The sequence below is a fragment of the Vulpes lagopus genome, chromosome 12 (genome assembly GCF_018345385.1).
Source record: "Vulpes lagopus strain Blue_001 chromosome 12, ASM1834538v1, whole genome shotgun sequence".
Classification (NCBI taxonomy): domain Eukaryota; kingdom Metazoa; phylum Chordata; class Mammalia; order Carnivora; family Canidae; genus Vulpes; species Vulpes lagopus.
This window is the reverse complement of record NC_054835.1, coordinates 82961157-83105335: the sequence shown is the minus strand read 5'-3', so window position 1 is coordinate 83105335 and position 144179 is coordinate 82961157. Positions and strand designations below refer to the sequence as shown.

Here is a 144179-nt window from a genome sequence, read left to right as displayed (position 1 = left end):
TGAGTTAAAAGTGGGATTGCTGAGAAATAACCACTGTTGCCTTTCTCAAGCAAAATTTCAGGGTGCTTTTATTTCTATTTGTGTCAACTGATATTTTGTTTTGAAAGCCTGCACATTCAATGCTTGAAATTGCCCTGCTTTCCACTTGCAACATTTTTCTCTTATATGTTAGAACATCTCCATAACTCCAATATACTTAGGAAAGGTTATTTTCTCCTTAGCTGTTTCAAAACAAATTTCTTTAGAGGTTGACTTCCCTCCTGCACAGCACTATGAAAGGGAAACCATTCGTTTCTTCAAATTGCCTTGTTTATTTCAACATAAGCAAGCAAATAAGTGGAAAATGTAAAATGCAAAGAATGAATAAATTCCTCTGACTTTTATGTGTTGCCTATAGACTTTCAGAAGAATAAGAAATATAAGCATGCTTTTCATAATCAAAGCAAATGTTCCAACTTTTCCCTAACTTAATATGTAAGTGATGAATCACTACACTGTACACCTGAAATTAATATTACACTAATATTAACTAACTATAATTTAAAGAAAAACTTGAAACTAACAAAATGAATACTAACACCTTTCCGAAATAAAGTATAACTTAATAAAAAAAACGACATGGGAACACTGTTTTTCTGACTTTGCTAAACAAAAAATACTTTTTGAATTTAATTATACTTACTTCTAAGTTTTTTAATCTTTATGTCACTGTATTTATCTATTGAAACAAAAATGTTGTGAAACAACAACCGTATAACTTTAGAGGTCTATAATAATTTTAAGCCTTCTAAAGGCTATTGGAAATTCTGCTAATCTGAACTTGGTTTAGTGGGGCTCACCCACGCATCTTTGGTCTGCTATAGGTTGGCTTTGCTACTCTTGACTGGGCTTTTTTATATGTCTATGCTTTGACTGAAAAAACTGGGGTAAGTCAGCTTGCTTCCATGTGTATCTACAAGTCTGATCGTCTAGCAGGCTAGCTGAGGCATAGGCATGTTCTGGTGATAAAAGCAGAGGAGCAAGAGAGAGTCTAAGTTACAAGGCCTCAAGTCCTGGAATGCCATCATTTCCTATTGACAAGTAACATGTCACAAGAAAAAGGCTTAGGTGAAGTCTCTATCTATTTATGAGAGAATCTCCAAGTTCACATATGAAGGGCACAGATACAGGGAGAAATAAAGAATTACAATCATTTTTTGCAATCTATTAAAATATGTCCACTTTAAAAAGGGATTTTAAGACATTAAGAAATTACAAACTCAGTGAGTGAAATGTTTAATTATATTTCAATCAATGTTTCTGAAGAAACGTTCTAGAGAAATTAAAATGGTAAGATCATTAGTTTCTGTTTTATTATTTTATGGCAAGAAGCAAGCTTTAGAGGTATTTTAATTATTTAAAGATCCCTAAGGTAGACATTTTTAAAAAACACATTCATAAATACTACCCAGAAGAAAAATAGTGCTAAAAAATTAACAATTTTTCCTTGGGCTTCATGAAAAAGTAAAAAAATTACCTCAAATCTTCATATGGCAATGCCTTCCTTCCCAAAAGCAGTGCTAATTAAACCTACAGGTGCTACAATATGTAGCCTTAAACATAAAATATACTTGGAGAAGTTTAATTATTATGACTCATGTGGAATGCCTTTAGGAAGGAATCCCTAAAAACAAAAATAAAACTCAGTTCCAAACAGATTATCTGATTCCTAGTCATTTTGTTTGGATTTTGGCAAGACTATATTCTACATTTATAGATATTAATAATTCCTTAATGAATTAAGCCTTACTGTATGCCAAGCATCATTATACATATTTGATGTGTTAACTCAAAATTTCTTTGAAGTAGGTTGGTTATCTGCATTTTAGCTGGCACACTGGAGGCGCAGAGATGGTAGGTGGTTTACCAAAGGTCACACAACTAGGAGATGGTAGAACCAGAATTTGAACTCAGGTAGTATGGCTATACTCTTAATCACTATATTGGTTTGCCTGGCAATCAGTTAGCACAATTCTCACCGTTGTCTATATTCTTCCTGAATCACAAGGGCTAGAAACCAAGGAGCTTCTTTTGCTCTAGGTTAGATCCAGCAGTGAAAGTCAGGGAGATGAGATTTGGAAGGTGGAGGAGAGACAGAACCCTATTTTGCTCCTCCAGCAATGACAGGCTGCTGTATGGGCTCCAGCAGATATAAAGTCTTCCACTAACCTGTGGGTACTCTCTAAATTGTGAATTTCAACTTTCAAACAGGATCATTGGCTCCACACCTTTCTGATTTTTAGGAATCTGATAGAGAAACTGAGAGCCAATAGCAGCTTTCCCTGGTAATTGATTCTTCAGTACATCTGATGCTTTTGTAAACATATAATTCCCTGAATTAAATATCTTTCTACTATTGGGATACTAGTCTTCTGACAGAACTGTGACTCATTGCATAGAGTATCTAAATGGTTTGAGGAAATAGAATCTCAAAATGCCAATCAAAGATTAATTATTTAACATAGTTTGATTAAATGATGACCTCACTATCGATGAAAAATAGAATACCTGTAAATTATAGCATGCAGTAGTAAACAAGTTAAATTATCACAGGTGTTTAAATGTAATGAAGTGCTCACTAAAAACAAGATTTGGAATGTCCAAGCAGCTGCTGTGTTAGGGCTTTATGGTGGAAGTATGATTAAAAGGACTTAGGTGAACTGATTTCTGATCTTTCCCCAAATAATGACAAGCTCAGGGCTTTAAAGTCTCAGCTCCAGGATCTTGGAGACACAGAGACCAAAAGGGCAGCACTTAACAAAACGTGAGTGTGTGTATCCTAATATTAGAAGCATGTTCAATTTGGTAATAAGAATTGTTGACCCACAGAGATCAATGTAAAATGCTATTGACTTGAAATACAGTAGATCAACTTTTTAAAGTCATACTTCAGGCATGAAGATTGGATATCTGCTTCAAGTAAGTCACTATAATGGAAAACCATAATTTTTCACCCATTTTCCAGACCAGAACCAGCTCACAGACCCAAAGTCTCTCAAATAAATGGAAAGTTGGATTCAGTTGAGGAAGCCTTATGCATCCCTGCCTCAAACATATTCATAAATATTTTAATAAAGGAAACTGCAGTTAATTGTAAAGATGATGGTTCTCTGATATCAAGGTGATGATTCTCTGGTCCAAAAACGTACTAGATCTTCTGGGATTTCTTATATCATTAATATGTGGGTTCCCAAAATAGTAATGTAAATCACAGGTCATAGTGGAGACTTGGAGAGGTCAGCTGATAATGAAATTTCAGCCTAGGTCTCTGTTACAGTGAATCTACAAACACACAATAGTTCTTTTCTCCTCTTAATTACTATATATAAATTTGGAATAGTTGTACTCAGTACTTGGAATCATCTCCACTTTGGTTCCCTGATCCATAGAGTTAGTGCCATTAGGGTAGGGAGAGCCAAGTTTAAGATTCTGTAATTTCCTCTTCTCAGCAAGGACAGCAAACCAGAAACAATTACCAAATCCCTGGAGGCAATGTAGAGAACGGTGGCACTATCCAAGACCTCAAAGACATACATTTGTTAATTCTAATATTTAGGTTTACCTATTTGTGATGTAAAGAAGACAGGTGGCTATTATATTTTTCAAATGATAATAGGTGTTAGTGACATTGTGAAGAAACTGCAACCCTTGTACACTGTTGATGGGAATGGAAATTGGTGCAGCAGCTATGGAAAACATGGATCCTTAGAAATTTTTGGTTTGTTCTAGGTCTGTAAAAAACTGGTGGTATTTTAATGGGATTGCACTAAATGTGTAGATTGCTTTGGGTGGTACACACATTTTTTTAAATTAATTTTTATTGGTGTTCAATTTACCAACATACAGAAAAACACCCAGTGCTCATCCCGTCAAGCGTCCACCTCAGTGCCCGTCACCCATTCCCCTCCAACACACGCCCTCCTCCCCTTCCACCACCCCTAGTTCGTTTCCCCGAGTTAGGAGTCTTTATGTTCTGTCTCCCTTCCTGATATTTCCCAACATTTCTTTTCCCTTCCTTTATATTCCCTTTCACTATTATTTATATTCCCCAAATGAATGAGAACATACACTGTTTGTCCTTCTCCGATTGACTTACTTCACTCAGCATAATACCCTCCAGGTCCATCCACGTTGAAGCAAATGGTGGGTATTTGTCGTTTCTAATGGCTGAGGAATATTCCATTGTATACATAGACCACATCTTCTTTATCCATCATCTTTCGATGGACACCGAGGCTCCTTCCACAGTTTGGCTATTGTGGACATTGCTGCTATAAACATCGGGGTGCAGGTGTCCCAGCGTTTCATTGCATCTGAATCTTTGGGGTAAATCCCCAGCAGTGCAATTGCTGGGTCGTAGGGCAGGTCTATTTTTAACTCTTTGAGGAACCTCCACACAGTTTTCCAGAGTGGCTGCACCAGTTCACATTCCCACCAACAGTGTAAGAGGGTTCCCTTTTCTCCACATCCTCTCCAACATTTGTGATTTCCTGCCTTGTTAATTTTCCCCATTCTCACTGGTGTGAGGTGGTATCTCATTGTGGTTTTGATTTGTATTTCCCTGATGGCAAGTGATGCAGAGCATTTTCTCACGGGTACACACATTTTAACAATATTTATTCTTCCAATCCATGAATGTGGAATAGTTTTTCCATTTCTTTATCTCATCTTCAATTTATTTTGTAGGTGTTTTTATAGTTTTCATTTACTTCTTTGATTAAGTTTATTCCTAGGATCATATGATTTTGGGTGCAACTGTAAATGAAACTGATTCCTTAATTTCTCTTTCTGCTGCTTCATTACTGGTGTATAGAAATACAACAGCTTTCTGTACATTGATTTTGTATCCTGCGAGTTTACTGAATTCACGTATCAGTTCTAGCACATTTTTTGGTGGAGTCTTTCATTCAGGTTTTCTATAAACTATACATCATCTGCAAACAGTAAAAATCTGACTTCTTCCTTGCTGATTTGAATGCATTTCTTTTTGTCATTTGATTGCTGAGGCTAGGACTTCCAGTACTATGTTAAATAACAGTGATGAGATGGACATCCCTTTCTTGTTCCTGACTGTAGAGGAGAAGTTCTCAATTTTTCCCTATTGAAAATGATATTAGCTGTGGGCTTTTTGTATATTACATTTATGATATTGAAGTATGTTGTCTCTATTCTTATTTTATTGAGGGTATTTATCAAGACCCCGAGTAGCCGAAGCAATCTTTAAAAAGAAAAGCAAAGCCAGAGGCACCACAATTCTGGACTTCAAGGTATATTAAAAAGCTTTAGAGATAAAAATAGTATGGTACTGGCATGAAAATAGACACATAGATCAATGGAACAGGAAACCCAGAAATGGATCCACAACTATATGGTCAACTAATCTTCGACAAAATAGGAATGACTATCCAATGGGAAAAAATGACAATCTCTTCAACAAATGATGTTGGGAAAATGGGATGGCAACATGCAAAAGAATGAAACTGGACCACTTTCTTACATCATACACAAAAATGAATTCAAAAGGGATGAAAGATCTAAATGTGAGACAAGACACTATAAAAATCCTAGAGAAGAACACAGGCAGTAAGTAACCTCTTTGACCTCTTTTACTATATATGTCTCCTGAGGCAAGGAAAACAAAAGAAAAAAATAAACTATGGGAATTTCATCAAGATAAAAAGCTTCTGCAGAGCAAAAGAAACAATCAACAAATTTAAAAGTCATCCTTCAGAATGGGAGAAGATATTTGCAAATGTACTATCAGATAAAGCGTTAGTATCCAAAATATATAAAAACTTATAAAACTGGATACCCAAAAAACAAATAATCCAGCTAAAAAAATGGGCAGGATGCATGCATAACATTTGCTTGAAGAGGACATCCAGATGGGTAACAGACACATGAAAAGATGCTCCACATCACTCATTATTAGAGAAAAAGAAATCAAAACTACAATGAGATATCACCTCACACCTGTCAGAATGGCTAAAATTAACAAGACAGGAAGCAAAAGTGCTGGCAAAAATGTAGAGAAAGGGGAAACCCTTTGCACTGTTGGTGGGAATGCAAACTGGTGCAGCCCCTCTGGAAAACAGTATGGAAGTTCCTCAAAAAGTTAAAAATAGAACTAACCTATGATCCATCAATTGCACTATTAGGTATTTACCCAAAGGATACAAAACAGTAAAAGTTTGACTTCTTTTACTTGAAGAGATACATGTACCCCAAAGTTTATAGTATTATTATCAAAAATAGCCATATTATGGAAAGAATCCAAATGTCCATTGACTGATGAATGGATAAAGAGGTGGTAAACACACACACACACACACACACATCCACACAGAGGAATATTATTCAACCACCAGAAAGAATGAAATCTTGCCATTCTCAATGACATAGATGGAGCAAGAGAGCACTATGTTAAGCAAAATCAGTCAGAGAAAGACAAATACTATATGATTTCACTCACATATGGAATTTAAGAAACAAAACAGATAAACATAGAGGAAAAAAAAGAGAGAAAGAGGCGCAAACCATATAGCCAACTATATAGAACAGAGAATTGCTGGAAGGGAAGTAGGCTGGGAGAGAGATTAAATGGGTGGCGAGTATTAAGGAGGCCATTTGTGATGAGCACTGCATGTTGCATTTAAGTGATGAATCACTAAATCCTACACATGAAACAAATAATATACTATATGTTAACTAACTGGAATTTAAATAAAAACTTGGAAGACAAAATGGAGATTCCTCAAAAAATTAAAAATAGGACTTCCATACGATGCAGCAGTCTGGGTGAATTGAAATTCAGATCTTAAAGAGATATCTGCGTTCCCATGTTCACTGCAGTATCATTCATAATAGTTAAAATACAGAAACAACCCAACTGTCTACAACAGATGAAAGGATAGAGAAAATATGGTATATATATATATATATATATATATATATATATATATATATATGATGTAATATTATTCAGCCTGAAAATAGGAGGCAATCTTGCCATTTGTGACAACATCCATGGAGCCACAGGACATTATGTTAAATGAAATAAACCAGTCACAGAAGGATAAATTGTGCATGAGGTATCTAAAATAGTCAGACTCATAGAAGCAAAGATACAGCAGTGGTTGCCAGGAGCTAGGGAGTGAGGGAAATGGGAAATTGGTATTCCATGGGTATAAAGTTTGTTAGACTAGATGAATGGATTCAGAGATCTGCTATACAGCATAGTGCATATAATTAACACTTTGGTATTGTGCATTTCAAAATTTGTTAAGGAGATAGATCTCATGGTAAGTGTTCTTACCACAAAATAAAGCAAAAACAAAGAGATACAAGGAAACTGGGATGTGTTGGATAGGTCTACTACCCTGACTGTGTTGATGGTATTATGGGTGCCTTATATATGTCCAAACTGAGCAAACTGTGCACATTAAATATGTGCAGTACTCTATATAAATTATCCACAAAACTATAAAGCTGTTAAATAGGTTTTTTTCTTATGTGGAGAGAAAAAAAAGACAGATCTTGAAGAAAGCCTTATTGTAATTTAAATCTATTATTGACTCTCATTGATTTTATTTTATTTTTTAATTTTATTTATTTATGATAGGTACACAGTGAGAGAGAGAGAAGCAGAGACATAGGCAGAGGGAGAAGCAGGCTCCATGCACCGGGAGCCCGACGTGGGATTCGATCCCGGGTCTCCAGGATTGCGCCCCCGGCCAAAGGCAGGCGCCAAACCGCTGCGCCACCCAGGGATCCCAGATTTTATTGTTTCAGAAGTACACATATCACAGGAATGAATCAGCAGAGCCCCTGGGACCTGGTATGCAGTTCTTTGTCTGAAAAATCTCTTTCCTTATGCTATGGCCAAAGACTACAAGAGCTAATTTGCTCTCACTGTGCAGAGACAATAGTATATCTTCCTTCCTTTACCACAAGATTATGTTGAACTATGTAAAATCTTCAGCTCTGTTTCATAACTTTGCTCATCTTCCAGTTACTAGTCTACTAAAATGATGAAACCATATTAATCAGACCTGATGAACAGAAATTAGCTAATAGAGTAGATGCCTTGAAAAAGGCACATAGGTGCCAGAGAATAGGAGCTAATCTCCACAAAAATTCAGGAACCTACCACCATAATTAAGTTCCCAGGGGAATAATAATCCAAGGCATAAATAGTTACCCTCACCAAAAGAAAAGCCAGTTGCTTCATCTTGTATCCTTCAACAACTAAGAAGCATAGCACTTGATAAGCTCATCTGACTTCTCTAAACAATATTTACTAATGATTTGCTCATATATTTGCTAAATAACACTGATAGCTGGTAAATTTTGGCAGAGCCCTGAGCAACAGAAGGTTCTGCAGCAGATTAAGGCAGTAGCATGAGCTGCTTTGTCACTTGGGCCTTAAGATCATAGGGATCTAATTGTATTTGAAAGATCTGTGATAGGCAGGGATAATGAATGGAAATTCTGGCAACACTAGGTGTGAGAAAAACAGACCCAACCCCAAGGGTTTTGCAGTATATACATATATTCTCCTTTGAAAATGGCAAATGACCTTTTCAAAACCAGTTTCTAGCCACTGTGCCTAAGTTGAGACAGAATTGCTTACCATGGAGAAATAAATGACTGTATGGCCTGATTTGTCTATTGCGCTCTGGGTATTTTCTGATCTACCAAACTTTCTAGTGAAATTGGTATATACATGATCAGACTTGAGTAGGTCTGAAATTACAAATGAGTTATACAGGTAAACTCATATACCTATCACACCTACTTTGCCAAATTACCACCTTCTCCCTCTGTTACACGTAAGGCTTCTTGCAGAATTCCTCATGAAAAGCTAAATGGTTCCATAGGATGTGAGGACACAACCAGAAAATGATGGCTTAGAGTGGCTCTTAGGGGCATCAGGAGAAGAAAGACTTCCTGGTGGATAGCAATTGATTAGTCATCCTGTGTAGTTTGTCTGCCACGAGAGATAACCAAAGATATGAATATATAGTGATTAATTATCAATGACTAATGGACCAATATGGGAGGAATGGTGTTATGGGTTCTGGGAATGAAGTATACAGATCAGGCAATTTAAGTGAATACCAGTTATGAGGCCATGTTTCATGTGAATGCCCACCAAATGGAGGCTCTCTATACTGAGATATATAATATGACCTATTCCAGGTACCCAGTCTCTTTCCCAAGCTACCCTGTGTTTTATTGGTTTATCAATGAAATATCCATGGATATTATATATGGGTTCAATAACAGAAGTTTCCCTTTTTGACACAATGGCTAACATTATTGCAGTAAGGTTTGTTCTGTTCCTTACTAAAATAGACTCTTACTATGGATATGGATTTATCTTTCCTCCTGCAGTGCTTTTGTCAGTACCACTATCTAACACTTACTAAATACATGAGTCATTTTCATGGCACATTGCCCATTGTGCTTCTGCTCCAGAAATATTTTACAGAAAAAGAAGGAAAGGAATATCATATCCAATGGATCCATTGGTCTTTCCCTGGAATCTAACACTTAGGATTGGTCAACCTGGTAAAGAACAAAGCCAGTAAACATCCTTACTGAGATCAAATTGACAATGAGTGGGCAGCCCTGGTGGCTCAGCGGTTTAGCGCCGCCTACAGTCCAGGGCCTGATCCTGGAGACCTGGGATCAAATCCCATGTCAGACTCCCTGCATGGAGCCTGCTTCTCCCTCTCCCTGTGTCTCTGCCTCTCTCCTCCCTCTCCTCTCTGTGTATTCTCATGAATAAATAAATTAAATCTTTAAAAAAATTGACAATGAGTAAGTAGTGAATGAAGTCATAAACAATTCTAATGTAATACTAAGTACATAAATTAAGGCTATATTAACTCTGAATATTTTCCTCTTTCTTAGGTAATATATTTGTGTGTGCTATTTTGTTTTGTTTAAACTTTCTCTTCCACTAGCATAAACATATATTGTGTGCTGGTAGTGGTTAGATTTATAATTGGTCTTAAGATTACTGAATATCTAAGGAGGATTGTGAGTTAATAATTAAAGAGAAATGAGCATCACACAGAAATGGATACAGTGACTGATGGGTTTCCTATATCTGGAAAGAAGGTAAGCACATCTTCACTTCCACCAGAGAGATTTTCACCAACTTAGAATAGTGATGTTGTTAATCTTGTAATATGGAAGTTAAACATGCATCAAAATCTGTGTAAGAATGATAAGTAGCCAGAGGAATAGACTATCCCATATGGCTATTCCTAACTCATCAGCATTCCCATATCCTTCATGGCACTTCTTAGTATCTAACCTCTCACTAGAGCTCCATGTTAGACACTCAAAACAAGAGCTATTCAAATGATATTTGAAGGGCAGAAGAGAGAAAGAAGTGATACTATTGCTCCTCTGACAGCAGAGGGATGTGGCATGGGCTTTGGCAGATTCAGCATTCTTCCAAGACACACACCCTCTCTAACAGGGAGCTGTGATCACTGGTGGGAAGTTTCTTGTATGTCCATGCAACTTCCTGATTCTCTAAAATTTTGGAATAAACCTGAGACTTGGCAGTAGCTTTCCTTGACTTTCATTCTTCCAGTTCTCTTAACAATTTTGCAAGCCTTAATTATCTATATTAATCTCTTCTTGCTTAACATATAGTATATTATTAGTTTCAAATTTAGAGTTCAGGGATCCCTGGGTGGCACAGCGGTTTGGCGCCTGCCTTTGGCCCAGGGCGCGATCCTGGAGACCCGGGATCGAATCCCACATCAGGCTCCCAGTGCATGGAGCCTGCTTCTCCCTCTGCCTGTGTCTCTGCCTCTCTCTCTCTCTCTCTCTCTGTGACTATCATAAAAAAAAAAAAAAAATTTAGAGTTCAGTGATTCATCAGTCTTATGTAATATCCAGTATTACATAATACCCATTACATCACATGCCCTCCTTAATGTCTATACCCAGGTAACACATCCCTCCACCATCCTCCCCTCCAGCAACCCTCAGTTTGTTTCCTATGATTAAGAGTCTCTTATGGTTTGTCTCCCTCTCTGATTTTGTCTTGCCTCTCTTCCCCTCTGATCCTCTGTTTTGTTTTTTAAATTTCATATATGAATGAGATCATATGATAATTGTCTTCCTCTGACTTATTTCACTTAGCATAATACCCTTTAGTTCCTTCCACATCATTGAAAATGACAAGATTTCATTTTTTTGATGGGTGAGTAGTATATTTCATTATATATACAAACACCAGATCTTATTTATCCATTCACTATCAGTGGACATCTGGACTCTTTCCATAGTTTGTCTATTGTGGATAATGCTGTTATAAACATTGGGGTACAGGTGCCCCTTTGGATCACTACATTTGTATCTTTGGGGGTAAATCTCTAGTAGTGCAATTCCTGGGTCTTAGGGTAGCTCTATTTTCCTTTTTTTTAAAAAAGATTTTATTTATTTATTCATGAGAGGCAGAGAGACATAGGGAGAGGGAAAGGAAGGCTCCCACAAGGAGCCCAGTGCCGGATTCAATCCCAGGACCCTGGGATTACGACCTGAGCTAAAGGCAGACACTCATCCACTGAGCCCCCCAGGTGTCCTGAGTAGCTCTATTTTCAACTTTTTTTTTTTTTATTTTTTTTATTTTCAACTTTTTGAGGAACCTCAATACTGTTTTCCTGAGTGGCTGCACCAGCTTGAATTCTCAACCACAGTGTAAGAGGGTTCCTCTTTCTCCACATCCTCACCAACATGTCATTTCCTAACTTGTCAATTTTAGCCAGTCTGACTGGTGTGAGGTGGTATCTCATTGTGGCTTTGGTTTGTATTTCCCTGATGTCAAGTGATGTTGAGCATTTTTTCACGTGTTTATTGGCCATTTCTTTGGAGAAATGTTTGTTCATGTCTTTTGCCCATTTCTTGATTGTATTATTTGTTCTTTGGGTATTGAGTCTGATGAGTTCTTATAGATCTTGATACTAGCCCTTTATCTGATAAGACATTTGCAAATATTTTCTCCCATTCTGTTGGTTGCCCTTTGGTTTTGTTGACCATTTCCGTTGCTGTGCAAAAGCCTTTCATCTTGATGAAGTCCCAATAGTTCATTTTTGCTTTTGCTTCCCTTGCCTTTGGAGACATGTCTAGCAAGAAGTTGCTGTAGCCAAGGTCACAGAGGTTGCTGCCTGTATTCTCTAGGATTTTGATGGATTCCTTTCTCACATTAGGTCTTTCATCTATTTTGAGTCTATTTTTGTGTATGGTGTAAGGAAATGGTCCAGTTTCATTCTTCTGCATGTGGCTGTCCAATTTTACCACCACAATTTTACCAATTTGCTGAAGATACTGTCTTTTTTCCATTGGTTATATTCTTTCCAGCTTTGTCAAAGATGAGTTGACCATAGAGTTGTGGGTCTATTGCTGGGTTTTCTATTCTGTTCCATTTGATCAATGTGTTTGTTTTTGTTCCAATACCATACTTTCATGATGATTACAGTTTTGTAACAGAGTTTGAAGTCCTGCATTATGATGCCACCAGCCTTCGTTTTCTTTTTCAACATTCCTCTTGCTATTCAAGGTCTGTTCTAGTTCCATACAAATTTTAGGGTTATTTGTTCCAGCTCTGTGAAAAACGTTGATGGTATTTTGATAGCGATTGCGCTGAATGTATAGATTGCTTTAGGTAGCATAGACATTTTAACAATATCTGTTCTTCCAACATATGAGCATCAACATGTTTTTCCATTTCCTCATGTCTTCCTCAGTTTCTTTCATGAGTGTTCTATAGTTTTCAGAGTACAGATCCTTTGCCTCTTTGGTTAGGTTTATTCTTAGGTATCTTACAGTTTTAGATGCAATTGTAAATGGGATCAACTCTTTAATTTCTCTTTCTTCTCTCTCATTGTCAGTGTATAGAAAGACAATTGATTTCTGTGCATTGATTTTATGTTCTGCCACTTTGCTGAATTCCTGTGAGTTCCAGCAATTTGGGGATGGAGTCTTTTGGGTTTTCCACATAGAGAGTATCATGATATATACTTCTTCTTTGCCAAGTCAGATGTTTTTTTTTATTTCTTTTTGTTGTCTGATTGCTGAAGTTAGGACTTCTAGTACTATGTTGAACAGCAGTGGTGATAGTGAATATCCCTGCCATATTCCTGGCCTTAGGGGAAAAGCTCTCAGTTTTTCTCCACTGAGAATGATATTTACTGTGGGCTTTTCATAGATGGCTTTTATGATATTGAAATATGTTCCTTCTATCCCTGCACTTTGAAAGTTTTAATCAAGAAGGGATGCTGTACTTCTAAAATGCTTTTTCGACATCTATTGAGAGGATCAGATCGTTCTTGTCTTTTCCTTTATTAATATAGTGTTGATTTACGAATGTTGCACCACCTTGCAGCCCAGGAATAAATCCCACTTGGTTTTGGTCAATAATCCTTTTAATGTCCTTGTGGAATCTATTGGCTAGTATCTTGGTGAGAATTTTTGCACCCATGTTTATCAGAGATATTAGTCTGCAATTCCCCTTTTTGGTGGGGCCTTTGTCTGGTTTTGGGATCAAGGTAATGCTGGCCTCATAGAAGGAGTTTGTAAATTTTCCTTCCATTTCTATTTTTGAAACAGCATTAGAAGAATAGATATTAATTCTTTAAATGTTTGGTAGAATTCCTCTGGGAAGCCATCCAGCCCTGGACTCTTGTTTTTGAGAGACTTTTGATTACTGCTTCAATTTCCTTGCTGGTTATGGGTCTGTTCAGGTTTTCTATTCCTTCCTGTTTTGGTTTTGGTAGTTTATACATCTCTAGGAATGCATCCATTTCTTCCAGATTGCCTAATTTGTTGGCATATAGTTGCTTATAATATGTTCTTATAATTGCATTTCTTCGGTGTTGGTTGTGATCTCTCCTCTTTCTTTTGTGACTTTGTTTATCTGGGTCCCTTTTCTTTTTTGTGTGTGGTAAGTCTGGCTAGTGGTTTATCGATGCTATTGATTCTTTCAAAGAACCAGCTCCTAGTTGTGTTGGTCTGTTCTACTGTTCTTTTGGTTTCTATTTCATTGATTTCTGCTCTAATCTATATTAATTCTCTTCTTCTGGGCTTAGGCTTTATTTGCTGGTCTTTCTCCAGCTCCTTTACATATAAGGTTAGCTTGTGTGTTTGAGAATTTTCTTGTTCTTGAGAAAGGCTTGTATGGCTATATACCTCCCTCTTAGGACTGCCTTTGCTGCATCCTAAAGGTTTTGAACAGTTGTGCTTTCATTTCATTTGTTTCCATGAATTTTTAAAATTCCTCAACTTCCTGGTTGACCCATTCATTCTTTAGTAGGATTCTCTTTAACCTCCATGTATTTGATTTTTTTTTTCCAAATTTCCTCTTGTGATTGAGTTCCAATTTCAAAGCATATGGTCTAAAAATATGCAGGGAATGACCCCAATTTTTTGGTACTAGTTGAGACCTGATTTGTGACTCTGTGCACTTGAGAAGAATGTGTATTCTGTTGCTTTAGGATGGAATGCTCTGAATATAACTGTGAAGTCCATTTGGCCCGGTATGTCATTCAAAGCCCTTGTTTCCTTGTTGATCTTCTGCTTAGATGGTGTGTCCATTGCAGTGAGTTGGGTGTAAAGTCCCCTAATATTATTATACTATTATCAATGTATTTCTTTAATTTTGTTATTAATTGGTTTATATAATTGGCTGCTCCCATGTTAGGGGCATAAATATTTATGATTGTTAGATCTTCTGGTTGGATGGACCCTTTAATTACGATATAGTGTCTTTCCTCATCTCTTATTACCATCTTTGGTTAACATCTAATTTGTCTAATATACGGATTGCTACCTCAGCTTTCTTTTGTGATCCATTAGCATGATAAATGGTTTTCCACCCCCTCACTTTTAATCAGGAGGTGTCTTTGGGTCTAAAATGGGTCTCCAGCAGACAGCATATCTATGGGTCTTGCTTTTTTTATCAAATCTGCTACCCTGTGTCTTTTGATTGGAGCATTTAGCCCATTTAGATTCAGAATAACTATTGAGATATATAAATTCAGTGCCATTGTATTACCTGTAAAGTCACCATTTCTTTATATTGTCTCTGTTCCTTTCTGGTCTATGTTACTTTTGGACTCTCTCTTCACTTAAAGGATCCCCTTTAGTATTTATTGCAGGGCTGGTTTAATGATCACAAATTCTTTTAGTTTCTGTTTGTCCTGGAAGTAAGCTTTTTATCTCTCCTTCTATTTTGAATGACAGCCTGTTGGATAAAGTTTTGTTGGCTGCATGTTTTTCTCATTTAGCACCTTCTTCTCTGCTTTTTTCCTTTTTTAAGATTTTATTTATTCATGAGAGATACAGTGATGAGAGAGAGAGGCAGAGACACAGGCAGAGGGAGAAGCAGGCTCCTTGCAAGGAGCTGGATGCAGGACTCTGTCCTAGGTCTCCAGGACCACACCCTGGGCTGAAGGCGGAGCTAAACCGCTGAGCCACCAGGTCTGCCCTCTTCTCTACTTTTTTAGCTGAAACCTCACTGATAGGCTTCCTCATAGTTTTTACTGAAACCTATAGGCTAAACACTTCTACAATATAAGCTTTTCTATTGTATTACCTCCCACAAAACTAATTATAGTCTTCCATGTCAATCATTTAGTTGATAAAAAAAGATAAACTTGATGTACTTTAATTCATATGTTTGGATATTTGCAGAGCTAATTTATATAGTTCTACCTTTCTAAATTGTGTTTGCATGAAAATATAGAATTTCTAAAGCTTAACTAAAAAATATGTGAAAACACCTTTAAATATTTTAGTTAATATCTTACACTTTAAAACTGCAACAAGAAAAACGGGTAATTAAAATATTTTAGTACATTTCAAAACTAGTGCTGTGGAATCCTGAAAATGTTGGCCCATGAATCATTTGTCTTAAATTTTTGTGTCATGTTTTAAAGTTTCTGTTGCTCTTTGATATTAAATTAGCTTAAAATTTTCACATCCTGAAGTGACCTACAAAAGTTGAGCTAACACCATGCTTAAATAATAAATATCTGTATATAAGTGCATTTATGTGTTTTTAAGTTAAAAATTAAGACTGCCTTTCATGATATTAGTGACCATGAAAATGAAAAATTCAGTTTTATGTTGCCTTGTAGTGTTATCTGTATTGCCTTTCTCTAGTAATTATGTAAATTCCATGTAAGATAATAGTTGATCTTATAGGTTTTCTATGCTTTGCTATTTCCCAGCATTCTTTTTGAGGAAAACCAAGCATTTTTTTTTCTCTTTTGTAACAGGACATTGTGTATTTATACTAAAAGGAACCCATATAAAGTATGCCTAATTCCTGGTATTTAGACACCACTGCAGTGACTTCATTCCACACATTGAGACTAAAATAAAAATACTAATACAATGTGAAAATAAATGATATGTGTTTCTTTTCAAGTTCAGTTATCATCCTTTCATACTGTTTCTTCCCTCCAACTGAATGTATTTTATGAATAAAGAATGAAAAAGCTCTTTTGAATATGTCCAGTTTTTAAGATCCAACCCTAGGAAAAAAGAACTAGGGAAGAGAAGTTGCTTTTTTTATATGCTGATTACCTGTGGAAGCCTCTTATACCGTTAAGTATTCTTCATCAGCTTACTTTTATGTTTTCTAACTTATATGAGCAAAGAACAGAGGATAATTCAGGCTGAAAAATACTTCTAATTTTACCAGAACAAACAGCTATCATTTCACATCATATCAAGCTCTTAATGTAGAGAAACATTTTTTATTAAAAAAAATCAATTATTACAAAGAAACTGATCTTCTAGTTCCTTTATTAAGCTTGGAAGGCATTTTGTTCTATTTCCAAGTAGGTATAATTGTTTTGTAGTTGTACATTCATTGTATAGAAGAATGGAAGACTGTCTTTGCAGAAGAACTTATTCAATTATAGTTAAAAATTTTTTAATGTTAATATTCCTACATTAGGACATTAGGTTGACCTTTCTGCATTGTCCATGATGGGGGGAGTCTTCAGCAGTTAAGAAGAAAATAAATGGGTAAATTTTATTGTACAACAACTTTGTCATCGCCTGTAGAGGTGATGTACCAACAATGAGAAGAGGAAATAGAATTTTTAAAATTTTTGAACAAATGGATTACCTTTGTTACAAACATATTTTAATTGATTTGGGACCTTACTGACTGCTCCAAAATATTGAGAGCTATAACAGATAAGAAAAGCTGATGTTGAGCTTCTAAAGTAACCTGCCTCTGCCCCAGGACCTTAGTGCCTTGGAGTACAGGTAACCAGTAATATATTACATATTGCCAAGACCTTATTAGTTCTTAGTTTTATCATACACAAGTTCAGCTGCCCTTCCCCAAGAGTTCTATACAATATTTTTACTAAATTAATCTGTCAACTTCATCCTAACCAAAGCATTCCTAAGAAAAATCTTAGATTATACCAGGATGCCAGATGTTTATGACAACTCTCACTGCCATAAAATAAGAAGGTAAGAAACATGGAAACATATACTCCACTGTAATGAAGTTTTTTCACCGGTTTTTTCAGCCTAACCATCATCTCTTTTTCTAACCATTAAATGTGCATACCACCAGCATAGAACCAGAGCACAAGCTGTCTTTAATATGAATTACATTATACGAGGGAACTCATACATCTAGAGAGAGACAAATCTATTATTGGGAGAATAATGTCAGCATCATCCTGTGATTCCCTTGCTGCAGGAAAAAAGATTGACATATTTTTCTACTGAACTGGTCCTTCTGTCCTTGTACTCTAAAATAATTGGATTTAATTCCATAGCAGTGTTTATCTTTATTGAAACAGATGTGACTCTAAATAGGACACTCAAATAATTCAAATTAAATCATAAACAGTCCAAATACTGTTCACAGGTTGACAAGGAAGCACAGTTATATAATTCTCTAAGTAACCACTGCTACTTTAGAAAACCAGTCAGGTTGCTAGATCAGTTGCCAGAGGTCAGCTTATATGGATCAGGACATATATCACATCAGTTCTTCTACCAGACCATGGCTTATGGATCACAGCTTTGTAAGGTGAATATCTTAGTTACCAAACCCTATCATGTTCCAAGGCCTAAACTGGAGCCGATTTTTTAAATTATCCTAAACATTTCCCAGCTATTTAAAATAAACACCAAATAACATATTCTACAAACCAGTATCAGTCTGTTTCCTATAGCTTGAGCTAAAAGATAATTTCTTAGGCCCCTTTACACATTTTACCAAAATAACCACCCACAAAAAATTCTATTGCACTATACTCTGGGAAGCTAAATTAAAATTTTGTTCATACTGAATTCACTGGAACACATATGTAATCATTATGAAGACTCTAAGTTGAAAATTACTCTCTAGGTCTAACTACAGGTAACCAATAACCCAGCCTTAGACTGAGTTTTTAAATTTTTGTTCATTTTTTAAAATATTTTGTTTATTTGAGAGAGAGCGAACATAAGCAGGGGGTGGGGGAGGAGAGGGACAGCAGACTCCCAAACTGTGGAAAGACCTGAGATAAATTAGCCAAGATAAATTACCTTTGCAGCTTGTTTTAAGAATTATTTTTATCTTATTAAAAATAGCAAGTGATCATTAGACAATACAAAGAAAAAATTAAAAACTCAAATTGCCATCACCTAACAGTAACATTTATTATTCTTGATGTTTCCACATAGAGCAAGCTTGTTTCAGATCAGCCTCCTGGGTCTTCACTCACTCTTTTGATAAGAATCAAAAAGTCTGGGAGATGAAACTGAACTTAAGCATCTCTGGCCTCTTCAATGCCCCTTTTTGGAACATACTGCCTGTAAGGAGCATATGCTCTGTGTTCATAAAAAAATAATAATAATGAGCTGGTTTGTCTCCTTATCTTAGAGGAATGAAGTGGTAAAGTCTAATTTAGGAATAACTTTTATAGCAAATCCCTTGCCCACAGCTCTCAGGTACATTCTCAAATATCAGAAAGCTGATATGATGTCTGTATGCCTGACTCCAGCATTCATCTCTAAATAGCTCAAAGTCAGATGGGTAGAAAGGTGGCTTTTATTAATTATAAAACTTTCAGCATATTTTTTTATTTTTATTCATGCATGCATTTATTATTTTTCACCATTAACTAAACACATTACTCAGACTTACCAGCCTACATAAAACTAACAGCCCTGCATTAAAGACAAACACTAATCAAATAACTATATGGATAATGGGTTGTGTGACTGGGGAACCTGATCACTCTTTCAAAGTATCAGGAAAACCTAACTTGGACTTGACGGGCCTCCTATTGGTAAAAAATTAAGTCAAGACCTGAAGTATGGGCAGGTGAGTTCAGTGACAATTGTAGAAATCAATATTCACCAAGACCTGGGGGAAACAAGAGAGCATGGCAGGAGGAGCTAGTTAACTATGGCCAAAGCCTACAGATGAAGAGGTAGTGTGGTGCAAGGAAAGCTATTATGTACACATACATTATATACATATACATATAGTTATACATGTATATATAGATGAAATGAAAAAGCACCTTTTAGGCCATAATAAGAACTTGGATGGTACCCTAAGGCTATTGGATATTAAACATCTACTGACATGACCAAACATCACTGTTAATGAAGTGATTTATTCAGCATTTTTCATTTATTAGCTATGAAATACATGTATTAATTTATATTAAATTATACACAAATTATTTTGAGATTATCTAAAAATTTACAATGCCACACTAGCAACATACACAGTGCCTGTTTCATTAACAGTATCATTTAAAAAATTACTTATATGAAAGGCCAACACAATCGTATATTTTTGCTCCAAATAACATTTTTTGATTATTTGTAAAATGGCAAGTCTTTATTTGTATTTTAAGCTATTTATATTTTGTCTTATATTCTTATACATAAAATATATCCATTAATACATAAGGTCTTACTACAAGAGACTAATTTCAGACCTAAAGACACATGCAGATTGAAAGTGGGGGGATGGTGAAATATTTATGATGCAAATGGATTTTAAAAGAAAGCTATGGTAGCAATATTCAGATAAAATAGACTTTAAAAGACTGTAACAAGAGACAAAGGACACTATTTAATAATAGAGGGGACAAAAAAATAATAGAGGGGACAATCCAACAAGAAGATATAAGAATTGTAAATATTTATGCACCAACAGAGAACCACCCAAATATATAAAACGGTAACAAACACAGAGCAATGAATCAATAGTAATATAGTAACAGTAAGAGACTTTAACATCCCACTTACAGGGGCACCTGTGTGGCTCGATGGTTGAGTCTTCCTTTGGCTCAGGTCATGATCCCAGGCTCCTGGGATTGAGTCCCACATCCAGCTCCCCTTGGCGAGCCTGCCTCTCTCTCCACCTATGTCTCTGCCTCTCTCTCTCTCCCTCTTTCTGTGTGTGTTTTGCAGGAATAAATAAAATCTTTAAAAAAAAAACACCCCACTTACATCAATGGACAGATCATCCAAATGGAGAATCAACAAGAAAACAGTGGTTTTGATTGAGACAAGATGGACTTAACAGATATATTCAGAACATTCCATCCTAGAACAACAGCACACACATTCTTTTCAAGTACACATTGAACATTCTCCAGAATAGAGCATGTGTTAGGCCACAAAATAAGAATCAACAAATTCAAAAACAGTGAAGTCATACCATGCATCTTTTCTGACCACAATGGTATGAAACTAGATATCAACCACAAGAAAAAATCTGAATAGAGCACAAACACATGGAGCTTAAATAACATGTCACTATAAAATAAATGGGTCAACCAAGAAATCAGAGAGGAAATAAAAATTACATGGAAATAAATGAAAATGAAAACACAGGAGTTCAAAATCTTTGGGATTCAGAAAAGGCTGTTGTAAGAGAGAAGCTTATAGCAATACAGGCCTATCTTAAGAAGCAAGAACAATCTCAAATAAACAACCTAACCTTGAACCCAATGGAGCTAGAAAAAGAACAAATGAAGCCTAAAGCCAGCAGAAGGAAGGAAATAATAAAGATCAGAGCAGAATTAAATGATATAGAAACAAACAATAGAACAGATCAATGAAATCAGGAGCTGGCTCTTTGGAAAAATTAATAAAATTGGTAAATCTCTAGCCAGACTTAAAAAAAGAAAAGAGAAAGGACCCAAGTAAATAAAATTGCAAATGAGAGAGGAGTAATAACAACCAACACCACAGAAATACAAAGGATTGTAAGAGATTATTATGAAAAATTGTATGCTAATGAATTGGACAACCTAGAAGAAATGGATAAATTCCTAGAAACATATAACTTACCAAAACTGAGGCAGGAAGAAATAGAAAATTTGGATAGACCACTGGTCAGCAATGGAATTGAATCAGTAATAATAAAAACTCCCCCAAAACAACAAACAAGTCCAGGGTGAGATGGTTTCACAGGCATATTCTACTAAACATTTAAAGAAAAATTAATATCAATTCTTCTTTGGATATAATTATTCCAAAAAAACAGCAAAGGAAGTAAAGCTTCCAAATTCATTCTATGAGGCCAGCAATACCCTGATACAAAATCCAGATAAAGACTACAAAAAGGTAAACCATAAGCCAATATTTCTGATAAAAATAAAGCAGGGGCACCTGGCTGGCTCTGTTAGCAAAGTGTGGGAATCAATCTCAGAGTTTTAAGTTTGAGCCACATTAGATATAGAGTTTACTTAAAAATAAAATCTTAAAAAAAGACAAATGATGCAAAATCCACAACAAAATATTAGCAAACCAAGTTCAGTAGATTAATCATTTATCCTTTATCATGATCAAGTGGGATTTATTCCTAGGATGTGAGGATGGTTCAATATTTACAAATCAATTAATATCATACACCAAATCAAGAGAAAGTTTAAAAACCATAGGACCATTTCAATAGATGCAGAAAAAGCAATTGATGAGATTCAACAGCCATTCATGATAAAAATCCTCAACAAAGTAGATTTAGGGAGAGCATTCTTCAACAAAATAAAGGACTTAAATGAAACCCATAGCTAACATCATACTCAATGGGGGTAAAACAGAGAGCTTTTCCCCTAAGTTCAGGAGCAAGACAAGGATACCATTTTCATCATTTTTATTCAATATAGTACTATAAGTCTTAGCCATGCAATTGGAAAAGGAAAAAAAAAAAAAGAAAAGGCATTCAAATTGGTAAGGAAGAAGTAAAACTTGCACTCTTTGCAGATGACATGATACTCTATATACAAAACTCTAAATACTTCACCAGAAAACTATTAGAACTGATAAATCAATTCAGTAAGGTCACAGGATACAAAATCAATATATAGAAATCTGTTGCATTTCTATGCACTAATAATGAAACAAGAGAGAAATGTCCACTATGGCCAAACTATGAAAAGAGCCCAGATGACCATTGACAGATGAATGGATAAAGAATATGTGGTGTACACACACACACACACACACACACACACACACACACACACAGGAATATTACTTAGCCATCAAAAAGGATAAAATCTTACCATTTAGATTGATGTGGATGGAACCGGAGAGTATTACGCTGAGTGAAATAAGTCAATCAGAGAAAGACAATTATCATGGTTTCATTCATATGTGGAATATAAGGAATAGCATAGAGGATCATAGGGGAAGGGAGGGAAACCTAAATGGGAAGAAATCAGAAAGATGCCTATGAGAGACTCTTAACTATAGGAAACTTACTGAGAGTTGTTGGAGGTGAAGTGGGTACAGGAATGGGTAACTGTGTGACAGGCATTAAGGAGGGCACATGATGTGATGAGCATTGGGTGTTAAATGCAACTGATAAATTATTGAACTCTACATCCGAAGATAATGATGTACTATATGTTGGATAATTGAATTTAAATTTTTAAAAAGAGAAATTAAGAAAACAATCCCATTTACAATTATACCAAAAATAATAAAATACCTACGAATAAACTTAAAGGGGTAAAAGAACTATACTCTGAAAACTATAAAACCTTGATGAAAGAAATTGAAGAAGGTAAAAAGAAATAGAAAGATATTCCATGTTCATTTCACTACGGCAATGTCTGTGGCCATGAGATTTTAAAGCCTGAAGTTTATTTGTGGATCCTTAGTCTAACAACAAGTCCAGTAAAGGTCATGAAGAAACAGGCCTAGAGCAGCAGAGGTAGGATGGGAAGTAAGAATCCCATTCATTGTGTACTCTCCTTTATTTCATGTTGTTCACTCACCTTTGGAAGAATTGATTTAGGTGATTTGTTTTGTTTTGTTTTTTTGTTATGGCTGGCTAACTTGTTTTTAATTTATGTCTATTATATCTATTTCCAAAACAAGAATTAATGTAATTTATAATAAAAAAAGATATTCCATGTTCATAGATTGGAAGAACAAATATTGTTAAAATGTCCATACTACCCAAAGCGATCTATAAACTTAATGCAATCCTCATCAAAATACCAACAGCATTTTTCACAGAACTAGAAGAAACAATCCTAAAATTTGTATGGAAACACAAAAGACCTTGAGTATCCAAAGCAATCTTGAAAAAGAAAAACAAAACTGGAGCCATCACAATTCCAGTTCAAGTTCTATTACAAAGCTGTCCTATTGTACTACCACAAAAATAGACACATAAGTCAACAGAACAGCATAGAAAGCCCAGAAATAAACCCACAATTATACGGTCAGTTAATCTTTGACAAAGGATGCAAGAATAAACAACAGGGAAAACACAATCTCTTCAGCAAATAGTGTTGGGAACACTGGAGAGCTAAATGCAAAAGAATGAAACTGGACCACTTTCTTATACCATACATAAAACAAAACTCAAAATGGGTCAAGGCCCTAAAGGTGAAACCTGAAACCATAAAAATCCTAGTTGAGAGCATAGGCAGTAATTTCTCTGACATTGGTCATAACAACATCTTTCTAGTGTGTCCCCAAGCAAAGAAAATAAAAGAAAAAATAAACTATTGGGACTACATCAAAACAAAAAGCTACTGTGCAGCAAAGGAAACAACCAACCAAGTTAACAACCTACTGAATGGGAGAAGATATTTGCAAATGACATATCCAATAAAAGGCTAGTATCCAAAATACATAAAGAACATATACATATCAACACCAAAAAAACCCAAATAATCTAATTGTAGAATGGTTAGGAGACATGAACAGACATTTCTCCAAAGAAAGCATACAAAAGGCCAACAGACATATGAAACTATGTGTCTGAGTATCACTCATCATCAGGAAAATGCAAATCAAAACTACAATGAGATATAAGCTCATACCGGTCAGAATGGCTAAAATGAAACACTCAAGAAATAGCAAATATTGGTGAGGATGTGGAGAAAAAGGAACTCCCTTGCTCCGGTGGTGGGAATGTAAACTGGTGCAGCCACTGTGGACAGTAGCATCACGGTTCTTCAAAAGATTAAAAATAGAACTACCCTGTAATGCAGTAATGTCTTTACTAAGTATTTACCTCAAGAATACAAAGATGTAAATTTCGGGATATATGCACCTCTACATCTTTTGCAGTATAATTTACAATAGCCAAACAATTGAAGTTGTTCATGTGTTCATAAATAGATGAGTAGATAAAGAAGTGGTACACACACACACACACACACACACACACACACACACACACCCATCCACAGAATGGAATATTATTCAGACATAAAAGGAATGAAATCTTGCCATTTGCAACAACATGGGTGGATCTAAAGCATATAACACCAAGTGAAGTAAGCCAGCCAAAGGCAAACAACATATTATTTCACTCCTATGTAGAATTTAAGAAACAAAACAAATGAATAAAGGGAAAAAAGAGAGACAAACCAAAAGCCTTACTCTTAACTATAGAGAACAGATGAGTACCAGAGGGAGGAGGGAATTTTATTGTATTTTACTGTTTTTGAAAATTTTTAAATATAATTTTATATTATGAGCAAGACTTATGTACTGAGAAGTATGAACCTTTGTCTTATTTGTTGCAAGGCTTTTTATGAATGAAACAAATATAATTTTAAAAAGTTTCCCAATATTTTGTCCTTTTGTTTCAGGCAATCATTATATGCACTTATATATGATTATATTCCATTTTTTACATATTCCCTAAAAATGTTTGCAAACATTAAAATGTACTGATTTGTGGGGATTTGATTTACTATTGATTTCAGTTACCAAAGTGCATATTTAACTCTGCAACTTTTTTTCCTTCCAACTCAATATAGTGATTTCAAGATTCCTCCATGTATGTATAGACAGATCCAGTTCAATATTTTTACTCTCTTAATAATATTTAATGAGTTCTCTCTGTGTAATAGCCATTGTTCTAAAAACTTTACATGGATTAACTTGTTCTATTCTTAACTATTGAGGTAGGTATTATTAACATTTTAGAGAGCTGTGACAAAGAAAGAATAACTAACATTATAACAGAGCAGGTCTCAATTCCACCCAGTTTTTCTGTGTAACCAACCCATGACAGCTGCCCTTTGGCCTGCCTCTAACATTCATCATCTGAATATTTACCCATTTTCTAATGACTTCCATTATTTTATTACAAACAATACCCCTAATTAACATTATACAACAGTGAGACTTATATATGTCTCCTTTACATCATGATTTCTTCTGCTTCATCCTTTCTGTTGTTGACATTTTTTTAAAAAAGATTTTATTTATTTATTCATAAGAGATACATAGATGCAGAGACATAGGCAAAGGGAGAAGCAGGCTCTCCACAGGGAGCCTGATGTGGGACTTGATCCCAGGATCCTGGGATCACACCCTAAGCCAAAGGCAGAAGATAACCACCACTGAGTGCCCAGGCGCCCCTGTTGTTGACTCTCTCCATTGTATTTTTCATTTCATGTATTGTATTCCTCAGCTCCAGAATTTGTTTGGTCCTCTTTCATGATTTCTATTTTTTTTTATTAAACATCTAGTTTTATTCATGTATTGTTTTTCTGATTTCATTGAATTAATTTTTCCTTGTAGCTCATTGAACTTCCTTAAAACAGCTATTTTGATGTCTTTATTGGGTAAATTACAAATCTCCATGTCTTTTGGGTCAGTAAAGAAACAAAGGAAAATTACTGTTTTCCTTTGGTGGTATCACGTTTCTTTACTCTTTCATCTTCCTTAAAGTCTAGTGTTGCTGTCTTCACATTTACAAGAACAGTCATCTCCTCCAGTATTTGTTGACAGATATCAGGGCAGAAAACTTCCATCAGCCCTGCTAGGTATTCTTAGGTTTTTGCATACCTTATGGACACACTTGTTCCATGCTTCTTTTTCCCTTTTATAGGAGGAATCTTAAACTTATATGTCTTTTCTTGATCCTGCTCAGCTTAGTCAGCTGAGTGCTGACAGCATATTTTATTTTTCTGAGAGTAGTGCTAAATGCTCAAGTTTGTGGTTTCTCCCAGGCCCACATATTAGGGCTAGTTTATTGATTGTGCCTATTTGCCATCTGCAAAAGCTTTTTATCTACTCCTTGGAGCTCCCAATAGGAGCTGGCCACAAGGTGCATGGGTAGATATGTGAGTGAAGCATGCAAAGTTCCATGGGGTGCCAATGGGCCAATTGGGGAAATCAGCAGGTGAGGAGCCCCCAGTGGCTCATAGGTGGGCCTTTCAATGCGGCCTGTGACATAGTTACAAGGATCTGCATCTGTTTCAAGCCCTGGCTTCTATGCTCCCAGCTGTGCAGCTCATGACTCAGTATTCTGAATGAGACAGGAGATAAATGGGCCTTTCTGGTAGCATCCCACACAGCTGGGAAAGCTGGGTGCTCACTCTCATGCTCTCATTTTCCCCTGGAGGAGCAATCACGGACCAAGAAGGGTTCCCTTGGGACTGAGCCGTATCCCCTTGGTGGATGGGTAATGTAGGTAAAGTGAACTTGTTCCTCTCATTCTTTCCAGTGTGCCTAACCTCTGATTTTTTTTCTCAATGATGTGCTGGAATTTCTCCACCTAGATTCCTGGACTTCCACTAAGGCCATCTTTTTGTGGGTGATTGTTTGAATCGGTGTTCTCCTGGGGCTCCTAGACTATGGCTGAGAGGGGCTAGAGCTTTCTCATAGGCCCCTTCTTGGTCCAGAAATGCGACTGAAATTTGCCTATCACTAGTTGCATAAGTAAGACTTCCAGGTGCCTCCTAGTGGTCATTGACAGAACAAAAGTCAAACAGTTATGGCCAAATACTCAAGGTACAGAACTGTTTCTGGGTCTGTAGCTAAAACCACATTTGACAGTCACCTGAATGGGTAGGTATCTGTTTTTTGAAAACAGCAATCCTTCTTAGGCTGCATGAGGCTTCACAATCTCCTCTTCTGGATCCTACAGTTGCCACAAGGGTACTTTTGCCTATGGATGGGTGCCAAATGGTGGTTTTTTGAGAAAAGTATGTGAGCAAGGGTTATCTATCTATCTTGTTTTGAGTGCTCTGATTACTAGAGAGTTTGAGCATCTCTTTTTTTAAACATGTTTACATGTTATTCTCTTACCCATTTTACTTGTTCATTTTTAATGGTCTCTGTATTAATTTTAGGGGCTATATATGTATACATGGCATAATCTGTGGCTGTATTCAAATAAAGTTAGAAATAATTAAAAAGTGAACATTTGGAAACTAACAAAGTTATTTCTAAGTAAACCACAGGTCAAATACAACATGATATGGTGGTAAGACTACAGAGAACAATGAAAAGCAGTTTTTAAAACAATATTATAGGAGTTCCGGTTCAAGATGGTGACTTAGGAAGACTGTGTTCCTCCATGGAACACACCAAATAGGTATGACTGAATAGTTACTGAACAAGCAAAGATAGAAAGTATGACAAGAGTACAGAAGAGAGACAGAGATGTGCCATGGTTTAAGAGTAGCTAGCATATACTGCCAAAGTGCCAGCCAGCCAAGAAAAGCCACATACAGTCTACATAGGGGACACCATACACAAGACCACTTCTTCAACATTAGGAGAAGTAGTTGCTACACCTAAACCATAGAAATACAACAAATCAACCAAATGGGGAGACAGAAGAATATGGTCCAAAAGAAAGAACAAGAAAAAAATTTCAGAAAAGGAACTAAATGAAACAGAAATAGCAATATGCCTGAAAAGAATTTAAAGTAATGACCACAAAGATATGCACTGGGCTGGAGAAGAGTGGAAGAATCCAGTGAGGCCTTCAATAAAGAGAGAGAAAATATTAAAAAGAACTGGAGTTGAATACAATAACTGATATAAAAACCATTCTAATGGGAATCAATAGTAGATTAAAGGATGCAGAACAGCATATCATCAACCTGGAAGACAGGGTAATAGAAAGCACACAAGCTGAACAGTAAAAAGAAAAAAATATTTTTTTAATGAAAATATGTATGAGATCACATCAAGTGACAAACATTTGCATTATAGGGGGTCTAGGAGAATGAGAGAGAGAAGTGTAGGAAACTTACTTAACGAAATAATAACTGAAAACTTCCTTATCCTAAGGAAGAAAATAGATATCCAAGTCCAAAAGGCCCAGAGAATTTCAAACAAGATGAACCCAAGGAGGTCCATACCACAGCACATAATATTTAAAATGTAGAAGTTTAAAGATAAAGAATCTTAAAAGTACCAAGAGACACAAAATATTACCTCCAAAGGAAAATCTATAAAGCTATCAGCTGATTTTTCAGCAGAAAATTTGCAAGCCAAAAGAGAGTGGCCTGATATATTCAAAGTGCTGAAAGAAAAAAAAAAAACTATAATCAAGAATACTCTACCCAGCAAGATTATCATTCATATTTGAGAGAGAGAAATAGAGCTTCCTAGAGAAATAAAAGATAAAATACTTTATCACCATTAAGCCAGTTATATAAGAAATGTTAAAGAGACTTCTTTAAGTGGAAAAGAAATGGCCATAATTGTACCTAAGAAAAATATAAATGAAAAGATGTAAGCCATAACATATACATAAAGGTGGAGAAAGGAGTGAAAAGGGAAGATAAGGGGAAAAGGAAACAAAAGATTTTATTTTTTGTTTTTCTTTGTTTTAGAATGTGTTTGAACTTAAATGACCATCAAATTAATACGGACTGTTATTTATTTAGGATGTTATAAATAAACCTTGTGGTAACCACAAACCCAAAACCAATGATAAAGAGAAAGAAAGCCAAACAAAATACTATACACATTCATCAATCACAAAGAAAGAGAGCAAGAGAAGAAAGAAACAAACAAGAACTACAAAAACAACCAGAAAGCAAATTTTTTAAATGGCGACAAGTATATACCTATCAATAATTACTTTAAATGCAAAATATCTAAATGCTCTGCCCAAAAGACACAAAGTGGCAGAATGTTTAAAAAAGCAAGATTTCAGGACACCTGAGTGGCTCAGTGGTTGAGCATCTGCCTTTGGCTCAGGGCGTGATCCCAGATTCCAGGGTTCAAGTCCCACATCAGGCTCTCTGCATGGAGCCTGCTTCTCCCTCTGCCTGCCTCCCTCTTTGCCTCTCTCTGTGTGTCTCTCATGAATAAATAAATAAAATATTTTTTTTAAAAAGATCAAGGTTTCTTTTCTACATACTGCCTACAAGAGAACTTACTTAAGACCTAAAGACACAGACCAAAAGTAAAGGGATGGAAAAACATTCACCATGCAAATAGCAGTTAAAAAAAAAAAGCCAGGGTAGCAATACTTGTATCAGAAAAATTGACTTTAAAACAAAGACTGTAACAAGAGACAGAGAAGGGTATCACATAATAATACAAGGATTAATCCAACAAGAGGCTATAACAATTGTAAATATCCATGCACCCAACACTGGAGCAGCTGAACACATAAAATAAGTAGTAATGGACATAAATAGTGAAATTGATGTGATATACTACTAATAGGGGACTCTGTACCCCATTTAAAACAATGGACATATAATAGAGACAGAAAATCAATAAAGAAACAATGTCTTTGAATGGCACCCTGGACCAGATAGACACAACAGATATATATAGACCATTCTATCCAAAAGCAAAAACAGAATACACATTCTTTCAGGTATACATGGAACATTCTCCAAAACAGACAACATATTAGGACATAAAACTAGCCTCTATAAACTTATAAAGATTGAAAGCATACCAGGCATCTCTTCTGACCATGACAGTTTGAAACTAGAAATAAATCACAGAAAAATAAATTGGGAAAACACAAATAAGTAAGTGCTAAACAACATAATACTCAATAACAAAGAGGTCAATAAGAACTTTTAAAAAATATAGAGAGACAAGTGAAAATGAGAACAAAACAGTCCAAAATCTCTGTGACATAGCAAAAGCAGTTCTATGAGTGAAGTAGATAGCAATATAGGTTTACCTCAAGAAACAAACAAACAAAAAACCCTCAAATAGTCTAATATTACACCTAAAGGAACTGGATAAAGAAGAAAAAGTCTAAGGTGTGTAGAGAAAGGAAATAATAAATATCAGAGTAGAAACAAATGATGTAGAGATTAAAAAACGAAACGAAAAAATCAATGAAACCAAGAATTGGTTCTCTGAAAAGATAAACCATATTGACAAACCCTTGTCCAGACTTATCAAGGAAAAAAGAAAAAGGACCCAAATATATAAAATCAGAAATGAGAGAGGAAAAGTAACAACTAATACCACAGAAATACAAAGAATTATGAGAGTACTATGAAAAATTATATGACAACAAACTGAACTACCTAAAAGAAATAGATTGACCCCTAGAAACATATAATCTTCCAAAACTGAATCAGGAAGAAAGAAAATCTGAACAGACCAATTACAAGTAATGAATTTGAATTACTAATCAAAAACCTACCCAAAAGTATGAGTCCAGGGCCAGATGACTTCACAGATGAATTCTCCCATTTAAAGAAGAGTTAATATCTTTTCTTCTCAAATTATTCCAAAAAAAAAAAAAAAAAACAGAAGAGAAAAGAAAATTTCCACACACATTCTATGGGACCATCATTGCCCTGATACCAAAACCAGAAAAAGATACTACAAAAAAAAAAAAAGAGAGAGAGAGACTTGTAGGCCAGTATCCCTGATGAACATAGATGCAAAAATCCTCAACAAAATATTAACAAATGGCATACAACAAGACATTGAAAAGGTCATTCACCATAATTAAGTGGGATTTATTCCAGGAGTACAAAGATGGTTCAACATTCACAAATCAGTGTCATACATCACATCAACAAAATAAGGGATAAAAATTATATGATAATTTCAATACACACAAACAAAATTGACAAAATTCAATAGCCATTCATGATTTAAAAAATCACAACAACGTGGGTTTAGAGGGAATATACCTCAACATAATAAAGGGCATATATGAAAACTCACAGATAACATCATACTAAATGGTGAAAAACAGAGTTTTTCCTCTAAAATAGGAACAAAACAGGATGTCCACTCTCATAACTCTTATTTAACATAGTACTGGAAGTTCTAGCCTCAGCCATCAGACAATAAAAAGAAATATGAAACATCTGGAGCACATTGGTGGCTCAGTTGGTTAATTGTCCAACTCTTGATTTTGACTCAGGTTATGTGACTGAGCCCTATGTTGGGCTCCATACTCAGTGTGGAACCTGCCTAAGACTTTCCTTCTCCTTCTGCACCCGTTCTTGTGTTCTCTCTTGCTCTCAAAAAAAAAAAAAAAAAAAAGGAAGGAAATGAGAGGCATCCATGTTGGTAAAGTTAAAAGTTTCATTATTTGCACACAACATGATAGCTACTGCATAGAAAATCCTAAAGACTCCACTAAAAAAACTACTAGAAGTAATAAACAAATTCAGTCAAGTGATATAGTCAAAAATCAGTCAAGGATACAAAATTAATCCCTAGAAATCGGTAGTGTTTCTATATACTAACAACAAAGTTGCAGGAAAAGAAATAATAATAAAAAAAAAACCAATACTATTTCCAATTGTGCCAAAAAGGATAAAGTACTTAAGAATAGAGAGACAAGTGGTAATAGACATGTATCCTGAAAACCATAAAATACTGATGAAAGTAATTGAAGATGACACAAACAAATGGAAAGATATCCCATACTCATGGAACTGTAAGAATTAACACTATCAAAATGTTCAAAATACCCAAAGCAATCCATAGATTCAATGCAATCTCTATCAAAATATCACCAGCATTTTCCACAGAATTAGAACAAATAATACTAAAGTTTGTATGGAACCACAGAAGACCCCAAATAACTAAAGCAATCCTGAGAAAGAACAAAGCTAGAAGTTTCACAATTCCAGATTTCAAGATATACTACAAAGCTGTAATGATCAAACACTAAAATCTTAGAATTTACATTATGAAAATTTAATGTTGATTATAAAAAAACAATTTGTGCATAATAAAAGTTATTATGAACAAAAGCAATAGACAAATTAGAAAATATTTACTATATAGAGTCAATATTGACAACACTTAATAGTCCAGCAGAAAAAAATAAACCAAGATATTGATTAAACAGTTATATAAAAGCTAATCCACATATCTGAAATACATGAAAAGATAGTAACTTCATAAGTTAAGAGATTTAATAAACATAATAATCATAAATTGAAGAGTTATAACATCTATGGCTATAGGAACAGGAGTAGTTTCATAATTTTCTGGTAAAAATGTGAATATTTGTAACACTTTAGAAGCCTTAGGGCACACATTAAAACTTAGAAAATAAAATAATTTATGAACAGTTTTTAGTATAATCTTGTTTTGCGATAAGATCAAACAAAATAAAAACCTCTGGAAACAAAGTGAATGTTTATAAAGTGGTAATTGGTTGGCTTGTTTCCTATTATCCATATCATGAGATAGTACATGTGATACACAGACATGTAAATTTTTAATTTCATCTATAGTAGTTGACACAGAGGTTTTCCACAAGGTATCCATGAGTAAGAAAAAAAAGCATGCACATTATTGAATAATGATGACAAAAATATGGATGTGCATATGTGTACACACAAACATGTTTGCTTATGTATGTATGTGAATGGTTATAAAAGTGTAAGAAAATCTAGAATAATAGAACTCAGTTGCTAACATGGGTTATCCATGATATGGAAGCAGAAGAGAGCAAGGATTGGACAGAGACAATTAAAGGAAAGTGAAGAATAACAAATTCAAAAGAAATAGTAGGGTGCTTCTTCAGACCGCTTCTTGCGAGCTACTCAGCAACCAACATGTCTAACAGAAACAATAACAAGCTGCTCAGCAACCTGCCACAGTTACAGAATCTGATCAAGCAGGATCCGCCAGCTTACGTCGAGGAGTTTCTACAGCAGTATAATCACTACGAATCCAATGTGGAGATTTTTAAATTACAACCAAATAAACCTAGCAAAGAACTGGCAGAGCTAGTAATGTTTATGGCACAGATTGGTCACTGCTACCCAGAACATTTAAGTAACTTTCCCCAAGAGCTGAAAGATCTTCTCTCCTACAATCACACTGTCTTGGATCCAGATCTTCGAATGACATTTTGCAAAGCTTTGATCTTGCTGAGAAATAAGAATCTCATCAATCCATCAAGTTTGCTAGAACTTTTCTTTGAACTTCTGCGTTGCCATGATAAGCTTCTGCGAAAGACTTTATACACACATATTGTCACTGATATCAAGAATATAAATGCAAAACACAAGAACAATAAAGTGAATATTGTGTTGCAGAATTTCGTGTACACCATGTTAAGAGATAGCAATGCAACTGCAGCCAAGATATCTTTGGATGTGATGATTGAACTCTACAGAAGAAACATCTGGAATGATGCCAAAACTGTCAATGTGATCACAACTGCATGTTTCTCTAAGGTCACCAAGATATTAGTTGCTGCTTTGACATTTTTTTCTTGGGAAAGATGAAGAGGAGAAACAGGACAGCGACTCAGAATCCGAGGATGAAGGACCAACAGCAAGAGACCTCCTAGTGCAATATGCCACGGGGAAGAAAAGCTCCAAAAACAAGAAAAGGTTGGAAAAGGCTATGAAAGTGCTCAAGAAACAAAAAAAGAAGAAGAAACCAGAGGTGTTTAACTTTTCAGCTATTCATCTGATTCATGATCCCCAAGATTTTGCAGAAAAATTATTAAAACAACTAGAGAGCTCTACGGAGAGGTTTGAGGTGAAAATGATGCTCATGAACCTCATCTCCAGATTGGTGGGAATTCATGAGCTTTTTCTCTTCAACTTCTATCCCTTCGTACAAAGATTTCTGCAGCCCCACCAAAGAGAAGTAACAAAGATCCTTCTGTTTGCTGCCCAAGCATCTCATCACTTAGTACCCCCAGAGATCATTCAGTCAGGGCTCATGACTGTGGCCAACAATTTTGTCACCGACAAGAATTCTGGGGAGGTCATGACAGTAGGAATCAATGCTATAAAAGAGATAACAGCTCGATGTCCTCTAGCCATGACTGAAGAACTTCTCCAAGACCTAGCTCAGTATAAAACACACAGAGATAAGAATGTGATGATGTCTGCTAGAACTTTGATTCAGCTCTTCCGAACACTGAATCCTAAGATGTTGCAGAAGAAATTCCGGGGCAAGCCTACAGAGGCCTCCATAGAAGCAAGAGTGCAAGAATATGGAGAATTAGATGCTAAAGATTACATTCCAGGAGCAGAAGTTCTAGAAGTTGGAAAAGAAGAGAATGCTGAAAATGTTGAAGATGGGTGGGAAAGTACCAGTCTCAGTGAGGGGGCAGATGCTGATGGTGAGTGGGTTGATGTGCATCATTCTTCTGATGAAGAGCAGCAAGAAATATTCAAGAAGCTCAACAGGATGCCCATGGAGGAGCGGAAAGCCAAAGCTGCAGCCATTAGCACGAGCCAAGTTCTAACTCAGGAAGACTTCCAGAAAATCTGCATAGCCCAAATGAGGAAAGAACTCGACGCTACCCCAGGGAAAGCCCAAAAGAGGAAATATATTGAAATAGATAGTGATGAGGAGCCCAGGGGTGAGTTACTTTCTCTTCGGGACATTGAACGCCTTCATAAAAAGCCAAAATCTGACAAGGAGACAAGACTAGCAACAGCAGTGGCTGGAAAGACAGACCGAAAAGAATTTGTGAGGAAGAAAACCAAAATGAACCCATTTTCCAGTTCCACAAATAAAGAGAAGAAAAAACAGAAGAACTTTATGATGATGCGATATAGCCATAACGTCCGGTCAAAAAACAAGCGTTCCTTCCGAGAAAAGCAGCTGGCACTACGAGATGCACTTTTGAAAAAGAGAAAAAGAATGAAGTAACCTCTGAGCAAGTCTTCCATTCCAAGAAGAATGCTGAATTTGTATCATTATTTTGAAAATTAGTTAATCAAGCATGTTTACATTAAAAAGTCCTGAAGGTACCATATTGTGAAAAACACACACACACACAAAAATAGTATTGGGATATAATTTGGGAATTTATATAAAATTACATATGTATATATTTTTAAAATGAAATATTTATCATGCTGATGAAAATAACAGAATGGGTGGATTTCACTTCAATCTAAAGTAAACATGGCATGTATATTTTCCTAGCGCAGGTCCGTATTTTCTTAAAAATCAACACAACAATACTGTAGAAGGTGAATGTATATTAAAATAGTGGAATTGATGGTAAATAAATAGCTTTTTCAAATTTTTTTCTCCCACATGAAAGGGAAAAATATAGATAAGGTAGGATCAGTGGAAAGGGGAAAATAAATAGCAGAAAGGGAGAATGGGACCAGCCTAAGGTTGAAATTTTAGCAACTTGATTGGACCTTTAAAAAGATGCAGGAGAATGTGATAGGGAAATGGAAATGATATGGTTAATATTTTATTCATTTATGAGAGAAAGAGAGAGAGCGAGCATAAGTGGGGGAGAAGCAGAGGGAGAAGGAGAAACAGACTCTCCACTGAGTAGGGAAGCTGATGCAGGGCTCCATCCCAAGATCCTGGGATCATGACCTGAGTCCAAGGCATACACTTAAGTACTGAGCCACCCAGGTGCCCCTGAAAATGAAATTTTCAATGAGCAAACATTTGCTGAGTATCTGCTAGGTACCAGACTCTGTTCTAGGCACTGAGACCAGGGGTAAAAATGAAAGCACATAGAGCTTAGATTCACTTTACGGAGTGTATGATCATAAACAAGTAAACAGGCCAATGGAAATCCAAGAGCAAGTGGGCTCTGGGACAAATCAGATGGTACTGTGATAATGAGCGGCGTGGGGAGTTATAGCCGACCTGAGATTAACAGGGCAAAAAAGAATCCCTCCCTGGGCAGCTCTGACAGGCAGGGAGAACAGTGAGTGTACAAGCTGAAAGTAGGACTAAGCCTGGTATGTTCCAGGCTGGAGGGGACCGAATGGGGCCAAGAGGGCTCAGAACTGAGGACGAAATCAGCGAGAACTGGGAAGGCTTTGTATGCTGTAGAACTTTTGAGGCCCCACCTCTGTTGGAAAACATGAATTAGAAGAAGTTGCTAAAATCTGGATAATCAAAATATCAAGAAAAGCAAGCTCAGGATCAGGTATGTGGCCCAGCTCAGGTTGGTCTTATGTGAGCCCCTAGGACCACTAGCTTTAAGGAGCATAAAGTGTGCTACAGGTAGGAAATCATCTGAGGTAGCTATTCGAGCTGAATTAAGTGTGGACAAAGGGAGCCTCCTCAAAGAGGCAGGATTCTAGCCAAAGACTTTCAAGCCTGAAGTAGCACTATTACATATATGATATAATGGTTTCCCAAAGACCAAAAAGAAAAAAAAAAGAAAAAAAAAAAAAGCTTGCAAACCTGTCAAGATGGGGAATTCCAGGACAATGCCCCGGAGGTTATGAGGAAGAGGCCAAGGGAGAACAAGGTTGCAAACTGCTGAGAGGGTGCCTGTGACAAATTTGACACACCTAGTTTGTAAGAAGGATCAGAGTTCGAGTTCTCTAAGTTCCTAGAAAAAGCCCACTTTCAGTTCAGTACCAGTGTACCAAGAATTCAGGGACAGGAAAAAAATGGAAAGGAAAATTTAGAAACATAAATAGGTACTTCTAATTAAATTAAAAATGTTAAATAAAGACTTTAAGTGAGATCCTCTATCTTATGGGAAAGAAGGGAAGTTCAGTAAAATCCTAGGTACTGCAGAAGAAACCTCTCTAAATGTCTAAATTTTGCAAGAAGACAAGGGTGTTGGAGATGACAGTCACTGAAAGAGGAAGCAGTTGTGTATGTGACAGATCCTTACCCTTTCCCCCTTAGGTTATGGGAATCATAAAGTCATGAACAAGCTCTTGATTTGAAATTTTCCCTTCTTGAGTTTTATGTTTGTAAATTATAAACTCTAATAAGACAGCTTTTGACTTAGCTGGAGTTCAGGCAAGACTGAAGAAATGTTTATCCTCTTCTCACATTTTCTGTCCTAGATAATAATTAAGTTTCTTCCATCTATGGCTGCGAACAGCAATGTGGATTAGGACCAATTTTTTTCACTCTAAAAATCATGAGGATATTTTCACTCAGAATCACAAAAACACATCTACACTCAGACTCAACCCAAGTCACCAGTCTACCATGGTGGGACCCAGGCACGGGGATTTCAAAGAGTTTCACAAGTAACTGAGGTTTCTTCCATGTACAAGAATGTTTGTCAAAACTGTAATATTTATTTCTTCCTAGGTATGCAGCTTTTGTTCGGAAAAGCTTGACATATGCAGAATTCAATACTTTAGCTGTAAATTGCTATCATTGTATGCTTTGGGGGCCTGCAGTAATAGAATTTAACCACGTGGGCCTAAAGGCTGCGTGATTTCATTATCTGATTTGTCAGCCTAGTTAACATGCCTACTTTGGGCAAGCAATTTCTGAGCCTCAATTTCCTCATCAACAAAACGGGACTCGTAATTGTACTCAATTTCTAAATTCATAAAAGTTAAATGTGATAATGCATATTATCTCATATTAAAGTTACAGCTCACTCAAGATTAGCTATTACTATCTCATTTGGCTGTGGAAAATTGCTATCTTCTAAATTTTGTGGGAATGCCAATAGAGCTGTAATATTCTAAAGCACTTGGCAAACCTCTGGAAGCTTGAAAGCATAGGCCAACCGAGATTTCTGTGAGGGACTGGAATAAGTGTGTCAGTTCTTATAGAGGATGTGTTAGTCTGCTTTTGCTACAATAGAACCCAGACTCCACGCGGGCACTTAAATGAGACCCTTTCAAGAGCCCACTAAGAAAATAAGAAAGGTACTTTCGTAATATTTGGAAATGTTAAATTTTCAGTGGTGACAAAGTTAAGAAAGAACCAATTTCTTGGCACTTCGGGGGTTATTTTGTTTGTGTGTTTTTTTATTGGTGGTGGTGGTGTTACTGGCATGGTGTGATTTGGGTTGCGCTGCTATTCTGATGCCCTGATGTAACATCAGGTGTGCTTACTTACAACAGAGAATTGAACCTAGTTTGACGAGAGAACTAGAACAGGGTATGTCTTCTCAACCTTGTATGGTATTACAACAAACGAAGTTTTGTGCTATCCTAATTCACTTTAAACTTTTTGTATGTGTTCGGGGCAGGGACGATAAGAGGCATTCGTAACATGCTTGAGGTTCTCATCTTCCATCACCTGGTCTCTGCTGCTACCCCAGGAGCCATACTGGTAATGGCCATCTGAACGTGTAGGGGGTATTTCTCTGCCCTTCATTCATTTTTTCCCCTGCCAGAGCCAGAAAAATCTGTAGATTTGTCAGAGATGGCTGCTATATGAAAACACTGTGCATCTCCTATGTGCCAGAAGGCACATCCAGCAGTCATATATACCATCCTACTCACTTCCTTTCATAGCTCATTTTACACAGAAGGCATTGAGGTCATAGAATTTTCAGGTAGCTACCCTCAAGGGACAAAATACGGATAACTGAGCCTTCTCATTCTAGATCCTTTGCCTACTTACTACAGGAACAGCGAAACCAAGAGGGGTATACAATTTTTGGAAATCTTATTCTAACTCATCCTTTTACATTTAAGAAATCTGACTTAGAGTTAAATGATTTGCCTCAGGTAGAGAGCCAGTTAGATGCCTGTCTGGGAAGAGAAAAAGATCTCTTCAGTTTTAGAAGTGTTATATTCTTAAGATTCCACAAGGCACACAAAGGATATGAGATCCATTCTAAACACTGTCTGCTTGGTTCAGTACAGTGAGGGACTCTCTGGACCCTTAATGTCTGATTCCAAGGCAACTAGAAAATTCATTTAAGAGCTAGTTTATCCAACAGAGCTAGAACTTGAAAGTAAAGGGTAAGAGAAAGAAAAAAAAATATCAGCTGTCAACATTGGGTTAATGGTAAGCATAGAATTCATGTGGTTAAGAAAACAACTTAAAATGATTAAGAGAGCATATAGCTATGTTATAGAAATGTGAGGTTATTATATTTATCTTACTTTCTTTGAATATATTTGACAGTTTTAAAGTGTTCACCTACAATCAATTCCCCCTTTTCATTAAAAGGAGGATACGGTTTTACAAAATGACAAAATTTCTATCTATGCATTCTATAGCCTTCGACATCTGTGAAAGAGAATGTGAGCGGCATGGTTAACAGGAGCTATGAGGTACAAGAATCAAAAATAAAACAACAAATTTCTAATATAGACTTTTAAATAATTTGTGACATATTCATAAAATCTTTAAGAATGAAAATGTGAGACAAGATGATAAATTGATAGGTAAATGAAGAAAAAATAATTTTGAGATTCAAGCTTTCCTGAAGATGCTTATAAATATTAAGAAAAACAAATGGCTCACAGATCTAATTGGATTAAATGGATTTTAGAAACACTTACTATGTTGATTAAAAAGTACAGGATAATGATATATGAGTAATGTGTCATCAAGCAATAATGAAAGCAAAATTTACATTATTATAATATCTACCCTTTGATAATATTAATATGTTTAATACCTTAGTACATTTAAAGATAGTGAAAAAGCTGTTTTCTTAAATGATTACTCTTAACCAATGAAACTCTATATTGAATTCTGCACACAATCACCACTGAACTTTTTGTTCATGATAATGGTTCCACCGTCGCACATTTCATAGCAATTTTGCAAGTTCAGCTGTAACTTAAAATACCGTTATTAAGATAATTTATGCAAGCCATCTTGGTTTAATTAGGATTCTAGCTGAAAACAAGTAAATCCAGAGTTTACAAATCACAGCTGGCTCATCCTCTCCCTCATTAGTTGTTATCAGTTGAAAACAATCTGGTTGTATAATGGAATGAGAAATTTACACACATGGTTAGGATAAATTCGAGCACTTTGATCAGGAAAAAAAAAAAGCCAGCATCTCATAATTTATGTTTTATTATTTTTGAGAGTCTTTAAAGTAAATAAAACTTTTAAATATCTATAGCCTCACTGAGGGGAAAATGGGGGGATAAACAAGTGCATCTTTGTTCCTTATAGTTGTCTTCAGCAAAAAAACCCCACAAGACAGCCAGACCACACCAGACCCTACCTTAGGAAGAGGGCTGCGCGGCTGCTGCGAAGCCAGGTGGTCTGGCAGAAGAGAGGCGACCCCAGGATGGCCTGCAAACGCCAAGCCCCCAAAGAGCGACACATGTCCCCAAGGGGGAGGTCTCCGTGGTGTCTGGCTCCAGGGTAAGAAGATGCACCACAGCCTCGGGGGCAGGTGCAAGCGCACGAGATGCAGCCACAAGCGCACGAGATGCAGCCACAAGCGCACGAGATGCAGCCACAGACAGCTGGTTGCTCGGAACCACCACACGGGAGCAGAACAGTGCAGAAAAGTCTTGCTGGCGCCCCACACTCCAAAGGGATCTAACAAAGTCATATCAATAAGCCCCAGAGAGGGTTTTTGAAGTTTATGGCTAAGAGCGCGCCGCGCATCCCTCCGCGCGCCCCAGCGCCGCCAGCCCGTCCGGAGAGCCGGGGAGGGAAGGCCCCAAAGCGGGGCTGCTCACCTGGGTTGTGATCCCACAGAGGGTGCCCGAGGAACTAGGAAGGGATTGAGGAGAAGTCCAAAGAGCAAAGACGCAGAAGGTGCAAAATCCAAGGTAACAGTCTCCAGGGGCTGGCGCGAGCCCCCCCAGCCTCCTGGCCGCGCCCTTACCTGCAGGGACCCCCGCGGCGGCTGCAGCAGCAGGTCCGCCCCGGCCCCGCCCCGCTGCTGCCCAGGGGGCCCCCGCCCGGGCCCCCCCCCCCCATCCAAAGGGAATGTCACTCTTGGGGAGCGGCACCAGCCAGCGGCTGGGATCCCGGAGAAGCGGTTCCCGGCCCGCTAAGGGCCACCTGGACACCTGGTGAAATCCGGAATCTGCGTGCAGCCAAGAAAAGGCAGCATCCCTGTGGCTGGTTATTGCGCGGTTGTCTGCTTCTCACACCTTGGCCAAGTGGCGCCTCAGCTTCCTCTTTTGTGTAGCAGAGATGCTCATGATCACTGGAGGTCTGAGAAGCAAATGAAGGGTATGTGCAAAGGGCCTGGAATGGGTCCTGGGGCATATTAAGCATTCAGCGAAGCTTAGCTGTCGTTTTAAGGTTCTCATCACATCTGTGAGTCCTTGCAAAGGCCTTTTAGGTTGCAAGAAAACCTCTCTGAAATTCTGGAAATGCGAATTCACATCATAGTTAGAAGGTGAAAGGAGAGAGCTAGGATAAATGTTCAGTGACTACGCCAAGAAAAGCGGCTTCGCTGCAAGCTGCTAGTAGATGATGCCTCAAACTTGTGCATTAACTTAAAGGTTTATACCATTACCGAGAAGGGAATATTTAACGATACTTTATGATAGTAACACAGGTAGTGTCGAGTGTGGATGAAGCCTTTGCATATGCTATCGGGCCTGGTCCTCCCAGCAGTAGGCTTGTTAAGCAGTTGATAGTTATAATTCTTTCCAGTCCACACAGAGGCACAGAGGTTCAGTGGCTTGCCCAAAGGCACACACACAGGCAGCTTTCAGATGATAGAACTGACTTCAGAAGCCGAATTCAGTTCTCTTACTATTAAAGCTCTCTGCTCAAATCACTGGTAACTGTGGGATACCCGAAAAAAGCTGAGGAGACCTTTTCAAAGAAGATTCCCTGGCCCTGTGTTAAGGTTGTACATTCAGACCTGTGTGTGTTCAAACCTGGATTATGATCATGTTGAGGATGCAGAAAGAGGTATCTCCCCCAAGACTTTAACTTCACAGAAGTGAGAATGGCATCTCTACCTTAAACTTGGTAAAGTCTATCCCTATAGGCATAGAAAGTCATAGGAGGAAAAAAAAGGACATTTAACGGTAACTAATTGGAAGCAAGGCTTAGAAGACTAAATTGAGCAAAATAAAGGTAAGAAGAGGCAGACATTCTGTATTTAATCTGAGCTTCCCAAGCCAAGAAATGTGGGGGACATGTGGGTGGCTCAGTCAGTTAGGCATCTGACTCTTGATCTCAACTCAGGTCTCGATCCCAGGATTCTGAGTTCAAGCCCTGCATTGGGCTCCACACTGGACACAGAGCCTACTTGAGAAAAAAAAAAAAAGGAGGCACCATCACCCAATATTATCTCTCTTCCTACTAAAAAAATAGATTGTCAAGATAGATAGGAACAATTTAATGCTTTTGATGAAACAGTGAGGTAATGTCTAGCTTGTGAGAAGTCTATCACAAATTAAAAGAAATACAAAACTTGCCATGAAATAGTCATTAAATTCTGAGTCACTTGCTGTATCTTATAAAATGACAGTGTGAAGTACTGTCCTGATTCCCTCCTCCACAAACCTCCAAGCCCCATTGGAAATGTTAGACCAGGTCCATAAGCAGGAGCTAATTATACACAGAGAAGGACCTGAAATATACTATTTTTCCTCAAACCACCACACTTGCTTTAATATTTACCCTTTCACTTATCCTGCTTTACCTTACCCAGTTCCAGTAGAAAAGCTTGTCTTCCTGCTAGCTGATGCTTATCTCTACAACTGTAAGCTCTGCTCCCTACCTTCTCCCGCATTTTCAGGATTCTCACTCTATCTCTCTTGTATAGATCTCCCTTCCCTATCAAATGAATGATTCCCACTGGCTTTTCATTATGCTTGATCTCTCCCATTTAATAAAAAGTCCCAACAAGGCTTTAAGTACACACACCCACGTCAGTCCTTCCCAGGCACAGCCATACTATAAATTACAGTCCAGTTCTACTGTTTGCAGTTCTCACTTCCTGCTCACTCATCAACCTGATCTAACCAAGCTTCTGTCTCATTCTAAACGTCTCCTCTTTGCAACAGCTTTGCAAAGATCATCAACATCCTCCATGTTGCTAAGTACCCTGGATTCTTTTCAGGCAATATTTTACTTGGTCTTTCAGTGCTTGGCTTCCTTATGAAACAGTTTCTTGTCTAGGCATCTGTTTTATAATACTTTCCTTTTTTTTTTTTTTTACCCTGCATATCTAGCTAATGACTTTTTGTATCTTTTATACAGGCCCCCTGTTTCCTACACAACCACGCACAATACACGCATTATCTTGAGGCTCAAGGCTAGGCTCGTTCCTCTTTCTTATTCTAGACTAAACTACTAGGCATTCTTGTCCACACCAGTGCCCTCTATTATCACATACATACAGGAGAGTCAAACATTTATATCTCTATAACTTCTCAGAGTCCCAGACTCTCACTTGACATTTTCAATTGCTGTTTCAAAGTCAACTCCTAATTCAACAGGTCTAAAATTAGAGTCACGGTCTTCTTCCTAAAACATTGTTTCCCAGCTCAGTTAATAGCATTTCCATCCATCCTTTTCACTGCTAACTTAAATGTGGTGAAACCCAAGACACCATCTTGCACCATGGGACTGAAGTCACATGCTGGGGATGGCAAAGAAGCAGAACAATAGAAGCTTGAGTCCTTGGCTGTTCCGGAAAACTTTTCTAGTTTTTACTGACTTACCTCTGACTTCTTTTACATGTGAGAGAAACAAAAGTTCATTTTCAGAAGAAACATATTCATCTTTACACATCCTTACATATTACTTAATATAATCCTCGCAGAAGTATAAAATCAGTATAACTTGATGTAAATACAAGATGTATATTAATACATGATTCAAAATAAGAATTAAATGTTAAGTTTGTCCACATGACACTTAAAATGGTCATGTGTTCCACCGAGCAGACCCCACCTAGTACCCTACCTTTGGAAACACTGCCTTACATTGTACGATAACAAACTGATATGTTGTGGTACAGAAGGAAGGATCAAATATGCTAACTATATGGTAGCTTTGGGAGACAGGTCCAAAAAGTCGCAGCAGGAAAGAGAAAGAGAACCTGGACCCCAGAAAGGAGCGGAAATGAACCAAGTGACTAGTAGGAAGGTAATATAAGGGAAAGGATGGGGAGAGAACATAATTATAACTATAGTCATTTCTGACCCATTATTTTCTGACTTCATTGTTTTTGATCTAGTAATTTTTTTGGTGGGGAAAAAAAAAGCCCAGATTGACTAATATTTTCATTGATGATAACAAAGACTTATATTTGTATTAAGAAAAACCTAGAGACAAAGGACATAGATAAAAATTCACACGAATAGAATTACAAGGAATAAAGAAATGAATATTGCTAATAATAAGAAAAAATGCATATTCAGACAACACTCAAGCTCCATTTTCCCATTGAAATATAATAATATGTTTGTCACATTGTTATGAAGGTAGCATAATTATTTTTTTGAAGATAGCATAATTAACATGATCCTTTTGAAAAGCAGTTTCATAATATGTATAAAAACCAACAAAAAGGGATTTCTGGGTGACTGAGCGGTTTAGTGCCTGCCTTCGGCCCAGGGCGTGATCCCGGAGTCCCACATCGGGCTCCCTGCATGGAGCCTGCTTCTCCCTCTGCCTCTGTCTTTGCCTCGCTCTCTCTCTCTCTGTGTCTCTCATGAATTAATAAATAAAATCTTAAAAAAACAAAAACAAAAACACGAAAAACGGGCAGCCCGGGTGGCTCAGTGGTTTAACGCTGCCTTCAGCCCAGGGTGTGGTCCTGGAGACCTGGGATCCAGTCCCACATCAGGCTCCCTGCATTGGAATGGAGCCTGCTTCTCCCTCTGCCTGTCTCTCTCTCTCTCTCTCTCTCTCTCTCTCTCTCTCTCTTTGTCTCATGAATAAATAAATTAAAAAAAAACAATAAAAAATGTTCATAGACTCTTAGAATTCCTTTGTCTCATGAATAAATAAATTAAAAAAAAACAATAAAAAATGTTCATAGACTCTTAGAATTCCTGGAGATATAGCCATCAGAAATAATTTTAAAAAATAAATGCTACAAGCAGAAAATTATTTCTTTGTATTAACTAGAAAGTGGAAAACCAGAGGCAATCTCATATACAAACTCAATGAAATTTACAGGAGCATGAAAGGTTTTAATTATGACAATGTACCAACATAGAGAAAAAAATTAGAAAATATTAAGTTAAATAAATAGGATATTTAGGCAAATTAGAATCTAATCTATACAAAAATATGAACTCTTCTAAATAGTGTCTGAATGAACATCTGAATAATAAAACAGTATATATGTCATGATGGTACGACTGTAGAGTGAATACATTTTTTCCAGAATTTTCATTAATTATTCTATTATAATGTTTGTAAAATTTTTAAAAATGTTACTTAGTTGGAAAATATATCAAAATGGAAAATTAGGAGTTTTAGAATCTAGTTCAGTTTTGTCATCTTAGTGCTTCATGCATTTCAACTTTTCACATATAGTATAAAGGGATTCAACTAGTGTTTTTCAAGTTGTAAGGGCCTATGATCTAACTCTAGTTAAAATATAACTAGTATCCTCGTTATCCTAGCAAAGCAAAATGTCTACCTTGCTTTCCAAATTAGCCTATTACCTTTCTATTTTCTAGAAAAAAGTCTATTTTATTCACTTAATAATATTTGTTGGCTCTTTCCCATTGGGTAAAATCATGTGCTAATACTTTGGAGGGGTGAGGGGATATGAGTAGGACTTAAATACATAAGACACTGCTCCTGACCTCATGAAATTTCCATTTTTGCTTGTTATGGAGGGGCAAGACACAGGTAAGCATGTAATTAGTAAAAGAGGTTTGGACTCCAAGAGAAAAGGTTATTACAGATTGAAGCATCAAGGACTTGACATTTGAGCTAAGTGTCAAGATGTAAGTCCCATTTGGACATGTGGAGATGGCAATCAGGGTGGACTAGGTAGGTCAGGCAAAGGAAACAATATGAGGAAATTTACAGAGTTAGGGAACACAGGGATATGTGGATACAGTTCCTTGCTTGGTTATATGAAAGAAGCATAGGCTGTATGAGAGAGGAGAGAGAGTTTTAGACTCTTTAGCACCAGGGCCATCCCCATTTGTAACACTGTCTTCACAGCTGCACACAGATGTGATGGGAGGGGGTTTTTCAGTTGCTTGTCATGAATCCTAAAAGATATTCCATGTTTGAAGCTCTGCAACATAGCCAACATGACATGGGAAGGATAGAGCTGCCATTATGAAGTAAGGTAACCAAATAGATGAGTCCAAAGCTTTGTTCCTCATTCCCCACAAATTGTGCAAAACCAAAAAAAATACCATATTCTCCACTGAGGATATTCAAAGCACCAAAAGAGTCTGGGTCTGGATAAGAAGTCTTTGCACAGAAATTAGGCATCAGAAAAAGAGTCAGACTCAGCAGTGAGAGATAACTCCTCTCTCTGAAAGGTCAGATGAGGTTGGTCTTAGCTCAAGGAACCAGACCTGACCCATCAATGCCTGGGGTCTTTTCTCTCTTACCTGTAATGACCAGGTACCATTTTAGCAGGAAATGGGGGAGAGAAAACTGTATTGCCACAAGACCTTATCCAAACAAGAAGTGATAGTGATGTTATAAATTACCAAGTCTTGTCCCTCCCGTTCCCTCCCACTACAAAGAATATCATAGCAGTTATATAAAATAAATCATATTTATGATGCACCCTGCTATGGAGATTTAAATCCTGGTGTTTCTAGTTTATGATCGCAAAGAAATTACTACATTTCTTTAAATTTCATTTCCCTTAAAATGGAATAATATTCTTTTAAATGGCAAGTTTTAAAGAGTGCTTTTAAAATTAATAAGAAATATTAATTTACAGGCTTACAATATGTCCTGCACTATGCCAAGCCCTTTATAATCATTACTCTCACTTAGTCCTGACAAGAAGAATCCTATTTTACACTGTTTTTACAGATGAAAGCATTGTGGCTTAGAGCAATGATTCTCGATTTTAATGGAGAATTTTTTTTTAAGTGTAGATTCTAACTCTATAGCTCTGGGCAGAAATGAGAGTCTACATTTCTCACAAACTCCTAGAGGACACAGATATTGCTGATCCACAGAGCACATGGTGAGAAGCAGAGTCTTACAGAAGTTAGCAATTAACAAAAGTCACACAGCTAGAGAGAGTGTGCACAGTGTTAGGGCTCCAATTTTGCCTGAGTCCTAAGCCTTTGTGATTATTATGCTAACTCTACTTAAGGATATTGACATTTATTCACATAATTAAAACACAGGGGGCCTTTGATCAATAATATGGAAGCTTATGTAATCATAAATCATGATATGATCACAAATGTATGAGTATACTAAGATTTGGAATATGTCAAAGCAATGGGGAGGTTAAACACATGGAATAAATTGGCATTTAAACAGTCTAGTTTCTTTTCTTTGACAACGGCAATGGTAGAATGATAGAATCAATCAAGGTACAGTTGGCCTTTGAACAACTTGGTTTTGAGCTGTGTGGGTCCAGTTATATGCAATTTTTTCCCATAAATACAGTTTAGTACTGCAAATGTATTTTCTCTTCCTTATGCTTTCCTTATAACATTTGTTTTTCTCTAGCTTACTTTACTATAAGAATACATACAGTATGTAATATATATAACAGGCAAAATACGTTTTAATCAATTGTTCGTGTTATCTGTAAAGCTTCCAGGCAGCAGTAGGCTATTCATAGTTAAGTTCTTGGAGAGTCAAAAGTTATACGTGGATTTTTGACTGCATTGGAATCAGCACTCCTAACCCCTGCATTGTCCAAGAGTCACCAGTGACTTCTAAACAATATATATTTGACTTTTTTTAATATGTTACCGCAATGTGATGAATGCTTTGCTAAATACTATGGAATGATGTTAATAAATCAAAGAATGATATTATTAAACTTCTTTCCTACTTAACCTACCTTTTATGTTAGACTGAACTGTAGAAAGAAATTACACAGTAATTTCAAGTTATATGCTGGGCTGCTATTCTAACTGCTCATCCTTACATTTAAGCTATTGCTTAAAAAATCATGGTTTATCAAAGCCCCAGTAATAATTATGTGATAGAAGAACTTATGTTTGCTTCTGGAAAAATATACCATGTTATGGTAAATGCTTAGGAAATAAAAACCTTACAGTTCTTGGAAAGATGATATTTAAAACCACAAAGAAGCATTAACATGAGAAGCATTTTTTCCTTCAACATAATTTATTAACCCTAAAATATCAATGTTTCTAAGTTTTCTGAAGTACCCAAAACTTTAGAGAATTTAGCTTAATCCATTGTATGTAAGAGTGGATTTATGTTATCAACTTGGACCGTAAAATGTTCTAATCATCTGAAATGACTAAATCCATTTATCCACCTATCTGCCCAAAGGAAGAGTTTCCTTTCTGGTTAAGGCCAAAATTTGTCATTTTCAAAAGTTTAAGTTTACTCAGAATGACTACATATACAAAGTTTAGATCTAAAAGCAGTCCAAATATGATCTTGTTGCTATTGAACACAAAAATGAAGATGCTCAAAGATCTAGGAAGACAGATGTTAGACTCCAGAAGTTATATTATATAATACTCACTGTTAAAATTTTGCATAAGGTTTCCAAATGGTGGATCACCTGGACGGTCTTTATAGATAAGATTTCTGGGGACAGGGAACTCTCCCAGGTGATTTGGATGGTTAGCCAAATTCCCAGAGGTTTGGGAATCTCTGAAGATCTTTTTACATCTAACTAGAGCCTCCCAATAACACAGAAGTAATCAGGACAGGCATCATTTCCATACTATATGAATGTGAAAGAAGGCAACAACCACATACCCACTCAGAAAGTTGATCCAAGTTCACGGAGCTAACCACAGTGTCGAAAGGAAAAGGGAAGACATCTTCTGGTTCCAGATCTAATACTTTTCTTTACCTTACCATTTTTTTTTAAGGTTTATTTTTTTGAGAGAAAGAGAATGCGCACAAGCGGGGAGGCAGGGAGACTGGGTTGAGGGGGAGACACAGAATCTGAGGCATTCTCCCTGCTGAGTGCAAAGCCCCATGTGAGGTTCAATCCTACCACACTGAAATCATGACCCCAGCTGAATGCAGGAGTTGGACGCCTAAGCAACTACAACACCCAACAAAGAGTCCCATTTCTCTTAACATTTTAAGCTGTCTAGATTAATCTATTCCTTTGATAAATGTCTTCCAGTAGAAACCTGAGGGAATAGGGAAGTGGAAAAAAGAATATAATCAATAGTGCTATCAGTATAATCAATATATTGTCATTTGTAGCATCTGATTTCATTACAGTTGATTTGAGATATATTTCTTGAATCCCTAGAAAGAAGAGAAAAAGAATTTTCTATAAAAGGATATCTTAAATATCTTAATAATTGCTTTCAGCTGTACTGTATGTTCGATGCATTAAAGTTTTTAGGATGAATTATCTTGTCTTTCCTCCTATGGTTTGAAGACTATGGCTAGGGACTGGGATGGGAGGGTGGCTAGCTGGGCATGTGTGGGTCCCTACAGCCAAGGCTAGCTGAGGAGAAGAAGCCTTACCTAAACTTTGAGTACACAAAGTCCTAGGGAAGAGAACAAAGTTGAGAGCAGCAGTAAGCAGGAAGAGGATGTGGGCAGCGATCTTCTGTCATCCTGGTGAGACAAACTGCATTAAAGAGGCAGGGAAATGGAAAAGAAGGGGTAGGGTCAGATGCTGGATGTAGTAAGCACGTGCTGCAGGAAATTGCTATATAACCAAAGTGACTCCTGTACTAGATTTAGAATTTTGGGAACCAGAGGATACTAATACAATTAACGTAAACAAAGTCCAGAGAACTATGTATAACCTGGAGATAATGCTGATTCATTTTTGACACTGAATTTAAGGTGAATTCAGAAGAGCCAGATGGCGATACTGAATAAGCAGCTAAAATATAGAATTGGAGTATCCAGAGAGATTATGTTTCCAATTTAGATTTTGGGACTCAGCCACACAGAGGTGACAGTTAAAGCAGCAGGAATAAGTTGACTAAGCAGGGGAAAAACTGAAAAAAGAAGTAGCTTGAATAAATAACTTTAAGAGATATCTAGAAGATGGAAAAAGGCAGGAAAGTCCTGGGAAATAAATAAAGATAGATTAGAAAGATGTGAAAAGAATGTGTCCAGTGCCATGGAAATCAAATCAAATCAGGCAAATTTCAAAAAGAACACACTACCGTCAGGTGCGTAGAGAAGTCAAGAGAAAGAACCCTGTGATAAGGTCACTGGGATTTCAGTGACAAGGGTTGGGAGGCAGGGGCATAAGGTTATGGGTCTGGCATCCATAGACTATGGAGAATTGTAGAAAGATCTAAGAGATAAAATAGTTCCATTGTCTCTTTTTTTCCAGTTGAGAAGAGTAAGGGAGAAAGAAGCTAAGTGCTTTACTCAAAATCAAATCTAGGACGTAGGTCTAAGCATCTCACCTGCATTTTTAATGCTTGTATCTATACAACTATACCTGAGATGTCTTATTCCAACCTGTGGATGCACATGTAGACTCATTCTTGTATTTCTAATGTCAGAAATTATATGCTAAGTTCGGCCCACCTAATATACAAAGCCATGCAAAAGCTATTTATTGTGTTATCTCAGTAAACTTGGTCTTTTAGTAAGTAATACTATGTGTGTATCAAGCTTATGTGTATGTAAATAAAGAACAGTAGGGGTCTGCAGATTGATAGATTTTAAAAAGATCGATAAATCAGTTCTTAACTAGATGGTTTGTTAAACAATAGTTACAGCATTATTTCAGGCTCAGGGTTAACACATCAAATCTTGGCATCAAATATCAATAGTATGAACTAAATACTTGTTTTGATGTTGTTGTTGCCTTTATCCCTGAACCTAGCAAAGTGCCCTCACAAAGAATTCCAATGAGTATTTAATAAATGTTGGGACATCTAGGTGGCTCAGTGGTTGAGTGTCTGCCTTTTGCTCAGGTCATGATCCTGGAATCCCAGGATCAAATCCCGCATCAGGCTCCCTGCAAGGAGCCTGCTTCTCCCTCTGCCTATGTCTCTGCCTCTCTCTCACTCTGTGTTTCTCATGAATAAATAAATAAAACCTTAAAAAATTAAAGTCTTTAAAAAAGAATATTTAATGAATGAATGAGTAAATGTGGAAAGATATCCAGTTTCTGTTAGTTTTAAAATTATCTTGAGAAAATAGCAGAAATTGGTACGATGGCAACAGTCAAGCCAACAAAACATCTCCTTGAGTTGGTTGATAATATTCAGTCAACAAGAATTTATTGTCCACTTACTATATTTCCAGAGCACAGCAAGAACTAAGAGTGTCCCTCTTCCAGGGCTCAGAAGCAGTTAATGGATAATTACATTTCTGTGATAACTACTGTAATACAGGCACTATTTTTTTTGAAAGATTTTATTTATTTGACAGAGAGAGCATGCACATGCAAGGAGAAACAGGGAGAGTGGCATGCAGAGGGAGAGGAAGAAGCATACTCCTTGCTGAGGAGGAAGCCCTGTGGCGGCTCTATCTCAGGTCCCTGGGATCATGACCTGAGCCAAAGGCAGATATTTAACCAAGTGAGCCACCCAGGTGCCCCTGGAGAGATTTAATAGGATTCTCTAGATCCTCCTTCAGCACTCCAGGCAAGATCCCCTGGAAGGGGCTACATTTCAGCTGTTTGTTATTGGCAGTACTTTAGCATATCAAATATTTTGAAGCATGAGGAAAAAATTGTCAAACACTTGAGTAGAAAGAGGGTATTCTAAGAAGATAGAGCAGCATATTTGCAGGTATTGAGGAGAAAAAGAAAAGAAAAAGAAACAAAGTTAATAGTTACTAAATGCTAAATAAATGCCAGGAATTTTCAAAGTGCATGAGCTTATCTGCTCCTTACAAAAATTCTGTATATTTTTTCTTTTGTAGCTGAGAATATGTAGTCTCCGAGAAGTTAAAGAACTTTCTTAAAACCACACAGCTAACAGCTGAATTGCCGGGATTTGAAATCAAGTTCGCTTGAGCAGGTAGTCCACAAGTTTAACCACTGAACTATTCTACCTCTGCATTAGAATGACTTTAAGTAGTTCGAGAAAACTAGATCCCAGTGTGCCTGCCCTAGGTAGTAAAGAAAGGACTGGAAAGACAGATCGCAGCAGAATGTAAAGAGCCGAGTATGCTAAGAATTTGGAGATTTTTCCTGAGAGTAGTAGGGAGATGCTGAAGATTTAGGCAGAGTAATGACCTGATTGGACTGGTATTTTAGAATGATTGCTTTCTATATACATACTGTACATTGGAGAGAGCAAGCATAGGGGATTGCCTCAGAAGATGCTAAAACCAGAAGAAGTATTGAACTAAAGAGGTAGCAGCCTAGATTGAGAGACAAATGGAGACTGGGTATTCAGGATGCAGAATCTATAGAACCTGGAAGCTTCTTTGTGTAAAAGAGGAGAAGATAAGAAGCAATGAAGATGACTCAAATATTTTTCCATCAGTTGGTTGAGTAGTTTAGACTGTTATTAGCCAAAACGAGAAGCACTACAGAAGATCCACGTTTTACCAGAAGAAACTGAGCTCTATTTTAAACATGTTGTTTTCAAAGGGAAAAATATCAAATAGGCATTTGGACACAGTGTGCTTTCTAGTTTATGCTCTGCCTCCTTTCCATTCTTCTCTCTCAGCAGTCTGCCTTTGCTCTTCTAGTTCGCAGCTTGAGCTTCTCTAAAAAAAACCCTGCTCTTTCAACACTGGGGATTTGCATATACTACTCTATTGTTTTGGCCTTCCCTAGGGAAGGTGCCCTCTCTTGTACCCTTTTAGTACTTCATCCACACATTTATGAAAATTCATCACAGTTCCTTGTTATATTTACTTGTCTGCCTCTTTCATTATATGTCAGTCTCAAGTAAGGGGGTCCTGATTTAATCACTTCTGATTAAAACTGTTATTGGTTATATAACAAGTAAGCATGTTGATTGAACTAATAAATTGCTTTAGGAAGTCAGGACTAGAAAGACAGATATGAAGTCATCAGTTACTTTTATAAAATTAATATTTGTTATAAAAGCAATTGAGCATCATAGTTGAGGGCATGACTCTGGGACAAGACTGCCTGGAAATGAACCTTAGTTCCATAGCTATCAGCTTTGTGAATTTTGAACATGTTGTTTAACCTGTTATTTGGTTCTCCAAGGGAAGTAGAATTTAGGGTACTTTCATTTAGATAAATGGTTGCCATTAGTGTGTAAATAGTAAACCCTTAATCTTCACAGTAGTCTACCAGACAGCTGGATGATAAATATATCCCCATTTCCGTCTTTTGAAATGTACTGATGAAAAGCTATGAGTCAATTATATTACTTAAAAAAATACATGCAAGATAGGTAACAGATTTGTGTTTGTTTCAATATATATATTTTATTTCCGAACTCCTGCTTTCTTAAAGTATTTCCTTACTAGTCCTCAAGATCAAAGTTCTCAGACTGGAATAAGGTTTACATAATTTTTAAAAGATATTGATTAAATGTGCTATGTTATAGTTTAATTTTCTATAATTAAAGAAGATATGAGGATTTCTGTTTAGTGTCACTTTTCATACCCATAAAGAGTTCCCAATAGTATGCAAATGAAGAAATCTGGACGTTTTAAAAGATGTAAAAAATAATTAGCTAATATTTCTCTTTTTACATGTATATAACGATGGATGTGGGCTATAAGAATAGAAAGTTGAGAAATTTCAATGCAATTAGAATTAGATTAAGGTTTTAACATGTTCAGATTAATGATTTATTCATAACCAATTTACATGTAATTCTGTGGAGGGTGCCCCTTGACAACAAATTCATTTAATAATATCATTCCACCTGACCCAGTAGTAGATCAGGATGTTCTATTAAAACACTAGCTCCATGCCGAATTATTAATGACTTTTAAATAAAAAATATTGTACTCTGTATATAAATTTGAAGAATTTGCCACTTACTGGATATATTCATTATTCTGACATTTTTGGTGAAATATAAGCGCTAAAATCACTGAAAAATAACCTATTGGTCCATTTTGACTACATAGAAGAGTAAAATAGAAGATATCAGTCTATTTATTTATACTTTAAGTGTTTTACTCTGAATAACAAATCAGTTATCAAAGGTTCTAAAGAATCAGAAAAATGTAAATATTCTCAATTTGGAGAACAAATTTAAATATTTTTGTCCACAATGAGACTCATTGAGCATGTCCCAAAGTATTAGACTTTTCAGATGGATGTTTCTGATATTAGATGATTACATTACCATTAAAAAACCAAAAATCCTGGTCTGTTTTTAATGAAAAAATATGAGTACTTTTTTTGGTAATAGCAAGAGTCGGCTAAACCAGACAGTAAACATCTTAACATTGAATTTCAAAGGACTGTTACAGTAATCTTCACTTCAACCTATCAATCTATATACTCACAAATTCATGTTACTGTGGAATTGTTATTATGAGACCATTTGTCTTAATTTATTTGCTATTATTTTTAACATTGAAGAGCTATTTCATTTTTAAATTTTATTTAATTTCAATTAATTAACATACATTATTAGTTTTAGAGGTAGAGTTTGGTGATTCATCAGTTGCATAAAACCCCCAGTGCTTATTACATCAAATGTCCTTCTTAATGCCCGTTACCCAGTTACCCACTCACCTCCCCTCCATGAACCTTCAGTTTGTTTTGTATAGTTAACAGTCTCTTATGGTTTGTTTTCTTCTCTGATTTCATTTCATTTTTCCCTTCCCTCCCCTATAATCCTCTGTTTTACTTCTTAAATTCCACATATGAGTGAAATCATATGATAATTGTCTATCTCTGACCAACTTGTCTCACTTCTTATAATACCCACTAGTTCCATTCCATCCACATTATTGCAAATGGCTAAGATTTCTTTTTTTGATGGCTCAATGGTATTCCATTGTGTGTGTGTGTGTGTGTGTGTGTGTGTGTGTATACCAGATCTTCTTTATCCATTCATCTGTTGATGGACATCTGGGCTCTTTCCATATTTTGGCTATTGTAGACATTGCTGCTGTAAACATTGGGTGCAGGTGCCTCTTTGAATCATTGTTTGTATCCTTTGGGGTATATACCTAGTAGTGAAATTGCTGAGTCAGAGGGAAGCTCTATTTTTAACTTTTTGAGGAAATTCCATAATGTTTTTCAGAGTGACTGTACCAGCTTGCATTCCCACCAGCAGTGTAAGAGGGTTCCCCGTTTGGAGAGCTATTTCAAAAGAGACTTTGCTCACACAAACGTGTTTCCCTCCCTCTCAAGAAAGAATATCTTTGGAATAATTTAATGGCTTCAGTTTTTCAATGGGGAAAAAATTGGTGACTTTTTAATGCATAATTACCATCCAACAATCAAGGTGTCAAATAGGCACAATATGAAGTATCACTTAAGTGGGAAAGAATAGAATTGGCATAAAGAACAAAATATCCGTCCTGAGGCCTGATTCTAGAAACATGTAAAGGTCATTTAGATATAATAATGACAGAAAAAGGGATCCCTGGGTGGCTTGTTGGTTGGGCGTCTGCCTTCTGCTCAGGGCATGGTCCTAGAGACCTGGGATCGAGTCCTACATTGGGCTTCTGCATGGAGCCTGCTTCTCCCTCTGCCTGTCTCTCTGCCTAATTAAACTTTTGAAAGCTAGAAAAAAGGCTAGCAATAACCTATCTGACCCAGTTTTCCAAAGGATGCACTAGAGACTTCAAAATCTAATGCTTTAAAGTCTTATTATATTCTGTAAAAGTATCTGCTCATTATCAACCAAACATTAGAAAATTAGTAAGTCATTACTCTATAAAATTAGAAAAGAGTATGATTTGAAGCAGTGACACATGTCTTCTTCATAATGTTTAAGAAATAAAAGGAAAATCAGAAGGGAAATTTTGTGAATTTTCCTTTTGAGAAGTTTGTGAATTGGATACTCTCAAATACACTCTCACTTAAAAAGATTAATAATGATGATGACAGTATGATAACAATGATTTGAAATGCCTATTTGAAAGTACAAGAGAATAGGGAAATCCCTAGGATCAAAAATGAATATGTTGGAGAAACATAGCTAAAGCCATAGCTCTCCTTTGAGAGCCTTTGCCAATACCAGTTCTTATATTTTAATGATTGCAAAAAAAAAAAAAATGACAAGGATACGCGATTATGCACATAAGTAGGAACTGAGACGCCACTAAAGCCAGGATGCTTTAAGAGTTATTCTTTAATATAAAGGTGAGGGAAGAGCCAAAGAAAAAGGGGTGGAAGACAGGAAAGGTACCTATCTAAGCCTGTAATCTGGAGAGAAAAGTGATTCCCTTAATAAATTAAAACCATAATTCTACTTTTAGATAGGTTTACAATTTGAATTTGTGCTCTATGGTTGGTTCTTCTACTGTCTGACTGGTACAAAAGATAATGAGTTAACTGACAGATTAATAGAACTCTTGAGTTCGTGGAGGAAGTGAAAACAAATATCTCTTTAAAGAACCAAGCCTCGCAGCATTCCCTTAGATTAAAGCTCACATTCTAAAATTACAGAAAACATACTTCAAACAATTAGATACTCAAGTACTTCTGATATTTCTGAATCATTAGAAACCTAATATAAAATATATGTTACAAGTGTTTATTAAATAGATTACTCAAAAAATGAGCAAAAAAATATGAGGCTATGAACATTGTATGGGAGAAATAAGAGTCTCTAAATATTTATTTATTTATGAGAGACAGTGGGAGAGACCAGGTCAGATTAAAGGGCATTTTAGGGAAATGAATTTAATGAGGGATAGAGAGGAAGTAATGTAACCTTTATGTCTTCTTATAAAAAATACTCTGCATTCTTAATGAAATCCTTCTGTTGCTTTGGACTCTATAAGGATATGCAGATGTGATTATCCTGACTTCAGAATCTAATCTTTTGCATGCTTCCTGAATGATTCTGTCTTTTCCTCATCTCCGAGGTCTACTCTTCTTAATTTCGGATTAAAAAGTATGCCTGAAATAATAAGAAAGAACTCTAAACTGATTTTTGGAGTAACTGAAGTCATATAACTCTGTCTCATCCATATTCCAAGAGCAACACTAAAGTCCAGACAACTAGTAAACCATTTAGTAGTTTTCTAGACCAGTGCTACTCAAAAAGTGGTCCATGGACAGATACAAATCTGAAATGTTTGTTGCTTGTCAGGAACAAAATGAGGAGCATGTGACAAAATGTAAGTCATATATGTTACTAAGTACACTGTAGAGTTAAGCTGGCATTTCTTTATAATAAGACCTTTTTTATTGAAGTATAATTAACATATAGTGTTAGCTCCAGTTATACAAAGTAATGATTCAACAATTCTATACATTACCCAATGCTTATTATGATAAGTATATTCTTGATCCCCTTCACCAATTTCACCCATCCCTCCCACATTCTCTCTGGCAACCATCAGTTCATTCTCCATATTTAAGAGTCTGGATCTTGTTGTGGGGTTTTGTGGGAGGTGGGGGGGCATGTCTCTTTATTTCCTAAATTCCACACATGAATGAAATTATTTTATTTGTTGTTCTCTGGCTTATTTCACTTAGCATTATAAGTGGAGCATTAATAATTTCACTTAGCATTATAACCTCTAGGTCCATCCATGTTGTTCAAATGGCAAGATTTCAATCTTTTTTTTTATAGATGAGTAATATTTCATTTACATATATACCACATCTTCTTTATTCACTGATTTATGGACCACTGGGTTGCTTCGATATCCTGGCAATTATAAATAATGCTGCAGTAAACATAAGGTGCATATATCTTTCCAAACTAGTGTTTTGTTTTCTTTGGTTGAAAAGAATAGTTGAATTACTGGATTATATGGTAATTCTATTTTTATTTTTTTCAGGAACTTCAATAATGTTTTCTACAGTGACTATACCAAATTACACTTGTAGTCAGTCCGTCTAAATTTTCCATTCCTTCCTGATTCAGGTTTTTTGAAGGTTATGTATTTCTAGGAATTTATCTATTTCTTCTAAATTGTCCAATTTTTGGCTACAAAACAGGTCTGAAAGTATATCATGAGTCTTTTCTGACCACAATGGTATGAAACCAGAAGTCAATCATAAGAAAAAATCTGGAAAGAACAAAAATGCATGAAAGTAAATATTAGGGCAGCCTCGGTGGCTCAGAGGGTTAGCGCTGCCTTCAGCCCAGGGCATGATCATGGAGATCCAGGATCGAGTCCCATGTCGGGCTCCCTGCATGGAGCCTGCTTCTCCCTCTGCCTGTGTCTCTGCCTCTCTCTCTCTGTCTCTCATGAATAAATAAATAAAATCTTTTAAAAATCTATAAAGTAAATATTATGCTACTAAATAATGCATGAGTCAGCCAAAAAATCAAAGCGGAAGTAAAAAAATAGAGACAAATGAAAATGAAAACACAAATGGTCCAAAATATTTGGGATGAAGCAAAAGCTATTCTAAGAGGGAAAATTATAACAATACAAGTCTATCTCAAGAAGCAAGAAAAATCTCAACATAACCTTACACCTAAAGGATCTACAAAAAGAATAAAACCCAAAAGCAGTAGGAAAAAAAAGAAATGATAAAGATTATAACAAAAATAAATGAAATAGAAACTATACAAAACTATAACACACCAATGAAACCAGAAACTTGTTCTTTGACAAGATAAGCAAAATTGATAGACCTTTAGCTAGACTCATTTAAAAAAAAGAGAGAGAGAGAGAGAACTAAAAATCAGAAGTGAAGGAGGACAAACAACTGACATCACAGAAATTCAAAGAATGACAAGAGATTATGAAAAATTATAACAAGACTCTCGATGAAGATGACTGTCTTGGTTTATAACCTGGTGAAGCCCCTTATCTCACTGAGGACAGGCACCTTGAGTAGCACTACCCTGGATACCTCAGAACTTAGATATGCTTGGCACATTATACATGTTCAGTAGGTTTTTGTTGAATGAAAACTTTAACTCAATGTCCAGAGTTTTATAACATGCAAAATTTAATAGGAGGTATTTTTACATCAACATTTCAATACTATACTGCAACCTAATGCACGTAGCAATTAAGATTGTTAAAATCCTTTAAAAGGAGCATTTTTAAATACCCTCAAAAGGAATACTGCATTTAAAGTATTATGACTAATTCATTTGCTTCAAGCTGTTTTTTTCCAAAACTAATGACAGGCTCACTGTGGCACAATCGTGCCATGCTTGCTTTTACTTACAGTCTTATTATAGGCAAAGAAGCTGACGACTATCCCACTAAGTGAGAACTTGGTCCTTTTTTTTTTTTTTTAAGATTTTAATTATTTATTCTTGAGAGACAGAGAGAGAGGCAGAGACACAGGCAGAGGGAGAAGCAGGCTCCATGCACCGGGAGCCCGACGTGGGACTCGATCCCGGGACTCCAGGATCACGCCCTGGGCCAAAGGCAGGCGCTAAACTGCTGAGCCACCCAGGGATCCCCCAAAGACCCTTTTAATTTTCAGTAATAGCATATGAGAACTTTGGCTGATTTAAATTTTTTTAATTTGAAATAGAGAAAGAGGCAACTCTTTTTAGTATAAAGGTATTGTGGTATAACCCACACGCATACTATATAGTTAACATATTAAATGAGAGAAATAGCTCACAGCCAAGACGGGTACAGATAACTCTCTAGAGCAGATTGAGGCCTGTCATCCTATTATATAATTTAGTAACATTACTAATCCTATAGAATTACAAGATAAAGGTTTTAAAATCAATAAAGCAGCCATATTCCTTAAGTGTGAGCTGCACATAGTGATCTTCTTTCAAAGAGTACAGTATGAAACGGGAGGAGAAAGAGCAACCTTACAGTGGAGAATATAGACAAACACTACCATAACCAGTGACTAACGACATCTTTGATGGTATGTATCCTTGATATGAGATGACAAAAATGACATTTTACCTTTACAACCTTCCTTCCCAAAACTCAGTTTAATCATGAGAAAAACAACAAATAAATCCAAATAGAGTATATTCTATAAAATTCTTCCTGACAATACTTCTCAAAACTGTCAGGATTAAAAAAAAAAAAAAAGAAAGAAAGAAAAAAGAAAAAAAAAAACTGTCAGGATTATCCAAAACAAGCAAAGTTTAAGAAGTTATCACAGACATTTGAATTCTAGATTCTAGAAGACAATTGAATGTAATATAGTATCCTGGATAAGTTCCTAGACTAGAAAATGATATCTGGTAAAAACAAAAGATATCTGAATAAAGTATAAACTTTAATAAATAATAATATATTAATAGTGATTTATCAATTGTTACAAATTCACCATACTAATGTAAGATATAATAATGGGAGAAATTTGATGCAGGTATATGAGAAGCCTGTATTATCCTCACAAGTTTTCTGTAAATCCATACCTATTCTTTTTTTTTTTTTTAATTTTTATTTATTTATGATAGTCACAGAGAGAGAGAAAGAGGCACAGAGACACAGGCAGAGGGAGAAGCAGGCTCCATGCACCGGGAGCCTGATGTGGGATTCGATCCCGGGTCTCCAGGATCGCGCCCTGGGCCAAAGGCAGGCGCCAAACCGCTGCGCCACCCAGGGGATCCCCCATACCTATTCTAAAATAGAAAATTTATTTACAAAGTCAGTACTCACAATATACATCACAATTATTGAAATGACCTGAGAATTTCATTCAAAAATAATTTAATATCAAGAATTGGTTATACAAGAGATGGAAGAACTAAGAAAAGAGATGGAAACTGCTACCACTTTGAGTGTTGGAGGGTCAAGGAAAGAAGATGGCATTAGTTGAACTCAGGAGCTGGCCGCCAGAAGAAGCTGGAACAAGAGAGAACCTGTCCAAAGGGAGCTGGAACCACAGAAGAAAGGACAATCTGATGGAAAACTGGAGCCATGAAGAAAAGGCAGGTGGTACAGAAAGAAGAGAGAACAAATATTGTGGCTATTTCTCTCCTACTTTCTAGTCTTCAGCCAGGCCTCCTATTAACTAATCCACCTAGAAGCCAAGGGGGCATGAAGCCTTGGAAATATAGTTATTTGAGATAGAGAACTTTTTACCCATTTCTTACACTTATTTTTTTTAAATGTGTTTTCCCTCTTAAACATTATTCAGGATTAGCATTTCTCTTCATAAGCAGTTTTACTTCATGCACGTTATGTTCTTTAATCAACTATGAAACTTTCTTGAATTACGTTTCCTCAAAAGAGCTTAGTCACCTCACCGTGGAAAACAAAAGTCAAAAAATTTGCTTAGCTTAACATAAACATCTTGAAACAAAAAGTTTGCAAAAACCTTGCTCTTCTGCTATTTCTTTGAAATAGGAGAAAACAGAGAACCAGTTGAACATTATGAATTTTTCAGTATGACCAAACATATGGAGTGTCTCGATTAAGCAGCATTTTGAAAGGGAGAAAGTATGTGAGTGGTTTTGATGAGTAGAGCACCTCAGGAAGAGTAAGATGCAAACAGTTTTTTTTTTGATGGATGTGTAAATTAAAGTTCCAAAATGTTCCAGTTTTGCCAAATTTTTAAGATTGAGAAAATATTATACAATCCATAGATTTCTAGCTCAAGCTTTCAGTTGAGAAACCAGGTGGGTTATGTTGGAATTCACCTTACTAATTCAAGACAGAGCCCTGAGAAGAACGTCCTTCCTGCTGTGTTAAATGTCATTATCTTCCCAGAATTCTTGTTGGAAAATCTTAGCTGGAGTTTTTTCAACAGAAAGGATTCTTAGTGCCCCAGAAAATGGAAGATAAATTCTAAGGAACCATAGTTAAAAATAAATCAACACCAATGCCAAATTAGAGATTTAAATATACAAAACTAGGCATACAGCCCTTTAACCAATCAGGAGTTGAATGGCATTATTATATATTTAATTCAAAGACTGTTACGTTAGATATCCATGAACTGAAATACAAATTTTAAGGTATTTTTCTTTCCCAGGAGGCTATAATTATGGTGGTGAGGACAAGGTGCTGATTTTATTCTCAGGATTAATCCACATCACCAGGGATGTCATTTACCTTGTAATATGCCACGGGAAGTTTAACAAGATGATTTAATTAGAATGGTCGTGATTCCCTCAAATTAAGAGAAAATAAGTGAACTTTACTATCCAGGATGCTGTCCAGGACAGCATTGGCCAACCTCACATGGGTAAGAGTAGGGGGAAGAGTATGCACAGTAGCAGAGGTGTGTATGATCTTAATCAGAGCTATGAGAGGGAAAGCAGAACAGGTGCCTTAAAACTGCTTACTGAGAGATGAGTCCAATATTAGCTATCAACAAGATAGGTAGCCTAAAACCTCTTCTACTGGAAAACTTCATCTTAGTATACAAAGTAATGACTTTTTCTACCTATGTTTCCCTAATTGCAAAAAATATGTCATCACACAAACTAAAGATATGTTAAATGTTCTGCTGGAAGATATTTCTCTTTCTAAATCTTGAAAGAGAGCTTTTGGTTCTTCACTTTTCCCATCCATCTGCATACTGCTTCTAGCTTAATCTACCCCAAAAATAAGAAAACAAAACTGTTTATATACTGTGTAAAACACCTAGACTTAATGAAAAAAATAATTTCAATCTGTATTATATTGTAGCATGTATTACATTTTTGTCTTTTCATTCACAATTCTAGTACACAGAATTGTGATTGTATTTGTTGATCCAGGTCAGAGTCCCAACTGTTGATTTTTTCAGATCTACCTGTCCCAGAAGTGGGGAAGAAAACTGTGGATAGACACTCCAGAATGTCTGGAAACTCTGGAATGAATAAGAATGGGGTTTTGAAAGTCTGGGAACTGGAATCCTACCAAAGATCAGAAGGAAGGGGAGCTATTATAGCAAAGAAAACGAAATGGATGAAGTGCTTAGGTGGCTCAGTTAGTTAAGCATCTGCCTTGGGCTCAGGCCATGATCCCAAGGTCCTGGGTTAGAGCCCTGGACAGAGCTCCTGGCTTGGCAGGGGAATCTGCTTCTCCCTTTTCCTCTGCTTCTCTCCCTGCTGTTTTCTCTCTTTCTCTCTTTCTTGCTTGCTCACTCTGTCTCTCTCAAATAATAAATAAAATCTTAAAAAAAAAAAAAAAGAAGAGGAGATGGAAAGCCTTGCCAGTGGAGCTAAATCAGAAACAGTTTGGAGACTGATAATCCAAATGCAGGGAAATGGTCAAGAGACTAGTCTGGAAAGGGCAGAAGGCAAAGATTAAAGTCAGTGAATTCATTAAAGCCATGAATTTATAACCATCTCAAGCAAAAATAAACAAGAATCAAAACTTTATGTATGAGCAGGATGAGATAGAAAGAATAGCAGGTATAGAGGACAACAGATTGCAGGCAAGAAATGGTGAAAGGCAAAGAGGAAGCTTGAGCACTCACTTTAGACAATGTTTGCATTAGAAGCTTACTTTTAAGATAAGCCAGTGAAGTGGTTCTCAAAGTGTGGTCCCCAGACCAGCAGTGATAGGGTCACCTGGGACTTGTTAGACATGTAAATTCTTGAACCCGTTTCAGAGCTACTCAATCAGAAACTAGGCCTCTGGTCATAGGCCTACAGTCTGTGCTATAATAAGCTCTCAGGTGATTCTGATGCTCACTAAAATTTGAGAACCACTGGATTAGTAGGTGAGACTAGTTTAAAATCAGGAGGCAGAGTACACTATAGAAAAGCCTGAAGGGATTCTTTTCCTTGGAAATTTAAATAATTTCACATTGCAAAATAAGAAATTCCATTTATTAAATGGTGTGCCAGAGCTTTTCTTTGTCCCTTCTGATCCACTCCACTCATCCACCTTGCTCTGTCCCCCGCCGGAAGGAAAAGCTGTTTTGATTAGCATCAAAGGGCTCCTGGCTTTTTGGATTTAGCTCATGGGGAGACAATAAAAAGAGAAAAGGTAATGAGCTCAGTTTATTTGGTTCCCTCTCTGTGGGGTTGCCCTTCCATGTTACTGGACTATACTACTATGTACTGTTATACTATTGCCTGTGGCTCCCCTACTACTCACTCACACCTTTGTAGAACATGCTTTTCAAATAAACAACTGTGGTGATAAACCCTTCCCAAAGTAACCAAACTACAGTGTTTTATGGGTTTTTTGATTTTTGTTTTTGTTTTTGTTGTTTGTTTGTTTTTTGATTTTTGAGACTACAGAAGACTCAAGCACCTCCTCAGATTCCTTAAACTCTCAGGTGTTTGCTCCCTTCCTCAGTTGCCTCCATACCCAACCATCTAACTGCTAGAATATCTGCTGCCTATGACCAACCAATCACCAATACCTAGGGAGAGTAGGGGGAAGAACTACGGAGCCCTTTCCCTTTGTAACAGGTTGACCAGCCACAGGCCTGGAGTTCCTGATTCCTGCCACCACTTCTGAGCTTCAACAAAACACCATACCACAGAGATTGAAATGTGGGATCCCATGGGAGGAGCCACGTAATGAAATGAAACCCAGAAGTTGAGATAGTTGGCCAAAGGGAAATGGGAAAATGGAAGGAGCTAGGTAGATTAATTCCCTCTCTTCCGTGGACTTCTCTGAGGCATCTGTTTTCCAGCCACTGAGAAAAGTCTCCCAAGCTAAGTACAAGTACCTCCCAAAAATATGCTGTGTCTCTTAGTGGCTCATGGTGGAATGGCAGCCAGGAAGTTCAAGTACAACTTCCTAACACTTGTTTTTCTTTGCCTTACTTTCACCTCTCCCATTTTCCTGCGTTGGGTTTGCAAAGTCCAAAAGAGAATATAATGCTTTCATCCTAGACTAAGGCTCTATGACGTAGAGATCCCTGGTTAAAACATGCCCTGACTACTTCCATAGGTAACATAACCATGAACACAGAAGAGACAGTAAGGTAAAATAGCATACAAACAAAAGTGCCTGGTAGTAACTTCCTAGCCTTTCTGACTAGTTAGTATCAACTCTACCAGATGAGGCTAAGGAATGTCATCTTAGCCCTGTTCAAAGTTTCCTAATCTTCACTGTCCTATGTTGCGAGATTACTAGTCTTCTGTGCTCGATAACATATTTACTGGGCATGAATGCTTCCATGGATTCACGTATTTATCCTGATTGCAGTATGTTGTCAATTTCTTTGTATTTATTTAAAACCCATGCATCAATATAAAGCCTTTATTAATTGATTAGTGAGGTGAAGTTAAAGTTGTCATATCAGATTTAGGGAACGATGAAGAATCATATTGCCAAAAGTCGTCAGATTAAGCCTTAGTCCAGCATAGTTGATACTTTATATCTTGAAGCCTTTAATCTCTATTGACTATATACTATAATTTTGTAAGCAAAAATTCCGAAGAATAAGAGAGAAATTCTATAATAAAGTTATACATTGTAAACAGTAAAATATAAGCTTACTAGGTATATGAGAAAGTGTAACATAATTGCAGTTTCTACATAAATAGTAACAGCTAAGATACACGATTATTTTGTTGCTGCTGTTTGCTTTTTTCAAACCATTACCTAATTCTTAAAAAAAAAATACCTCTACATTTCTCTGGATTTGAAAGTATAGTAGAAGGGTCATAATTGGGCTTTCTTTGATTACTGAGGAAGCCAAGGAGTTTCAGGTCTGTGATTATGAAGATCACTTCACAGTAGCATAAATGTATTCATACTTAAAAGCTGATGTAACATTGTGTTTTGTAAACAATGGTATACTGTGCAAAAATAAGATGTAAATACCACTTACACTGATATTTGACAGTAATTAAGAAGTGTTCAGTGTATGCCAATAATTAATAATCATTAAAAAACAAAAACAAAAGGAATGCAGAAAGAAAATTATTAAAGTTTTGTTGATTTTTTATTAATTAATGCTCTGGTATGACAACTAGTGCTTTACAATTTAGAACTATTATTTAGAACCCTGGACTGCAAACTCTGCATCACTGAATCAGAGGTGTTTTCAGCATGTATTATTGATACACAACAATAATCTACCACAATTTATGTTCCTAATGACAGGTGAGGCAGGGCTTGCTTTAAAGAGAAGGTGCTATTCAGATGCATATGTTTATTTTACCTCTAGCACCAGCATGTATTATTCAGCCCATCTAGTGTATTCCCATGGCTCCTACCCCTAACTGCTTGCCCAAATTATATGACTTTTCATTAGTAAACAAAAACAAAAACAAAGCAAACATTGAAATAAAAGAACCCATGAAAAAGAAAGCTAATCAATCCTTTTTAAAATAATTGTGTCCACAGAGGAATAACATCTATACAGAAAGCCCACAAATCATAAATGTACAGTTCATTATCACAGTGTAAACCCACTCAAATAACTGTTGCCTATCAAGAAATAACTATTCAAGTTGCATGAATAATCAGGTTTCCAGTTCAAGATGGTGACACAGGAAGACTCTGAACTCACCTCTTCCACGGAACATATGAAATTACATTTATTAATAGAACAATTTCTCCTGAAGAACTGAACATTGACTGAACAGCTGCTGAACAACCAAAGATAGAATGACAAGAAAATAGCAAGAGAGATGAAGACATATTGTGGTTTAAAAGAGTAACTAGCATATAAAGTTACAGCTCCAAACAGCAAGTCACCAAACACATACACTCTACATAGGGGACCCCATACATAAGACCGCTTCTTCAATATGAGAAGTAGCCATTTTGCTAGATACATTAAAAACAAATCCAGAGGATCCAGAGAAACTAACACAGAAATCAAGCAAAATTAGGAGGCAGAGGAATAGGCTCCAAAAGAAAGGACAAGAAAAAACTTCAGAAAATGGACTAAATGAAACAGAGGTAAGTAATATGCTTAACAGAACCTCTAAAGTAAAGATCATATAGATACTCTTTGGGCTGGAGAAAAAGAGTAGAACTCCGTGAGATCTTCAATAAAGAGAAAATATTCAAGAGGCACCTGGCGGTTCAGTCAGTTAAGCATCCAACTCTTGATTTTGGCTCAGATTGTGTTCTCAGGGTCATGGAATTGAGCCCCACAGTGGGATCCATGCTCAGCACAGAATTGGCTTGATAGTCTCTCTCTCTCTCTGCCACTTGTCCCATTCATGCTCTCTCTCACTCTCTCTCTAAAATATATCTTTTTTTAAAAAAGGAAAGTATTCAAAAGAACCAATAAGAGTTGAAACATAAAATAACTGAAATAAACACACTAGAGGGAATCAGTGATTGATTGGAGGATGCAGAAGAACATATTAGCAATCTGGAAAACAGTAATGAAAAGCACATAAACTGAACAGCAAAAGAGAAGAGAATTTTTAAAGAAGAAGATAGATTAAGGGATCTCTTGAACAAACCAAGTAAACAAACATTCATATTACATGGTACCAGGAGAAGAATAAAGAGAAAAAGACATAGAAAACTTATTTGGAGAAATAACTGAAAACTGCCCCTATCCTATGAAGCAAAATAAGCATCCAAGTTCAAGAAGCACAGAGAGTTCCAAACAAGATAAACCCAAGGAGGTCCACATCATGACATGTAATAATTAAAATGTTGAAGGTTAAAGATGATCTTAAAAAGAGCAAGAAAGAAAAAGTTGCCTACAAGGGAAAAATCTATTAGGCTTTCAGCTGCTTTTTCAGCGGAAACTTTGTAGACCTGAATAGATTAGTGTGATATATTCAAAGTGCTGAAAGGAAAAAACGTACAACCAAGAATACTCTATGCAGCAAGGTTAACATTCATATTTGAAAGAGAAATAGAGTTTTTCTAGATAAATGAAAGACAAAGGAGTTTACCACCACTAAACTAACCTTACAAGAAATTTTAAAGGTACTTCTTTCAGTGGAAAAGAAATGGCCATATTAGACATTAGGCAAATATAAATAAGAATATGTAAATTTTGACAACATATGCATAAAATTTAAAAAGAAAATTAGGAGTGTTAAAGGGGTGTTAAAAGGGAAAAGAAGGGAGAAAATGGAAAGATTTTTTCCCCTTATTTTTTAGAATGTGTTTGAGCTTAAATAACCATCAAATTAATGTAGATTGCTAGAGGAGGTTATAAGAACCTCTTGGTAACCACAAACCCCAAACCTATGATAGATATACAAAAAAATAAAGAGAAACAAACAAAAAACCCCAACACTATAATACACATTAATCACAAAGAAAGAAGAACAAATAAGAACTACAAAAACAACCAGAAAACAATTTTTTAAATGGCAGTAAGAACATACCCGTCAATAATTACTTTAATGCAAATAACCTAACTGTTGCAGAATGAATATAATAGCAAGATCCAGAATGAATATGCTGCCTACCAGAGATTCACCTGAGACCCAAAGAAACATACAGAGTAAAGGTGAAGGGATGGAAGAACATCACCAGGCAAATGAAAGTGGAAAAAAAAAAAAAAAGCTGGGGAAAAACACTTATGTCAGATAAAATAGACTTTAAAACAAAGACTATAACAAGAGACAAAGAAGGACATTCCATAATGATAAAGGGGTTATTACAACAAGAGTATACAACAATTATAAATATCTATGCATCCAACACTGGAGCACCTAAATACATAAAGCAAATATTAATGGACATGAACAGAGAAACTGGTGGTAATATAGCAATAGTAGGGGACTTTAACATTCCACTTACATTAATGGATCAATCATCCAGACAGAAATCAATAAGGAAACAATGTCTTTGAATGGCACATTGAACCAGACAGATATAACAGATAATTACAGACCATCAGACCACTCTATCCAAAAAGAAAAAGAAGAGGAGGAGGAGGCAGAGGAGGAGGAGGAGGAGGAGAAGGAGGAGGAGGAAGAGGAGGAGGAGGAGGAGAAAGAAGAAGAAGAAGAAGAAGAAGAAGAAGAAGAAGAAGAAGAAAAAACATTTTTTTAAGTGCACATGGGGGATCCCTGGGTGGTGCAGCGGTTTGGCACCTGCCTTTGGCTCAGGGCGTGATCCTGGAGACCCGGGATCGAATCCCACATCGGGCTCCCAGTGCATGGAGCCTGCTTCTCCCTCTGCCTGTGTCTCTGCCTCTCTCTCTCTCTCTCTCTGTGACTCTCGTAAATAAATAATAAAAAAAAGAAAAAAAAATAAGTGCACATGGAACATTTTCTGAAACAGATCACATATAAAGCCATAAAATAGCCTCAATAAATTTAAGAATATTGAAATCATGCCATGCATCTTTTCTGACAACAATATGAAACTAAAAATAAGTCACTAGAAAAAACAAAAACAAGCGAAGGATAAACATGATACTAAACAAGAAATGGGTCAATGAAGAAATTCTTTTAAATACACGGAGATGAGAGAAAATAAAAGCAACTGTCCAAAAACTCCTGGACACAGTGAAAGCACCTCTAAGAGGGAAGTATATAGCAATACAAGCCCATCTCAAGAAACAAGAAAAAAAAATTGAGTGCCTGAGTAGCTCAGTGGATTGAGCTTCCAACTTGATTTTGGCTCAGGTCATGATCTCATAGGTCGAGACTGAGCCCCACATCAGGCTCTACACTCAGCAGAGAGTCTGCTTGAAGATTCTGTCCCTCTGATCCTCTCCCTACTTTCTCTCTAAAATAAACAAATCTTTAAAAAAAAAAAAAAAGAAACAAGAAAAAACTCAAAACTCTAACCTTACACCTAAAGAAACTAGAAAAAGAAACAACGAAGTCCATGATGAATAGAAGAAAGGAAATATTAAAGATCACAGCAGAAACAAATGACAGAGATTTTAAGAAACCAATAGTGGGACACCTGAGTAGCTCAGTGGTTGAGCATCTACCTTTGGCTCAGGTCGTGATCCCAGGTCCTGGGATTGAGTCCTGCATCAGGCTCCTGGCGGAGAGCCTGCTTCTCCCTCTGCCTGTGTGTCTGCCTCTCTCTCTGTGTCTCTCATGAATAAATAAATAAAAATCTTAAATAGTAAAAAAAGCCAATAGAACAGTTCAATGAAACCAGGAGCTGTTTCTCTAAAAAAGTATACAAAATTGACAAATCCTTACCCAGACTTATCCAGGCAAAATGAAAAAGGACTCCAAAAAATAAAATCAGAAATGAGAGAGGAGGAAGTATTAACTAACACTATAGAAATACAAAGGATTATAAGAGAATACTATGAAAAATGATATGCAATAAACTAGACAACCAAGAAGAAATAGATCAATTCCTAGAAACAAATAATTATCCAAAACTGAACCAGGAAGAAAGAGAAAATATGAACAGACCAATTACAAGAAATGAATTTGAATTACTAATAAAAAAAAAAAACCCTACCAAAAAATACAATACAGGGCCAGATGGCTTCACAGGTGAATTCTCCCATTTAAAGAAGAGTTAATACCTATTTGCAAACTATTCCAAGAACACAGAAAAGGAAAACTTCTACACACATTCTCTGAGGGCAGCATTTTCTTGACACCAAAACCAGAAAAAGACAGCATAAAAAAAGAGTACAGCGGGCCAATAGCCCTGATGAGCATAGATGCAAAAATCCTCAACAAAATATTAGCAAATGGCATACAACAATATATTGAAAAACATCATTTACCATAATCAGGTGGGATTTATTACAGAAGTACAAGGATGGTTTAGTATTCACAAATCAATCAATGTCAGACAACACATCAATAAAATGAAGGATAAAAATCCTATAACCATCTCAACAGATGCAGAAAAAGACATTTGTAAGATTCAACATCTGTTCATGGTAAAAAGTCTCAACAACATGGGTTTAGAGGGAACATATCTCAACATAATAAAGGCCATACATGAAAAACCCACATTTAACATATTCAGTGTGGGAAAACTGGGAGCTTTTCATCTAAGGTTGGGAACAAGGCAAGGATGTCCAGTCTCATCACTTTTATCCAACACTTTACTAGAAGTCCTAGCCACAGCAATCAGGCAAGAAAAAGGAATAAGGGGGCATCCATATTGGTAAAAAAAAAAAAAGTTAAGCTTTCACTGTTTCAAAGATCATGATACTATATATGGAAAATCCCATGGGCTCACCATAAAACTGCTATATGTAATAAATGAATTCAGTCAAGTGGCAGGATGCAAAATTAATACACCTAAATCAGGAGCATTTATATACACACACAAAAGTTGTAGAAGGAGAAATAAAATTTTAAAAACCACCATTTACAATTGTCCTAAAAAGAACAAAATACCTAGGAATATATTTAACCAAAGTGCTGACAGACCTGTACTCTGAAAACTTTAAAACACTGATGAAAGAAATTGAAGACAAATGGCAAGACATTCCATGCTCATGCATTGCAAGAGTAGATATTTTTTAAATGTCCATATTACCCAAAGTAATCTGCAGATTCAACACAACCCCTATCGAATTACCAACAGTATTTTTCACAAAAGTTGAACAACAACAAGCAATACTAAATTTTTTATGGAATTACAAAAGACCCCAACTAGCCAAAGCAATCCTGAGTAAGAGGAACAAAGCTGAATGTATCACAATTCTAGATTTCAAGATATGTTACAAGAATTCACATAGATCAGTGGATCAGAATAGAGATCCCAGAAATAAACCCACAATCGTATGGTCAATTTAATCGATGACAAAGGAGGCAAGAATATACAATGAGGAAAGATTATCTTTTCAATAAATGGTGCTGAAAAAATTGAACAGTTACAAGTTAAAAGAGTGAAATTGGACTACTTTATAACACCATACGCAAAAATAAACTTAAAATGGATTAAAGATCTAAATATGAAACCTGCAACCATAAAGGTCATAAGAGAGAGCACAGGCAGTAATTTTTCTGACATCAGCCATGGCGTTATTTTCTAGGTATCTTTCCTAAGGCAAGGGAAACAAAAGCAAAAATAAACTATTGGCACTACATCAAAATAAAAAGCTTTTGCATAGCAAAGGCAACCATCAAGAAAACAAAAAGACAAGCTACTGAATGAGAGAAGATATTTGCAAATGATCTGACAAAAGGTTAGTACCCAAAATATATAAAGAACTGATACAACTCCAAAATCCAAATAATCAATTTAAAAAATTGGCAGAGGACCTGAATAGACATTTTCCCAAAGAAAACATACAGATGATCAACAGACACAGGAAAAGATGTTCAACATCACTCATCATCAGGGAAACACAAATCAAAACCACAATGAGATATCACCTCACACCTGTCAGAATGGCTAAAATCAAAACCATAAGAAAAAACAGGTGTAGGTAATGATGTTGAGAAATAGAAACTCTTATGCACTGCTGATAGGAATATAAATTGGTATAGCCACTGTGGAAAATACAACAGTTTCCTTAAAAGATTAAAAATTAGAGGTACCATATATTCTGATAACTCCACTATTGGGTGTTTACCCAGGAAAAAAGGAAAAACTTGAAAAGATATATGCATCTCTATGTTGCTACAGCATTATTTACAATAGCTGAGACATGGAGGCAACCTGAATGTCCATCAGTAAACAAATGGCTGAGGAAAACGTGGTATATGTACGTTTATAATAGAATATTATACAGCCATAAAAAACGATAAGATCGTGCCATTTGAGACGATATGTATGGACATAGTGGGTTTTACACTAAGTGAAATAAGTCAGACTAAAAATAAAAAAGATAAATACCATATGATTCCACTCATAAGTGGAATCTAAAAAGATGAACAAACAAAAAGCAGAACCAGAACTACAAATACAGAGAATTGACGATTACCAGAGGGGAGGGAGATTAGGCAAAATAGGTGAAAGAGAGAGGGAGATACAGGCCTCCAGTTATGGAATGAGTAAGTCATGGGGATAAAAAACAGAGCATAAGGAGTACAGTCGATGATATTGTAATAGTGATATAACGGGACAGATGATAGCTACACTTGTGGTGAACATAGACTAATGTATAAACTTGTCAAATCACTAAGTGGTACACCTGAAACTCATGTCACATTGTGTGTCAACTATACTGAATTTTTTCTAAAAAAAAGAGAAAAAAGAAATGAGCATTCAAGTTTAAAATTGTATCACAATATAGTTGAGAGCACTCAAGTTCTGGTAAATGTTTGGAATAAGAATTTTAACACAATGTTTATACAGTTTACTTTCAAGGTATATACAGGTAAAAGTGCTTTAAATCTTACATATGCATTGGTAAAATTCTCCATTTTTAAATGGAAAGGTATAATATAAATATTTGTTTTGACAGTGTTATGATGATAAAACAAAAAAATTGTCCTTTGATATACATAGCCTATAATTCCCAAACTAAAATTTAATTATAACTATGGGTTGTAAAAATGCTGTTAGGAATATGGCATATTTGGAGTGCCTGGATGGCTCAGTCAGTTAAGCTTTTGACTCTTGATTTTGGCTCAGGTTATGATCTCCAGGTCCTAAGATTAAGCCCTTCTATGGGTTCTGCACTCAACATGAAGTCTGCTTCTGCTTCTCCCTCCCCTCCCCTTCACTTCCTCCCCCTGCCTCCGCCACTGCGACTCAGGCATTCTCTAAAATGAATAAAGTCTTTTAAAAAAAAGAAGACGGTATATTCTTCAAAAGAGTATCTTTAGAAATTTGTTTGAGTAGTTTGCTAATTCTTTTTCTTTTGCAAGGTATGTATTAATTCTCTTTAAGTAAAGACAATCCACTTTTTTCCAGGATCCACTTTGCCAAAGACTCTTGAACAATTCTACCTTAGAAAACTAATGGGGCTCTGAGGCCAGTTTCTAGATGATAATGTGTCCTTTTTTGTGAACATGTATATCTGAAGAACTGCTACTTAGCATGAACCAGAAACATCATATTATTCTATTCTCTCTAGGTTATTTTATGTATGTTTTGACAAGAGCACAGAGTAGATAGCATGTTCCTTAGTTTTGTGAATTACAGTCTGATAATTCTTTTTCATCCTTATCCTGTTGTAAGAGCTCTGTTAGAGAATATATGAGGCTAGCCTCTCAAAATGTGAAAGAATAAGTGGAATTTTGAATCCACCGCAATCACTCACCTTGTATAAAGAGGGAAGCAGGGTACCTATAGAGGGAGAAGCAGGGATGACCAGAATAGTTTCCATGGAGGAGCATCTTTCTCTCTCCCCCTCCTAAAAGTAGGCTGGAGGTGAGTAGTTCGGAGGTTTGGAGAGGGTCTCACATATACACTAGAAATTTGAAAGAGTGTCACCTTTAAGGAAAGAAATCTTACCATAAAGAAAATAGTACAGGTAATATCTATTACTTATTAGATCAAAAATAAAGGGAATTGACTGAAAAGCCATGCAAAGAGAACTAAATAAATATCATTACAATAATACAAAAACATAACAACAGCATTAATAGCCCATTCAAGTATCACTTGAGTAATAATACAGACCAGGAACAGTGCTAAATACTCTTACACAATATCTCACTGAATTTTTACTGAATTCTCCCAGATAGGTATATTCTTCAGATTTTATAGCTGAAAGAATTAAAACTTAAAATAGTTTGCTCATTATTATACAGTTATTTAATGTCAGGGCATGGAAATCTTAAGCACCAGAAAATATCACAACTAGCTGTTAAGAACAGTTTAACTTGACAGCTTCAGTATGACTAGTTGAACAGATAATCTTCGAGCTGAAAGGCACCAGAGACAAATCTGTTTGGAGAACAAGTGGCACTGTCAATCCAGCCCGTAGCACCAGGGATACAACCCCTGCTTTTACTGCCGTTGTAGTGAGGGAGAGCCTGTGCCATGGTATTCTGGGGAGCTTATTGAGAAAAGTGTAAGAAAGACATATTGTAAGATTTGGGTTTTGTGTTAGGTGATTCGGAAAAGAGTTTTAAAAAGCAGGGTTTTGATCTGGCTTGGGTGGTATCAGAAAGTGGAGAATAGTTCTATGATTGGGTATCTTAATAAATCTTATCTGGAAGGTAGGAAGAATGATGCTAAAGCCTTAATAGAAAAAGAAATTGCATTCATATTAGCTGGCATATTGGGATGTTTGACAATATTTATGTTTTTGTGATGTGGACATGTTTTTGTGGTTTGGATAACATTTATGTCTTTGTGTTCAGGCATGATTACACAATGATCTTGTTTTGACCTTTTCTGATGTCAGTGTTCTAGGAAAAGTTGTACGTCCAACAGAAGACTACCGAGATCTAGCTGTGAGTGTCAGGCAGCTACTGGATGTCAGGGCAAGTTTTCTTTCTAGTACTGACAAGTAATTTCTCCATGTGTCTGTGTTTTCTATCTAATCTTTGCATGGGTTCCTTTTATTTCCTTTCATTTACTTAGGCAATAGTAAGAAATTGAATGTATGCCTCTATAATGCCAAAATACACCTTTTTAACAAAAATATCAAATTTTCTTCTAAATAAAGTGCTACTCAACAACAACATATTTGTCCTTGGCATTTGTTTTAATTTTCATCTATAAAATACTGTTTTGAAATTGTGTGTGAAAATTAATTTAAAGATAATCTATTATAATGTAGCAGCTGGAAGACTGAAAATTATTTTCTTACTTTCCAGTTCTTTTTTATAATCTACTGAAATAACATTGAAAAGGCAGAAATATAGAATATATGAAGATATAGGATTTCCTACATTTAAAACTTAATATGTCTTTTATAAAATATGATTGTCTTAAATTACAATTTGGAAAATGAAAATTCCCTTACTCCTATTCTATAGAGAAAATCAGTATTAATAAATATTTTGTTGAATATATACTATACATATGTATATTTTTTATCTACCAATATAAAAGGAATCATACAATCCACACTACTATATATCATTTTACACATAAATTTACTATATACAATGAAATACTATTTTGATACATTATAGATTATTGACCAAATTTCGTATTGATTAGATTTAATTAGATATTTTGGCCAATTTTCACTAACAAAGGTAGTGCTTTACTGATTATGTATACATCTTTGAATTTTTGCCTAATTACTTTTTAGAAGTCAAATTGCTGGATCACAGCAATTATATTTTGGAATTTACTGTCAGATCTCACCCTAGAAAGGTCAGACATGTGAGACTGCTTATATCTTCATATACAAGTCTTTGTAAGTATATTTCTAAGTACTAATATTTGTGAATATTTGGGTACCAAAAAATCCAAATGGCCAATGGGCACATACATTCTCATCTGCTGATTTTGCTTTTGTAAGGAAAAACTTGTTGAGAAAGGAACAATAGTAGGTATAGGGCTGTCCGTCTCTTCTCCCATCTTGGTCTTATTGCTTCCTCATAGTCCAAGGTGATGGTCAGTAACATGGCAGGAAAGAATATCAACTCAGGGAGAGATACTCTGACCCATGGACTATGTGGCCATGAGTTTTTAATTAGGAGAAGCATTAACCCCTCTGGTGGAATCAGGGACTGAGCTACAGTAGCCATATGATATGTCAGAATCTTAACACCAGTCCTATCCTGCCTCTTTGTGACGTACTCATGTGTCTGGGGTCAAAGCTTTGCATTACAGGTAGCTACTAAATCAAGATTCTGGCAGGATTTGCCACATCAGCCTTTATGGCTGTGTAAGTACCAGTCCTTGCCCTGGTATGTAGGACTAGGGTCCATTTCCTCAGGTTAATCAGGATTGATTGATTTAAGCATTGGACGATACCCATTTTTCCATGAAGCTTTGCAGGAATGGCTGGAGATTGACTTTTTCTGGATAGCTAGGATGCATACAACAATCTGGGACAAATTAACTCTTACCTTCAATATTGTCAATGATAAATAACATCTCATTATTAAAATGTCCATTCCTTTGATCTGTAGTTATTTGATCACATATTTATTTTTTGAAGATTTATTTATTTATTTTAGAGAGAAGGAAGGAGGATGAGACAGAGAGAGAGAGAACAGGGAGAGAGTTTGTGTGTGTGTGTGTGTGTACACACATGTACAAGCACGGGAGGGGCAAAAGGAGGGGGAGCAAATCTTGGGCAGAACCCCCTCTGAGTATGAAGCCCACTTCAGGGCTCCATCTCATGACCCTAAGAACATGACCTGAGCCAAAACCAGGAGTCAGATGTTCAATCAACTGAGCCACCAGGCACATATATTTAAATCACTATCTGATTGCATTGCTCCTTTGCTTCTTTTCCCTCTTACTGCCTGTAGTCCAGGCCACTATCCTGCAATAATCTCCTACCCAGCCACCCTACTTTTATTATTATAACTTTACCTGTACTTCCATTTCTAGAGAGTAACTTTTTGTCTTCTGATCCTCAGGGTTTCTCTACTTCAGCACTATTGCCATTCTAAACAGCAAGACTCTGTTGTTGATGGCTGTCCTGTGCATTGTAGGATGTTTGACAGCATCTCTTACCTCTACGTACTACTGTCAATATCAAACCCTCAGTTGTGACAACCTTCAACTTTACAGACATTGCCAAATATTCTGGGGGCGGGGGGCAAAATCACCCCTGATTGAGAACTACTACTCAGGGCTTTCTCTTTTACACTCTCATAAAATCCACGTTCTTTATCAACCTGCCTTGATCACAAATCCCTTCATTCTATCCTTATCCATTCTTCTCTAGCACCCTTGGCCTCCTTGATTTTCTATGAATGCATTAATCTCTTCTTTTTCAAGGCCTTTATGCTTGCTCTTCCATGTGCCTTAGATTCTGTTCCACCAAATCTATTCATAGTTCACTTGCACTTCAGCAGTCTCTGCTAAAATGTCAACAGAGATGTTTTCCCTGCTCAGTCTGTATAAAAGGCCATTCTTTATCCCTGATTTTTAATGTAATTGTCCCTGTCTGCCATTTTATTATATAAATCTGTTTATCATTTGTCTCTCTCATGAAAAGGTAAACTCCATAAGAAATGTGATCTTCTTTCTGCCTATTCAACCATAATGTAGCACCTGGTAGCTATTGAGTAAGTAGTTATAGAATCAATAAAAGGAACAAAGTAGATAGGCAATGAATTCTTTTTTATATTACCCACTCCAAAAGGAAGAACTGACAAAAAATATTAGTTACAAACTAAGTAGTTCATAATAATAAAATCAGCTCTCCTTACCCCTCAGCTAATCCTAATGCCAAAATACTCTTGCCAGTCTATCTTTTCTGATCATAAAATTGTATTTCAATGGAGACCTTCAGTTAGTTATAAATGCTTATATTTCTGGCATATGCAGTAAGAGCAAGGAAGAAGTAGGTTTGCAAACTGAAGTAGACAATAGCATTTCATTGTTAATCTGTTACTGACAGAAAGTTTCTATGACAATTTATTAAAACCTGCAGAATATTACATTGCATTCAAATACAGTTATGATTACTCATTAAAAGAGTTTAGCATAATCATTTCCTCCTGTTTATCCTCCTTTTTAAATGATTCAATCCTATCTAAAATTATGATACATGAAATTCTATAAAAATTCATTTTATGGCACTAACTACCAATGATTAGCACAATGTCTTATTCTTGCTCATGAGAATAGTTGGTCATTTTTTCATTAAAAATAAAATATTGCAACCAAATTTATTTTATGAATAAATTTTTTCATTGAAAGTCACCTTTCTATGCTCTTCAGGATAGTAACTTATGCACTGAAAAGAAAAAAAATTAATTTAACACAGGTAAGCTATAATAGTCAATATTCAGATTCAAAATTTGATTAGCTCTAAATTTATATGCTTCTCAATGAAGTAAAGAAACCCAATATATTCTATATTAGCACTCTTTTAAAAATGCTATTTTCTATGATCAAATAATACAAAATAATTGGAAATTTATAAATCATACTTTCTTCCACTTCACAATAAATCTTAGTGTGACTTATACATAACAATGTGACATTTTACACCTCCTGATGTGATTTGTAAGAAATACAGGTCACTGATATGGTATATTCTTGCTTAAAATGTATGGACCTAATCGAATCATGATGGGTTATCCAACCAATCCAGAATTTGGCACATTTTACAACAGAACTTGCCTGGATCTTTTAAAATAATACTATGAAAAACAGAACAAAATTTAAAGAGTAGACTGGAGCTTTTCTACTGTTTTACAGTAAAAGAAATTAGAGACCTAGATAACTTCTGTTAGAGCTCATGGATCTTATTACCTAAAACAAATAAAGGAATGAATGAATGATAGATGATCAAATAACTATGAAAATCTATATCTTGTGCAATTGGAGAAGTTAATGAGCTGTATGAATTATATATGTTATGATATTCTTGTATTATTGATAATTAGGTTAATTAGAAGACTGCTACATTCTTTGAGGATGAATGTTTTAAGATGAAGTGTCATGATGTCAGTGACTCAAGTTCAAACGATTCAACCAAAAATAGTAAAGAGTGTGTATATGCAGAGAAAAGCAAAAGAGTGGCAAACCTGGTAAACTATACGTGAATTTATGTGAAGGATATGCATATATTTTTTAAGTCTTTCAATTTCTCTGTAGATTTGAAAATTTAACAATAAAAACATTAGGCAGCACTAAGCTATTTTTTTAAAAAATAGCACTATCATTCATTTTTGTACATCTCCAAATGTTATATAGTACAATTTTTCCCCTTAAAATTACCTTCTTTTTCAATCTCTTCCAAAGACAGAATATTAGCCTTAATTTTATCTGAGTGACTCCATTCATATGACAACTGAACTAGGACAATTTGTAGTTGTCTTTATCCATGCCTATGATTGATAAAAATATCGAAAGGAGCCCAATGGAAAATATGCCTCTGAGTTTTAAGATTATAGATTTGTACTATTATGTGACAAAGAAAAATAAGCTATTGGGAATTCCACTGTGCTATTTAGCTCTAATCTTAAAGGTGTGACTGAATTCTTTCCAAAAGAGCTCCCATTTAACACCCAAACACGATTTACTATGTTACTGACAGCTTGAAAGTATAATTTTTGCTTATGCACAATATATAGGAATATGATATGTATTTTGTAAACTAATACAAAGACAAAACAGTTAAGTTTATTCACTTATTTAAAAATTCTTCATGGAATTGCCTAGGTGGCTCATTTGGTGAAGCGGCTGCCCTCAGCTTGGGTCATGACTTCAGAGTCCTGGGATCCAGCCCCGCATTGAGCTCCCTGCTCAGTGGGGAGTTTGCTTCTCCTTTTCTCTCCCCTCTGGCTTGTGCTCTCTCTCTCTCTCTCTCTCTCTCTCTCTCTCTCTCCTCTCCCTCTCTCTCTCTCTGAAATAAACACCCAAAGAGTATGCATGATTTTTAAGTAGGAAAACTTTTCAGGGGTCCAGCTAGAAAGTAGAAGATCGGGGAGAAGAAATACGCCTTTATCCTACTTGAATACAGGTATAACTTATTAAAAACTCAACTAAGAAGCAACTTTATTATCCATAATTTGACATAATCAAACTTCACAAATTAAATTGGTTGGGCCTATTCTTTTTTTCAGACAAGGTTAAAAACACAGCGTAGACTTCTGCATTGGCTCATAAGGAAAGAACAGAGTCAGGAATTTTGTTACCACTAAAAAACTAGAAAACTACACAAAATATATGGGGAAAAAATGTTTTCTGATACTGAATAACAGGTAGTACAGGGCAGTGATCCCCAAGAGATGAAAAAGTATAAATGAGATGAATCCTATTATTCCTCTTTTCTATTTACATGTGGTTTCTGGACTTAGTTCAGGGAGGGGCACTTCAAGCAGAGCATGGCATTTCTGTTGAGGAGAAAGATGATGTTCAAATAGGTCAAAGCAAGTGGAATATACTTAAGAAGGAAGACATAAAAATGACCTAAAATGGACTTGAAAGAGCTAAAAAGTACAACATCCAAATTAAAAATTTACCAGATGATATCGACACATTAGATACTCCAGAAGAAAAGATGAGTGAACATGAGCAAGTAACAATACCATTAGCAACATGAAGTTCAAAGAAGCAGCTTACTGAAAAATAAGCAGTATTTCACTAACATGTGAAAAATAGTAAAAGGTCAAATACATGTATGTGAAATCTTTAAAGGGGAAGGGCCAGAAATAATATTTGAAAAAATAATGATCAGAAGCTTTATGAATTTAATAAAAGCTGTAAACCCAAGAGGTCCAAGAAAGTCAACAAACTCCAATCAGTATAGACACAATAAAACCACAAGAGGAACATTATTACCAAATTACTAAAAACCAATGGCAAAAAAATGATATTAAAAACATAAATGCAGGGAAAATAATAAGAATGATCATGTGAGAAACAATGTAATTCAGAAGACAATGTATTAACATCCTTAACATACTGAAAAGGTGGGAGAGGAATCTGTCAATCTAGAATTATTTATCTAAAAATGAAAGAAAATAAAGATGTTTCAGACAAAAATAGAAATTCATTAATAGAAGAACTGCATCATAAGAAATGTTGAAGGAAGTTAGAACTATGCTAGCCCATAAAACAAGCCTTGATACATTTAGAACAATTGATTCATACAAATCTGGCTAGAATGGAATTATGTTACAAATAACTGAACATGATCCAAAATATTTCCCAAATATCTGGAAGTAAACAATACATTAGTGAAAGAAGGAATCACAAGGGGAATTAGAAAATATTCCTAAATAAATAATGATAAAAACACCACATAATTATGGTTGTAGGATATAGCTATAAATGTATAGAGCTAAAAATATAGCTCTGAATATTTATATTAGAAAAGAAAATTTAAAATCAATTATCTAAGTTTCCAGCATTAAGAAGGTAAGAAAAATAAAATCATATATATCCTAAGAACCAAAAGAGAAGAAACAATAAAGATTAGAAATCAATGAAACAGTAAATGGACAAAGAACAGAGAAAGTAGATTAAACCATGTATTAATTTTCTGCTGCCATACTTCGTGATTGACTTCCTCTGTTTTCAGAGTCAATAACAGAGTGTCAGTTCCTCCCATTTCCTCTTTTTGAACTTATGTAGTCACATCTGACTCAGCTGCAAGTTTCTCTACTTTTAAAGATTCATATCATTACCTTGAGTCCACTCAGATAATTCAGAATAATCTCCTATCTCAAGATCCTTAACCCTAATCACATCAGTAAAGCTCTTTTGCTATTGAAATAACGTACTAGTTCCTGGGATTTGGAGGTGGACATCTTTTGGGTACAAACTACTCTGCTACTAAAGTAGCAGAAAGCTAAGAAAAGAAAAAATATAATCCAAATATCATTTATTCTATAATTAGTAGATGGCTACAGTTAATAGATTTTATTCTGACATTTTTATATAAATATTTAGAGTTAGATAATAAGAGTTATATGCTAAATTAACAATACATGATAACCATTTCCATGTCATTAAAATTATGAAAAAAATTAACGCAGAAAACTCCAGCTAGAGATGCACAAAAATCCTTTTAAGCATTATTCTCTTTTTGGACATTTAGAATGTTTGCCTATTTCCAACACCATAAATAATGATGTGGCATACTTCATTATTCATCAATGTTTGACTAGATCTTTGAATTTTGTCCCACAGTAGATTTCTAGAAGTGACATTGTAGTTTAAGTGGCATATACATATTGTGAACTGTGAAACAAACTTTTATCATGTATGGTGGATGCTGTTGGTTCTCCGGGTCTCCTTTACAAGTAGACATGCATCGCTCAGCTGGCAACTGTTTACAGCTGCTTCCTCTCTAAAGAATTGCCTCTACTCAAAAAAAAAAAAAAAAAAAAAGAATTGCTCTCTCCTAAAACTGAGGGGTTATGCCACACCTCCAGGGGCAGTCACCTGCCAGTGACTGATGGATCTGGATATGTCAGCCCACTTGCCTCTAGGTGGGCTCAACTCTGTGAGGCTGTTTTAATTCTAGAGTTCCCTATGGAACCAGATCAAAACAAGGCTTAAATGGATTACAACCTTGCTTAGTTCTCTCTCATTTTATATCATGCTTCCCTTCCTTCTCTTTTCCTAAAAGTCTTCCCTCAATAAATCATATTCACAAGAATCCTTTTTCTCAGGTTCTGATTCTATTTAACCTTCTCCAGATTGAATGGTGTCCCTCCAAAATTCATGTTAAATTCCTAAACCCCAATGTGGCTGTATTTTGAGATATAGCCTTTAAAGAGGAAATTAGATGTTAATTAAACAATGTCAAAGCGTGGGACCCTAACGTAATAGGACTGGTGTCCTTATAAGAAAATGAAGAGACACCAGGGGTACACATGTGAAGACTCCATGAGAGGCTGGTTGCTTGCAAGCCAAGGAGACTTCATCAGAAAACTACCCTGCTAGCAGTTTGATATTGAACTTCCAGGTGTTTTTTAAACCACCCTTTCTGTAGTATTCTGTGATGCTGACCCTAGTAGACTAATACACAGACCTAAGACAGTTCATATCAACAGTGGTGCCAGCAAGATCTCAATAAAAATGGATTCTAGAGGTAGATCACTCCCCAAAACCCTATCTCTGGTGAGAAGAGGATTATTTATAGTCCCTAGCATGCTGGGGGGAAAAGGGGACTATAAGGATTATAGATTTAAATCGCTGTTAAATGTAATTATTCATTAAAGGCAGAAAGTGATAAACCTTATAATAAAAAAAAAATCAAATATGAAACTGAGATGGCCATCTCAGAAGTATTTAAGAGACATTTATCTCCTATAGCTAGAGGGTAGTTGAAGAGCTCAAGGCCAGAATATAACGGTAGCAGAACTTCAGAGAATGCTTAAATTCTCAGCCCAGGCAAGACTCTTAAAGCCAAAGTCAGGACCCTGATATAGAGTGAATAGGACCCAGAGACTTAGATTGGGCTTTTCAGGGTAGATACATTTGAGAACTATAAATCCTCAGATTTCTCTACATCCTCAAAGCCTACAGTAGTGGTCCACTGCCTCCTGTGCTCCCTTCCTATTTACCTTGCTTTAAAAATTCTAAGAGGCCTCAAATTATGCAGATGTCTTATAATGAATGTTTTCCCCTCTGATGGGTTCCTATGTCCCACTCTAGCCAGCAGATTATATAGACAGAGCCAAATATCTGTTATCACACTGATAGGAAAATGTTGAGCCTCTAATGTAGGAAAATACTTGGATAGCAAAGAAGCTACTGAACCTGGCTACTTTATGCCAGCAGGAAGTGAAAGAGTATCTGCAAGGGAATCCCGAGAGTTCTGGATTCAGAGGATGGAATATAGATATGAACAAGGGAGAATTTATTGATACAGAACAGTCTTGTAAGAAACTGAGTTTAGTACCTGGTAAGAACTCCAGGCACAGATCTAATGCACTGATAGAATGACCCTTAGAACCTTGGAAAAGTCATGATACCAGAACGGCTGTGACAGACTATGGAAAAAGGGACCAAAATCTTAGAAGTCCACACACTAGAACAAATGGACTCTCTAACATCAGATATCCACCAGCCTACTATGTTCTTCAGGAGAATTAGTTCATTTATCAAGACAATAGGAAATGCAGTGTTGAGGGAGCCCTGGCATCACTGCAAAGCTCAGAGGTGGCTATCCTATGTAGGTCAAAGTTAATGATTTGCATTTTTTTTTTCAAAAACCCGGCTCCCAAGTCATCTAGGATTTTGACAGAAGCAGGATGAGCATATTGGGCAGCAAGACTGGAATGGCATTTGGGGTGCTGATCTATGGAGATAATTGATAGAGCAAAGTGTTCACAGTAGCAAAGTAGATGAATATCCAGTAAGAATATTGTTTAATAAATATGTCTAAAAGATTGAGGTTTGCTGCCCCATGGAAAGCCTTTTGCCTACCTAGGGGGGCACTTGACGGGATGAACACTGGGTGTTATACTATATGTTGACAAATTGAACTCCAATAAAAAAAATATACATTAAAAAAAGAGAACCCTTTGCCTACTTTCCAGATCTAAACTAGGTTTGAAGGAAAGGTCAGGCACCCGTGGAAGAGTCTGCAAAACTACTATCATGTATATAGTATTGATTCCTACATTTCTCCTCTGAAAGGATCTATGGCCCATCATGTAACTAGAGGACTGTTGGACACAATGATGCTGATCCCCAGGAACATAAAGTGCATGAGGATATGGGGTCAGGTGGAACCATGACCCAGGTTTGTCTCCAAGCGGTTCCACTAAGTTCATGGACCTACCAAGGGCTCAGTTCTCAAAAGTATAATTGGAATGGTCATAGTTAATACTCATCAGGACCCTCACACGGATTCCTTACTTTATAAAATAAGAGCTATTTTACTTTACTGGCAGAAATGGTGGCTATCTCTGAAGTAGAATATTTACCCGGATTTTAGATAAGCTGCATAAATAAATCTCTGCTCAAGTGTAAACTAATTCTGCTGTTTTCTTTTTAATTGAACTAAACTATTCCTTGATATTTCTGTTCAATTTATCATGCTTGCCAAAATTTAAGTAATTTCGTATTTGGTTAATAGCCATCTTTCAAATAAATAGGCATTCATTTTCATCTTAGTGGGTCTATGCTTTAGTATTTTCTCAGGGGGTGATCTAGTTTGTATAAGTTGACCTAACGTGTAAAGATAATAATGTGCTTTGAGGTAGAATTGTCCCCAGTCTACTCTTATCAGGTCTGTGGAGAGTAAGGAGGCTTGGGGGGTCTGAATAGGGTCATCTCCTCTTAAAACATAGGGTTTCTGTTTCTTGAGCCTTGCAGTATAGTTTCAACCTCATCATAGAATGGAGGATAAGAGGGATAAATGTAGACAAAGGAAGTAAGACTAAAGAGAAAGGTGGAGATGGTTAGAGAGAGTTGAACAGGTGATACCCAACTTGTCTTCATAAACTCATATGAAAGTTTGGAGCTCTGGCTTTTACAACTGGAAATAAACTGTGTCAAGCAGTTTACTCAAGGTCATGATCCACCCCACCGCTCCTGAACTCTTGGTTTCTACAGTCTACCCCTCAGCTATGTGTGTCTGTCTTGAAATTCATAATCCTCTCAAGCCTTCTAGAGAGATTGAGGACTTGGATAAAATCATTACAAGAATAACATAAGCCTGTGGCTATAGAGTTTTTGTTTCCCTAAAAATATTCTGGAAACTTAGCCACTCAAGTGGGCTGCTGAGAGAGAGTTGGAGACAGCAGTGTTTGTCTAACTATGCTCCAGACCTGTCTTCTGAATCATTTCCCCCTCTCCACTCCCCATTTAATGTTGAAGCACATTATGACAATGCCTTGTGACGCAATCATCTGGAGTATTCTCAAGAAAAATCGCTCAATGATCCAGGAAGATCTGTTATGGTACTGAACATGATATTCAAAGATGTGAAGTCACAACCAAAAAGGTTGCATCAGAGCAAGAAAGTCAGCACCCATCTACATTTTTCCAGTGTATCTTCCTGTGCTCTGACATAAATTACTGTAGGAAAAAAAAAAAAAAGATGCCTCATGGAAAATGACAATGGACTACTGCAAATTTAACCAAGCCATACCTCAAGCTGTAGCTGCTGGGGCGATATGGTGCATTTATTAGTGCTTATTTACATACCTTCAGGGACATAGTACTCAATTACTGATCTGGTTAAACACATTCTTTTCTAAACTTACCAAAAAGGAAACTCAAAGGTAGTTTTTATCAACATGGCTGAGCAAACACATATTCAGGGGCTGGCTCCAGGACTACGTTAATTCTACAGGTTTTTATCACAGTATAGTTCTTTTTTTTTTAAGATTTTATTTATTTATTCACGAGAGATACCGAGAGGGAGAGAGGTAGGACACAGGCAGAGGTAGAAGCAGGCTCCATGGAGGGAGCCCGATGTGGGACTCCATCCTGGGACTCCAGGATCAGGCCCTGGGCGGTAGGCGCGCTGAGCCACCCGGGTGGTCCCCACAGTATATTTCTAATGGGACTGAACTATCTGGGAAGTCTTCAGGATGTGATATCGTCCCCCTATATTGATATTATGCTTATTTGGAGTTTTGGAAAGTCATCTACTTCTAGAGCCCATTTTTACTGAGATTTCTGACACAACTCTTAGATCACTATGAGTCTCCTAGGGCTGTCTTAACAGAACAAAATTTCAGGAATTTATGAAGTCGAATGACTGGATGGAAATTCATTAATTACCTACAAAATATTTAAATAGGAACTAAACATTGCTTCTTTTTTATTCCTAGAATGAGAATTAGTTGTTCTTAATCTCTACAAAATATATGTTATCTAGACAGTAAATGGTATGGCCAAACTGAAATTTCTCAATACACTAATTCACGTATTAACCAGTCTGCTTTTTCCTCAAATAATAGTTTTAACTAGAAATCAGCGTCAAATGTGTTTATTTAACCAGAGCATGCCAATCCCATGCAGACAAATGCCCTAAAACTGCTGTTTCTGTTCTTGAACAGGTTGTATTGTTCTCAAAGAAAGAAACAATGAGAAAGAAAATTAATTAAAATACCAAATATTTCAAGGAAGCAGGAAGAACCAAAAAACTCTTTTAACAAGCTTACCCTTTTAAAATAATGGAGCACTTAAAATTCTTACATGGGATTGGCTGGACCCAACTCTGCAAACTTCTTCTCACTTTTCTCTTTCAACAAGCCTACAACACAATTTTCTCAGCCTAACTTAAATGAGAGATGGTCTAAAACTAGACTTTAAATATAGTCATTATCAGTTTATTTAAGATTACATTATCATCAAGGCTGAAAGCTAGGAAGTAGGTGCCCTACGCATCATTGCATGCAATAAGTAAGTTAATACATCACTGGTTTTGGTGTTAGCAACTTTCTTTCCCTTTCTTACCTCATTGCTTTTTTATTTAAATTATGTCTCTTATTCATTCATTTACTTGTAATTCCAGAAAGATTTGTCCAACAACACTTATTGTATGCCAAGCACAGTGATTGGCCCTGAGGACAGAGGAAAGAAGATTCTCAAAGGACTCACAATATTGGCTTTTAAGAGAATATTTTCGAAAACAATGATAGTGTTTTTATAGATCACACAGTGTAAACATTCCCAGAGGACAAGTGCTTTTCTACTGAATGAAAAACACTTACCTACTGTTGCTGAAAAAATGTTTATCAAGAGAGGGCAGCTGACTGTCCAGCCCTAAAGATTACCTTGAATTTACAAAGGTCTAGATTACAGCTCTCAACTTCATGGGCTGATAAAGACAATACTGTTACTACTCTAAACTTAAGAAATGTCAAGGATGCCAACGGTGTCCAAGGAAGCAGGTATATGAATTGAAATGTAAACTTATTCCATCACAGTGAGAAACTAAACTTTTAGGCAGATAGAACAGCTGTGACAGTTGACATATACTATGTGGGAAGCCACATTATCACAAAGCGAGTTGACAAAGCAGTTGACACCCTGTCCTTCTGACTCAATCATCACAAATATTGTTCTCTGTTCCTGCATTTTCTAAAGCTTTCATCACTGGCCCTGCCTTATTTTTCATTCAGATACAGATATTGCAATACTATGAGTGAGGTTACTCTCTAGTTCTCATTGGCTGGGAGATCATTTAAGAAGAAATTATAGGGATGCCTGGGTGGCTCAGTGGTTTATCGCCTGCCTTCTGCTCAGGGCATGATCTTGGAGTCCCGGGATTGAGTCCCACGTCGGGCTCCCTGCATGGAGCCTGCTTCTCCCTCTGTCTATGTCTCTGCTCCTCTCTCTTTGTGTCTCTCATGAATAAATAAATAAAATATTTAAAAAAAAGAAGAAATTAAAAATTTTATTAACTCTAAGAACTAATTCCTTTTATTTCCAAAGCTTTCTTCTCAGATCCCAGTCAAATATATCCCAGTAATCCCTATTTTAGAGATATTTAAGGGAAAATAGAGAAGAAATACATATCATGAGAATCTACTTGAATTAAGATTGACTTAAACTAACCATAAAAAGTTCTAATTCTTTAATCTATGCATGTAGTAATGGTCATGCCTCTTTTTCCTATTAATTCTCTAAATTCATTTAAAAATAAATCTCTTAACTGTGTATGTAGCATCTTTAAAGGTATTTTCTCCCCAGAACTGCCTTTGACTTCCCATCACGGCAAAAATCTTCTCATTCATTTTCCTGTGGCATAGTTAAGGAGAAAAATATCTGTTCTCAATGGAAATCTAAGAATTCTACTTGTAGGAACAAAACTGTTTATTTTTGCAGCAACCTAACATTACATTCCTTCAGGGGAAATTAAGCACAGTGGAAAACCTCAGTGTATTTCAAGCCCAAGAAAATAAATCCGTTTCTAAAGCTGCATAAAACTAATATTTTCAATTTGAGTATGAGTAAGGGGAGGGGCAGAGGAAGATGGAGAGAGAGAACCTCAAGCAGGCTCCATGCCCAATGTGGAGCCCAACACAGGGCTCATATTCAAGACCTTAAGATCGTGACCTGAGCTGAAATTAAGAATCTGACACAACTGATTGAGCCACCCACATGCCCAACTGTAGCTGGACATATTAATATCATTTGAAATTAGCAAATTTCCTGCCTTCAATGCAGAGCATTTTAACTCCTCTTACTATTAAGAATATCCAAAAGTATATTACTTGAATTTTTGCTTTAACTTTTTAAATAAAAGATTAAATTGCCTTAGCAAATGAATGGTAATTATAGCTTAATATTACTGTATTTTAAAATACTACCTTTGGGGAGTAGAAGAGATCGGAGGAGATTAGTTATGATTCTTTTGCCTCCAAAGGTGCTATGTCACTGATTCAGTTTATAATTTTGTTGTTATATTAATCATAATTTGCTATTCCCAGCTCTTACGCTTCTGAAAATACTTATAAAAATTTCAATTTAGTCAACTTCACAAAGATTTCTTCATCATCATAAAGTATGTATGTGTGTTCAGGTTTATGGTTGGATGTAGCAGAATAGCTCATAATCAGAGTTGCATAACTTGGATTTCCTGAAACCCCAATTTTTAACAGATATACATTACTGTTATAAAAATTCTCACTCTATCTACCAATGAAATTTAATATCCAAATCAAATAATGTACTGCATATCTACACCTGTTCTATATATTATACATAAGGTTTCTTTTATCAGATATTATTTTTTAAAATTATTCTTCCTGCCGTGAGATTACTCCTTTCATTCACAACATTGCCTGATGCAGGAAGAAAAGGACAAAACTATAGATTCTGTATTTCTATAAACTATCTGTTGTTCTTTGCATTCTCTCCTATCCCTCCTGGAAATGAGGGAGACAATTGTTGCTGGATTGCCCGTTATTTCTTGCCCTATATAATACGTCAAGTCATGGATATCTTGATCATTGAATTTACTCTTGGTAATAACAAGAAAAGAGCAACAAGATTATAAATTATAATGAAAATGTGACCAGGAATGAAATTTATTTTTGATAATTTTTAGTTGTATTTGCCAATAAATTTTATTGTATTTGGTATAAAGCACTTAAAGAGATTTCATAAACTATTTTAACATTAATATTTAACATATTAATATTCTCTTTATAAGATTTCTTGGAATGATTAAAAGTATTAATTCTCTAATACTAAACTCATATAACTAGATCTAATATTAATGATGATAGATACTACTGTGTAATAGTGCTTATTTTCTTTTGACAAAAGGACTTTGGAGGTTTTAAATAAAGTTTTTCCCTCTCTATTCAACATTACCTTGTATAATGGTAAGTTTTCTTTATTATATAGAAATGCTCTGGCCATTTCCTGTGTTTAGTAACTTTCCCAACACAATGTTGAAATAGCACAAAGGTAGAAGACTGACACTACCCAACTGCAAAATTTACTATAAAACTAAAGTGATAAAAGTGTGGTATTATTGAAAGAACAGACAAAAAGAACAGTAGAACAGAAAGCCCAGAAATAGAACCACATAAATACAGATCATTCATCTTTGACAAAAGAGCAAAGATATTACAATGAAGAGACGGTCCTTTCAATAAATGATGTTGGAACTGGATATCTACAAGCAATATATGACCTATAGGCCTCACAAAAATTAATTCAAAAGGGACCATAGTTCTAAATGTTAAAATGCAAAACTATAGAGCTTCTAGAAGAAAATCTAAACAAACTTAGATATGGTGATAACTTTTTAGACACAATATTAAAGGCATGATTCATGAAAGAAATAATTGATAACCAGGACTTCAATAAATTTAAGAACATTTGCTCTGTGAAAGATAATGTCAGAAGAATAAAAAGACAAGTCACAGACTGAGAGAAAACATTTGCAAAAGATATCTGATAAAGGACTGTTATCCAAAATATACAAAGAAATCTTAAAATTCAACAGTAAGAAGCCAACCCAATGAAAAGATGGGCAAAAGGCCCAAAAATACATCTCATGGAAGAAGATATAGAGACGACAAAGAAGCTTGGGAAAAGGTATTCCACATCATACATCAGTAAGGAGTTGTAAATTAAAACAATGAGATACCACTACACACCTATTAGAATGGTCAAAATCCTAAACACTAACACCACATGCAGGCAAGGAGGTGGAACAACAGGGACTCTCATTCACTACTGGGAGTAATAATTTGCTGACAAAATGATACAGCCACTCTGGAAGATTGTTTAGCACATCTTACAAAACAAGCATAATGTTACCATATGATCTTGTCCAAACAAAAACCTGCACGTGGATGTTTATAGCAGCTTTTTCATAATTGCCAAAACTCGGAAGCAACCAAGATGTCTCTCAATAGGTGAATGAATAAATAAACTGGTATATCCAGATGATGGAATATTACTCAGCACTAAAAAATGAGTTATCAAGCCATTGAAAGACATAGAGGCAATTTAGATGCATATTATTAGGTGAAAAAAGCCAAAAGACTCTGAAAGGCCATATACTGTATAATTCCAACTATATGACTTCTGGAAAAGGCAAAACTATGGAGACAGTAAAAACATCAGTGGCTTCTAGAAATTAGGGGGAAGGAAGGAATTAATTGGTAGAGCAAAGAGGATTTGCTAGGACAATGGAACTGTTGTATGTGTTACTATAATAATAGACACATGCCAGTATATTTGTCCAAACCCAAAGAATGTGCAATACCAAGACAGAACCCTAACATAAACTTTGGACTTTGAGTGATATTATTGTGTCAGTATAGGTTCATTGATTGTAACAAGTGTACTAGTCTGGTAGGAATGCTGATAGTGAGAGGTGGGGCAGTGTGTGTGTGGCAGGGAGGGGAGCAGGGGTATATGGGAACTTTCTGTACTTCCCATTCAGTTTTGTTGTGAGCCTAAAATTGCTCCAAATTCTAGAATCAAACTTTTTTCAAAAAATCCATGTAGCTGTACAGCTGAAAAGCTCTCATCTAACCTTCAATTGGAAACGATTGGTCTGCATTGTAATTACATGCTAAAAGGAAAATATCATGAAAAGTAGCTAATAGAATTCTTAAGTTCAGGCTTCCAAATGATGAGTATTTTCAACGGAAATTATACGATCACCTTCTGAGAGCATATTTGACAATATACATCTGTGTGAAAAGACGTTTTCTCTTTTTTTTTTTTTGAAAAGACATGTTCAAAGACAAAACATGTAAAATCGCATTATAATTCAGAACAGGTGAATATTTGGAATAGATTTTGATGATATAGAACACTAAGCTTGAATCTCAATTAAGCAAAATTTATTCCCCAAAGTAGAATTCCACTCTTCTCATTAGTACCTGTGTTTAAAAAATTTAAAGAGTTATAGTCAATTATTATTCCTTGTATCATTTGAACTTCATCAATTAAAAATTGTGGAAATTAATTTTTTTTAAAAATCCTCTTTCTAGACACATTCTTTTCTCTTTTGTGTTACTACTTCTCAAATTTGGGTGGGTTGTTGTGTGGTTTGTTTTGTCTTACTTTCATCTCCATGACTTATTTTATAACTTATTTTATAATTTTGTACCTCTTAATACGTTTCAAAGAGAGGTCTTTATTTTCCTCCCTGGTCACACTCAACTTCACCTCTCTTTCATTCATTACCTCATCTGCCCAACACCAACCCGGTACCTGACAAAAATCTTAGGGACCCTACCACTCTTCCACTACAGCCAGCCTTATTTCATTTGCTGTATCATAAGCATTCCTCTCCTTAAATGGCCTTTTTCCTTTGGCCCCCTCAATAGCCATGACCTTCCTGCTACTTCTCAGGCTTCTCTTCTTCTGCCTGCCTCATTTACTTATCTCACTTATTTATCTCGTTCTACCCTCACCTCCATAAACATAGCCTCCTGACTGATTTAATTAATTCCAAAAACGATTTCCATCCTAATTGTAGTGAATGCTAAGGATATTTTATATTACATTTTCTTCTAATATAATATTATCCTTATATCTAGCATCTTCATGGTCATTTTCCTTTGTGTGTCCCATAGAATCTCAAGCTTGGTATGTCTAAAACTGAATTTATTATTCAACAGGAATGGTGATTCCTCCTTTATTTCCACAAATATTACTATTTCCAGTTATACAGCCATAAACCTGGGGTCACTCTCTACTTTCTTTTACCACTAATATCCAGCCTGACTCTATTGATTCTTCCTTCTAAGTATGACATACAGGCTAGTTCCTCTTTTTTTCATCCCCAGGAGGTGGGGATATCACCATCAACTTTTATCTGGATCATGGAAATTGCCTAATTGGTCTTTCTGCCTCTAGCATATTGTCCACACTATACTGAGTGATTTGTTCTAAAATTTAAATCCTTTGCCATCCATGCCATTTCCAGAGGGGCAGTAGTGGGTGAAGAAGATTTATTTGCTATTTCTCAACTTGCCACGTAGAAGAATTTTTCCAATTCATCCTGTGCTCTTGTGCTATACTATGGCATTCACTTCTCCCAAAATAAGTGGAGCTTGTTTCATTGGTGACTTTGGATAAGTAACAGTTCATTGTAAGTCAAATACTTCCTTTCTCATCCTCTTGGGGGTCAGGTTCTTAACAAAACATCCCTATGATCTGTTCCTCTGCTCCTGTCCCTCTAGGAAGACTGATTTTCTAGTACTGCCTTATGTCTATACATCAAATTCTGAGTCTCAGAATAAGGAAGCATATAATGTCTGTCTACATGCCTAAGCACTATATATCAATCTAACCATTCAGAAATAAAAAGGATATTTCATTTTCAATCTTTTTTACTCCATGTCCTATTTCTCAATTAGTTCAAAATTCCTGTGGGATAAGATTTGCTGTTCGTTGGGTCCCATCAAGCCCCAACACCTGCTATTTTTATCAGCAAAATTAAGAGACAGACAAGGAGAAAAATAAAAGATTGGGACTCCTGGTAGGAACCTCTGAGGTTTTGTTATTTTTTTTTAAGATTTTAATTATTTATTTGAGAGAGAGAGAGAGAGAACAAATGGGAGGAGGGGCAGAGGGAGAAGCAGGCTCCTGCTTAGCCCCGACAATGTGGGGCTCCAACCCAGGACCCTAGGATCATGACTGGGAGTCAAAGGCACATGCTTAACTGACTGAGCTGTTCAGGTCCCCCAGGAACCTGTTTTGATGGTAGTTTATAACAAGTGGGATGTTTTTACCTTGGCTTTTTATAGAGGCTTATGTTGTACTTTATGGTTTTTCACAGGTATGACTCTGGCTTTTATCTTACGTCCTGAGCAGGTGCTTCAGGCAGCCCACCAAGAGCTGTTTTTCTAGAGGTAGAACTGAACCTGCTAGTCTTTAGAAAATTGCAGATCTACTGAAACTTTGGCAAATATGACCCTTACCCTGTGGGCTGTGACAGCCAGGCCTCGGAAGGAGTTGTTGAAAGCCTGCTCAAATTCCATCTCGTTGTGACTACTTTCAAAGTATACTCTGGTCCTGAAGAGGGGACAGTAGAACATCTAATCCTTTGGATTCCAGGGATTTAAGGGGCACACCTACCATATGATTTCAGACTGGCTCTTGATTTGTTAATTATAAAATCTTTGAACATAGCTCTAGGATTCTGAGATCCAACATTGTCTTTACCCACAGAAGCCTGCATGATTTTATCAATCAAATAATAAAGAATGAAGTCCTTTGTTTTGAAAAGAATCTGTGATTTCCTTTTTGTAAATACAAAGACAGTTTACAAAGCCTTTGCTGGAAATACCATCATTTTGGCAGTTTTTTAAAAACATACTTTCTTTTATTATCAGAACAGGGAATGAGAAAATAAAAAGAGGAAGGAAAATCTTTCTGCAGGGAAAAGACGGAGATCTAAAGAAACAAATTAGATGATGGCAATGAGGTTGTGGGATGCCAGGATAGATTTGATAGGGAAATATAATAGGGAAGAGAAAATGCACTAGGAGGAACTGGTTTTAATTAAGCTTTTAATAAAAGAGACTATTTCTTCTTTTACTAGACTGGTAACTGAGTCCTAAATAAATCTAACAGGGGAAGAGAAGCAAAATCTCTGATCGCAGCTGTCAGATTCGTGAACACAAGGGTAATTGCCTTCTTGAAGTCACAAATAGAGCTCATAGTACCAGTTTCTTGGGGAAGACACCCTTCAAAAACTAAGGCAGTTGTAACAAGAGGTTATAAAATATCAAGCAGATCAGTGAAAAGACTATCAGTATAACATTCTCAAGGTATTACTAGATAAGTTTTTAAAATAATACAGTTATTGTAAGTTGAATTTATGTCTCTAGCCTGGATCACTTCCTTGAATGCTAGATTGATATCAAGTGGACTACTTGCATTTCTCTTTGCAATCAAATAGGAACCTTATTTTTAACATCTCTTAAACAGAATATCTAACCACATCAATGCCTATAGTGTCATGCTGTCAACTGTTAGTTGATCAGACAAAATCATTAGATACAGCCTCAACTCTTTCTTTTATACCCCTCATTCAAATTCTTAACAAGGCTTATTGACTATGCATTCAAAATGTGTCTAGAATCTAGCCACTTCTTTTCACCTCCACTGCTGCCATTCTGGTCAAAGCCTAGATGATTGCTCCTAACTACTCTTCCTGCTTCCACCTTTACACCCACATAATTCATCCTTAGCAGAGGACATGACACTCCTCTGCTCACAATGTTCCAGTCCCTGGTGTAACTCTCACACATGTGCAGGAGAAGTGAAACAAAATTGTTAAATTTTTTACCCTTATCTACAAAAGCCAAAACATCTGCTTATTCTTTGACCCAGGAGCTCTATGCCTAGCATAAAACCAATACAAATGTATAAAAAAATATATGTGCAAGGATATTCATAGCCCCATTAATAGCTCCAACTGGAAAAAGACACAAATAGCTACCAACAGCAGAATATATACGCATATATGCACAAATTGAGGAACATGTTGATTTATATCACTCACTATGGGAGATTTTACAAGAGAAACATTAGGGATGGAAGGGGAAAAAAACCCACTAAATTCCAGAACATAGCAGTTGCCTTAAAAGTGTTAGAAAAAGAAAGAAACTAACTTAAGAAGCATATCAAAGTTATAGAAATTCAACTGAGCCCTCTCACAAGTATCGCAAGGAATGGGAAACAGCAGCAGGGAATAGCAAAAAACAAAACAACACTTAAGTAAACTAGTACAGAAAACATGCACCATAAATAAACATAATTTAAAGCCCTGGAACATAAACAATCTCAAGAACACAATGTGTGAGGAGAACATGGAAGAGTTATGGGTCCTCAGAAAGTACCTAAGGCTTCAGATACCTCAACATAGTGGTAGCTGCAGTTCAGGATTCTGATGAAGTTTGAGGACATCTCCAGTAGGGAGAAAGGTGGGAGCAGGAAGGAGATATCCAGAGATCAGGTTTCACAGGTTTGAGCAAGCTACTGTGTAGCAGGAGAATTCCACTGGGCCACTGTGTCTGAGGACAAACAATATTCACAAGACACAATGAAGACTTTGTGGCCAGTAAAGACCACTCTCAGTATCACAACAGGATGCCAGAAGTAGGGAGCCCAACGAGGAAGTGGGAAAGAAATGGGAAAGAAATGGGCATCTCTAAAAAGGTCTGGTAACTATGGTGGCTACCACTCAAGTGTCTAAACATCAATAAAGCAGATAATATTCTTTCACAGCAAAAAAGAGCAAGTAGTTGGTTTTTTTCCTCTATATTTAGTAAATTTCTAATACAAAATTATCCTTTTTTAAAAAAAGTTTTTATTTATTTATGAGAGACACGGAGAGAAAGAGAGAGAAAGAGAGGCAGAGACACAGGCAGACGGAGAAGCAGGCTCCATGCAGGGAACCGACATGGGACTCAATCCAGGGCCTCTAGGATCATGCCCCGTCTGAAGGCAGCGCTAAGCTGCTGAGACAACTGGGCTGCCCTAAAATTATACTCTTGGTGAGATATTTCCCTACACTGAGTATAAGTTCACTGGGATGAACTCCTGACATCTGCTCAGGCTGAACAGAGAAAAAGTTCTCCTTTATTCCCCTGCTCCTTTCCACAGCACATTCTTAAAATCACCAACTGTAAAGGCAACACAACTATCATGGGTGTCAGGAAGGGAAGAATGGAATTGGGGAGAAGAGTGTTTATGTGAATTTTTCAGGCAGAATCACTAAGCCATAATTTTCATTTCTTAGTGGAATATGAATAAACACTGCAGTATTGCAGGATCTTATTATACATCACCACTCAACAGCCATACAGAAGTAAACATCAGTATTTTACAAGCTAAATAACTCCAAAATATGACAGTGATAAACTAGTAGTCTGTTGTCCATAGTGCTATCACAAAGCAATTGCCGCATGAGCTATTTCTTTTTTTATTTTTATTTTTATACATGTAGTTTTGCCATTCTTAGAACAAAATGATTACCCAAATGAATATGTGAATTTTAGCTGACCATTTGAAAGTTTTTTTGAAATCTATATAATGGTAAAAGTAATTAAAATACATTTTTTATAACCAGTCTGAAAATGCATAAAACCTAACATAGGCTTTGGCTATTGGAGACTAGAAACCTTCAATTTTTTATTTGAAACACTAAGTTTCAGATAGTTATTTTCTTAATATTATATTTTATATGCACATATAAATTTGTACTCATAATCATTTCAGGAACAAACTCCTTAAAAATTACTTCGATATCCAAAATAAAGCATACATTTATCTGAAAAGGTAAACAAAATTAATAAACCAGAATAAAAAAAAAAAAGAGAAAGGACCCAAGAAAAATCAGAGAGAAGTAACAAGTGATAACACAAAAATATGAAGGGTAAATTATAAGAGAACACTGTAAAAAATTATATGCCAAGAAATTGGATATCCTATAAGAAACAGACAAATTACTAGAAACATACAATCTTCCAAAATTGGATCAAGAAGAAATAGAAAATTTAAACAGACTGAATAAAAGTAATGTAAAGGGGATTCCTGCGTTGCTCAGTGGTTGAGCATCTGCAAGGGCTCAGGGCCCGATCCCATGGTCCTAGGATAGAGTCCCACATTGGGCTCCCTGCATGGAGCCTGCTTCTCCCTCTGCCTGTGTCTCTGCCTCTCTGTGTGTGTGTGTCTCTCATGAATAAATAAATAAAATCTTTTTAAAAATTAGAGATAGAAATGCCACATGATCCAGTGACTTCATTACTGTGTATTTACATAAAGAAAACAAAACCAGTAATTTAAAAAGAAATATACAGCCCTATATTTATTGCAGCTCTTATTATTCATAAGAGCCAAGATATGGAAGCAACCTAAGTGCTTACCTATAGATAAATGGACAAAGATTTGTTGTGTATATATCTATATAGATACACATGTACACATATATAGTTACATACCCAAACACAATGGAATATTATGAAGCCATAAAAATGAGATCATGCCATTGAGACAACATAGATGGATCTACAAAGTATTAAGTGAAAAAAGTCAGACTGAGAAATATAAATACCATATGATTTCACTCATATGTGTAATTAAAAAAATGACACAAACGGAGGCACCTGGGTGGCTCAGTTGGTTAAGCGTCTGACTCTTGACTTGTGCTCAGGTCTTATCTCAGGATTGTGGGATTGAGTCCGGAGTCAGGCTCCAGGCTCAGGGCAGAGTCTACTTGAGATTTTCTATTTTCTATCTTCTCATCCTTCTGCCCCTCCCCCCATGCTCCCTTGCCCTCTCTCTTTCTCTCTTTTAATAAATAAAATCTTAAATAAAAAAAAAAAAACTCTAAAAACAAAAAAACGAAGCAAATGAACAAACAAAATGCAGGATAAGACCTATAAATACAGATGAGAAACTGATGGTTGCCTAAGGGAAGGGGAGTGGGAGATACAGGTTTCCATTTATGGAATGAATTGAGTTACAGAAATAAAATGCACAGCAGAGGAAATATAGTCAATGATATTGTAATAGTGTTGTATGGTGACAGATGGAAGCTACACTTGTGGTGAGCACAGCATAATGTATAGAGATGTTGAGTCACTATGTTGTACACCTGAAACTAATGTAACATTATATATCTACTTTAAAAAAGCATAAAGATAAAACATGGATTTATCTGATATATGCTAAAATAAAACATTGATATACCTAATTTCAGTTTTATTGATGTATTTGTATTACTGGCAAATTATTTTTTTTAAGATTTTATTTATTTATTCATGAAAGACACAGAGACAGAGAGAGAGGCAGAGACACAGGCAGAGGGAGAAACAGGCTCCATGCAGGGAGCTCAGTGTGGAACTTGATCCTGGGACTCCAGGATCATGCCCTGGGCCGAAGGCAGGCACTAAACTGCTGAGCCACCCAGGGATCCCCTTACTGGCAAATTATTAATAAAAATATTTCAATAAAAAAAAAAAAAAAATATTTCAATAAAAAAAAAAAAAAAATATTTCAATAGCTTGATTATATTCGAACATTATGAGACTTTGTAATCTAAGTCTGAAAACTAATAGAGATGAGAGACTTGATAGTTTTTTGAGTCCGTTCATTCCATTAGGTCTTAAACTGAGAAAATTCCTTAAGTAGAAATGGTTTCTGGTAAATATCCATCTAGTAATGTGCCCCTTCGTTTATAGTAACCAATGTAAAATCTGATTCTTCTATCATAAAAACAGTGTGCCATTATATAAAACCAGATAATATAATCCTGGAATTACCAAATATGTTTAGTTTGCCAGTCACTTCTATGTTGCAGGCATATGTAGTCTGACCAGTGTGGAGTTCCAAAGGACTATTCTCATCATTCCCTGCACCATACTGCTCTCAAATATTAACTATGTAGTACTTTGTAGTGTACTCTCAGTACACTAATAAATGAATTCAGCAAAGCTTCAGGATATAAAAACACACAAAACTCAATTGAGTTTCTATACACTAATAATCAATAATCTAAAAAGAAAATTAAGAAAGTAATGCCATTTACAATAGCATTTAAAAGTATAAAATATTTATATTTTATATAACCAACAAGTGAAAGCCTCATATACTGAAAATGACAAAACATTGATTAAAGAAGTTTAAAAAGGACAGAAATTAATGGGAAGACATCCTGTGCTTGTGGATTGGAAGACATAATATTGTTAAGAAGTCCATAACACCTCACACCAGTCAGAATGGCTAAAATTAGCAACTTGAGAAATCACAGATGTTGGCAAGGATGTGGAGGGAATGCAAACTGGTACAACCACTCTGGAAAACAGTGTGGAGTTTCCTCAAAGTTAAAAATAGAGTTACTCTACGACTCAGCAATTGTACTACTAGGTATTTATCCAATGGATACAAACATATTGATTCAAAAGGGCATCTGCACCCCAATATTTACAGCAGCAATGTCCACAATATCCAAAATATGGAAAAATCCAGATGTCCATCAACAATTGAACAGATAAAGAAGTTGTGCACGTGCACGCGCACACACACACACACACACACACACACACTGAAATTACTCAGCCATCAAAAAGATTGAAATATTATTATTTGCAATGATGTGGATGAAACTAGAGGGGATTAGGGTAAGTGAAATAAGTCAGAGAAAGACAAATATAACATGATTTCATTTATATGTAGAATTTATTAAGGACCAAAACAGATGAACATAGGGAAAGGGAAGGAAAAATAAAATAAGATGAAATCAGAGAGGGAGACAAAACCATAGGAGACTCTTAAGTATAAGAAACAAACAGGGTTATTGGAGGGGAGGTTAAGAGAGCTGGACTAACTGGGTGATGGACTTTAAGGGGAGCACTTGATGTAATGAGCACTGGCTATTACATGCAACTGATGAATCACTATACTCTATCTCTAAAACTGATAATACACTCTATGTTAATTGATTTTAAATAATTTTTAAAAGGTTGTCCATACTAACCAGAGTGATCTACAGAATAGTGAAATCCCTACCAAAAAATTTTAATAGAAAAATCTATTCCAAAATTCATATGGAATTTCAAGGGACTATAAATAACTAAAGCATTAAAAAGAACAAAGTTGGAGGTCTCACACTTCCTAATTCCAAAAAATATTACAAAGCCACAGTCATTAAAAAAGTGTGGTACTGGTATGAAGACAAACATATAGACTAATGGAAAAGAATAGAAAGCTCAGAAACAGACCATCATGTACATAGTCACCTAATCTTTGACAAAAAGTGCCAAGACTATTTAATGCGAAAAGATCAGTCTCCTATAAATGATGCTGGAAAAATTGGATATCCACGTTGAAAAATATCTAAAACAAAGTTAGACTCAACCCATATACTAAAATTAACTCAAAATGGATTAAAAATCTAAATGAAAGACCCATAAACTCTAAAACTCTAGAATAAAACAAATAAAAGCTTCATGACATTGGATGTGGAAATGATTTCTTGGATATGATGCTGAAAGCATAGGAAATAAAAGCAGAAATAGAGAAATAGGAATACATTACACTAAAAAATTTCTGTGCAAAGCACACAGTCAATGGAATGAAAGACAACCAACCTACAGAGTGGGAGAAAATATTTGCAAATCATATATCTGATAAGGGGTTAATATCCAGAATATACAAAGAATTCCTACAACTCAACTGCAAAAAAGCAAATAACCTGATTAAAAACTGGGCCAAAAACCTGAATAGACCTCTTTCCAAAGATGATACACAAAAGACCAACAAGCATATGAAAAGATACTCAACATCACAAATCATTAGAGAAATGCATACCAAAACCACCTCACACCCATTCAGAAGAATATATAAGTGCTACTGAAGATATAGAAAAAAATGGAACCCCTGTGCACTTTTGGTGGGATTGTAAAATGGCAAAACCCATTATACCACTAAAATAGTATAGCAGTTCCTTTAAAAAATAAGAATAGAATTAGTACAAGATCCAGCAATTCCATTTCTAAATATATTCCCAAAATAATCAAAAGCAGGGTCTTGAAGAGATATTTGCACAGGTTCATAATGGCATTATCCACAATAGTTAAGTAGATGCAACCCAAATACTCATCAATGGTGAACAATACAATGGAATGTTCTTCAATTTTAAAAAGAAAGGAAATCTTGTCACATGTTACAACATGAATGAAAATTGAGAGCATTATGCTAAGTGAAATAAGTCACAGAAGGACAAATTCTACGCTTCCACTTTTATGAGGTATCTAAAGTAGTCAAATTCATAGAAACAAAAAGTAAAATGACAGATACCAGGGGCTAGGGGGAGGAAGAAATAGGGAGTGAGGGATCCCTGGGTGGCACAGTGGTTTGGCGCCTGGCTTTGGCCCGGGGCGCAATCCTGGAGACCCGGGATCGAATCCCACGTCGGGCTCCCGGTGCATGGAGCCTGCTTCTCCCTCTGCCTATGTCTCTGCCTCTGTGTGTGTGTGTGTGTGTGTGTGACTATCATGAATAAATGAATAAAATCTTTAAAAAAAAAGAAAGAAATAGGGAGTCATTATTAAATGTAGAGTTCAGTATTGCAAGCTGAGAAATCTCTGGAGATGTTATACAACAATGTGAACATATAGCTCAACATCTCTGAACTGGACACTTAAAAATGGTTAAGATGGTAAATTTTATGTTAGAAACTTTTAGCACAATTTTTTCAAGTTTTTATTTAAATTCCAGTTAGTTGATATACAGTGTAATATTAGTTTCAGGCGTGGAATTTAGTTATTTGTCACACATACAACACCCAGGGCTCATCACAAGTGCCCTCCTTAATCCCCATCACCTATTTAACCCACTTCCCCTCCAGTAATCCAGTTTGTTCCCTATTGTTAAAAGTCTGTTTTCTTGTTTGGCTCTCCTTTTTTTCCCCTTCATGGTCATCTGCCTCGTTTCTTAAATTCAACATATGAGTGAAATTGTATAGTATTTATCTTTCTCTAACTTATTTTGCTTAGTGTAATACCGTCTAAGCTCCATTCATGTTGTTGCAAATGGCAAGATTTCTTTTGGATAGCTGAGTAATAGCCCATGATGTGTGTGTGTGTGTGTGTGTGTGTGTGTGTGTGTGTGTGTCCCATCCCTTCTTTATCCATTCTTCAGTTGATCGGCAGTCGGGCTCTTTCCATAATTAGTTATTATTGATAATGCTTCTATAAACATCAGGATGCATGTGTCCCTTTGAATCAATATTTTGTATCCTTTGGGTAAATACTACTAGTGCAATTGTTGGATCATAGGGTAGCTCTATTTTCAACTTTCTGAGGAACCTCCATATTATTCTTAGATTGGCTGCACTAGTTTGCATTCCTACCAATAGTGCAAGAAGTTTCCCCTGTCTCTGCATCTTCACCAACACCTTTTGCTTCCTGTGTTAATTTTAGCCATTCTAACGGATGCGAGGTGATATCTCATTGTAGCTTTGATTTAGATTTCCCTGATGATTGATGAGTGATGTTGGGCACCTTTTCATGTCTATCAGCCATCTGCAGGTCTTCTCTGAAGAAATGTCTGTTCATGTCTTCTGCTCATTTCTTGACTGGATTGTTTGTTTTTTGGGTATTGAGTTTGTTCTTTATAGATTTTGGATACTAACCTTTTATCAGATATGTCATTTGCAAATATCTTCTCCCATTTGGTAGGTTGCCTTTTAGTTTTGTTAAGTTTTTTTCTTTTGCTGTGAAGCTTTTTATTTTGATGAAACCCCAATAGTCCATTTTTGCTTTTGTTTCCCTTGCCTCAGGAAACAGATGTAGAAAGAAATTGCTACAGCCTATGTCAAAGAGGCTACTGCCTGTGTCCTCCTCTAGGATTTTGATGGATTCCTGTCTCACCTTTAGGACTTTTGTCTATTTTGAATTTATTTTTGTGTGTGGTATAAGAAAGTGGTCCAGTTTCATTCTTTCACATGTTGTTGTCCCATTTTCCCAACGCCACTCGTTAAAGAGACTTTTTTCACTGGATATTCTTTCCTGCCTTGTTGAAGATTAGTTGATCAAATAGTGACAGGTTCAGTTTTGGATTTTCTAGTCTATTCCCATTGATCTATATGTCTGTTTTTGTGCCAGTACCGTACTGTCTTGATTACTACAGCTTTGTTGTATAACTCGATGTCCAGAATTGTGATGTGATGCCTCCAGCTTTACTTTTCTTTTTCAGGACTGTGTTGGCTATTCAGGATCTTTTGTGGTTTCATACAAATTTTAGGGCTGTTTGTTCTAGCTCTGTGAAAAATTTTAGCACAAATCTTAAAAATCCTATTCCACCTGAAGTTCATTTGGTACATGTGCTCAAATAATATGTCAGTTTATTATGCATGAATTGCTATCCATTCCAATGCTGAAATCATGATTTTTATCCAGGCTGGGACTATAGTAAAGGCAGGTGCCTTAGATACAAAATTTAATGAGGTGTCAAAGAACTCAATGATTTTGATTAGTATTTTAATGCATTATTTTTAAAAACATCATATTTAATGCTGAAAATTCCATGATGAACAGAATTATCAACATTTAAATAAAGACAAGATCAGTAAAAGTGCCAAATGAAGCCATATTAGTTCCTGAAGCAAAAAGAAAAATTAGTAATACTGATCCAGGGTTAAACCTTTTTTTTAATAATAATAAATTTATTTTTTATTGGTGTTCAATTTGCCAACATACAGAACAACACCCAGTGCTAATCCCGTCAAGTGCCAGGGTTAAACCTTTTTATGTCTACTCACTGTCAGATGACTCTGACACAGTCTTACTTTTAAGGCTGAATTCATCTGATCTAAACCTCTTATTTCCTCCTCATTTCAGAACTCAGAATCCACTTTTCCTTTACTCTTGTCTCTGAGATGTTCTCCCTGCAAGAATTTGATATACCTGAACTCATCTTCTGTCCTAGTATAAGCATTTCCCTTATTTTTGTTGATGGTACAACCACATTCCCAGATACTCAAGAATCTAAGTCTGAATATGCTGACTATATCTGAGACATCTGAATCTGAGTCTTAAAGCTGCTGTTAATAAGTCTACCTTGTCTTCAACAGCTATAACCATTAAATTGTAAATTCTATTTCCAACTGTGGATTCTAATCCAGTTCAACATTTCTGTTCCTGCTGATGCATTCTCCTTATTTTACATAACAGTAAAATGCTTACCATGCAGTTTTCAATCAATAGATTGAAAATTAAATATTGCAAAAGTACCTCCTTTACCGTGCCCTGCCTTCATTGCTACAGTGCAATCTCTGGAAGGAATTTTCTTTATCTCTTCACTTCTGGACATTTTAACCACTCCCAATAGCCAGCTAATTCTTTTTTTTTTTTTTTTTTTTTTTTTTTTTTTAATTTTTATTTTTATTTTTTATTATTTTTTTTTAATTAACTTTTATTGGTGTTTACTTTACCAACATACAGAAAAACACCCAGTGCTCATCCCGTCAAGTGTCCACCTCAGTGCCCGTCACCCATTCCCCTCCAACACCCGCCCTCCTCCCCTTCCACCACCCCTAGTTCGTTTCCCCGAGTTAGGAGTCTTTATGTTCTGTCTCCCTTCCTGATATTTCCCAACATTTCTTTTCCCTTCCTTTATATTCCCTTTCACTATTATTCATATTCCCCAAATGAATGAGAACATACACTGTTTGTCCTTCTCCGATTGACTTATTTCACTCAGCATAATACCCTCCAGTTCCATCCACGTTGAAGCAAATGGTGGGTATTTGTCGTTTCTAATTGCTGAGTAATATTCCATTGTATACATAAACCACATCTTCTTTATCCATTCATCTTTCGATGGACACCGAGGCTCCTTCCACAGTTTGGCTATTGTGGCCATTGCTGATAGAAACATCGGGGTGCAGGTGTCCCGACGTTTTATTGCATCTGAATCTTTGGGGTAAATCCCCAACAGTGCAATTGCTGGGTCGTAGGGCAGGTCTATTTTTAACTCTTTGAGGAACCTCCACACAGTTTTCCAGAGTGGCTGCACCAGTTCACATTCCCACCAACAGTGTAAGAGGGTTCCCTTTTCTCCGCATCCTCTCCAACATTTCTTGTTTCCTGCCTTGTTAATTTTCCCCATTCTCACTGGTGTGAGGTGGTATCTCATTGTGGTTTTGATTTGTATTTCCCTGATGGCAAGTGATGCAGAGCATTTTCTCATGTGCATGTTGGCCATGTCCATGTCTTCCTCTGTGAGATTTCTCTTCATGTCTTTTGCCCATTTCATGATTGGATTGTTTGTTTCTTTGGTGTTGAGTTTAATAAGTTCTTTATAGATTCTGGAAACTAGCCCTTTATCTGATATGTCATTTGCAAATATCTTCTCCCATTCTGTAGGTTGTCTTTTAGTTTTGTTGACTGTATCCTTTGCTGTGCAAAAGCTTCTTATCTTGATGAAGTCCCAATAGTTCATTTTTGCTTTTGTTTCTTTTGCCTTCGTGGATGTATCTTGCAAGAAGTTACTGTGGCCAAGTTCAAAAAGGGTGTTGCCTGTGTTCTCCTCTAGGATTTTGATGGAATCTTGTCTCACATTTAGATCTCTCATCCATTTTGAGTTTATCTTTGTGTATGGTGAAAGAGAGTGGTCCAGTTTCATTCTTCTGCATGTGGATGTCCAATTTTCCCAGCACCATTTATTGAAGAGACTGTCTTTCTTCCAATGGATAGTCTTTCCTCCTTTATCGAATATTAGATGGCCGTACATTTCAGGGTCCACTTCTGGGTTCTCTATTCTGTTCCATTGATCTATGTGTCTGTTTTTGTGCCAGTACCACACTGTCTTGATGACCACAGCTTTGTAATACAACCTGAAATCTGGCATTGTGATGCCCCCAGCTAAGGTTTTCTTTTTTAAAATTCCCCTGGCTATTCAGGGTCTTTTCTGATTCCACACAAATCTTAAAATAATTTGTTCTAACTCTCTGAAGAAAGTCCATGGTATTTTGATAGGGATTGCATTAAACGTATAAATTGCCCTGGGTAACATTGACATTTTTACAATATTAATTCTGCCAATCCATGAGCATGGAATATTTTTCCATCTCTTTGTGTCTTCCTCAATTTCTTTCAGAAGTGTTCTATAGTTTTTAGGGTATAGATCTTTTACCTCTTTGGTTAGGTTTATTCCTAGGTATCTTATGCTTTTGGGTGCAATTGTAAATGGGATTGACTCCTTAATTTCTCTTTCTTCAGTCTCATTGTTAGTGTATAGAAATGCCATTGATTTCTGGGCATTGATTTTGTATCCTGCAACGCTACCAAATTGCTGTATGAGTTCTAGCAATCTGGGGGTGGAGGCTTTTGGGTTTTCTATGTAGAGTATCATGTCATCGGCGAAGAGGGAGAGTTTGACTTCTTCTTTGCCAATTTGAATGCCTTTAATGTCTTTTTGTTGTCTGATTGCTGAGGCGAGGACTTCCAGAACTATGTTGAACAGCAGTGGTGAGAGTGGACATCCCTGTCTTGTTCCTGATCTTAGGGGAAAGGCTCCCAGTGCTTCCCCATTGAGAATGATATTTGCTGTGGGCTTTTCGTAGATGGCTTTTAAGATGTCGAGGAAAGTTCCCTCTATCCCAACACTCTGAAGGGTTTTGATCAGGAATGGATGCTGTATTTTGTCAAATGCTTTCTCTGCATCTAATGAGAGTATCATATGGTTCTTGGTTTTTCTCTTACTGATATGATGAATCACATTGATGGTTTTACGAGTGTTGAACCAGCCTTGTGTCCCAGGGATAAATCCTACTTGGTCATGGTGAATAATTTTCTTAATGTGTTGTTGGATCCTATTGGCTAGTATCTTGTTGAGAATTTTTGCATCCATGTTCATCAGGGATATTGGTCTGTAATTCTCCTTTTTGGTGGGGTCTTTGTCTGGTTTCGGAATTAAGGTGATGCTGGCCTCATAGAACGAATTTGGAAGTACTCCATCTCTTTCTATCTTTCCAAACAGCTTTAGTAGAATAGGTATGATTTCTTCTTTAAACGTTTGATAGAATTCCCCTGGGAAGCCATCTGGCCCTGGACTCTTGTGTCTTGGGAGGTTTTTGATGACTGCTTCAATTTCCTCCCTGGTTATTGTAGCCAGCTAATTCTTACATTAAATATTCAGTAATAAATAAAGCTAGAAACAGTCTCCCTTCCTCTATATGACTATGGAATTTTTACACTAGTTACATGTGATTTAAACCTCTAGTTTTGATCTCAAAAGCTCCCAAAAAGCAAGGTTTGTATATATACTTTCAATGTCAAGCCAAGTGTTGAAACTTCATGTGTGTGTGTGTGTGTGTGTGTGTGTGTGTGTGACAGAGAGAGAGAGAGAGAGAGAGAGAGAGAGATGAATGAGCAATCACTTTGAATCTCCTTATCTCATAGTTACCCCACATTATAGATTATATATCACTAGCCACTTAAGTGCTATGGGCCCTGTGGAGAAAACAGAGTAGTTCATGAAACTTCAGAAAAAAAATGACTCCCTACGGAAATAAATATTTTTCACATGTTTACAGGTTAGAAAGCTAACATATTTTAAAATGCTTTTGGCCCAAGAAAAACATTAGTACAACCAAATATATTAACACTGTCACTTTAAAATAAAGTGCATATTTTTCAAGCTTAGGATGAGTATCTCAAGTATGCTTCTGAAACAGGACACAATTTTTGGATTAATGTAATCAATGTGAAATAGCATTCTACCAAAATTGTTACTTTGACATAATATTATCACATAATCCCCATGCATATAATTATACAAACCAAAAATGTTCATCTTCTACAGTAATAAGTGGACTTATACTGCAGCTGGAGAAATAGCTTTACTTATCTCTCAGATTTTCCAGAAAAAAAAAATACTCCTAAAAAGAGAGACATCCAGACAATGCCTTATGGACTTCCAACTGCAGTTTTAAGAAACTGCCAGTTATCTGATAAGTTTTCCTTGAGCCGCCCTACTGAGCACTCCTCCAGGTTGGGAGTTATGTAGAGTAAGGAGAAACCATGATCCCTGCTTTTAAAGAGCCTGCCATTTTGGGTGAACAAAATGGGTAAAAAATAAAGTACAACATAACACACAGCCCAGCACTAAATCACTTTCTTATAACCACTCTAAGAATATAAATAAAGGTGACACCATTGAAGGTTAGGGCTTCATAGCCGGGGCTGTATCAACAAAATAATTGTGAATATTTTTAGAAAAAAAGTAAGAATTCTATGAAAATATGGAGAGTACACTAAAGCATAAATAGATGTTCGAGCAAAGCAACACTATGACAGAAAACAAGTGAATCTGAAAATTCAAGTGCAATTTGGGACAATTCAGGTACTAAGCTAAACAATAGGAGTAAGCTGACAGATGTTTAGAATGTCCAAATTATTTGTTTTCCATTCATTTAATAAGTGTTATTATAGAAAAAATATATTAATTATATCACCAAAATATTTAATCTATCCTATCAAAGTTTGACTCATGAAATCTGGCTATGTTTGTTGAGAGTTAATTCAGAAGTCAAGGAAATTCCCCTAGTCTTAGGGATATAATCATTCTATATTCATTATTTCACTCAAGAAATATTTTTAAAAGCCTACTGTATTCCAATGAATACATTTAAAAGCTTCACACAGAAATTTTGAAATATGGTGAGGATTCCCTGTTCTAGGGACATACAGGTTTTCCACTTGAGTATGTAAGAATTGGACAATAAACTTGTTAAAAGAGCAACATTATGGCTTCTCCAGATGTTAAATAAATCCCAGTAATCTGCAATATTAAGTAATTCCAGTCCTTCTTTTTTAGATGATTGAACCAAATTACATCCTGAGAATATACCCCCAGGATGTGAACTGTATGAAAAAGCAACTCCACTTAAGGCCATGATGGAATATCTGGTACTAGACTTACTCTCTAACCATGTACAATTAGACAACTGGGAAAAATAAATAAAACAACTTTTTTCAACATTGGCTAACAGGGGTGGCAAGACTTAAAGAAGAAAAATGGAAAATGTAAGCTCCTTATTTACCCTGACTTTATGCCTAAAGTCCTGGTGCACAGAGGGGAATTCCAAGTACACATGGAGATCTGACTTAATTAAGAGACAGAGATTGGAGCTGGGAAGGGCAAGGTATCTGGAATTTGTGGATGAAGTACCAGAGAGAAGGAAATTTTAGAAAAAGTACATCAAAAAATATGAATAGGACTCCTATTAAGTCTGACTTAAATCTTCTTAGGGTTAAACTCTATACCAAGCAAAGGAAAATCACAGAATAACTGTAATCTAAAGCATTCTGACCTCACACATCTCTAAGAGACATTAACATCCCTACTGTATCAGAGAGACCTCTCAATGCACACACAGGACTTCAGTAATGAATCCTAAAAGGTCATGTCTCTGCAATAAGTGTTTACTTTAGGACTAGATTAATCTATGTTAGAACTACTACAAAGATAAAAAAGTAAATTAACTTTTTTTCCCAAAACAAACATCAATGCTCTTTAAAGGAAAGCAAAAAATAATATTCACAAATATAACATTCATATCTTTAAAAAGTTATAAGACATGAGAAAGGTGGCAAGATATGATATATAACCCAGAACAATACTATTCAGTAGAAAGACAGAAATGCTCAAAAATTTAAAGCAAAACTTGAACATAATGAGACAAGAAATGAGAAATATAAAAATAATTCTTTCAAGACCGAAATGGAACTTTTAGAGTTGAGAAGTAGAGTTGGAAATGAAAAACTCACTTGGATGGAATTTAATATAGTTGAAAAACTATAGAAAAAATGACCAGAGACCCTGCAGCACATGGTAATAAATACTATCCTAACTGAAGCACAGAGATTTTTTTAAAAAATGCACCCTCAGTGACTTGTGAGATAAAATCAAGTAGTCAAATATATTTAATTTTTAAATTTGAATATAGTTGGCACACTGTTAATTAGTTTCAGGTGTATAATAGTGATTCAAACTTCTCTATATGTTATGCTATTTCTCCACAAGTGTAGCCACCACTTGTCACCATACATCACTACTATAATATCATTGACTATATTCCATATGCTATGTCTTTTATTCCTGTGACTTATTCATTCCATTAGTGAAAGCTTGTATTTTCCATTCCTCTTAACCCATTTTGCCTATCCCTCCACCTTTCTCCCCTCTGTTAACCAACAGTTTCTCATCTGTGTTTATTCGTCTGATTCTTTTTGTTTATCCATTTGTTTTGTTTTTAGATTCCACATATGAGTGAAACAATACATATTTGTCTTTCTCAGTCTGACATATTTCATGTAATATAATACATTTCCACAGTGACCCCACCAATTTATATTCTCACCAAGAGTGAATAACGGTTCCTTTTTCTCCACATTGTTGCCAACATTAATATTTTGTATTTTAATCCTAGTCATTCTGACAGCCTAAAGTGATATTTCATTGTTGTTTTTATTTGCATTTTCCTTATGATTAGTGAGATTGAGTATCTTTTCACATGTCTGTTGGACACCTTTATGTCTTCTCTGAAGAAGTCTCTATTCAGTCCTCTGGCCACTTTTTAATCAGATTTTGTTTCCTTGATATTGAGCTAAGTTCTTTATATGTTTTGGTTACTAACTCCTTCTCAGATGTATCATTTTCAAATAATATACTTTTAATCAGAGTTCTAGATAAGAGAAGAGATATAAAGGAGCATAAAAAAAGTTTTAAAGAAATTATGGCCAAAATTTCTAAATTTGATAAAAACTATAAACTCATAGATTCAAAAAGTTTAAAGAACTCTAAGCTACATAAACAGGAATATGAGATTGAATCACATCATAATCAAATTGATTAAAACCATAATAAAGCAAAAACCAGAAAAAATGTCTGAGTAAAAGAATCGTTTTTGATAAACAAAAAGATTTTAAAATTTCTCATAACAAACAATGTAAGCTAGAAAAACATGAAACAGCATTTTTGGAAGTTCTGAAAATCAAAACAAAAAATCTAAGCCAAACTTGTGAACTAAGACTATATTGATGAATTCAGTTTATTACTATTTTGTTAAGGATATTTTGTATCTGTATTTATAAAGAATATTGGTAATTTTTTGCAGTGCCTTTGTTAGGTTATAATAAAAAGGATTATGATGGTTCCATAAAACAAGTTAGTATTTTTTCCTTTCTAATTTTTATTTGTATAACATTGATATTTCTTTCTTAGAAGATGGATGGAATTCACCTATGATTTGGAGTACTCTTTGTGGAAAAGTTGTGAAGATATAACAATCAGGATGGTGTGATATTGGCAAAAAATATATAGACATAGTGACAAGGAAATAGAATATTGTCCAGAAATAGGCTTATTTATTATGGGCAATTGATTTTTGACAAAAGTACCCATGTATCAGTGGGGCCTAAGGTAGTCATTTCAACAAACTGCTTGGCCAACACCACAGACATATGGGGGGGGGAAACCCTTGACCATTACATTATACACAAAAATTACCTTGAAATGCATCACAGACATAATGTAAAATCTGTAACTATAAAATTTTAGAATAAACTATCACTTCAGAGCAGACAAAGATCTTATATATAGGTCACCAAAAAAAAGCATAAATGATAAAAAAAAAAAAAGGAAAAATCTGATTTCACCAAGATTAAAAATTTCTGTTCTTAGAAAAGATCATGAAGACCCCAAACCATAAACCTTCCAGAGGAAAACATAGATGAAAAACTCTTTTATCATTAAAGATTTTTAAAGTAATCTTTATATCCAACGTGGGGCTCAAACTCATGACCCCTCAGATCAAGCCTCAGTCTCTATCACCTGAGCCAGTCAGGCATCCCAGTGAAAAATTTCTTTGACATCAGCCTTGGAGAGGAATTTTTGGATTTGACATCAAAACCAAAAATAAACAAGTAAGACTACATCAAATTTAAAATCTTCTGCAGAGAAAAGAAAAAAATATTTAAGAAAATGAAAAGGCAACCTACAGAATTGGAGGAAATTTCCAAATCATATACTGGTTAGAGGTTAATATCTAAAATATATACAGAACTCCTATGATTCATTAGTTTAAAATATCCAATTAAAAAATGGGCAGAGGATTTGAATAGACATTCTTTTTACTAAGAAGACATACAGATGGCCAGTGGGAACATGAAAAGGTGCTCAGAATCACTAATCGTGAGGGAAATACACATATAAGGGAACAGGAACTTGGATTCAGAATTCTCCATAGATAACTGGAAGCTAAAATGCAGAAACAAATACCTCAAAATTTTAAAGGAAAATTATTTCCAATCTAGTATGCTATTCTAGTAGAAAATATCAATCAAATGCAAAGAGACAATAAAGACCTCAAATTAAATTATACATGAAATTTCTCAAAAATTTATCTTCTTTGCACTTGTTCTTGAAGCTTCTGGATGCTATATTCCACCAAGCAGGGGAGTAAATGAACCAAGGAATAGGAAAATAAAGGATATAGTAAGTCAGAGCTCTGACACAGGAATGTGGCAACAAGATTTTTCAGAACATGAGATAAAGGATTCTTGGGGGACAGCAGTGCATCAGGCAAAGAGGGAAACCAGTCCTGAATGGAGCAGCATAAGTCAAAAGATAGGCAGAGTATGTCTGTACTGAATCTCATAAATTATTAGAATCTGTGAATCCCAAAAAGAGGTATACCAACAAGGAAGACTTTATTTTTTTTTAAATTAATTTTTATTGGTGTTCAATTTACCAACATACAGAAAAACACCCAGTGCTCATCCCGTCAAGTGTCCGCCTCAGTGCCCGTCACCCATTCCCCTCCAACACCCGCCCTCCTCCCCTTCCACCACCCCTAGTTCATTTCCCCGAGTTAGGAGTCTTTATGTTCTGTCTCCCTTCCTGATATTTTCCAACATTTCTTTTCCCTTCCTTTATATTCCCTTTCACTATTATTTATATTCCCCAAATGAATGAGAACATACACTGTTTGTCCTTCCCCGATTGACTTTAGATCCAGGAGAAACATAATCTAAATTCAGAAATAGTAGAGGTAGTTCAAGAATGACAACCAAGGAAAAGCATAGGATGATGCCAGGCAATAAACCTAGTAACAAGTTCAGGAGCTGTGTGTGTGTGTCTGTATGTGTGGTAGACTGGATTAAGAGATTGAGCTATTAAAAAATAAAAGGTTCTAATTTTTTTTGAAAACATAGGAAGAATTGAAAACAAGTAATAATAGCAACAACAAAGTGTTCTGTCTCAGGGTATCTATCAAGAGTTAGCATATTCCCTGTGTAGAAGACAATACAACTGCTTCTACCCACAATATTAACAGATGTCCCATCAGAAGCTTCCCTTGCCTCGTCTCCTGGATGCCATTTGATAAATAGGGTCATATGCTTGCCTAATTTAGCTGGGTAAAAGGGGGGCCTGGTAAGGAAAGGGTTTGAATATACTCTAAAGGAGCTGGGCATTCTCTTCAATAATGAATAGCAAATTTTTTAAAGACAAAAAAATATATTTATATTTATATAAATATAATATATATATTTAATATCTAAATATTTAGGTTAAATATTTAAAATATTTAATATCTAAATATTTAGGTTAAATATTTAAAAACTTAGATTATGTATCCAAAATGTGTAGATGTGAAGGCCCCTACCATAATTCTTAATAGATGGTCTAGTCTTAGTAGATAATGGTCCCTGCAGAAAACAAGATGGATAATGTAAAATGACTATAGACAGTTGCAAGTTCAACTAGGTAGTAGGCCTAAATCATAGTTGCTATGCTTGAAAGAGAATTATTGCTAGAACATATCGATATGGTTACAAGCATTGGGTATGCAAACAATGATTTGAAAGTGCATCTTCTTCTATGTCAATTCAAAAAGACAATTTAAAAAAGAAAGCTTTTCAGATGATGTGGACAAAAATACTCATTTACGACTTTGCACCAGAAGTGAGTTAACTCTTCCTCCCTCTGCATAATATATTCCAAGGTAATCTGTTCCACCTGAACATCCTGCCAAATATCATCTTGATCCATCATATCTATGACATCTAGTCAGAGACAGCAAGGGGTGTTCACATTGAAAGTCCTGATAATGTGCTTCAGAGAATAGAAAATTAACCCAATTAAGAGTCCATTAATTTTGTAGGAGCCCAGTGATGAGGGGTACCATCTCAGAAGTAGTATTAGACCAATTTTTACATCTTGCACGCACTCTTGCTGCCCCCTTAAAAGGAGGCAGCACAGTAACAGTAAACATCTTTAGATTGTGGAGGCAATGCACTGCACACCTACGAATATTGCTTTGGCCCAAATATAGGTGATACTAATGGCTGCCAGCTTGAGTAAAGCCTGGAGCAGAAAAGACCCATATGGCAGATTCAAAGTGTGCTGGAAGCAGCCTTTCCACTTAGTCCATCCCATGGGGCAAAATCTGTGGAGCCAGATGTGGCAAGGGTGTTGAGATACAGTGTTAATGTTTATGTCAAGCTCCATCAAGATAATCACAATGCAGGCCTTTAGGTTCTGCAATAAGGCTACTCTACCTGCATCAGTGAATTCAATACCTTTTGCAAAACAAATCCTGGCCTGCTACTGACCCTGATAACGTGACCGTAAAACATTCAGTCAATATATGACCACAGTATTCATTTGACCTGGATTATGTTAGACCTGCCAAGTCATAAATGTGGATATTGTAAGCAGTAGTCCATTAAAAGAATACATGAATAGAAGGCCCAGGCCTCATTTTACCCCACAACATTATACCAGCATCTCACGTTTAGCTCCTATCTATAGGCATGAGGATGCAAGTATTCTATAGGCCAAGCTAAAAAAGAAGGAAAAACCTGAGCTTGGATTTCAGATATTCCAAATCAGTATACAGGTGCAAATTAAAAATGAATGGCAGCTGAATTACAGCCACATGCAAGGGTGGTTTTGAGAGACAACAATAAGGAAAATATTCCCAATAGACAGACCTTTAAATGGTTCACCTGGCATCTACTCTGTGTGGAAAAACAAGTAGGCATAGATGAAAACTATATATGGATTTCTGGAAAGTGACCAGAAGCCTGGCCAGCTGGCCAGGAACATGGAAAGAAAACATTGGAATATTGGACACAAAGACTTCTGAAGTGGAAACATATGGATGGACTTATGGTAATGTGCACAAAATGTCAAGAATTCACTATCACATATTAACATATTTTAGAAAGCACCTGCCATGGAAGACCCACTGAACAATGAACTTGCCAGTTGATGGAAGCCACAACTTCCCATTGGCCACCCCAGAACTAGCATAGGCACCAGATTTGCCACAGTGGTAGAAACATAGGTTTCATATTGGACCACCAGGATGAACCCTATTTAATAAAGCCTATTTAGCTACTGCTGCCTCTCAATCTCCAACTTGTCAGCAGTAAACACTAACACAGTCCCCTATATGGCACTATTCTTCAAGTAGGCCAACCCATTGCTTTGTGATAAGTTTATGCTTTTTGGCCTCCTCCATGCCGGAGAAGCTAGTAATTCTTTCTTACAAAAAATACAGTTGCAGATATGGGCTCACTTTTTTTGCCTGAAGAACTTGAGTCAGTACTATTATCCATGGGTTTATAGAGTGCCTAATCCACAAGCCTAGAATCCCACAAAATAAAGCATTTGACCAGGGCACCCATTTCACAATGAAATAGTTGAATAAGTAGCCCCAAATTTATGAGATCCATTGTTTTTTGTTTTTTTTTTTTTACATAGCATATCAACTGCTGTAATAAACCTTGGAGTGACCCTGCAGCTAAAGCTCCAGCTCAGAGGCAGGAACTTCAAGAATGGTAGGCCACTCTTCAGAATGCAGTATACAAACCACAGCTAAAAATTCTATGTGGCTGTTTCTCCCACTCTCACAGACAGGCCATGTGAATCCAGGAACCAAAGAGTGGAAGTCTAAAGTTACACTCACCATTGCTCCCAGTGACTCACTGAGGCAATTTGTGCTTCTTATGCCACTTCTCTGGATTCCATACAATTAGAGATTCTGATCCCTAAAGAGAGGTGAACCCTTGCCAAAAAGACCTAGTGAGGGACAACTGTGGCTGTCCTGTAGGTATTCTGACTTCTCTTGTTCAGAAACCAGCAAGTGAGAAGAGGAGTCAGTATCTTGGAAGAAATAATTTACCTTGATCACAAAGAAAAGGTAGGTCTGCTTTTACAAAATGGGAAAGAGGAATGCCTGAGTGGCTCAATGGTTGAACGCCTGCCTTCATCTCAGGGCATGATCCCCTGCAGGGAGCCTGCTTCTTCTTCTGCCTATATCTCTGCATCCCCCTCTCTTTTTTTCTCTCTCTCATAAATAAGTAAAATCTTTAAAAAAGAATGTGAAAGAATGTGTAAAACTCAGTTGATCCACTTGGGTATCTCTTGGGACTCTTTTGCTAAATTATAAATGAATGGACACATGCCTAAAAAATGGGTACTTTCCAAGGGCTGAGATTCTTCAGGAATGGGTTTGGGTCACACCAACATGTAAGACGACAAGACATGCAGATAAAACCTAAGAATGAGAGGATTTAGGATGGATAGTGGTGGAGGGAGACAGTGAATACTGGTGTGGGCCCCAAAACCAAACTTAAAGACAGAAGAGAGGCTTAGTGAACTAACTGGAGACTCTAAGTTTCCCCTCAAGAAGAAAGACCTATGTGGAGCTGCTCCATGAACATGTATGAAGAAGTGGAATTTTAATTTGTAAGGTGTGGACTGTGGTAGCTTTTGAAGTATGCCATTAGATCTCTTTTCAAGAAATAACTTGCTGTGCAAAGTATAGTTAGCCTCGAGGTGCAGTATCTTCCATATTCTTCTGCTGCAGGCCAAAAATATTTTTTAGCCAGAAAGCTGCGTTAAGTGTAGAACTCACCTTATTCATTCCCCTTCCTTTAGTAGGCATAGTCTTGCACCGCCTGCTGTCCAAAGTCTGAAAATAGCTGTCTCATATTTTGTTCAATTTTGTTGTTGTTTTACATGGGAGAGTAATTTCTATGAACAATTGATCCTACTTGGTTAGAAACAGAAAGCCAGTGAAATTTTAATGCTATATTTCATAATAGCTTCCTCAGAAATCATATTATATCTAATGCATTCAAATTATAGTACAGAAGGAAATTCCCAAGTATTAAGTCTACTTTGGTTGCTTTGATTCAGAGGATCATGCATATGAACTCTAAAACATTTCTTATCCATAAGCCTGTACTTAGATGAACATTAGGATAATTTGAATACATCATACCATTTTGTTATTGAAAGTTACTTGAATAAACCCTGCTGTTAACATAATGCCTAATAACATCCACAGGTTAAAATTTCACAGATGCTTGAAATTATATGTATAATTTAGATTATATAATTATATGTATAATTATATGTATAATTTATTTAACCATTTTAGAATGAATATATCAAGTTTTAAGAAATGACCTAATTCAAACAATTCAACCAAATATCAGCTCTTGAAATTTTTGAAAGGATAATGGCACACAGTGGAGGTTAAATGCAGCCCTCAGAAATTGCAATGTCATTAGATCACTGAAAATTCATATAACAGAAAAATTGATTTGGAAGGAAATCTAAAAATCACCAACCTAATTTCTCTATCTTATTTTTATTTTTCAATGTTTTGAGGCTTTCTGGTTTTGACTTGGTGTTTTGCTAGGAAGTTGTGAAACATCCCTACAGGAATTGATCACTAGATAACATTTTATATAAAAACCTAATAATATCAGGTTATTGTGAATGAATAAACTGAATCTCAAGGTAGCTTCAGTGATTTGTATAATTTGTCCAACCTAATAAGTATACTATCCAACTAAAACCTTTGACCACTTTCTAGTGCCCTTTCCACAATTACTATTGCCAACAAAAACAGGCAATGTCTTATGTTACAAACAGTCCCTCTTTCTTCCTCAATAGCTTCTTGGAACCAATATTATAACTTAAGGTACCTGCTTCTCATGCCTTGTTTCAAAAAATTTCACAGACGTGGTACAACATAAAATTTCCTCTTTTCCTTTACATCCAGGAGTTATTCCCAATGATATTTGCTAAGTGAAGAGATTTGAAAAAGCAAAGAAAGTATACATAAGTTCTAGGGGAAAGGTCACAATAAAGTGAAAATAAACTTATATTGTAATATTACTATGAGATAATCCTACTGTTATAAAATGTAGATGGAAGGGATCCAAATAAAGAGGATGCAACCAAAGAGATTTGAGAATTTACATAAATAAGAATTGTATGTTATTTTTTAAATCAGCATTAGAACCTTCTAACATAATGAAGTAAAATTCATTTTCAATTTAACTAAAGTTAATATTTAAACATGCTTACATTTAGCCATGATTAGACCTGTTAAGACAGATAAAAACAGATAAAAACAGAAAGTTCAGTTTACTGTGGCTCAAAATTCATTTCCATTCCTTGTAGTGCTGATGGAATGGCTTGAGCCATTATATATTAAAAATTAGCTAAGATTATCGATTGATTAATCTATTGATAATTTAGTATATTTGTACAAATATTATAAGGTCAACATTTAAGTTTCTTGGGTTTAATATTAAGTTGTGTTATGTTTTATCAACTCCTATGAATCTATTTTATAACTTGATCAAAACAAATAGGTAACAATATAATCTTATCATTTTTAAATATTTGTAACAGTATCAGCTTACCCAAAAGTGTTTAGGTTTTAGTATTTTGCCAAATCTGACTGTTTCAGTTTAAATTTATTTCTTCACATTCAAATCAAATAAATGGGAAACTCAGCACTTATGATAAAAAGTTTATGAAGCAGGAGAATTTGTTGCAGTTATTGTTTTGCATTATCTAATACAATTACATTTTTCCTCCCTATTATCTTTTTTTGTGACCCAAAACCCAGCATGTTGAGCACAGGATTGTCTACTTGACTGACTCATTTGTAAAATGGAGACAATAAAAGGAGATGAATTATAGTTAGTGTTGTGTTCTGTGTGCTTATTTTAGAAAACAGTTTATTTTTATATTTAAAAATGCCTTCACATTTAGGAGGGAAAAGGAAAACAAAAGGCAGGAAGTATGCTCATATTTGATTCACCTGTTGTTTTATTTCCTTCACATATTTGTTGTTTTGTGAAAAATAGTTTAAATACATTAAAGTGCCTGGATATTGGGTATACAATTCAGTTGGTAACAAATTACCACTCTGGTGAATGATGTTGATAATGGAGGAGGGTAAGCATTATGGGGTGAGAGGTGTATTGGGAATCTCTGTCTTTTCCTCTCAATTATGGTATAAACTGAAAACTAACAAAATAAACTTTTTAATAAAATTTTAAAGGAAAATCAATTCACTGGACTTCAAGTTTTAGCTTTGATATGTCAAAAGCTCAGAAGTTGTCACTTTCATCCCTACAACAAGACAACTCTGAACAACTTTTCTTGGACCCATCATAAAATCAAGGTTGCATGGCGAACTGCTATTCCAAAATATACATAGACAGGGAAATCTAGAGACACAGGTGAGATAGAATTATCTAGAACAAAAGCCACTGGAGCTACAACTGGAGAGGAACATTTAAATAGTAATTGTAATTGCTTGCTAGAGATTGAGTGTCCATTAGCATGTGAATGAAAACACACTGGGGTCAATTGGAGGAGAGTCACATTTCTGCAGGTTCTATTCCAGAAATACCACCAAGTTCTCACAGGAAATAACCAAATGAAATCTTATGTTTTGGGCATGGGGAGAAGAAAAATAATCATTTTGAAATATGCCCATATTCATCTCCATAATAAAAACTTTCGGGCAGCACAGGGGTTTAGAGTCGCCTTCAGCCCAGGGAGTGATCCTGAAGACCCAGGATTGAGTCCTGCGTTGGGCTCCCTGCATGGAGCCTGCTTCTCCCTCTGCCTGTGTCTCTGCCTCTCTCTCTCTCTGTGTGTCTCTCATGAATAAATAAATAAAACCTTTAAAAAAATAATTTAAAAAAATCAAATCTTTAAAAACAAAACAAATAAAAAAAAAAAAAAACCTTTCTCCTTAGGAGGTAAGTCCAGAGCCTCATTCCACCTAAGGGGAAGGGCATTTCCCAACTTTGACCACTCTAGATTTCTTATCTCACCTCTAGCTTGAAGGGTTTCACAAATGGCCAAAGCTGGTACAACTTAAGCATTGAAATAAATAATAATACCAATGGATTAATGGATATATTTTTTAAAGGTTTTATTTATTTATTCATGAGAGACAGAGAGGTAGAGACACAGGCAGAGGGAGAAGCAGGCTCCACACAGGGAGCCGGACGCCGGACTCAATTACCACTTTTCTTCAAGGAAGAAAGAAGCCCTGAAAGATGAAGCCAATCAAAAAGATAAGGGAAATTGCAAAGAAGATTCTTTGGCAAGTTATGAACTAATATGCAGTTTACAGTCCTTGATCATTTCAGTTGAACAGCTTCAGGCTAGCTTTCTCTTAAATCCAGAAAAATACACTGATGAACTTGCTACCAGCCAAGGTGACTGCTTAACACACTCAGGGAACTCAACCCTATGTATGAAGGATATCTACAGCATGATGCACAGGAAGTATTACAGTGTATTTTGGGAAACATTCAAGAAACACCTAAAAAAGAAGAAGTAAAAAATGTGGTAGAATTATCTACTAGGATAGAAGAAAAACCTCATCAGAAACAGGAAATGAGTGGTATTAACAGCATAGAGATGGACAATCTTAGGCCTTCCGATGATTATAAAGAAAAACTCCCAAAAGGAAATGGGAAAAGAAAAAATGACATTGAATTTGGTAACATGAAGAAAAAAGTTAAAGTGTCCAAGGAACACCAGTCATTGGAAGAGAACCAGAGACAAACCAGATCAAAAAGGAAAGCTACAGGCGATATGTTAGAGATTCCTTTTAAAATAATCCCCAAGTGTGTTTCTGAAAATGAAAATGCAAGATCCTCACAAAAGAAATCAAGAGTTAAAATAAATTGGTTAAAGCCTGCAACTAAGCAACCCAGCATTCTTTCTAAATTCTGTAGTCTGGGGAAACTAACAACAAACCAGGAATCCAAAGAACAGTTGAAAGAAAATGAATATGATCTTGAAGAGGACTTGGGGAAGTATGAAAATGATAACACAACTGATGCTTGTGAACTTGAATCTCCAGGGGATAATGTTAAGCCCGTTAATGTTAATGAAGTTAAGCCCATAAACAAAGGTGCAAAGCAAATTGGTTTTGAGCTAGTAGAGAAATTATTTCAAGGTCAGCTGGTATTAAGGACTCATTGCTTTGAATGTGAAAGTTTAACAGAAAGAAGAGAAGATTTTCAGGACATCAGTGTGCCAGTACAAGAAGATGAGCTTTCCAAAGTAGAAGAGGGTTCTGAAATTTCTCCAGAGCCAAAAACAGAAATGAAGACCCTGAGATGGACAATTTCACAGTTTGTTTCACTGGAAAGGATTGTAGGAGAAGATAAATATTTCTGTGAAAATTGCCATTATTATACTGAAGCTGAACGAAGTCTTTTGTTTGACAAAATGCCTGAAGTTAAAACTATTCATTTGAAGTGCTTTGCTACTAGTGGCTTGGAGTATTATAAATAAAAGCTATATGAAAAAAAAAAACTAGATAAAGACACTACAAAAAAAAAAAAAAAGAAGAAAGAAAAAAGAAAACTATAGGCCAATATCTCTGATGAACAAAGATGCAAAAATCCTCAACAATACATTAGTAAATCAAATCCAACAATACAAGAATCATTCATCACATTTGAGAATAATTTATTTCTGAGATGCAAGCATGATTCAATATTCCCAAGTCAATCAACATGATACAGCACATCAGTAGAAGAAATCATACAATTATTTCAATAGATACAGAAAAACCATTTGCAAATTACAGTATCCATTGAGAAGAAGATCCCTCAACAAAGTGGGTTTAAAGGAAATATATCTCAACATAATGAAGGGCATTTATGAAAAATCCACAGTTAACATCATACTTAATGGGGAAAATGGAACGCCTTTCCCCTAAGATCAAGAATAAGAAAAGGCTGTCTACTCTTACCACTTTTATTCAGCATAGTAGTATAAGTCCTAGCCAAAGCAATCAAACAAGAAAAAGAAATAAAAGCATCTAAATTGGTAAAGAAGTAAAACTGTCACTGTTTTGCAGATGACATGATATTATATAAGAAAACCCTAAAGACTTCACCAAAAATGAATTCAGTAAAGTTGAAGGATACAAAGTAATATATAGAAATCTGCTGCATTTCTATAAACCAGTAATGAAGCAGCAAAAAGAGAAATTAAGAAAATAAGTCCTTTATAATGGTACCAAAAATAATAAAATATCTAGGATCAAACTTAAGGAAGGTGGTAAAATACCTGTACTCTGAAAACTGTGAAACACTGATGAAAGAAATTGAAGATGATACAAACAAATGGAAAGATATTCTATGCTCATGAGATTGGAAGAATACTATTAAAATGCCCATACTACCCAAAGCAATCTACAGATTTAATACAACCCCTATCAAAATACCAACATCATATTTCACAGAACTAGAACAAATAATAGTAAAATTTCTATGGAACCACGTAAAACTCCAAATAGCTAAGCAATCTTGAAAAAGAAAAATAAAACTAGAGGTATCATAATCTCAGATTTCAAGATATACTGCAAAGCTATAGTAATCAAAACATATGTTACTGGCACAAAAGTAGACTCATAATTCAATGATCAGAATAGAGACCCCAGAAATAAACCCATGGTGTATGGGTAATTAATATTCAACAAAGGAGGAAAGAATATGCAACTAGGAAAAAGTCTCTTCAACAAATGTATTCAATAAAACTAGAGAGCTGCATGTAAAAAAAAAAAAATGAAACCAGAGCACTTTCTTAAACCATATACAAGAATTAACTTAAAATAGATTAAAGACCTAAATATGAGACCTGAAACCATAAAAATCCTAGAAGAGAGCACAGGCAGTAATTTCTCTTATATTGGCCATAGCAGCAAATTTCTAGATAGGTCTTCAGAGGTAAATTTTAAGAAAAATATTAACAATCATAGAATTTGGATGAAAGACATATAGGCATTCTTTGCATGATTCTTACACCATTTATGTGTGTGAAATTATTTTAAAACAGTATAAAATAGCAGTATATTGAAACTTTCACAAATTGTGAGGACTCAAGGAATGCAAAGAGTTCAAAATTCGGAAATATATGCACATAAATAGAAATCAAATATATTTAAAAGAGAGAAAATTTATCTATACACACATCTCAATAGGTCTTGATACATTTTTAAACAAATGCATGTTTGGCAAAATTTAACATCCTCTTCCTTAAAACTCACTTAATTCTACTCCTGAAACCAACATTATAGTATATGTTAACTTACTAGAATTTAAATAAAAATTTGAATCATTCATTTGGGGAATATAAAAAATAGTGAAAGGGAATATAAAGGAAGGGAAAAGAAATGTTGGGAAATATCAGGAAGGGAGACAGAACATAAAGACTCCTAACTCTGGGAAACGAACTAGGGGTGGTGGAAGGGGAGGAGGGCGGGGGGTGGAGGGGAATGGGTGACGGGCACTGAGGCAGACACTTGACGGGATAAGCACTGGGTGTTTTTCTGTATGTTGGTAAATTGAACACCAATAAAAATTAATTTAAAAAAAATTTGAAACAAACATAAAATAAATAAAACTAACTTGGTTAAGTGGAAATAGAAGCTATATATGTAACGTACCATCTCAAAGCAAAGTTCAGCCTTAAGCGTATACTAAAATTTAAAAAGTTGCAAGCAAATTTAAAAATTTAAAAAGAGGGCAGAGAGGGGAAGAGAGAATCTCAAGCAGGCTCCACACTGAGCATGGAGCTCGATGCGGGGCTTGATCTCAAAATCCTGAGAGCGTGACCCGAACCAAAATTAAGAGTCTGTAATCAACTGCCTGAGCCACCCAGACACCCTTTGAAATTTGAGTACAGTACTTTTTTTTTTTTTTTTAAAGATTTTATGTATTTATTCATGAGAGACACAGAGAGAAAGAGGTGGAGACACAGGCAGAGGGAGAAGCAGGCTCCACGCAGGGAGCCAGACACTAGACTCAATCCCAGGTATCTAGGATCAGGCCCTGGGCTGAAGGCAGCGCTAAACCACTGAGCCACCTGGGCTGCCCTGAGACAGTACTTTATGTATTCATATCCACAGCTTAGTTTGTTTCATTCTTAAAATAAGTTTTCATCTGCTTTGCACCTTTCAAAAATTTGTTAAAATTCCTCAATAATCCAAGGTCCCATCGTATGCTTTATCATGGGTTTATTTTTCAATGTGTTTTCAAAATGATGACGTGGTTATATAGAGGATAGCGTGGATTTCTGTTTAGGCATTTAACGAATGACCATCTTAACTTGAATAGTTTTCTTAATGTCAATATTTGCTTCTCTACATAATTATCTTATATTGTAAAAATATTCTTCAGTATTTATTTTTCTTGTATCTTGTAATAATGAGGATAAAAGCAATGCTGTAAAATTAGAAGTCTGGTCCTTGATGAAACCAATAAGCCACTAAACAGCCCTAGACTGCCTTCCTCCAAGCTCCTTAATGCAAATACATGCTTTAACTTTGTTAGCCACCATAATATAATCCTAGCACATAGAAGAACCTAAAGTTAATTCATACAAACTATCTATAAAAAAAATCAGACATACTCAAGGGACCAAATATTGGAATAAGAGAAATCTGTTGAGAGCTCTGAATACAAAATCAACATAGCACACTCAATAGCATTCTTATATAAAAGTAACACATTTTTAAAATGTAATATAAAAAGTATCCATTGTCAATAGCAATAAAATATTGTTCATTATGTTGGAATAAAATCAACAAAGTAGAATAAAATCCCACAAGAATCTGAAACATCTAAAAAAATTACCAAAATTATTAAAAACATCTTAATAAATGGAGAGATATACCATGATCATAGATTAGAGGGCTCAATATTATAAAGCTTCTTTCCCAATCTCTGAAATCAATGCAATTTAAATAAAAAGACCAATAAAACTTTATATAAATTTGTAACAGATGATCTTAAAAATGCATGTATTTCCATATATAGACAAGAAAAGTTTTTTGAAGATGATCAAAAGTATTAAGCTATAGTAATTAAAGCAATATTCCTATAGGGATAGGCAAAAATGATCATTAGAATAGAATAGAGAACCCAGAAATAAATCTTACTTCACACCAAACACAAATATCAATTTTATATGGCCTAGGGATCCCTGGGTGGCGCAGCGGTTTGGCACCTGCCTTTGGCCCAGGGCGCGATCCTGGAGACCCGGGATCGAATCCCACGTCGGGCTCCTGGTGCATGGAGCCTGCTTCTCCCTCTGCCTATGTCTCTGCCTCTCTCTCTCTCTCACTGTGTGCCTATCATAAATAAATAAAATTTAAAAAAAATTTAAAAAAAATTTATATGGCCTAATAACCAGAGAAAAGCAAAACTTTAAAATTGAGGGAAAAATTGCAGAATAGGTTAGGCAAGTCACAAATAGCCTACACAAAAAGGAAAATATTGACACATTTAACCACACTAAATTTAAATTTTCAAAAAACCAAAAAAAAAAAAAGATTGCTATATAGAAAATGGATGGGGCACCTGGGTGGCTCAGTCACTTAAGTGGCTGACTCTGGATTTTGGCTCAGGTCATGATCTCAAAGTCCTGGTATCAGGCCCAGCAAGGGGCTCCACATCAGCAGGAGAGTCTGCTTAAGATCCTCTCTTCCTCCCCCATCTTACACATATGCTCTCTCTTTCTAAAATAAATAAATAAGTCTTCAAAAAGTTAAAATGGAAATGTGAGCTGCAGAATAGGAGATTATCTGCAATGCATAAAACTAACAAAGAATTGAATCCCAAGTGACTATAGACTATCTTCTTATCAGTAAGACAAAAAATAATTTTAAAGAAAAACCAATAAAGAATATTAAAAGGCAATTCACAGAAGTTAAAAAGTCACTGGCCAATAAAGAAACCAGGTTTACTTTCACATCAGAAAGTGTAAAAATAGGTGTTACTTAAAATTGGATCAGTAACTCAATGAAATTAGGTCCAAACAATGCATTATTAATAAATACAAATCTCCCCCAAGCCCCTAACAGATTCCTGCTTGCATTATATTGGCCAGAATTCAATATCCTCACAAGTTATAAGAAAGGATATGAAAATAAGTATCTCTCTGGAGGTAGACATGCTTCCTTCCCCTTAACCTAAAAATACAATTTGTTTTCATAAGGAAGAAGATACATAAGTGTTTGCCATAATGAGATAATCTTTATTTAACAGGTAATAAATAAGGAAATGTGTGGCCAAACAGTATTAGGAATTTACCTGAATGCACTGCAAAGAGGTAATATAGAATAATATACAAATTGAGGCATATGTAGAAGGAATTGAGAGGCTCCAATATACGTGTAGCATTCCCGAAGTAGAAAAAAGAAGGAAGCAACATATGAAAACAAAAATTTGATAGATTGAGACTTTTCTGGAGATGAGACACAGAAGTCTTTTTTTTATTTTCTGAAGGAGGACTCAGTAGGAATATTTTTCTCTCTTCTAAATGAAAAAAAATCAGAATACTATTTCTGTCCTCTCTGTCACTTTATTCACTCCACCTCAAAACACAGTGACTTACTACTGAGTGTATTTGAGGAAAATCACTAGGCATGTTCAGGTCAGCAACTCTGCTCTTTGCTACTAGGGTGGACTCTTTGTCTGGAGAGTTCCACTTGTCTGGGCCTGAAAGGAAAATGTGGCCAGTTCTGGAGTTCAAAATTAGTATACACACTAGACTAATCTTAAATTAACTAACCTCCAACCTGGCTTTTACTTGTAATAAAAAATAAAGTCCTTTGGCCTCAATTGTTACTTTGAGCAACTTCTTTTTTTTTTTTTTTTTTTTTTGAGCAACTTCTTTAAAAGACATGTGAGATGGAAATCAGCCATTTAATCAGGACTGCTCTAAAATCTCAAGAGAGTCCTCTGATTTAGAGGCTACATTTAGTGCCAAACAAAAATAATTATCTGATACATAGTGAAATGCAGTACATCAATTATAAAATCTTAAAAACTATCAAAAGGAAAAGAGAGATTATGGGAAAAAGAATAACTGTCAAACTAACACCAGGAGAAAAAAATGTAAAAGCAAAAGTATAAGTCAGGAATGCACAGGGCTAGTTTTCAGATTATCAATGATTTTGTGTAATACCCTGTAGTTTACATAGGACAGCCACTGGGAAAGAAGATGATTTGAGTAAATGGACCATATTACCAAGATCTTGAATGCCAAGAATCTTTGCAAGAAACTATGGCAAAACACAAAAAAAGACTTTAGGAGTGTAAGAATGAAGATGTAACTGGCAGCAAGGGGGAAGACAGTCTGTGGGAAACAAAAGTCACGGAAGAATAGAGGAGATCCAGCAATACTGGAATTTGTAGTTTAGAAACAAAATGTATGGAGGAGCAATGTGTTTCCACTAAATTTTTTCTTTTCCAACTTTGTGCTTTTTGCCAATTCTACTATTAGGCTATTCTTCATTACTGCTTTTGAACATGGATACATCACAGTGGATATAGTGTTCAAATATATATATAGCCTAAACTCTAACTGGAATAAAGAGGACATTAAGTTACAGGCAAAACTTTTGGGGTTTGAGAAATGGAAACTAAGTTACCACCACATTCGAGTTTAGGATAGATTACCCTAGTCCAAAAGAAGGAGAAAAAAGAGATGGATAGTCAATTATAAAAGAGAGGTAAAGCCAGACCTTGAAGCCCTGTCCTGTCCCATTATGAATCAAAGAGTTTGCAGCAGGTGGTTTCCTGAGAGGCAGGTGTGCATATCCTCAGATGACAGAGGTGCATGTCCACACAAATAAGCATCAATTATCAGATTTTTACACAAAAAAGTATTTTCAAAGAACATTTAAATTTGAAGTGTAAGGAAAAAAATAAAAAATAAAAATAAAGTGTAAGGAAAATCAACAAAGGAGCCCAGAAGTGGGAATATGATAAAGAGAATATTTTTGTTCATGCAATTATCCAGTAAGTGTTGGTTGTACATCCTGTACAGAGGCTTTGTGAAGTCCTTGGGTACAAAGCAGTGAAAATAAGCATACTATTACAAGGTTGGAGACATCAGTGTGAACCCATGTTTAGCTTAGTACACATACAGATTATTATATCAAGAAATATTTATAGATATGTGCATATATAGTATCACATATATAGTTCCTTCCTCTGGTTTGTTGAGAGAGCCTAGAAGCATCCAGACTTAGTGACTATCAGATTTTTCACTTCTAAAACCATTCTCTAATTTTTTTAAACAAATGGCATTCTTTGTAGAAATGGCTGATTCTACTTAGGCAGGAAATATAAGAGTCAGAGTCATCTTCTAGTGTCAGAAAGTAAGGAAGTCCTAATATACACCCACACACACACCAAAGGATGTATTGTCAAAAGAATACAGAAACCAAGTAAAAAAGCTCCTAAAAGCTAAAGCTAAAAAACTAAGGAACAAAAAAAAATAAAATAAAATAAAAATAAAATTAAATTAAAAAAAATAAAAAATAAATAAAAAAAAACTAAGAAACAAAATTATATAGTGTTAGATTATAACAGAAAATGTAAAATAAGTATCCATGAGTCCCTACTGACATAGATGATTGCACAAATACATGCATGGGGAAGAAGAGGCTTCTCTCTAATGGAGAAGCCTAAATAATTTGTACATATTCATCATCCTCCAGGAGGTGGATCATAACTCCCTACTCCTTAAGTGTGGGCTGAGTACATGGATTTTCCTCCCACGAATACAGTATGAAAAGCATTTGAGGGGACAATAGCTTTATAGTGAACAAACCTTTAAAATACTACCTCAACCAAGTGATCAAAGTTAACATTAACAGTGATAAATCGTTGATCACATATACCCTGGATATGATGTGATGAAAATGACTCCTTATTTGCTATGTTCCAACCAAAATTCATAACCTTGGTGCAATCATGAGAAACTATCAGATAAATCCCAACTGAGGAACATTCTACAAAATATCAGACTATTATTCCTCATAAGTATCAAAATTATTTAAAAAACTAGAAATGTTAAGAAATTGTCACAGCCAAGAAGCGCTTAATGACAACTCAATGTGGGCAGCCCCGGTGGCACAGCAGTTTAGCACCGCCTGCAGCCCAGGGCATGATCCTGGAGACCCTGGATCGAGTCCCACGTCAGGCTCTCTGTATGATGCCTGCTTCTTCCTCTGCCTGTGTCTCTGCCTCTCTCTCTCTCTCTCTCCCTGTCCCTATGAATAAATAAATAAAATCTTTAAAAAAATGACAAATCAATGTAAATTACCCTGGATGGGATACTTGAACAAAAAAGTGATCTTAGGAAAAAACTAAGGAAATATGGGAACTCTGTATAATTTTTTGTAAATCAAAAGATCTTCTAAAATAAAAAGCTTATTTGGAGAGTACATGTATAGAACTAAGAGATAAATAAATAGCAATAACAATTATAGGAAAATTCAGGGACACCTGGGTGTTTGAGTGTCTGCCTTTGGCTCAGGTCATAATCCTGGGGTCCTGGGATCGAGTCCCACATCAGGCTCCCTTGCAGGGAGCTTGCTTTTCCCTCTGCTTATGTCTCTGCCTCTCTTTATCTGTGCCTCTCATGAATAAATAGATAAACAAATCTTAAAAAAAAAAAAAAAACAATTATAGGAAAATTCAGAACATTCCTGTCAGACTGAGTTCCAGAGAAGTTTAGGATAAAAATTAATTATGTGGTATTCAAAACAACATAAATTTGCAAGCAAATTATGAATACTATAAGGTCAAAGGAAAAAATATATATGTGTAAATAAGCTTTTAGTGGTTTATTAATTTGTTTATTTAATTTGAGAGAAAAAGAGAGAGACCTCAAGCAGGGTGGAGGGCTGGGGGCTGGGGCTGGGGCAGAGGCCCAGAGAATATCCCAGGAGCTCCATGGTCAGTGAGGAGCCCAATGCCAGACTCCATCCCATGACCCTTATATGACCTGAGCCGAAATTAAGTCAGACACTCAACACTCAATGGACTTAGCCACCCAGGTGCCCCATCTAGTGGCTTTAAAGATAGAACTAACATGGATAAGAACTATCATCACAGGATGTAATGAGCATTGTGTGTTATAAGCAATTGATGAATAACTGAATTCTACAACTGAAACTAATGATGCACTATGTGTTAATTAGTTGAATTTAAATAAAATAAGATAAAAACAAACACAAAAATAACTGGCTGTCATCAGATAACCTTTGAGAAAAATATGAATCTTTTTTAACTACATTTTGAGGAGAAGATAAAAATAACTCCAAACTATACTTAACAGTTATAGTATTTACTATTAAACATTGCAAACATAATTTAATAGAAACAAAATCTAGAAAAACAAAGCAAAACTATGGGAAATTATATTCTTAATATGTCAAAGCAAAGAAAGGGAGTTTAGAGGGAAAAGTTTTAATTCTAAACTGAACAAAGAAAGTCCCGCTGAGATTGCTATATGAGTAAAGAAATGCAGAAAATGAGGGAGCTACATGGGTATGGGTGGAAAAAGCACTCTAGGTATATATAAATATCTTAAAGAGAGAACAGGTAGGCCAATGTGGCTTAAATGGAATCAGCAAGTAGAGAATGAGAGAAGATAAACTCAGAGTGGAGGCCAGAGTCTGTAGACCTTTATAAGTCATTAAAATGTTTTGAATAGAACATGTTTTGAGGGATCCCTGGGTGGCACAGCGGTTTGGCGCCTGCCTTTGGCCCAGGGCGCGATCCTGGAGACCAGGGATCGAATCCCACATCGGGCTCCCAGTGCATGGAGCCTGCTTCTCCCTCTGCCTGTGTCTCTGCCTCTCTCTCTCTCTCTCTCTGTGACTATCATAAATAAATAAAAATTAAAAAAATAATAATTAAAAAAAAAAAAAGAACATGTTTTGACTCACACTTACACTCTGGCTGCTGAGCCAGGAATAATCTAAATAGGCAGCCTCCACCTAAGTGGCTGTTGCAGTGATACATGGGAGATTTGATGGAGGTTAGAACCAAGATGGTAGCAGTAGAAATGGTGATAAATGGTCAGATTCTGGACATTTTGGAGACTGAGTCTACAAGATGTTCTGACGTATTGAATTTATGGGGGAAAGAGTAGAATCAAATCGTCCTGAACCATTGGAAGAGGTGGATTGCTATAGACTAGATTTTAAAAAGACCAAAAGTCACATTTGAAGAGATCATTAACAAGGAGCTGCTGAGAACTACTTTCCATTCCTCACCATTGACTATTGATCTCACTCCAATACCATTATTCTTAACAGATGACAGGGTGTCTTAAGTAAATGGGATCTCTAAACTGATCACACCTTTAACAGTCATAGAATAGTATGAGAAGTGAATCTTGAAAGATTGAATCTAGAATTCATAAAAAAAAAAAAAAAGCCTGAGCCTAGGTGTCTCAGTTGGTTAAGCATCTGCCTTCAGCTCAGGTCATGATCTCAGGGTCCTGGGATCCAGCTCTGTGTTGGGCTCCCTGCTCAGAGAATATGATTCTCTCTCTCCCCTACCTTTTTCCCTGCTCATTCTCTCTCCCCTTCTGTGTGTGTGTGTGTGTGTGTGTGTGTGTGTGTGTGTGTCTCCCTCTCTCTTTGTCTCTCTCTCTCTCTCATAAATAAAATCTTTAAAAAAAGAGAGAGAGAAACTTTAATCAGGAAATCTCATGACAATGGATTTCATGAGGAAGATTTCAAAAGAATTCATTTCATTTCCTGAGTCAACTAATTACCAAATATTGAAAATGTGAAACTTACTGGCAAGTATGGCCAGACCACTCTTCATTAATGCAAATTTTTATATTCTAGTAGACAATTGTCTGATCTGAATCATAAGTTAATGTGATCTGTCTGAGTAAGTTTCACTTCCAAAAGTATGTCTGGGAGATTTTGCCATAATTCTACAAGTTTTCTACTTCATACGTAAAGTCTAATCTGAAATTTCCTTCCCATTGCTAGACAATGGCCAGAAAAGGAAATAAAAGAAAATGGGAAACAGAGAAAAAGATGCAAGAAAAATTGTTGCATTGTTAACCAAGAGAAAAGAGTCTCTTAATAAGAAGGAAGTAGTCACAGGGGGGAAAAATAAAGTGTGCAAAATATAATGAGCTAAGCAGTTGGCCATGAAAGACCCAAACTCCATCACTGGGATGAGTCTTGCTTTATTCCTTTTGAATGAACCACCCCAAAAACTTTGGGGCTTTGGAGACTTGTTAGGTACATGTTAGTTTGGTGTTTGGGTATGACAATGTGGAGAAGGCAGGAGAATACCTTATAGTCCCAATTCTGCTGCTTACTCTTCATATCCTTGAGTATATATGACTGCTACTTTCTGGCCTTCAGTTTCCATTAAAAAATATGGTGATAATAATACCCTTGTGAAGAATAAATGAAATGTGGGGAGTGTTTCCAAGCTGCAAAGAAACGTACATGATATAAACCACAGATATTTATCTCCGAGCCAATATTAAGCATCCCTGGGTCCCTAATGGAACACAATAGGAAAGAATGAATGAGTAAGTAGAATTCTGCTCATCGGAAAACAAGAGCATTTGGAGGAAAGAAATTGACAAACTAAGTTTTGATAGGATAAGGATGAATGTTAGTGTGAGAGATATCTGAAGAGAGTAATCTCATCCAAGAGCTGAGAAAGATAGAGAAATATGAACCTGTAGCAGAGGGTAGGAATTAAAGAAATACAGTATGTCTTTGTGAACAAAAAAGGCAGAAGAAAGAAATTATAAATGGCTTTGACCTAGAGTATATTCTAGGCAATAAATAAGGGTTTTCAGTGTTTACCTTTATATTATTACCTTAATATCTATCTATCTTAATGTTTTTTATTGTTTTTTCCTAAGGCAAACTTTCTTGAGCGAGGCATTAAGAGGAAGGTGCATGGAATTCAATAGGATCCTGAAAATGTCATAGATTAGCTGAGACACCAGAATTCAAGACTGTGGTAAACATCAAGATCTTGGATATTCAGATAACATATTGAATGTAGTGAATGTAAGTGATACAGAAGGAAAAAAAATAATGATGCTAGAAAATGGTAGCTGCAATTTATTATAATTTTCTTTAGTTTTTACAATAATTGATTTCAACCTCAATTCTCATTCTGACTTTCTGCCTCTTAGAGAAAAGCAAATCAGGTTCAGAGTCAGTGTGACTTCTGTTTTTTAAAATATCTTTAAAATGCAGCAAGATTCAGTTAATAATAGTTGGCAAAAGCTATTTCTATTCCATTCCATTATTAAATCACTCAAATCAGAACAAAGATTGAAAAACAATATTCATTGAAAAAGGTCAAAACCATAAATTGTGATGAGTATTTGACAAATACAATAGAGATCTTCTTTTCTTTAGATATAAGCCCACAGCAGTCTCCTTACATATAATTTCTCTGATTGGAGACCCATGCTGATCTGCTTTGAATAGTTCACCCTCATAATATATTGTTTATAATTTCCAGTTTCTTTTTTTTTTTAAGTGGAGCAGAATATTAAGATACCTACAAAACAATCTGAGTTCAGAATCCTTTTAGATTTCTTTGGTTTCTTATGCCAAATTTTTAGTGACTCCACTTTATCACTTCTTCTCAAGCATGCAACTGAGTTTCAATAAAACCACCCTCTTTGCATTCATATAGTGTCAAATTACATAGGATTTTAAGTAAAATTACCAAATACAAAAAAAAAAAAATAAGTGGTATAAACAGATTTGCATATGAACATACTGATCTTGTTAAGCAGCTAAGAAGAGCAGGAAAGCATACACACACTAGAGGGTTACCCTCTATATATCAGCCATAAAATCAGAGCAGCCTGGATAGTGAAGTCACCACACGAAAGACAGTTACACTGGGTAATCACGCAGACTCACATATTTTGTGTAAACAACAAATAAACTTATGCCAAAGTACTGAGAATTTGGAGTCATATGCTAACTGAAAATAACCCAGCTCATCCTTTTTATCATACCAATCCTGGAAACACTTTTGCCATATATTAAACATCTCATATCTACTCTTACAGCATTTATGGCAAGTTTCAAGGTTCTATCCAACGAAAGCTAAGAGAATAGCTATAAAAGACTTCTGGGAAAACTTTTACTTTCCTTATAAAAAGCTAAGATGCAGCTAATTCTGCATTTTACTGACTTGATTATAAACAACCTTTGACCACAGATGACAATATGAGGACAAAAGGTCAGCATGGAAAGGATGACAGAGGGCTGGGAAGGTAAGGAATCTGGATCTATTGAGTAGTTTTCCCAACATCAGCGAGCAAATGCTTACCTCTGGATTTCTTGTTATTTGGGGAAGATTAAAAAAAAAAAAAACTATTCAATGAAATCAAAATTAATCAGATAGTCTGTTAGAGCTGAAAACAGTCCTAACAAATACAAGAATCTAAATCTGGCCTATTTAAAATTTGATTTGTAATGAAATAATAGGTTTGTATCAGAATGTAAATCATCTACATCATCTACATCACTAAGCATGCTGATTTTTCATAGTAAGACTTCCTTGAACTAAACAGGGTGATGATTTGTGTTTAGTGCAAGTTTCTTATAATTTTGCAAACCAGTAACTACGAGTTGTATACTGGCTAAAGTAGCACAGTTCCAACAACCCAATCCCTCTGTATAACTTTTAAAATACCATTTTTTGTAATCTATCCTGTTTTAGTACTATACAAGCTGATAGCATAATTTCAAAGTATATCAAATGAAATAGAAAATTCTGGGATTTTTTTTTCTGATAGATTTGACAAATTTCACTGTAATCACACTTTCTGTGAAAAGCAATTTTTTTTGTACTCAATATTTTCCTTTGTTTCCATCAGAGAATAACTTGTAAAGGCATTTCAAGTAGAATTAGAAGCTTACATTTAAGAAATACATGACAGGGCAGCCCTGGTGGCTGAGCGGTTTAGTGCCGCCTATAGCCCAGGGCCTGATCCTGAAGACCCAGGATCGAATCCTATGTCAGGCTCCCTGCATGGAGCCTGCTTCTCCCTCTGCCTGTGTCTCTGCCTCTCTCCTCTCTCTCCTCTCTGTGTATTCTCACGAATAAATAAGTTAAATCTTAAAAAAAAAAAAAAAAGAAAGAAAAACATGACAAAGGACGTCTGAGTGGCTCAGCCGTTGAACGCCTCCCTTCAGCCCAGGGTGTGATACTGGGTCCCCGGATCAAGTCCCACATCAGGCTCCCTGCATGGAGCCTGCTTCTCCCTCTGCCTGTGTCTCTGCCTCTCTCCGTGTCTCTCATGAATAAATAAATAAAATCTTTAAAAAAAAAAAAGAAATATATGACAAAAATTTAATGCAAATAATTAATATGGCAACTGTTCATATTATGCAGGCAATAACAACTATGTCAAATGAACTCCTTTGCCAAATGTCTGGAAACTCCTTTTGATGCCAATCAAAGGATACATCTTTATATCAGAAATGCAAAAATAGAAAACTGTGGCTTAAAGTTGAGACAATGTAATTATGTTGTTCAAGAGTTTCGTCCAAACAATTCAGAGAAAAAAGGAAACTTCATGATAATAGAGCTCTCTTAGTTTTCTTGTTTAATCCTGGTCCTTTGAGTTTTCAATATTATAATCACTGTTGTAAAGTTAAATATGATTATATAAATATAAAATGTTGGCTATATGATCAGAACTTCTAAATTCCAAATATGTATGCAGATGAAAGGGGCATTACTTTGATAAAGTGCTTTCTCAAAATGGGACTTGAGAATAGTTTAAGAATATGATGTAATTCTAGAGCAATACCATTTTTCCAAAAATATTCTGAAAATAGTGACAGCATTTGTAATTGATTTCAAAGAGTATTAGTTCCATGCTAATTGATAGATATTAGTAATTTTAAAATTTTTCTGATGAAGAAAAATTAATTTTTAATCTCTCAAAATCAATACTTTTATAAAATATAACAAATACGAATTTCTAGAAAAAATGATCAGATACTTATATGTCACAGCAAAGTCAGATTTCCATAAAAGTTTGTAAATACTTACGTTCAATTTCTAAACTTCCCTTGTCATGGACTGGGAACCAGTAATTTGCAGATTGCACCACAGACCACGCTTTGAGTACTGGTTTGGTTCGTGCTGGTGACCAAAGAACATTGATGATTCTTACACAGTTTTTGCTTATTATCATCACACTTGTGTTCTATGTTTCTTAAAAATAAAAATATACAACAGGCAATGATGTTTTCCATAGGAATCTGTGAGGTAAACTTTATAAGTATTTTGTCTAAAAAAGATGTACAGCAAAGGAAACAACAGAGTGAAAAGGCAATCTACAGAATGAAAGAAAATAATTGCAAACCATTACCTAATAAGGTGGTATCCAAAATATGTAAGAAACTTCTACAACTCAATAGTAAAAAAAAAAAATGCAAAAAATTAATACCCTAACTTAAAAATGAGCAGAGGACTTGAATAGATATTTCTACAAAGAAAAAATACAAATAGCCTACAGGTATCTAAAATGATGCTTAATATCACCAAGTGTCAGAGAAATGCAAATCAAAACTACAATGAGATATCACCTCAGTTACCAGTTAGGATAGCCAGTATCAAAAATATTAAATACATAACAAATGTTGGCAATAATTTGGAAAAATTTGGACCCTGGTACACTGTTGTTGGGGTGCAAAAGGTGCAGGTGCTATGGAAAATAGTATGAAGTTTCCTCAAAAATAAAAAACAGAACTATCATATGAGCCAGAGATCATACCTCAGGGTATTTATACAAAATAATTTAAATCAGGATTCGATGGTGATATTTGTATTTACTATAGCAGTATTAACAATAGTCAAAATGTGCAAGCAATTTAAATATCCATTGATAGATGAATGGTTAAAGAAAATGTGTATATACATATAGTGGAAGATCCTTCATGCCATATGCAACAACAATATAATGCTTAAACATTATATTAAGTAAAATAAACCAGTCCCAGAAAAACAAATACATGATTCCACTTGTAGGAGATAGCTAAAGTAGTCAAACTCATAGAAGCCAAAAGCAGAATGCTGGCTGTCAGGGGTTGGAAGAGGGAGGTAATAGGGAGCTGATTTTCAATACACATAAAAGTTCAATTACGCTAGATGAGAAATGTCTGCTGTATATAATTGTGCTTATAGGTAATAATACAGTTAAGTGTACCATATACTTAAAATTTGTTAAGGGAGTATACCTCATGCTATGCCTTTTACTATAATTTAAGAAATAAAACAAACAAATCCAATAACAAAAAGGAGTCAGAAGCCAGAAGAGAAGAATGAGATTGGTAAGACACTTGGCTCTGTCCTAATCTTTGAAGTGATTTTATCATTTATTATAAATGACAGAAACCATCCAAAATGCAGCACAGCTAGGAAAAAAGAGAAAATGAACAGGGGTCAGTGATGTTTGACAATATACATACAATCTCTCCTCCTTCTTTCACAGGAGGAAAGAAGGTTAGGGGACAAGTATTTGAAAAAAATGATTTCTGAAAATTTTTTCAAACTTTATGAAAGGACAAGCCCACTGGTTAAAGTGGTAAACAAACCAGGAGCAGAATAACATAACATAGGGGAAAATCACATTGAAGTACATCCTAAATTACTGAAAAAAAAAAAAAGTGAAACTTGGAAATCTCAAAGCAGCCAAAGTGGGGAAGAACAGATTAGGTACAGAGATACAACTATAATGAAGACAACAAAATTCTTATTTTCATGAACAATACTATCAGATGACTTGATGTGATTGATAAATATCAAACACTTGATCCAAGAAAATACATATTATTTTCAACAATATATAAAGCATTTACTAAGAAACAACACATTTTTAAAGGGAGCGAGAGTGCAAAAGTGAGAGCTAGGCACAAGGAAAGGGAGAATGAGAATCTTAAGCAGGCTCTATGCCTGTGCGAACCCCAACACAGGGCTGGATCTCACAACCCTGAGATCATGACCTAACCTGAAATCAAGTTAGACCACTTAACTGACCGAGCCACCCAGGTACCCTGATACAACATGTAGTAAGCCATAAAATAATTCTCAATAAATTTTAAACTAAAATTAATGTTCCTAAGCACAGCAGAATTAAACTAGAAATCAATAAGAAAGATATTTGGAAAATTTCTCCAATATTTAGAAATTAAATTACATACTCCTAAATAACCAACCAATCAAAAAAGAAATCATAGGAGAAGATATATTTTGGAGAGACCTAATTTTTTTAAAAGTCTAACAGAAGTTAGCAGATGCTCCAAAAGCAATATTCAGAGGGAAAACTATTGCATTAAATGTTTATATTATTAGAAAAGAAGACCTAAAAACCCAATGGTAAAATCTTCTATTAAAAAAAAAACATGGGAAAGGAAAGCAAATTAAACCCAAAGTAAGCAGAAGAAAGGAAATAAAAATTAATGATAAACGCTAAAAACCAGGGGAAAATGGAGGAAAAAATTAATGAAATTAAATCCTGACTTGTAAAGATTGATAAATTCATAAACTTCTAACCACAAAGATAAGGAAAAATACAGAGGGCAAAAATCACAATATCAAAACTGAGAGGGACATTGTTATACATTCTACAGATGTTAAACATATGAGTATTATGAAGGCTTTATGACAATAAATCTAACAGTTTAGATAAAAAAGGGAAATTTCTTGGAAGACATCTTCCAGAGCTTAAAGAAGATACAGATAACCTGAATAATCCTATATAGCTCAAAAATTAAATTTGTACTTAGAAACAACCCCACAAAGGAAACTTCAGATGACTTTATTGGTGAATTCTACTAAATGTTGAAGAAAGAAGTAAAACCAAATTTACAGAACTCCTCCAAAAAATAAAGAGAACATACTTCCCAACTCATTTTGTGAGGTCAGCTTTTAAAATGCTAGTACCAAAAATAGACAAATTATGAGCAAAGAGTAAAGATATAGAGTAATATCAATCATGACCAAATACAAAAATTTAATAACATTTAGCATTTCAATCTCACCAATGTACAAAACGAACATGCCATCCAAATGACCAAATGAGGTTTATCTGAAAAATAGTTTAACGTTGAAAAATCAATGTAGTTTCCCATATAAGTGAATTTTTAAAGAAAAACCATATAATCCTTTTAACAGAAGAAAAGCCATTTAACAAAATCCATTACCTATTCCAGATTTTTTAAAAAATTCTCAGCAAACTAGGAACACAAGTTTCTCAACGTGAAATACTGTCTTCATTTAATGTTAACAGTTAATGTTACAGATTGAAAGTTGCCTTCCTAATATTAGGAATAAGGCAAGTTCCATTCAACATTATTCTAGAAGATCTGATCAGTGCAATTAGGCATGATAAAGGAAAAAAGATGTTCATATTTGAAATTAAGAAGAAAACTCTCTATTTACTGTCAACATGACATACATAGAAAACCAATGGAATCTATAAGTAAACTACTAAAACTAATTAGCATGTTTACAAGGGACAAAGTAATTCTATACAAAAATCCATTTTATTTCTACCACTACCAACAAATAACTGGAAATTGAAATTTGAAAATCATTATGCATAATAACATTAAGAAATGTGAAATATTTAGGAATAGATCTGTTAAGTTGTATAATATATGCACACCAAAACCCACAAAACATTGTTAAGAAGAAATGTCAAAATATTTCAATGGAAAGATGTACTGTGTTCATGAATAAATATCATGAAGATGTCAATTATCCCTAAATTTATCTATACAGTCAACTCAATCCAAAGAACAAAGCAAAACAAAAAACCGGCAAGCATATTTTTTTGGTTAAAAAAATGACAGTGATTCTAAAATTCATTTGGAAATACGAAAGACCTAATATGACAAAAATAACTTCAAGAGGAACAAAGTTGGAGGACTAATACTACCCATTTCAAGATATTAGAAATTTACAGTATATGAGATAATGTGGTATTGATGCAACATAGATAAGTAGATCAATGAAAAATAAATAAACCCACAAATTTAAGTTCAACTAACTTTCGACCAAAGTGCAAAGAAAATTATGTGGAGAAATAATGCTCTTTTTAACAAATAGTGTTTAAAAATTAGATATCCATATGCAGAAAATTCACTGAGACTAGCACCAAACTTAAAAAGTAACTCAAAATGGATCATAGACTTAAATGTAAAAATTAAAACTTTTTTTTAAAGATTTTATTTATTTATTCATGAGAGACAGAGAAAGAGAGGCAGAGACACAGGCAGAGAGAAAGGAGAAGCAAGCTCCATGAAAGGAACCCAATGCAGGACTTGACCTGGAGAATCCGGGATCACGCCCTGAGCCAAAGGCAGACGCTCAACCACTGAGCCACCCAGGCATCCCAAAATTAAAACTTTAAAAATGTTTCAGCAGAAAGCTTTTGTTTCCTTGGCTTGCCAAAGATTTCTTGGATTCAACACAAAAAGCATGATCCATAAAAGAAAAAAAGTAGTATTACTTTAGACAACTACTTTTTGAATATGATAAATGCTAAGTTTTATTTTAAATCTACTGTAAGATTTCCTTCCATGGGGGGTGCGTAGGTGGCTTAGTTGGCTAAGCACCCAGCTCATGATTTCCACTCAAGTCATGATTCAGGGTTGTGAGACTAAATAAGCCCATGTTTGGCTCTGTGCTGAGTATGGAACCTACTTAAGATTCTCTCTCCCTATGCCCTTCCCCCTTCCCTCTCTCTCTCTTCCTTCCTCTCTCTCTCTCTCTCTCTCTCTCTCTCTCACACACACACACACACACACACACACACAGAAATATTTCCTTCCATGAAACAATCTATCAAACAGCACAGAGAAGGCAAAGTGGATAAGTAAATATTTAATCTCTTTTCTAGTTTATCTAGGTCCAAAGTTCACAAATGATGAAACAGGTCTGCAATGTGGTAATCAATAACCTCTTAAGAGCCCAGCCTCCATTTAATCCTTTCATTCTTAACTAAAAATCTTTTAATTACTTCATTGTTACATAAGCTCTTCCAATGAACCTCTCCAGAATTTCATCCAAAGGAGATACCACTGGACGTCTGTACTTGCCTCAAATTACTTTCATTTTCACATGTTTTACATTCTATATTATGAAAATTAATTTTATGGTTAAAGTCACAGAGTTAGATCTTCTACCCTATTAGATCATACTCCAACTGTGTTTCTTGTTAGTTCCACCTTTGTAGTAGTAAGAATTTAGACGATCTGCAGAGTATTCTTATTTTGTCTCCATGCGGTCCTGGTAACTTGCCCATGTCTCTTGAACTCATTGACTCCACACACTTTAATTCTACCAGAATCTTTTTGTTCAGTTCCTTTTCCCAATTCTGCTGTATCTACTATTAGCATTTTGATTGGGACAACGGCAGACCCATTGACCTATTTCAGGAGATTAACATATTTAGACTATTGGTTCCAATCCATAAACATCCTTCAATTTATAGAGGTCAAATTTCTCTCAAGTACTAGGAAATTGATATTTAAAAAAATATTTTAATAATGTTTTTTCTAAATATTTGTTGCTGGCATGTCAAAATACAGTGGATTTTTTGCACATTGACCTTGTACTAAACTTAATGCATAAACAATAAGTTATGTGTAGATTAGCTTATGTACAAAATGATATCTTATTTGAATACTAATAATTTTATTTCTTCCTTTTTGTATCATCATTCCTTTATTTCATTTTTATTTATTGTACTGGTTAAGTCATCAGTACATTATTAAATACAAAAGATGCACCAAGTATTCTTGTCCCATTCTTGATATCAGAAGGAAATATTTGTGTATGGTTATTAAGTCTTTCTTCAATGTTTGGTATAATTCTCAGTAGGACTCTTGAATCCTATTCTTGGGAAAGTTTTTAACTTTGGATTTTTTTTAAAAATTGCTAGAGAATTCATATTTTATCCTTTTGTGACTATTGGTCAGTTGTATGGATGGTTTATACATATTTGGGGAATTTTCTATTTAAATTTATTGGCAAAAAAATTGTTATAATTTATATTAATCTCAACTCCTAAAGTTTTGCAATTCTCTTTTTTCTTCCAGATATTTGTAATTGGCATCTTGTTTTTTTTATGTCCTGTGAGTGGTTTATTAATGATTTTTACATTTTTGTTTTTAAAATGTTATCAATCAACTTTGTATGTTCTTAAGAGCACACGGCTATTTTATCATTTGCAATGAGAACAGCCCTTGGTTTCCTAGACTT

At 35.7% G+C, this 144179-nt stretch overlaps 1 protein-coding gene and 1 pseudogene across 1 annotated transcript; both read left to right on the top strand.

Annotated features, from left to right (window-relative positions):
* Positions 1–33347: 33347 nt before the first annotated feature.
* Positions 33348–35513, top strand: LOC121473592 (annotated as a pseudogene).
* An 8881-nt stretch (positions 35514–44394) lies between these two features.
* Positions 44395–123363, top strand: LOC121474093 (ubiquitin carboxyl-terminal hydrolase 1-like). The gene is given in 4 exon segments (XM_041726896.1): positions 44395–44496; positions 117490–117566; positions 122092–122261; positions 122264–123363. Coding segments are annotated over 4 exon segments (1449 nt in total).
* The last annotated feature ends 20816 nt before the right edge of the window (positions 123364–144179 follow it).